Genomic DNA, 144,179 nt, shown 5'->3' with positions numbered 1-144,179 from the left:
GCCTGATATCAGAGCCTTGAAATTTGTGAATGGGGCTGGATGTGCAAGTGGCAGGAGGATCTCTAGCAGTTTTACAGTCTCACTGCTCTTGAACTAGCAGCACATAGGAAAGGAATAGGGACTTTCTAGTTAAGTCTCTGACGCTGAAATACGGACCTCTTTTTCCATTTTAATTCCTGGAACACACAGGATTTAGGCCAAATTATTCCATTGCTTTCAGTTTCAATTTATTTTATTAAAATGAACTTACTCCATGGTTTGTTAGTCTCCTTGTCAAGATTAAGCATTCTTTGATACAGCAATTGCATTTCTCCCCGCATTTACAAGATGGCCATTTGCAGCACAGCCCTGTCATGTCAGCCTAGTTCTTTAGAGCCAGAAATTCATGCATAGCACATTGCCAAATGCTAGCATCATTTCAGTGTAATTCCTGTGATCTTTTCTACTTACTATTTTGCAGAAAGGTGACAGGAGAATCTCAGTCCTCTCTCAAACACTGTTCTAGTTCATATTGCTCAGAGGAATAGCAAAACACTCAGAAAACAAATGAAATGGTTAAATATGTGTTTGTTTGTTTGTTTTCTTCCTATTTCAACATAATCATAATCTTCTCTCTTTGACTACCGTGTATGTGCTGGTTCACTAGCAGTCTATAGAGGGACTCAAGACTATGATGTGCCCAACCAAGCTGGAGACCTTTCAGATTTCCCATGGTGAGATGCAATAATGAGCAAGGACAACTGAGGACCTTCAAGACTCTCTGTACCCATTTTCATTTGTTGCCCCTGCAGCCTTAAGGTCACGCTGATCCACTCATAAAACATGCATAATCTCCCTTAGGCAATTTGTTCTGTTGAAAATAATTGAGATAAGAATTACAGGAAATTGCTAGATATTGGCAATAAAGTCATTTATTGTAATTGATTGTATAGCATGCCTTATGTTATTATAAGGCTTAATAATGAGAAGCAGATAACTAAGTCATCTCTAGCTGTGGAGAACCATGACCAATATTAACCATAAAAATAGGAGCAGCTGTAGTCATTGATGTTCTCTGATCTTCTAAATGCACATTGGAAATTGTATTAGCCAAGATAACAGAAAGGGAAATGTCTTGTTTCAGAAATAGTATGAACATAATCAGATTTGTGAAATCAAATGATCATAGTAATGTTGGGCACTGTACACTGTGAGAAAAAAAAAATGATTTTATGAATTGCAATTCACCGTTCAGTAAATGACAGAAACCACGAGGACTCTATACTTCATCGTTAGTGTGACTGGCACTCTTGACAATTCAATATAAATTCAGATTTCTCAGGTGCCATACACAGGAAACATGAAATGGGGAGAACGCTTAACAAAGTAGCTTCAGAATAGCCAGTTACATTCTTAAGTTACCTAGGAGGGAAGGACTCTATGAAAATAAATCAAATCAGTGAGAGTCTGCTGTAAGCATTCTTCTTTCTTTAATCAAGTCATTATATTCCCACACTGCTCATATTGCAATTCCTTCATGTATTGTAATTGTTCTTTTCTTAATCCTGGTGTTTCTCCCCCCCAGCAAAGAGATGAAAACAGTTTAGGTATTTTTCCTATTTGAGAAAAAAAAAAAAAAAATATATATATATATATTGATAAATGTTAAGTTGAAAAGTTACTCCTCTAAGTCAAAATACACTCCTTACAGATACTGCTGCGCTGAGTCATACTATTCAGAATTATTTGTCTATATAGACCAAGTACATATACATTATATAGGATTATTACAAATGTGTCTGAAATAATGGCTGTAAGGCATATCTAACATGCATTTCAAGGGCTGAGCTGCCCAACTGGAACATTGATTTTGCCAAACCAGTGGGCTGTAAATTCACTATCAGTTGGTGGACAACATACTCTGAGGTACAAAAGCAAACGCAAAAGGTAACCTCATTTTGCTAACATAATTTCTGTTTGGGGTGTTTGTATCTGCATTTTTGCTTCTATTACTAAACTGTAAGTGGAAATCATATTGAAGTGTTCCCTCTCTCCAAGCATCACTTAATGTTGTTTCACATCACCAGTTCTCTCACATCTTTGCATTGCTGTAATCCAGATCATTATTAATAGAAAATGCACAAAAATACACACAAAAAAAATGCACAAAAATACACAAATACTACATCAGTAATTCAGTTGTAGTAGAAGAAATCAACTAGTTCCTCCTAAAGTTACATCAGTCATAGCTATAAAAGCCTGGAAGGTTCCAAGCCTTGGGATGACCACACATCATAGCTTTTAAAGATCAGGGAGAGGACTAATATGGAAAAAAATCTCTCCTCTTTTGGAATACTCTCCTTTGAAGTAAGAAGTGATGGCCCATTGTAGGGCCAGGGTGTAGGACAAAACAGACTGTGTCTGCTCTCTGCATAATTACTTATACCAAAACAGCAACAACAAAAACATGGACACTGTCAAAACTGAGCATGCGTGGTCATCTCATATGTTAAAAATACACTGCTTAATAGTTGCCTTTTTTTTTTTTTTTAAAGGTGTTGATGTAGTAGCTCTTTATTTCAGCCTAATTCCATCAAATACAGTTCTGTAGTTCATTTCTTTTTAAACAAATCCTTTCCCTTTTAATAAAACAATGCAGTAGTGTTCATACCATTGAACATTATGTCTTCTTTTCCCAGGGAATCTGTTAATTTATAAGCCATGGTTTGGATTCTCAGATGCTTGAAAGATTAACAAGAAAAAAAAAACAAAAAACAAAAAACAAAACAAAAAAAAACCAGTAAAACAACTATACTCTGTATATTATTTATAACCATGTTAAAATAATTGGCATATTAGAACATTTCAATTAGTATGGAGGTCTAGATGGCAATCTGTATCAGGCTGTTACGAATACTCTAAAAGAACTTTAAAATCTAAAGATGTTAAAAAGGTATTTTGTGCCATTTAAAGGTAGTAAATCTATCAACTATAACCTTGGTATTATTCAGTCAGGCTCCCTCCAAGCTGGGTGAGGTGAGTAGAAATATCAATCAGATTCTGGAGTTTGACCCAAGAATTGTATTGTTTATCTTCATGGCACAGGGAATAAAAATAAATAAAGGAAAAAAAAAAAAAGGAATTTTTTTGTGGGGCTGACTGCTCCAGTTAAAGTATTTAGCAAAGAACTTTTTGAGGAAGGTGAAAGCTGAAATCTAATTTAATATATTTTATATTCCCACAACACACTTAGCAAGTTTTCTCAATTCAGTAACATTTCCTACTGAAGGATTTAAGATAATTAATCCAGGGATTTGTATTTCTGTCTAGCTAAATATTTTTAGCTACTTCTTACAAAGTAACTTTTACTTATGTGTTCAAAACATACTCCCTTTGAAAAATGGTCTTTTTCAAGATAATCTACTACTTGAGAGACTCTTAACACCCTCTGTGTGCTGATGTTTCACTTGGCAAGCTTCCAAAGCAGCTTATAAATTACATATTCTTCAACAAGCTGATTTATATCAAATAACAGCTGATGTGTAAACAAAAGAGAAGAGAGAGTCTAACAGAAGCAATGTGATAACATGGTAGAAACTGGAAGGTTCCAAAACTGAAAACACTTTGGTAAATGCCACTGCACCTCAGAGGGCATTCTGGTAAACAAATGAGGAGTTCTTCTCTTTAACATTTATGCATTGAAATACAGTTTCACTATTTTTCCCCCAGTCAGCTTTCATGTAATAGTTGAAGTGTTGCATAGCTCATCACTCCAGTACGTATCAATGATGGAGTTCACATAGTGCAAAGCACCACTGGGAAATTAACTTTCATCTTCACATGGGATTTGCAGCACACTCCACATCAACATCAGAGCAGTCCTGCAGAGGGGTGAACAAATTTTACAACCCAATGCTGTCAGGAGAAAGACGGGTCCCACTGCTTCCCCTCCAACTGGTATCCAAGGTCTGTTTGTACAAACCTATCTATTACTCATCAGACCTCCTTCCACAGGTCCCTCATGGTAAGTTAGTTCAATTCACAATCTCAGTAGAAAAAGAATCGAGCAAAAGAAGTATGTTGTTTTCTGTTGGATTTGTAAGATGCTTAGGATAGCCCAAAGGATCCCTGTCACAGCTTAAGGGAAGTCTTACGTCTTTATGAAAACATTCAGACTTGTGTACAGGGACAGCAAGGCTCCTTAGGTCAGTCTGTGAAACCTTGGTTTGGTACAAACCCTGCTAAATCCAGTGGAAGTTTACCAATGCCTTCATGCTTGCATTGTATCACGGTTTAGAGGATCATATCCACAGCACCTAACATCAATACCTAACTTAGACAACGTCCATAACACATCTTTCCAAGCTTCCATGGTCATAGTTCCCTCTACAGTCACTGAAAGTAGAGCGAAGGGCGGCATTCATGATTTTCAGCTCCTCTTTATAAGTACTTTTAGACAAAGAAGTCTCACTGTTGTGCTGGCAAATACATTTCAATATGCCAGGAAAACACTGGCCAAAAATAATGGTTTATAACTAATAAGGAAGCCAAACATTAACATAAGCATGAACAATAAAAATTCATTTTCTTTTAGTTGTAATGCAAAGTCTTCTTTTATTATGGTCTGTGAAAGTACTTTCACTTCTTAATAGTATCATAATTAGCAATACACTGCTTATTGTGCTAAGGGCACAATTCCATGAAATACCTGGTGCTGGTGGATCTGCTTTAAGAAGTTACCACTGTAATTCTGCTGCTATAAGGGCAAAGACTGAGCAGGCCTAATTGCGCTTTACCCAGGATCTGTGAAGCAATCAGCCTCTAAAGGCCAGGAGGAAAGAGAAGGTGATTGTATTCTAGAAGAGAATTTAAGACTTTATTATTATTATTATTATTAATTTATTTAATTCCATATCTCCAGAGATATTTTTTTTTTAATTTTTATTTTCTACCAATAAACAAAACAGCAGAACAGTCAATTCCAGCAGAGAAGAGCAACAACCTGACTGAGATTTTCATATCACCATGCCCCAAGTACCTTGTGAGCAATCTGTCTCTTCCCTCCTTGGGTTAACAGACTGAGTCCCAACTCTGACATTTAAGAAGCAACAGCCACATCTAGAGACAGGTTAAAATCCATCTCAGAAATTCCTCCTCCTCCCCCCCGACCCTAAAGCCAAGTTGCTTTTTGGGTCACGTAAGACTTTTGGCTCCCAAAGGCTAGGTGAGTATTATATCACTGTCCCAAGGAGGGACACAGCTGATGTCCCTCCTTGCCCTGCATCGCTGGGAGCACAGGTCACCCTTTGGGAAGCAAGATTAAAAGCCAATCAAAGGCCCTTGCTTGTATTAACCTCATCGCAAGGGAAGAGGGTGGAGGCTGTCAGCCTTAATTAATGCCTGGTTTAAAAGCACTTTGCATTCCTTGCTTGACATGTGCTTTACAAAAGCCAAGAGCTGTTGTTGTTATTAACAACTCATAGTATAAACACACTTGGCCTGATTTTCCTCCTCCTTACAATAGGCTTCACGCTTGTTTAAGTCTCAATTCTGATGGAATAAGCAGGCTTTCTGCTGTCAGGGTGAGAGGAGGCTCTGAGAGGTAATGTATGAGCACCTCAAGAAGAAAAGGCAGCAGGAATAAAAAACAGCATGGTTAAGTGCTCCATTCCTTGAAGGTTGAGCATGGAATCAAAAGCAAGCCCAATTGTATAAGCCTTACCCCGTGCATGCTTCTTAGCCTCTTAAGCAAAAAATTGTCTTGTTTGGAAAATTATTTTTTAACAAATGCTTTTTTTTTGAAAAAAAAAAAACAAACCTCTGTCAAACTGCTTATAATACAGCTAGAGCTAAAAAGACATCAAAGACATTCTGCTAAGGTGCTTTGATCTGGAGGAAAATAAAAAGCCAAATGAAACAAACAAAAAAAAAAAAAAAAAAAAAAAAAAAAAAGGAGACATGGCTCATCAACTTGGGTCCCACAATGCTTTTCCATAAAGCATTAAGATATTTGGAGAGGAAAAAAACAAACCTACCAAGTTCTAAAATCAGTCCCAGCGGTTATGGGCTTTAATGTTCTGCAAGTCACAGGAGGCTCTTTAGTTTGGCCTTGATCCTTTCAAGTAGCTGGAAATGAAAACATGGTGCAGAAGCTGTGGCTTCAATTAGACATAATATCAAAAAAAAGGTTGATAGCTCTTCCTTGCTAATGAGAGAAAAAACAAGTGCTCTGGAAGAATGCCATCCTGTCCTGCCAGCTGACGTCAATAGAGCAATCACGCACGTCTAAATATTAGGGCAACTTGCAAACATATTTTTGCACCTTTTTCATCTGCTTACTGGCTCCTTCAGAGAGATGAAGTTAATGCTGATCTCTTTTCTTAGTTCAATAAGTTTTTGATGTTTTTCCTCTCATCTTTTCAGCACAACAGAAAAATTAGTTGAGAAAGAAGAAGGTGAATTTATTCCACCCACACCCTCCCCAATTTACAGATTACACCAAGGAACCAAACCAGTTCCTTCTGAAGTCATTGTTACTTCAACTGGGAACGTTGCTCTGGTATCAGAAAATAAGTCTCTAAACTTACACTGGACAGAAAAAGATTAATTTAGGAGAGCAGGAATGTGAGGGAACTTAAATATCAGCTTCAGTCCTCATTCTGCTTAGCACGTCCTATTGCATTCACAGGCATTTAGGAGAACATAAAGGACCTGTGCCTTTACTTCTTGGTTTTCCACTTATATTAGTTTATTGTTCAAAGAGATCAAAGTCACTTTGGATTTAAAAACAAAAAGTAAATAAATAACAACAGCAAAATTAACCATAGAAGTATTCTAGTCTACACTGAATACTTTACAAACTATAAAATGGGACTTGGAAGAAGGCCAAGGATATGAACACATGATTTCATAATGATCATTATTGTAGTCCCAAGTAATCAAATCTCTTTCAGCTGAAAGATATTACCCTTCCTAGATTCAACCAGGGAGTATTAGATTCAGTTGTTTTCTTTCTACATATGCAACAAGAAGTATTGTTCTACCAGCCAGTATAAACAGGTGGGAAGAAGTAGTGTATTTGCCTGGAAGTAACTTTGCTTTAAGTTCGTGGTAATTTTAAGAAATATTAGTTGCTCTGATATACGGTTTCTATTTAAAATAGCATGTAAAATACATAGGATACAATAGTGTTTTAGAACAGCAGATCACAGCCAGCATTTCACAGCTCAATGTAGCATGAAATGCAGTTCAATATAAGGTAAGAAACTGAGCTCAGCTCTCCATCTCTAGTGGTGCCCTTACACATTGCTCAAAGATGAGATGCCCTGGGTGAGTCAGGTCTCTTTTGGAAGGCAATAGCTCCAGCACAACACAGCAGCAGGGCTTTGCTCCTTGCCTCACCAGCCACTGCTATCTTCTCTGGCAAGCAGAGAAGAAAATGGCAGTGATCAACCTGGGGACACCTCCTGTGCCTTGACAGAGTGAGCACCCTCATGATTCACCTCACTCAGCTTCATTCTGTGCTTTTCCTGTATGTTTTGGGGTACTTATATTGAATTGAGAACTGTGAGGTATTCTTCATTTTTGTGCCATTTTCCAGAGAAATATTCAGGATCCTTCACGGCTTGCTATTTTAAAGAATTTACTAGTGAGACAAAATACTGGCCCTTTCCTCAAGTAAGGTGCAAAGTGAAAAAAAGAAAAGTATATTAAGTAAATCCAACCCCTCCTCTTAGAGCATTACATATTTCAACTTCTTCAAACAATTTGTTTTCAGTCTTTAGGACCTTCCACAACAGAGTTCCTGCAAGACCTTCAGCCCATGTTGTTCCCAGAATTGCGTAGCTCTATCTGTTATAATCATAGAAACACGAGGTTGGAAAGAACCTACAAAATCATCTAGTCCAACCATCCTCCTATCACCAGTATTACCCACTAAGCTACTAAATCATATCTCATACCATTTTGTCCAGGTGCTTCTTGAACACTATGAGGGACGGTGATTCCACCACCTCCCTGGGCAGGTCGTTCCAGAGTGCCTGACCACTCTTTGATGGAAGAAGTTTTTCCTGATATCTAATCTAAATCTCCCCTGGTGCAACTTGTGGCCATTTCCTCAAGTCCTATCATTAGTTATCTGGGAGAAGAGGCTGACCTCATCATGGCCTCCCCTCAGGAAGTTGTAGAGTGCAATGAGGTCTCCCCTGAGCCTCCTCTTCTCCAGACTAAACAATCCCAGCTCCCTCAGATGCTCCTCATAAGACTTCTGCTCCTGATCCCTCACCAGTTTTGTTGACTTTCTCTGGACATGCTCCAGGGCCTCAATGTCTTTCTTGTAATGAGGGGCTCAAAACTGAACACAGTACTCAAGGTGCAGCCTCACCAAAGCTGCTTACAGAGGGATTATCACCTCCCTGCTCTTGCTGGCTACATTATTTCTAATACAGGCCAGGATGCCGTTGGCCTTCATGGCCACCTGGGCACACTGCTGGCTCATGGTCAGCTGAGCATTGATCAACACCCCCAGGTCCCTTTCCTCTTCACACTTTTCTTCTAGCCACTCTGCCCCAAGCCTATAGCGTTGCATGAGGTTATTGTGCAGGACCTGTCAATTGGCCTTGTTAAAGCTCATCCCATTTGCCTCAGCCCAGCAGTCCAGCCTATCCAAATCCCTTTGAAGGGCCACCTTGCTCTCACGCAGATCAACACTACCTCCCAACTTGGTGTCATCTGCAGACTTACTGAGGGTACACTCAATCCCCTCATCCAGGTCATCAATAAAGATATTAAACAAGATAGGCCCCAGTAGCAACCCCTGGGGGACACCACTTGTAATGGGACACCAGCTGAACTTAACTCCATTAACCACAACCCGCTGGGCATGGCCCTCCAGCGATTTCTTGATTCAGAGAAAAATATATCTGTCCAGGCTATGGGCAGCCAGTTTCCCCAGGAGAATATTGCAGGAGACCATCTCAAAGACTTTGCTGAAGTCTAAGTAGACTACATCAACAGCCTTTCCCTCATCTACCAGTCTGGTCACATGGTCATAGAAGGAGATGAGGTTGGACAAGCATGACCTTCCTTTTGTGAACCCATGCTGGCTGGGCCTGATCTCCTGAATGCCATGCAAGTTCCATGTGATCTGATCCAAGATGATTTGCTTCATAACCTTCCCTGGAAGTAAGGTCAGGCTGACAGGCCTCTACTTCCCCACATCCTCCTTACGGCCCTTCTTCAAGCTGGGCTTTTGCCTTTCTAACTTCCACTGTGCATATCTGAGCAACTTCCTTGTAGTTGCCCCAAGTAGCCTGTCCCTTCTTCCAGCAGACGTAGACTCTCTTTTTCTCTCAGAGTCTCAACAAAAGTTCCCGGTTCATCCATGCCAGTCTTCTTCCCCTCTGGCACTCCTTACGGGACTCAGGAACAGGCTGCTCCTGTGCCTATAAGGTTTTCATCTTGAGGAGCATCCAAACTTCATGGACCCCTTTGTCCTTCAGGAGTGACTCCCAAGGGACTCCTGCAATAAGTGGCCTGAATAGGTCAAAGACTGCCCTCCGGAAGCTCAGGACAGCAGTTTCACTAGTTACCCTTCTGGCATCACCAAGGACAGAAAATTCTACCACTTCATGGTCACTCTGCCCAAGACAGCAACTTTCACTTCTACCAACCAGTCCTCTGTTAGTGAAGAGCAGGTTTAGCGAGGCACCTCCTTGGTAGGTTCTTGAACCAGCTGTGTCAGGAAGCTATCTTCCACATGCTCTAGAAACCTCCTGGACTGCTTCCTCTGCGCAGTATTATACTTCCAGCATATATCAGGGAAGTTGAAGTCTCCCATGAGAATAAGTGCTAGCGATTGTGCAACTTTTGTGGGCTGCTCACAGAATGCCTCATCCATCTATTCATCCTGATTAGGTGGTCTGTAATAGACCCCCACCAAAATGTCACCCCTACAGGCCTTCCCCTGATCCTTATCCATAGACACTCAACTGTATCATTCCCAACTGCAAGCTCTTCAACGTCAAAAAGCTCTTTAATACCAACCCTGTCAGAGTTTAAGAAGTGTTTGTACTGTGCTCTTAGTTATATCGTCTGAATTTTAGGGTGGACCTGTGTGGAGTCAGGAGTTGGACTCAATGATCCTTGTGGGTCCCTTCCAACTGGGGATATCCTATATAAAGAGCCACACCACCACCCTTCCTTCTTTGTCTATCCCTTCCGAAGAGCTTGTAGCCATCCATCACAGTACTCCAGTTGTGGGAGTGATCCCACCACATTTCAGTTATAGCAACTAGGTCGTAGTTAGCCTGTCACGCAATCACTTCCAGCTCCTCCTGTTTGCTGCCCATGCTGCGCACATTGGTGTAGGTGCACTTCAGATGAGGCATCTGCCTCACTGCCACCTTCAGCACTGCTTTCCTGGGCACTTCTCTGGCGAGCCATTTTATCCCCTTCCTTGATGAGTCCTGCCAGCTCCTGCGCTAGTCCATAGCATGGACTCGGAAGGAAGGGACAGACCTCCCATGTCCCACCACAGGAGCTCCCCCAGCCACCCCAGCTGTGCTGTGGGCAGTTACAAGGTGCTGGGCACCCTCCCTGTGCCTGGCAGGCCCTGCGAGGTGCCACCACCCCAGGGCTGTTTCTGGGCAGAGGCCATGGGTGCAGCCGCCGTGGCCCTGGCACCACCTGCTCCCTGCCAGCCTCTGAGAGCCCCCGCAGCCTGGCCGCGCCACTGCCTCGGGCCTGCCCTGGCTGACTGAGGGCCCCAGGTGCCCCCGTAATGCCTGGACAGGTGCTGCGGCTGTGGCGGCTGCAAGGCGGCCAGCCTCGACTACATAACAGAAGACATCAGGGAACTTTTCCAATACCTTACTTGCAGTTAGTCATGACTTTGCAAAATCCTAATCACATAATGGATTTTGTGTCAAGAATGCAGGTTCCCTAGACCTTATTAGAGGTGTCTTTAAGAGTCATTTTTCTGCAGGTAATTAGTAGAGTCTTAACTGGACTTTGACAACTAAGATGTCTACAAATCTTTCTGTGTATAGAGAGTATAACGTAGTTCTTCCTGTTGAAGAGCTCATACATCCTTTAGACTAAGAAAGAAGTTGAGCATATTCTAGCCCTTAACAGCTACTTCATGGGCTATTCCCACAAAGCAGTACATTTATGTACAGTTTGCAGACTACTTGAATTACCGTGACCATTATTACCATGACTATCTGACTTACGTGGATAAACAATGAAAAAATACGATGGGAAAACTGGTTCTGTAGAAAGTTTTACCTACTTCATAGCTTTTCAAGCATATTTATTCATCTTCATACCTTCCCCTGCTCCACACGATAGTGTAAGAATACCAGTGCAGACTCAGAAACACTATGTCACTGTTAAAATAACTGAAAATGATGAGTTTTCTTCCAGCTGTTGAGACTTTGACATCTCTAAAGAAAGTCTTGCATGCAGAACCCAGGCCTCTATTTTGTACCACTTAAACCACTTCAAAAATCATTGTTGCCATTTTCACCACCAAGGACATAGTTCACAGGTAACCACTATGGACTTCTAGTACTACAGACTGGCTGACTCTCTGAGCATTAGAAGCTGAAAAAAAAAAGAAAAAAAAAAAAAAGATATTTTATGGTTATGGTTCTTACGGCCATTTATTTCAGGAATCATCACTTCAGAAACATAATCATCACTTCAGAAACATTGCTTATTTTAATTAAAAGATACTCTCACTCAAATACATACCATTTCCCCCCTCATTCTTGTGCATCAAAGCATTGAAATGGCTGATAGGATATAAGGTATGTAGTCACGACAACTCTTATTCTGCTTTCTGGGAGGGACAATAGCTACACAGCGCAGGTATAATGACTACTGACAAAAAGAAATTCTTACAAAAAGAAATGGAAGCTGAATAGTAAAAAGGTTCTCTTGGGAACTGCTGTTCTCTAAGGAGGGAACATTTAATTTCAGATAGAACAACTGGAGCAACTTCAGTTCTTCAGATAAAACAACTACCTCCCAAAATTAGAAGAACAAAATACACAACCCACCTCCCGCTCTGCCCCAGAAAATGATGTCAGGAGAAAAATATAAATACTAAACTTAAAAGTAACACCTGATTTTGATATTTATTTATTTATTTTTGTCTAAGAAAATTGAAGCATATATTCTTTTGTACATAATTATATATGCTTGTATGTATTCTTGAACAGCAATAACTGCAATTAAGTTGGACATTTTAAAAAATGCCTAAAAACTTCAAACTTGCCTGTTTGAACTCTGCCTGTGGAGAGAAACAGAAGTTTATTTACAAGGCTTTTGAATACATAGTGTTACTTTTCTGATTGCAAATGGTAAATATTGGCTAATCTCTATATGATGTTATATGTTTACACATAACATTATCTACTTAAAGGTTTTGTGTACTTTTTCCTTGTTGCTATATGTTTTGAAATAAATATAGCTAATCACCTAAAGAATTTTTATTGATCTCCACCAGAAATCCATCTCGCTGTTTTTGGGTTCTCTATGACAAAATGCTACCACCCCAAAATTATGAAGTGAGGCCAGCATACACAAAAGTGTGCTCCACTTCACCACCACCCAGTGTTGCTTGAATGTGCAGAGAAAAGTTGGTGCATAACAGCCAAGTGATATATACAAAAGAAGTGAATGGCCTCCATCATGAATACAACTGTAGTTACTGTTCATTAATAATAGGGAGATTAAAAAACAAACAAACAAACAAACAAACAAAACGGAGAATTGCACTTTCATAGCTAGTATGGTAGTATGGTACAAAAAGCTGGCTCAGAATGCCTTTGATTAAGTCTGAGCTTAATTATTGAAGAATAAGGCAATATAAGATGGGAGAAGGATGACGTGCTCAGACCTGAAGCATTATTTATACTTTTCATACCTAAACAACTCATTAGATGTTTAGTTTTTCATGTCACATTAATTAGCAGAAGTTATAGTTGACTCTGCAAAAGGCTCAACTAGCTAGGCTTACTGGTTTGCAAATGAGTTGTCAGCAGCTAAGTTAGCAAATTGTGTTTTGTTTTGTTTTTTCCAATTCCACAGGGAAATAACTAACTTGATTAAACGGTCTTCACTGAAAGGATCTTAAGAAAAACTACCTTAGCAAAAAAGTGTTAGCAACAACCCATGCACCATCAACAAAAATGTTTTGATTAGGAACAGTTATGTAGGCTTTGAAAATTGTTCTGGATTTCAGAGAAAACTCTTGAGCTTGATCTGAAACAAAATTTAGTATTTGTATACTTTCAAAGTTTGGGAGAAATCAAATTTTAAGCCAGACACAGTCGGCTAGGTTAACTATTAAAATAAAATACGATCTTTTTCCTTCCTACAGTGCAACTTAAAGAATAGGAATTTTAACTGAATTAAGTGAAGGGAACTGTTCTCCTCTTGAACAAATAGTATACATCACATTTTATTTATATGTACATTACAATGCATTATATAATTAGAATATAGAATTAAATGCTATTGTGTGTATTATTTTTTGTGTGTGTTGTATTATGTAGAGATTTTTCTTTTACAGTGCAAGATATTATTACAACATAGAAGGGTTTATCTAAAGTTTATGGCCAAATCAATTTGATGGGTAGTTCAAAACAAGTCTTTCCTCTCTGGCATTTAGAAAAGTAAAAGGTTTTTTTTTTTTTTTTTAGGTTTATATGATTGTAGCTAAGCAAGATGAACCTGAACTGATATAATAAGCACAGGTTCAATAATCAGCAGCTTAATTTTCCCCCCAAGAGTCTTTCAGACTCTTCTCTCAAGAGGAACATAAGACTTATTTTTTTATTCCTTACTCCAAAATACACAACAAAGCCTCTAGCATTTAACTTTTTAGTAGGACATCCATTTACGATTGTTAATGGGGCTTAATTTCCTGTTCAATAAGCCTTGATTCTATTTTGTTAAACTGCTGGAAAACTGTTTCTATCTCTAGATATATACTTGGCAGGAAAGCCCCGTATTAGAGCACAAATCCATTGACGAGCACAGCACACAAATGAACATACACAGTGTATTGCTACCACAAGCTCACTCTGCATTTACAGTGGAGTTGCAGAGGTCTTTAGGGAAATCCATGCAACATCAGTTGATCTACATTACTTCTAGATTCTGAAACATGAAATCTGAAAAAGATTTCAGAGTAAGATGAGCAGGATGTTTGATTCTATGTATCTGCTTTCTAATGTTATATTACAAACTAATCTTGAACAGTGAGATCTGGAATATAATTTCCAAGACACAATTTACACTACATAAGCTTTCAGAAATTAGCAGCTAAAAGCTCACTCGCTTAAAGTGGCTTAAAACCTTGATCTAGGCTCCATAGCACTGATTTAAATGGTTTTGATCATCTACCACTCTGAAAATGACCACAGTGATTTGAATTCTCTGCAAGGTGAATCAGATATTTCCTTAGTTTAAATCAAATAAAGGATACATTTCAACCAAATCAGGTATCTCTAGGTACACTGCTAGAGCTCAAAGTAATTTTAACAAAAAAGTGCCAGTTATTCTACTTACTACTTCTGAAAGCCAACAGAAAAAAAAAAAATAAAAAAAATCATTCTTGTCAAGTTGCTGGTGCCCATTCAAGAATTAGTTGTACAGTAATTAAATTTTAACTTCAAAGCTTGAGGAAAAACCCTGAATAGCCTTGTAGAGTCCAGTTCTTAAGATTACCAACTATAAATATAAAAATCAAAACCGGAAGTTAAATTGTACTGCTTGTCCTTGCAGCTAAATTAAAAGCAGAATCAGACACTGAATTACTAAATCCAATGACATCAACACAGTTACAGTTCCTGAGCTTAGTCAGAAGTGATCATCAGCAAGCAGCAAATTAATACCCATCTTAGGAGAAAGTGCAATATGTATTCCAAACTTTTTTAATTGGTGAGGAAACTAACTCAAAACAACAAAACAAACAAACAAACAAACAAACAGTCATGAAAACTCTTGTAACCTTACTGAAGGAGCATATGTGTTCTGGGTTTTATCCTTTATTAAAACAGACATGATCCAGAGAAAAATAAATATTCTCAGCTGAACTTCCAACTTATTGGTTCAAAGGATACTATCCTGACATTAATCATTGAAATATAAAAGCAAAAGGAGTCAACAACAGAAAAAAAATAAATAAATATTGTCACTTTAGCACAATTCTCAGCTAAGACAAGTTTGTTTGGCTGAGACCAAACTATAAAAAGATCCCCCCTTTTGCAACACAAGACTAGTGCTGATACATCAGAGATTTGTCACTACTGCAAAGGTGCATTTACTCCTGTAAAATTGACTGCAACGGTGCCAGTTTAAAGAAAGAAGAAAGGATCATCAGAAACTGATCATAAAAAAAAAAAAACAAACCAAAAAATCACTAGTTTTTTAGCTTGAAAACAGAATTTGTTTTCCACTGTAGGATATTTATATTGTTTCATATAAACCCAGGTTTTGCAAAGAGGGGTGATTTTAAGTACACTCAACTAGTAGTACATCTAGAAGCACTGGAAACAGGATGCTGCCATTACCAAACATCCAGGCTAACTTCCAAATCAGACAGATAGCTATACATTTACACCATCATCCACCATTGGTGTGAGATGAAGATTCAGAAAACAAAAAGCAAAACTGGTTTGAACAACATTTGTAGTTTTGGTACCCTGATAGAAGAGAGGTGAAGAACCTCATTTTATCCAGACTGCAAGGCTTTCCATGCTTTCTTATTTCTCAGAAAATAAACAAGAACAAATAAATCAATGTCTGATGTCCTCAAAACTATTGCATTCTAAGACTTTCCCTTATAGACCTTATTTTAAAAATGAATGAATGAATAAATAAATAAAAAGGACAAGCAAGGCTTTAATAAAAACAGCACAACAGTTGAACTTCCATTCTAATCAGCATGCTGTATCTCAGGATGCTTGCACTATTTCTTGAAGATGGCTTTAAGGAAACTAAGAAACATCATAGGGTTTATCTGGTCTCTTCAATCACTTGGTTTGGACATCATCTAAAACATTCTAGCTGTGACTAGGCAATAAAGCTATAATTAAAATCTGGGAGCCAATTGACTTCAGCAGACTAAGATTTTGCCCCTTAAAAGTGACAAAGTGACCTATACATTTTCACATCATTCAGGAACAGCAGACTCAAGATTAGGTGAAAAAAAAGAAGTGACCTTAGTTCACATTACATTTTATCTAATCTCTAGCAGTAAAATGAAATGACCAGATACTTCTCCAGTCACCATGCTGTTCCACTGTTCACATCCTATTTCAGTTTGAGGAAAGTGGATGAATAAAGGAATGATTCACATACAAATCCCATATCTGGGTGGATTGGCCTTCCTGGAGCACAAAGGGCTTTCCTCTTTTCTAAAGAGCCTCCTTCTGGTACTGGTTAACCTAATGGTAACTCCAGGTGAAGGTATACATTTCTCAAAGGCATTGCCAAAACCCTGATATAAAGCTCACAGAAGTCAAAGGTGTCTGGCAACTAATGACATTCAATCCACACAACCCATAATGGGCTTTATCAGCACTTTTAAATACCAGGAAATGCAGCATGTAACTGATCTCACGTTTAATTCCTAGTGACTTGCCTGCCTAAGCTAATAAGAACCAAAATTGGAAACCAGACTTAGAGCACCAGAAGAGCAGAAAGCTGAATAGGTTTGCAGATTTTATTGTTACTTGTAGTGAGTGTAACAGGACAATTATTCTATAGTTTAAAAGAAAAACTAAATTTGGATGAAATTCTGACAAGCTTTAGATTATACAGATGAATTATAATTTGGTTATAATTTAGAAAGTGAACAGATCAAAGAGGATGTTATTCACTAGAAATTTCAATAATTTTATTTTCACTGATGGTAGAAATGAAACTATATAAAACTACATTTCTGAAGACTGGCTATTTGCTGAAATGTTGAAATGTGTTGCTAATGGTTCCTTCAAATCCTGGTCTGTTATCGCATTGTTGCATTTTTCTTATTATACTACAATTACCCTCTCTCAGTGGTTCGGTTACATTAATTTCTAGCCAACATTAGTATTTGTCAACAGCAAATACACTTAAAACTGTTGTAGTTCCTTTCAGAGCTGTACTGTTATTGAGGCCATATTGCCCATTATGCTGGTGTTGTTTCCTCTTTTTGTCCTTTCCTCTTGACAAAATAATATATCTTAATGTCCTAACACTCTTCAGAGCTGTCCTGGACATTGGTTTATTTTTAATCCGTTAAGATCAATCTCAAAAATAATCAAAAGTCAACAGAACAGAGAATTGGTGTTTCAAAGGTAAAATCTTAGCAACATTCTCTACCCACTCCCCTTTCATTCTTCATTAATAGCAAGATTACGACTGGAAATAAACAATGCAAATATACTGTTATACATTTATCCACTGTAATACTTCCATCTTTTAGTGCACTAACACTACCTATTGCTTGGAATCACTAAGAAAGCCATCATCTCATCCTTTTATCTATGAAGCACTACAACTGGTTTGTCTTTGTTTTCAGCTTTCAAGCCCAGGTGCAGAAGCAGGTGCTCCCACAATTCTCATAAAGTTAATCACTACCAAGAGAAGCAGATTATTAGATAGAAGCTCAAAATTGCTGACTTGAAAATTCAGGTTTTGTTGTTTAACCTGCTCTGTTTCTGGATTTGCAAATAAGGGTATTCAAGTATCAGGCATGAATTAAATTCATGGCACTCCACAACTAATCTCTATATAACTAAATAGTCTAATAGTCTAATAGACAACTTCAGTTGTCTGCAGAGCTTTGACTTTGTTCTCCAGAGAGACAACTTTCATTTACCAGACACTTACACAGCTTTATTTCCATGGCTTCAAAACCTTTATGAGACTTTACAGAGTCCCAGTCATGCTATCATCTCACCAACTAGTTGCCTTCATTGACGTACTTGCTGTGTTTTCCAGAATTAGGCACTGATGAATAGAAGCTTAATGTCAGAGGGTGTATTCTCCCATCAATTTGCAACAGAAAACAATGCCTGACTTCATAGTGACAGAAATCCTGTAGCAGCTTTTAACTTCCTGTTTTTGAGATTGTCAGACCACCTTCTAAATTTTCACAGAAGGTGCTCTAAATTATTTTTTCAGTCCTTGTCCCAGTCAATTTCCTGCTAAAGTAGCATTGCATGAAGCAAATATTTCAAAGAAGTGATGCTCTATCACCTGAGGTATTTCAGACCAATGAACACTTCCTAGGACTCAGTGGGGACACTGCAGCCTTGATTCAAGTAAATATCAACAAGTTGAATCTAAGAAACTTTTAAATTATTGCTTAGTTGCTGGAAATGTCCAATTTGTCTTGCGTAGACTAGATAGCTTGTTAGCCACATAGGAACAATACTGTAACAAAACTCAGCACAGGATTTCAGAAATAGGGAAGATGCTCTTTATTTACCATCTCTCTAAGTAGATTTTGGTCACTTACACTCTGTCGTAGATTTCATTCACTCTCTCTCCCAGACACATATTCCCACAAACACTAAGACATGCTTGACCAAGCAGTCCGACCAGGATCACTTGCATGTGACAGAGAATCAGGGACATCAGCTTTTATCACTTCTCTTGACTGGTGACAACTTACTCTTGGACAGATATTTTATGCCTCTAAGAGTCAATAAAATGAGATAAAACAAAGAGGGAAGGAATGTGTATTTATACTGAGCACAAAGAGGAAGACATTGCATCTGGCAGATGCACAATTTTTAGGTTTTATTTTTAATAAAGCAAAACACACAAACAGAAAGAAGAATAAAACTGGGAATGATTACGTATTTTTAGGTATCACTCTTCAAGCTGCATCAGTACAGATGAATCTATCTTTATGGATCAAAGACAAAATAGAATAGAAAAGGCCAAAAAGAAGGGAAACTTGAAGGAAAGTTAGCTTGCATGTGACCTTTCTTCTTTCTGTACTAAAATGTGGGCTTGCTTGACTGCTCTTCTGAAAGACAGAAGCAAGTTGCACACTGATAATTGTTTTGTGCTCTCAGTTATGTTTGGAAAAAAAAACAAACAAACAAACAAAAAAAAAACATACTGAATAAATAGCCTTCAGCAATAAACTTGACAAAGCATTTTTCTAGTAAACTGTCAACATAGCAAATGTGAAGCAGTGAAACAGGCAACTCATCTGATTTTGCACAGCTAATTTTCTTTCCTTTTATGCATTTGATTCACGTGCTACTGCTCCTTGATTTCTTTCTCTGCAGTATGGTGGCCACTGAACTCATCATCTTGCTTACAAAACGACAGTGGGATATTTTTTACAGTTCTCCAGGAATACTACAGTTGTAGGAATCATACTGACAAATCCCCATGTAGCCCATTCACCTAGGAGGCCTTATCAGCACCTGATAACACCTCCACCACCACAGCTGCCAGGGGCGGAGGTTGATGAAGCCACAGCCACGTCCTGCTGCAGATCACAAAACCTCTTCAACCAGAAGGTTGGCCAAATCATTTTGGTCTGGCTACTTCAGAGAAACCTCTTTCTCTCCTACCTTGTTTTCACAGCGGCTCTAAAACTTATCAAAAAGGGAAAAACCAAAAGACTCAGGTGGGGCCCAGGCCCAATGATGTCCTTTGCTCCCCTCAGCCACCAGGGTCCTTTCCTGAGAAGTTCAACAGTGAGGTCCCAGGTTTCTGGAGTTGGGCTATGTTTTGGAAGCAGCCTGACTCAGACTAGTACCCAGAGACCTCTCCCAGGCTGGAAGTCCACTGAGCTGGCTGCTATTATCCATCCCCAAAACAGATTGTCTGCCCATCACCTTGCATTATGTGGGTCAGCAAAAGGGCTCAGCTTTGTAGGACTAACCAGCATCTGAGCTACTGAGCTTTCATCTCCTTGCCTCCACGATGTGCTGCACACCAGTACAGTTTCAAACAGGAGGAGTAAAAATCCTATTTTGACAGCCTGACCTGTTGCCCCATAGTTCAGCTGCTCTTCAGGGACATGTGAACTTATCCCCTCCAGCAAAGGAAGTTCAATTTCCCAGAGAGCTGCTGGGTAAGAGCTATTGTATAAAAAGAGCTGGTACCAGAATCTGCTTCACCTTCTCTGACTACACATCAAATGGTCCTGCTAAGTGCTTTGGGAAGAACAAAACAAAACAAAACTGTGGTAACATTAGCTCAAGGACTGGGAAGAAGCACATCTCAGCATCCTCAGATAGATCTTTATAACACTTGCATTTATTTCCAAAATTTCCCTTTTTTAACTGCATCTAGACAGGAAGATTCAACATGGAGATGAAGGAAACTGCAGCTTGTAGGTTAGCAAATCCTGTTGCTTTCTATCAGATGGCAGAAGAGAGCTCAGCTCCCCTGCTATGGCCCCGGCATCGTTAGCAGAGTCACATACAGCCCTGCAAATTTTGGGGAGGCTGAGGTGACGATCGTCTGCTGATCTGAGAAACTTGCTGTGTTGCTTCAGGGCCTCAATCACATGCACAGGGTTCGGTGTCTCTATATGGGGACAAAATTATGGGAAATAAGTTCTGTGTTGACTATTTTTAGGTACATAAATTCTTTATTGGACCTAAATTTCTGAGCTATACCAAATGAAGGCATCAATTATTAAGAATCACCTCAGAAATTAGTCTTTCATGTTAGCTGAAAAGCTCAGTATTCACTCATTTGATCAGAAATCTCTGCCTGTTCTCGTTCTCTGCCATTTCATATATTTTCATGTCAAGCTTGGTATTTTAAACTTGAGGTCTTATGAATTAGAAAGAAACTTCTGTAATATAATAAAGCTGAGGGCTAAAAGTTATATAAATGCATGCTAATTTTGTTCTACAGCAAACGAATAGTGGCAGTAAGTAGGATTATTTAAACAAAGAAAGAATTCAGCTGCACAGAGGTCACTCAAAAATGGGGCAAGGCAAAATGGATCAATCCCTCCCCATGATATACCAAGCTCGTCTCTTGTGCTCACATAATCTCCACATGATTCACAAACCAAAATGTATCTATATTGTGCCCTTTCCTCAGCAGATCTTATATGTATGAAGATTGCCTTAAAAAACATTCTTTCGGTACATTTTTTTTCCATTTAGAAAAGTGCTACCATGGCCTGTGACCATTGTTCTGTGGCTTGAAGCTTGTGACAAGATCTTCAGGCCACCTGACATCACGGGAGGCAGAAGGTGAAGCTGTTTCCCCTTTTATTAACTTCTTTTTCATAGCTCAATTTATTAAAAAACAAAACAAAACATACAGTTGTACCTTCATCTGCCAGCCTATCTGTACTCCTTCAGTTGGGATAAGACAAGACTGACAAAGATGGGACAGGTACTCTTGGTGGAAATGTAGCTTCAGAAGGTTTGGCTGCTCTGCAAAATAGGGAATGTCAGTTTTCCCCATTACAATTTGAAGGAAATGCCTTCTGTGTCACATTAAAAAAGGTGGGTCCTTCTTCTGGTGTGTTAGAATAGCAACACATTTCGTATAGCCAGGGCTCCATTTCCATTTTACATTAGCTCTGGTGTACTTAATTCCTTTGCCAATGTTAGTTACTGCTGAGTGTGTAGGTTCTGCCAGTAAACATGCAGTCAATGTGAGTGACTTGATTTTGTAGCCTCAAGTGCTAAGATGAATGAACATTTGGGCATATTGGCAATATCATTACAGTTAATTGCATTTTTAATAAGCCCCCCCTCACTGCAAAAAAAATCGTGCCTTTGTGAATAGAGAACTGAGACTTCTGGTTGATTTAAAGCAAGCCCTCTCCTGCGATGTCCTGGTCTCCCACTTTTTTCTAAAGATAGTATTACCCTGGGGGTTGTAGGAGCCTAAGCAGTGGTAATAGTTATATATGAGGTTAAACAGGACAAGCAAATGAGAAGCTACAAGAAAACTTTGTGTGTGTTGCTTCTATTCAGGAGCTAGACTGAAGTATAATTTCAAGAAGGGGATTTAAAAAATGTTTGAACAGGCACTTAAACAACACACTGCATCTAAAGCTTAGAAACATAGGGAGGCACACAGCACTGAAATTATCTCCACACATCGTATTTGTTTTCTTGCCCAATCCTTCAGCTCTTTTGGATAGAACTATCCTCTTTTGCCATACTTTGGGAGGGGACTGGGGGACAGTTAGTCAAAGAGGTACAGAGGTGAGACTGTGGCCTGATACCCTGCACAGATGGAAGGACATCCCTTTAAAAGCCTTCTTATGGGAAACAGGCTTATTTACATTTCCTCCAGTGACAGTTTGTTTGATGAAAAAAAAAAAAAAAAAGACTCTGCCTCCTGGGCTTCTGAGTCTTGGTAACAATGCTCAAAATAAAGCTTTCCTTTTATACTTTCTCTTGTATCTTTTCCCATTTCATGTACCTGCCCCTGTATTCAGATTTCTCAGGAACAGAACCTCTGAAGCATGTCTAGAATCTGGTTACCTCATTTATCAAAGTGGCTCCATATCCAGTGTTTTGCTGAAATTTGGCAGCATAGCTCTTAGTCAATTAATAATTCCTGTCATCTGGCGTGAAAGGGAATAAGGAGATAACCATTGTTACAGCTTGCAATGTAGGTCTAAAGTCTATTCTTCTTTATAGTCTCTCCAAGAGTCTGTACTCTAAGGGCTGCCTATTTTTAGTAAATTGTGACATTTAATGAGCACTGCTTTATAGCTTAGCACTATGAAGTTTTGGTAATCCAGCAGCTCTTTTCTGGGGAGAAGGCCAGACCCCAAGTGCTGGTTCTTATTTTACATGCTTGTCATTACAGTGACTTGACAGATGTTTAAAGTGCTCTCAAATTAACATGACAAACAAAATTAACATATTATCTGTGGTTTCTGTACTTATCACTACAGCGATCCTATTTATTCATTACATAGCCACAAATCATTCCCACTAATACGCATTGGTTGAGAATTAAAGTATTATCCTAATCCACAAATACACAGTAATTTTTAATATCGTAATTAAAAAAGATTTACTTCTCTGAATCATGAGGGGAAGCAAGTGCTATGAACGTGGCACTAATGGCAGCAGCAAAGAGAAAACAAAAGACAATGCAGAAAGCTTTCTGTGTAAGGTGTTCCACACACTTTCTTTTATTTTCAAAGACACATCCCAATACAGTGTTAACTATACTAAAGTGTTTCTTATTACTGCTCTCTGAATCAGCCATGAACTGAAATAGAGCAAATAAACCTAATAATTCACAGACCCCTCTTTAACTGCTGTACAACACAACAAATATTAAAATAATAATAATAATAGTAAAACAAAAAAATAAAAATAAATGAAGTGAGGGGGAGAGAGAAATGAGAGCATCACAGCTGTGGAACGTTGCCAGAAAAGAACGAGGAAGAAGGAATTCTTCCAAATTGTTGAAGTGATTCTGTGGCTAATGATTTTTCAGGCTAATGGTTTTTAGTTCTGCCTTTTCACATCATCTGTAAGATGATGGAAGGATAGAAAGTCAGATGGAAAGGGCAGAGAATCTTGATTTGTAATGCTCTGGATCTGCTTTAAGGATCACTCACTTCAAATATAGCTCAGATACAGAGCACAGACAGAGCACAGACTGATCATCAGAAGCTCCTGAAATAATTACTATCCTGAGAATTGTCCCTGCTACTTTGAACTCATTTTTGGTTATTTCTCTCAGAGAGGCTCGCAAACACTTTCAACCCAAGCTATATATTTGCAGTGATTATATATTTCAATTATCAAACTACTTCTCCTGCACAGCTCCCTAATAGCACAAGTGGATTATAAACTCTGGAAAACATGGTGTAATCCCTGCAGCTGCCCCCAGATCCTTTCAGGCCAGTTTTCTGTAACTTCAAAGTACTTTTAGCTGCAGAGTTACCATACTGGCAGGCAGACAAAGTGAAAAGCTGGAATAGACGGCAAAACAGCTTTATTTTGGCTGCATGCAATCCCAACCACTGCCTGAAGCGCTGCAGGAAAAGGCAACCCATGGAGCTGCACATGATCATATTGTCCTCTTCATACACCACGCAATGCCACAAGATCTGGAGCAACATATTTTTTCAATATTTCTTGTGTATTAAAGAAGAAAAAAAAAAAAAAAAAAAAAAGAACAAACAAAACAAACAAACAAAAAACAAGTGCTTAGTACAACTTTACAGTTCCTTATATGTTTCTTACATAAATAAACCTTTCCACTTGCATTGATATTGTGTTATTCCTTTCTAATAGGATCAGAAATGTGCAAACAAGAGTCACACAGTACATTAATTTGTTTCAATGAGTTATGTTTATTATGCAAGGTGTAACTAGAAAATGTAAAAATGCATGAAGCAACTATAGTCTACAGACAAATGAAAACAAAATTAAAAGAAAGAATGAAAGGAAAGTACCCTGACATATCTTTGTATCTACATGTAGTTATGCATTTCTACATTCATTTTTTCAGTACAGAGTAACTGGGTTTGGATTTGTAATGAAAAAGAAGAAAGCTTTATGGTATGCTCTGTAGTTACAGGCCCTACATATTCTACATTGTAATCCTTTACTCTTTGTGGTAGGCTCTGTTAGACAACAGCAAGTATGGAAAAACATCATTGAGGTTAGCAGAGTATAAACTGATGTGTGAATGCAGGAATGTAATCTCTCTATGTTGTCAATAAAAACTCATTTCAGGCCTAACTAAACTTTGCTTCTGAGATCACCAAGCAGCAGTGAGAGTTTAGAGGAATTTTTTCTTTATTAGTTTCTAAAGAACTGTTTTCTGATATTTTCAGCCTACACAAGTAGAAAATACATACAACTTCTATTGCTAATTTTGCACTAAACTGTTGCACGTTAAGACAGGCCAAGCTCACAAGCAGCATACAGCTGCAGTGATAAAACAAAACTGCAGCTTCTGTTCTGGTCTTGACAGAGCAGATGGGAGTCTGATTTTTTCAAAATACTATCTGTACACAAAACTCTGTTCAAAGGGCTTTATATTGAAAAGGTAAAATTTCTCTTATTACTCTACCTGTACAGTATGACTAAGAGAAGAAGTTTGTCCCCTTTCAAGCTACCCGGTCTTTGCTAGTTAGCTGGCACCCAGAAGGGTGTAATACATTCATAGCCAGTGCACATTCAGAGCTTGCAAAAGTGTTGCAGAAGAGCAAGAGTAAGCTGATATAATGCAGACTGCACTCTGCCTCTCTTCTGACAGTCTCTAAGGACACTGGGAAATGAAAAGGTCTTTGTGCTTGTACCACCTCCACTTTATAAAGTGCACAATAGTACATGACATATTACTCCCACTTCAACTTTTCGTGGTGGAGCCTAATTTTTAATCCTCCTTTCACTACAAACCACTGAGGTATTCTCTATTAAAAAAAAGCATTCAGACTTTATGGCTCTTCATTCTGCAGTCCAGAAGGGCCTAGACTGTGACTCTTAGGCTAATATCCTGGCCAGCTGTACAATACAATGCCTTTGCAGTTGTAAAATTTCCTCTCTCCTGCTACAGAGCAGGCACAGGTGACATAAAGTATTCTAAATACTCTATACATTAGGCAGAAGGATATGCCATGCCATATGGCCATGCTAAAGTAGAACTTTCCTTGATCATGATTTCTGTCAGATCTAGTGGGCTTCAATCAGGAATTGTCCACTGCAGTGATGCACTCTGCTTCATGTGAACACATACATCCCATATTTGTCCCTTTCAAAGTATTACATTCCAGTAATACTCCTGCTGGATTTGGTACCCATCTATCAGCTCATTTATTATGGTAGGAAATAAAAAGAAACTTTGAACAAAATCAATTTCTTGGGGGGAGGAAACAACACAAAACAAACAAAAATCTTCAGGAATGACATCACACTACTTTAGTATGCATGAATACTGAATACAATACTTCTTTCCTAGATAAAATGCAAAATCCATATAAAATGAGAGCAAATTTGTGACTAGTATAAAAGGCAGATCCAACAGGATTCTCTCATGTTCCCATGAGAAAATTATTAACAAATAGATTCATATTTCTAGTCATCCAGCAAAGTTAGTCTCTATCTCCCTGGAGCTAAAGTAGACTAAATTATACTTAATGTGAAAGATGCTTTCCCCAGAAAAACTTCTCAGTCCTCACAGTTTTATTTGAAGAATCAAATTAATAATAAAAGAAAAAAAAATTAAGAACTATCATTAAACTGCTATTGAAGAAGTCATTTCAGGATGCAGCTTATCTTCTGAAGTATATTATTATTTATTACTTATGACAAATAGTACATAGGCATATCACGTACCTTCCTCTGGAGGATGAAAATCTGACTGTATATTCTTGGGTATTAGCTAGAATTAATAACAGGGGTTAATAAAGTAAATCCTTCTCAAGGAGTTTCTCAGTGAGGGTATTCGTAAACATTCTTGAGGTAATCACAGGAAAAAAAAAAAAAAAAAAAAGTATATGCAGTGTTCAATGAATCCTAACAATAATTAGCAACAGTGGAGACAGAACACAAACTATTATCCCAAACTCAGTCATAAAGAAATCTAATACTGGTAGCCTAGTCATACTGTATTATTTACAAACCAGAGATTAGTTGTTTTCTCTGTAATTATCTGTCTATATCAGCTAGACCATAAAAACAGCTGAACATTCAGAAACAATTAGAACAGGAAAAAAAAAAAAAAAAAAAAAAAAAAAAAAGGATTATTTATTATATCATAAATGTAGAGTGCTAAAATTAATGAAAATATGTGATGTCTATTGTTTTTCTAAGATACTGATATTAAATTGAGCTACATTGTCAAAACTCTAATTTAACATGAAACAATATTGAATTTACCAAAGTGGATTTTTTAGTCATCTTAAGATTATACAACGTTGATGCACATTGAAAGCACAGGTACATGGGTCCAGAATAAAAAGCTGTATAAGCTAATATATTAGCTGTTTATATAAGGAAAAAAATGATGTTCTGCAATAACTGAAGTACCTGTTCATAAACTTATTCAACGTAATCCTCTGAAAGTTTGTGAATGCATAATTATCAATGGCTTAGAATTGAAGTGTTCCAAGTTTTTAAAGTGCAATAAACTTGTTATAACTGATTCTTACACAGGCTCCTTACAATTGTAACAATTTGGCAAAGTACAGAATGCTCGTTCAAATTAAGAGGTGACATTTTTGTTATCTATGAGTAGCCCAACAGCTTTTTATTTCTCATAACAGTAAATCAGCATCTTCTCTTTTTTTCCCAAATGGAACATAGCGTTCACAGGAAGGTTGTGCTTTTTTTTTTTTTTTTTTTTTTTTTTTAAGTCTGCAGGGCAGCACAAACCAAAAATCTTACATGCATTTCTATGACAAAATAATTAACTTAACTTTGACAAATTCATGTAAAATGTATACTTTTTTTAAATATATAAAAATCTTTCCTTTCAAACAACACTGCAAGGTAGGAAATAAAAGGTAATTACCCCATAACTGTATGACAGTAATTTATTAGAAATATTACTGCTGTATTTCGACATTATATGTAGTTTCCCTGACAGGAAAATTTCCTTCACAGGAAATAAAATTATATACATATGTAGACTTGTCATGAGCATGTAGGGTTGAGTAAGTAGAGCAGCTTTCTATTTCTTCTTCTACTGGACATGTTGTATTCCTGTTTAGAGATCAGTGGTGTAGAAATGATGCTGGAAGAGCAAGAACTCAAAACAAACACACAAGCCAGATTTTCTCCCATCTGCCATCCTGGTCTCACAGTTTGTTTAGTGACCTAAGGAAGGTCCATTCCAGTTCAAGCCTGGTCCCTTTGGAGGTTTAGCACTTCTGTGGGTTCCTATGTTACTCCCCAGCTTTCCTCCTATTGCGTCAAAAAATAATTCAGGAAGGAGTGAAGAGAGAAAGGCATGACTTCACAAGGTTCAGTGAGCTTCTGGCTTTGACCCTTTCAGGCTGTTTGCAACTCAGGGGACAAGGGTGCCTAAATATTGGAAAAGGGGGACAGCCAGCCCAGAGTTTAAAAAAAAGATGAAATGCAAAAGTAAGCTCTTCCCACGGTATTCGAGCAAGGATGGGGCATAGAACAAATTCTCTGTGACTCAGTCTCAGTCTCCTTGCCTCCTATGCAGGGCTAATGAAGAATTGAGGCTTTGACCAAAGTAGACAATTTGGATACTTTGTCCGAGGATACAAATTACAACAGAGAATTAAAAAATATGTATATTATTATGCATGGCAGAACATAGGCAACAACCACCAATACAGATTAGCTACTTCTCCAACAGATTCCAGATAATTTTTATTAATGTTTCTTCTAACATTGAGAAATAAACTATTTTGTTAAGTGGCAAATGTGCCTTTACATATAGGAATGCGCTAGAACTTATCTATCATTCAAACTATTTTTCAACATCTGTATTTATGGTATTTGCTTGGCAGTAAAAGAGAAAATAAACTTTTACCAAACTGAAATAACCATTTTCAGAAACTTGCTTAAGTAACAAGCATCCCAATAGTCTGAAAACATCACATGTGTGAGAGGAAGGAGGACAAGTCGAATTTCATGAAGTCTTAATTCCTGTTTTTGTTGCTCCACATTTGGTACGGAAAAAAGAGAGCTACACAGGATTTCCAGAGACATGAAAGGCATGGGGTTTTAATTCAAAAGTTTGCTCTTACAGGAGAAAAAAGAAAGATCTTCACATATATCATGAAATTTTGTAATTTCACTTAACCATCCTTAGCAGATCTATCACTGTACTTGGAGAGGGAGAAAAAGATTTTGGAATAAACCTAATGGCTCTAGACCTATGATGACTCTACATACTTACCCCAGCTGGACTGTTGCATCTTTTCTTCTTCAGTTATTAATCTTATGAGTTAAGGATTTTATTTGTTAATGTATTGTTCCAAACAGACAGATCTCTGATAAGGTTGGGTATTTTAGATCAAATACTGAAGTTAAAAAAAAAAAAAAAAAAAGAGAGAGAAAGAAAGAAAAAAAAAAGTCTTATAAATAACAAGGGTTCTTTTCCCAGAAATCACATGCAAGAATCAAGACAAATAAATGCTCAATGTATTTAACACATATCCATAGTATTACTAATATTGTCATAAATTCTTGAAACAATATAGTCTTTTCAGCAGGTCTTGAAATGACTGAAAGTTTCTTTAAAATTAAAGAAACCATGTAGGCACTCACTGTTATAGGTTGGTAAATTGATACAAACTAGTAAGATTGATCCAAGGACTTAAGCTTGGTTTGCATTGGAAGGGACCTTAAAGCCCATCCAGTTCTAATCCTCCCACCAATGGCAGGGACACTTTCCATTAGACCAGGTTGCCCAAAGCCCCATCCAGCCTGGCCTTGAACAGCTCCAGGGATGGGGCATCCACAGCTTTTCTGGGAAGCCTGTTCCTGTGCCTCAGCACCCTTATAAAGATATCACATCTGCTTTCAAATACGGTAAACATTGAACATTACCAGTCCCTCCAAAAGGCACTGAGATATCCCATCCAAATCAGATTGGAACAATTTAGTAAAATAACACTCTTTAGTTTTTACTTACCACCACACAGCTGCAAGTCAATGATCGTTTGGCCAAAACATAGAGAGGCCACTGTAAATCATCCACTGCCGGAATGACTATTCTGGTGCAGCAGGTTACTGCCCATAGGGCTGCTGGTTCACACACCTCTGCACAAGGCTACCACCAGCACAGCATCCCGCATCTCCATCAGTGAAAAGACAGAGATCACCAGCAGCTCCATAGCACGTGACAGAATAAACTTTATCCTCCCAAGTTTTTGAACAAAACAGAAAGAAACACAAGATTGGGTACAGCATCCAAAGAACATTATTTTTAATATCAAGAAAAAAAATATATTCCTGTGCTGGATGAGTCAAGCCTTTATTGCTAAACCAGCTTAAATTAAAGAAGGTGGCAAACTGCTATACTCTAACCAGTGAAAACACAAAATCAGTTTCACAAATGATTTCTCAGCATTCCAGTTATAGCAAGCAGGAGATTCAGAAAAACATATTTTAATTAAAAACTTTATTTTTCATTACAATTCACAGTTTATACATGGCAAGATGAACTCTTGCCATGTGGACATTCAGAACACTGTGCTGGGGAGACAAGGGTCTTTGTTATAAGAACATTGCTCTGTGCTGTTTCATGGAACTTCTTTAATTTTAAAAGCGTACTCTCTGTAAATGTTAACTGACTGATATTTACACTGAATTGACTGAATTTACATATTAACTTATATTTATTAGAAAACAAGCTAAGCATCCAAAAACATTAACATTCATATCTTGCATGTTATCTAATGGTCAGAGATGCTGTAAGATTTGCCACTTGAATCATGCCCAATCAGCAAAGCCTTGTTTTTGTGTTTTGCTTTTTTTTGATTTTTTTGTTTTAATTTTCACAGAGCCTAAATTATTCTTTAAGGCCTGTTCAATTCATTTTATGTACAGCCAGGTTACAATAGACTAACATAAGAAAAGAATGTAAAATTATCCATTCCATCCTGCATTTCTTCTGAATCTCATGTACACCTATAAGCAAAATAGAGGACGTAAAATCAAAGTTAACGTGTTTTCTTAAAACCAGTAAACAAAACCCAGAGTCTGGTTTAGATCTGCTTCTCGTCAGCCTATCCTTTCCGAACAATCACCAGTATTCAGGTTGTGCTATTTATCAGCTCTTCTTCATGCCTGCACTTATATTCAGAGCCATCTCTTTTTAAATGTACAAAGTCACAGTGATACCAGTTTCGATTGCATTCCCACGTTAGTCACAGCTCCGGCACAGGCAGCCACTGTACAGTGTGACATTCAGGAAAGCACTCCAGCAGGATTCCTGTGTAAAATATCATATGGCATCTGGTGCGACTTGACTTAAAGAGGAAGTTAAGAATCATCGTCACAGAGCGAATATCTGGCAGAAGGTTTATGCTTCTTAAAAAACACTTTTTTTTTCTGCATTGTTTTCTGAATGTGGTTATTAGAATACAGCAATTAAAAGCCTATCCTGCCTCTCCTTAAAATAGCCATATTTATTTGCTTGCCATCCACCAAATAACTTAGTGATTGATAAGCTGCAGATTTATTTATTTTTTTTTGGTACACCTGACACAGAGAAAAAACTGCTTGAAAAACACTGCTTGAAAAAAAGACCAAATAGGGTCTGCAAATTCTACAAGTCAGTGTGAACAAGTATCATCTGGACCTGAGTAAAACAAAATGCTTCTGGGGGACATGTTTGAAACTTCTAAGACTGCAGTGCCTTTAAATTTGGAGCTAAGAACATCATTTGATGATTGTTGAGTTTTGGCATTCATTCATGCTGGTTGGTATCTTCAATACAGACACCTTTAAAACACCATCATTTCAGGAAGAATGAAAGCTCAAAGAAAATACACTTCTCATAAAAAAAAAAAAAAAAAAGAAAAAAAAAAAGAAAAACACACAAACAAAAACCATACAGGAAGTGTAGAGGTTCTGGTTCTTCAAAAGATAAGGCACTGACAAAAATTTCTTAGGTAAAAGGCTGCATAAGAATTTCTTGCCATTTACAAATGTGTTGTAGTCCATATATGGTCCATTCCTAGGCTCAGTAAGGTAGACCCTGAAATTTTAAGGACTGATCCCTCAAAGCTACATTGTTACCATAAACAAGTGTGATTCATTCTTTAGGCCATATGGCACATTAGGAGAAGTGAAAAACAGTCTGGGCAGATAAAGGCAGAAGACGTTGCTTGTTCCAGCATCTTTTGATAACAGAAGTGCCATTCATCTTTGTGTCTTTGAAGAGATGTGATGGTAACTTGGGACTGTAGTTTCTGTGGAACTCATGCACACATATAAAATGCTATTAGCTTTGATCATTGACAGGGTGGAGAAAAAAAGGTATATGGCTAGTCTAAGCCAAGAGCTTCTCATGGGGTGGGATCCAAAGTCACAGCTGCTTAATATTTTCAATAACGGCTATCTCTTCTGCTGCACAGTGCGGTGTCAAACCATTCATATAAATGCTGTCCGTCTTTGTAAGAGCTGGCAAGATGTCCTTCTCACTGGTGAGATGGTTGACTGACAGGGTTCTCTTGCAAGGAGTCAGGTCTTGATTGTGGTTTACAGCAAGTTCAGCGGAGAGCTTTCTTTTGATGGAGGTAGCCCGCTGGAACTTGTCATAGATCTCCACACTGAGACGCCTTCGCGTTTCTTTGAACTCTGCAGTGACATTGGCCGTCCACTCCGCAGCATGGGCTCTGAATTCCCCTACCTGCGGCAAAAATGAGAAGAAAAAAAAAAAAAAGCATAACCTGGCTGAGCACATTAAAGACCATGTAGGCTTGAAAGCCTGGTGAGCCCAATGTGTCTCTGGGCTGGCAGAGCTGCTGCAATTGGTACAGATTTCTCATCCCACAGACTTGTTTCTTTATTGACAGCAACTAAACAAGAAAAAATGATGCACTGGGAAGAGTTAACAGCAATTCTAAAAAAAAAAAATAAATAAAAAAATATATATATATTTTCTGCTGAAGTTTGTTATTGAATTATAGGCAGCGAAGAACAACGAGATGCTCTGGAGCCCTGCCAGCTGCACAGTACCCAGCTGGTCAGGGGATGCTGAAATCCCAGCAATCCAGGCTGTGCTATGTATTGCTACCAGGGTGCAGGGTTATTTATGAGCACTTCTACTGTCTGCAGAAAGATCCCTAAGAGACTTGGCAAAGACTTTTCTAAATTTAGACAGAAAAGCTTTTATAAATGAAAGCATCAGCTGCTGGTATTCTCTTTTTTTTTTTTTGTGCTTGCTCGAACACAGTGCCAGTACAGTGACAGCTTCATGTCAGCAACATGTCTGCTTACCACCCCGACTCCTCTGAAGTGACATGCTAAAACAACTCACACACAATAGCAGTGTGGGACTCCTGGAGCTGTCACCATTTACACCCAGAGTAAATGGAGGCCGCTAGTCAGCACACGGGGCTGTGGTACAGTTACTATACAGCTGGTGGCATTTCCCCTCTCGTGCACAGATCTCCAGTCAGGTTGGTTTGGTTGCAAGGTGCTAGGTTTGCACAACCATTATCTTTTCTTGTATGTATACATTTGAGTAATCTGCTCTAGTGTGAGGTGTCCCTGCCCATGGCAGCAGGTCAGAACTGGATGGTCTTTAAGGTCCCTTCCAACCCAAACTATTCTGTGACTCTGTGCATGTACATCCCTGTCACACACTTAGCTCCTGTTCCCTCACTCTATGTATCTTTTCTATAAAGCCTGTCAATATAACAGGCACTATCATTAAAAACTACCAATTTTTCATTAAACTTTCATCAAAACTACCACTTTTTTTTACCCTTTAAGTTTCCTTTCCACCATTTCTGTGTTTCAGTAGTGGGAAAAATGCAATATCCTATAAGCCCAAACTCTGAGACTACTGCTGAGGGAGGCAGCTGCTGGCACAGACTCAGATTATCCTCATCATCCTTGGACAGATCATGAGACGGACTTGGCAGCTTACCCATATAACAGTCAGAGGTGAACTATGGCCTTGTAATTTATATGCTATTTATATTTTTGCTCTTGTATTTCAACCAAAGCACCATTACAATATCAAGTTATATAGGTAATTAAAGGAGGCACATTTTGAGGAGATTATCTTGTTATAAGGGCTAAGAAAATAGATCGTTTTTCTTTAAATCTTGTCTCTGTGGGCAGCTTATTAATTGGAAGGTATAGCATAGGGAAGATAGACTGCTGATAAATATAACTCCAAAGCAAGGCATTTTAGAAGAACTAACCCACTTAAATAAATTAGTCTAATTGGTACTGCTCAGTCCAGAATTTCAATCACTGGCAAGCAAGCTTGGACTTGGCAAGCACAGAAATCAAATAAAAATTAACAAAGAGAAATACGGGGGGTAAGCTAGCAGAGAAAAGTGGCCAAAGGCTTATTCATGCTTTAGAGTACAGTGGAAAACAGGAATATAATGAAAGTAAAAAATAATCAGCTCACTCAGGAGTGACAAGGTCTCAGGAAAACTTCCCCCCTCCAGAAACAAAACAAAAAACTCTCTTTACCCAGAGGTCATTTTATTACATTTGTCTCAGCTTCAATGAATTACACCCGTTGACTAATGTGGACCCATTATGTATATTTTGTAAAACAGGGATTATTATCTGTAATACACAGAGGATTTTCTCAGCTGAATGATTATTAGTATTTAAATTGCGCAATTAGGATCAGACACACTGCACTTCAGATCTGAAAATAATGTAATCTGTACTGCTGAAACATTTCAACTGCTACAATATTTTTATTTGTAGTAAACAAGTAATAAAAATATGATAAAAAGTATCAGTTCACACCCCAGGGCAGCTCTGTCCTGCTCCAAATCTTGTATAAAGGCAGGCTGCTCAGATTCTGGACCATGCTACTGGCCGGGGGAGCAATTAGCCAGTATATATTCTATTCTACCCAGCATATTTGTAGCTTTCACCAGTTGTGTAAGCATTCCAGTTATTTTTCTCATATACACACCTCTGCCATTTCACATAGTCACATTCAATGGATTTTATCAGATTAGTAGTTTTAAAATTGTGTCTTGGCAACCTACTGGAAGCCACAAGCATCTTGAATTGCCTCCCCCTAACCTTTTTAACCTGCCTTTTAATAGTTTTCAGTTTCTGCTTCTCTCTTGTTCTCCCAGCAAAGAAAAAACAGCTAGCCATGCTTCTGACAATAGCAAGTACATGTAACCTTTAGTACGTACTCCGAATTACCCCACCAGTCCCCCTCACCACATGTTGGTGATGGAGCTGTCTTGCACAGGCAGTGTAACTCATGCATGTTAGTTATTCTGGAGAATTTTCAAACTGTAGTTGTTAGGATATTTAATTACTAAGTTCTAATTAGATTTCTTTAGGGAAGCAAATACATGCAGCTAGATGAAAAACATCATTAGATATGCCTTTTGGAGACAGACTCATGTTCCAATTAAGGTGATATGGAACATGAACATGGTGGCCTCAATCATATCTGTCCATATACCAGAGCTATGATGCTGCTTGGCACAATTTCAACTTTATATTAAAATCATTGAAAACATTGAAAAATGTTGTGCTGTTGCTAAGCAGAATTGAAATACATTAATAGTAAGTCAGAGGTAATTGGCACAGCAGGAGAAACTAGAAGTTCAGTGCTGTGTGAACTCTGTGTACCCCAAATTATTGCTTTGCTTTTGTGTGAACTGAAATGCACTCAAAATGTTATGTTTTCAGAATAAAACTCTCAATTCCATAGCACTTACAGATTCAAGTACAAAAGGTTACAGAAAAAGAAATGTGCAGTTTTCAACCGCCAGTGAACATAAGCAACTTGCTCTCAAAATTTGATCCTCCCTTTATCCATATGGACATTTCTGTTTATGTTCAGGTTCTTTCTGTCCTTAGGGTATGACATTTCTTCATACCGCATTATAGCTCCTCTTCATCTGGGCACTGACAGCCACAAAATCTTTTATGCAAAGCGATTGAAATGCCAGTTGCCTATGCTGCTCAAAAAAATCTCTACATGCCTTCTGTAACATTTATTTACTTTTCTCAAATTCTCTTACCTCATTACAGCACACAACTTCAGATTCTGCAGTACCTGAAGGACCCTTTCCACTGGGTAGCTTTCCAGCCACTCTTCCCCCTGCAGCCTGTAATGCTGCTTGGGGTTGTTGTGTCCCAAGTACAGGACCTGGCACTTGACCTTGTTGAACCTCACACAGTTGGCCTTAGCCCATCAGTCCAGCCTGTCCAGATCCCTCTTCAGAGCCCTCCTGTCATTGAGCAGATCAACACTCATGCCTAACTTGGTGTTGTCTGCAAACTGAGGGTGCATTTGATCCCCTCATCCAGAACATTAATAAAGGTATTGAAGAGAACTGTCCCCAGTACTGAGTCCTGGGGGGACACCACTAGTGACTGGCCTCCAACCGGATTTAACTCCATTCACTGCAACTCTTTGGGCGCAGCCACCCAGTCAGCTTTTTAATTTCACAATTTTTCAACCAGTATACAGTGGAAACAGTATCTGAGCAATTTTGAAGTGTGGCTTCTCATTCCTGTTAAAGTCAGTGTAAAAAAAATAAATAAAACTATACACCAAGAATACTGTATGAACTTTCTGAATGATGAAACAGTTCCTGGACTCTGCAGATACCTTATCAACAATATTATCTAAAGATGGACATCCTGAATTTAATGGGCCTAGGAAAAAACATGGACATTAAGTAATCACTTGTTCTCCTGTTCCTGACAAAAAATATCTAAATACCAACATAAAACTGGTGCGGGTCTCTCAGTCAGTACCACGGGTGAGACCAACACCTTCCCTATTGATTTTCATTACCATGTTTTAGATTTCTTGTTTTCTAGCTGAGCTCAGATCTTGGATAGAGGCCAATCACATAATCCTGAATGTAAGCATGCCCAAGGGGATGCTACTGCTAAAAGAAAAAAATATTTGAAGGTATTGAAGAACATGAGTTGTTCTTCATTATGTTTACTCTAATTCTTTATATTTATTAGGAATTTGAGGACCTTTCTGGACATGCTCTGAACAGATAACCAAATAATTATATAAACAGAACTGCCCAATATGCAGGAAGACTGCTCATCCTATTAAGTATGGTCTGGACAGTACAAGTCATGTAGCCATAACCTTTACATATGAGTAGTCTGCACTTTGAATTAAGTCACAGCTGTGGTCAATAAAATAAAATAAAATTGAAACAAACAAGCAAACAGAGAAGGACCTCCTTAAATAGACTGAAGTGAATACACACTGTTCTGACTTTGCCTTAGTTTGCTTCTCTCTCTCAGGGTCATTCTTGAAAAATTCCAATGTTGAAGTATAACCAGTTAATCTTCTGCTGTTTACAGAAGGGGAAGATATCATTGCCTGGATAGAATTCAGAGGTATGATATGAAAGATATGCCTAGGAGGAACTATACCATTAAGTACTAAACAAAACATAGACATTACATACACTGTGCAAGAAAATGAGACTATATGTATTTCTAAATGAAGTGTGTAGTTTATTTGATATCTGTACCTTTATGTTGTTTCCTTTGGTATGCAGGGCTCATACACTTTATGATGGTCATACTGTTAGTGCAAACCAAAAAAAAAAAAAATCAATTAAAAATTACCAGGTGATATACCTCTGACTGCATTTTAGGAGGGGGAAAAAAGTGGCCTTCCTTACTGTTCTTAATGCTCTAGATGTTCCTCAGTATATGATTTCTAACATTTATCCTTAATGCATTCTCCAAAGTTTTTCATCTTTTTTCTATCTCAATGTAATTTTCTGTTACTTAAAAATAACACATCCAATTAACCTCTCCATTATATGCTACTCAGCAACAAAACTAGAAAGAGCATGTACATGTCACATTATCCCAGCAGCAGAGTAGAGTACATAACATTTTGTCTTAGCTTTCAAGAAACTCATCCAGCCTTCTCAGAAATTGTTCTCAAAAAGTCCCACTTAAAAAAAATGAAATTAAAAAAAAATGTAGGTACAGAGATACTAGATGTATTTAACAATGCAGCTGCTAGATGGGCTGACTCTCTGTCGGAGGATTTGTCTGTCTTCTCACTTTCCTGCAGGCCTAAGGAAGCATAGGCCACTTCTTTCTGCCCAAAATTTATGTTCATCATTGCAGAATAGGGAAAGATATGTTTCACAGACATTTTGATTGATCACCATTCTTTTCCTGTATATCAAGAATTTATAGTCAAAGTAAATAAATTCACATTCACAGTATATGGTGTTTAGCATTTTCTAATTATAGCATTATTAGAGAATATGCTAATTCCATTGGGCTATAATCGGTGAATAGGTAGAGAAGACTCTTGTTTACTTGTCTTTAACACAAGAGAGAGGAAAGACCACAGGCACTAACAAGATACCTATGCCAAGCTTTCCCAGGAGTTTAATCACTGTCTTCCATTCCTTTGTTCTTCCCAGACCTCAGCTCTATAGCAAAGAACTCTTATACAAGTTTTTAAGCCACCGAACTTAAATTTCAAGTTGAACAGTACAAATCAAGCAGTAGTTTTCTCTTTTGGATCCCCTGACAGGTATCCCTTTTTTTAAAGCCAAATATCAGAGGGGAAAGGTTCTGTTTTATGAAGTTGCATCTTCTGGACTAACATTTAAATTATATAGTGATATTTTTGTAGACATGGTGGTCAGAAGTGTTTTGGGAACAATTCTCTCCCACTGGTAACTGGATTATTCAATCCTTTAATAAATAATGTTTGTGAGTTCATTCCAGTGAGCAATGACTGTTTGGTTTCACCCACATAACTTCCATGAGAACATCTGATACCTTGGATAAAATAAACCACACTACCCAATGGGAATGCAGAGAGCCTGCAAATTTTGATTATTGTTGTGGAGACACATCTATGGTGGCAGCTGTGTGAGTATATTTTGTGGAGATATGACAGATGGCAGATACAGAAGTGTCCCTTTTGATCTCTCATGGTCTGATTCAACTAAATAGAAACAGGTAGCTTACAAATTTATTTTTTTTAATCACAAACAGAGCCAAATACAACAGTCACCACATTTTTGCTTTGGTTTACCTCTTTTTTTTCCTCCTCCAGAAATATAAACAAACCATATTAGGTACCTGATACTGCCTATCAGACACCTCTTTACATAGAGCTACATGTTTATATTCTATTACTGCACACAAGCTATTGGTCTGGTTAGCTCCATCCATAGTGTTCCACTTTGCTAATGAACTTTCAGGCATAACAAAAAAGAGATGATTATATTTTCCTATCAAAATCAGTCATTCTATTCAGCTGTTTTTATCTACCTCAGAGAGCATCCAACCCCTCTCAACATGGTAGGTGTGAATTACACTCACAAGAATCACAAGAAGTAATCACAAGGAAGTTTAAGTTTACATGAAGCTCTATCAGCTGACCCTAATGTAATTCAGAAGGCCAATATGTAGTCTATTCTCTATAGCCCATGACTTTGCTGCAGCCAGAAATAGCAAACATTTTGAGAATTATACTAGAAGCATAACAAAATCCAAGCCACAAGCAGTTGAAAGGCTCTCTCAAATTTCTCCCACAGGATAAAAGATAACTTTCATAATTTCATTGAACTTTTTTTTTTCTCCTTATAAAGATATGCTGAAGAGAACATAAAAACAAAAGACCTAATTTTGACTTGGTACTAAATAAAGACTGGCTACTGTATTTACATGGTCAAGTCCCACCAAAAATTGCTTAATCCTTAAATTTCCAGTATCGATATCTGGAGTAATATTTCTGTGAAATATTAAAGCTGCACTAAAGTTGTTCCACCTGAGTATTTCAACTGTGTTTACCCCTTGTAACAAAAAGTATTCCATAGTGTCTTCAGTCCTTTTTATCCATTATTGAAAAACATAATTTCCTCATTATCAACATGGCTTCTTGAAGATGCAAGGTTATTCTGCTGAACTGGCTTTGTCCGAGGACTCTTCCATAAGAGTTTCCCACAAGAAAGTTATCAAATGCATACACACTCATTATTGCTAACATGTTCTAGTGTCTTGTCTTAATAATATCCAAGCTCTGAGATTACAAACATTATAAATAAATAATAATAATAAAGTCTTCAATAATGTTAATGATGAGGATTATGGTTGAAGACATTCAAGACTAAATATCACTCTGTCAATACAGTTAAGTCACAGGTACATTTGTCTCAATGGCTTAAAGGATCAATTACATCTTGTCTCCAAAAAATAAAATAAAATTAAGATTTGCTAATGTAAATGGTGATAACCTACATTCAGTGAGTCTTCGTGTATAAATAACTCTGAGAAATGCCATTGCTATAACAGAACTCTTTAATCAATTTCTATCTTGCTATGAAGTGTAAGTAATTTGCTCCAGTTTTATTTTTGCAAATTCAATAGCCCTCAGTGCCCACCTTCCCTTGCCAGGCACTGTGCCCAAGTTGCTAACAAAGGTGTATTTGGGTAGCACTTCTCTTGTAATCAACACCACACCAACATCACTTAGGGACCTGGTACTTACTATAACAACATAGGCATTTCTAAAGAGCTTTAGTATCCTCTGCTAAGAGGTAGGATATAAATATAAGCCACACAATATGATAACAACATAGGTGTTACCTTTGTGTGTGCAGTGAATTTGAGACTAAATTAAGCAGGCATCATGTGTCTGATGTACACAAAGCTATGAAGAAAGACATCTCAAGAAATAAAGTGTCAAAACCAATCAGCAGATAGTTTCTCTCAGACTAACAGAATAACGTATCCTTTCAAATTTCTTATTGTACAGAGTACAGTGGTGTACTTGTAAAAGAGTGATCAACACAGAAACTCAGTACCAGACTGTTGCAAGGGCAGGACCTAGAAAACAACTGGGTAGCTTATACTCGTGATCTTTTAGAATTAGATCAAATTTCAGATCAAATTTCATTCAAAATCAGGTCAGCCATTTCTTCCTTTTTCTTACATTAATACCACTCTATGTCTTTAAGACTGAGAAAAATTATGGAGGGATGTAGTCCCATCTTTTTATTTATTTTTTTCTGTCCTATTGCTATTCAAGTTTGACTGGAGGCCTAGAGCTGCATTTATTACACAAATATTTTATGACCTAATACTTCATGTTCTTCCCCATCTGACACAAATTATTAGAAACAATAATTTTTTTCTATGTTGCAATTCTTTCTCAGATACACATTTCCGCACATTTTGGATGGACTGGGAGAAGAACTTAAAAGTTAGGCAGACTTCTCTTCAGGCAGCTCTTTATTTTTTTTGCCATTTTTTGTAGAGCTCTGCATTCTTCCTGACTCTTAGGCCACAGAGCTAGGGACTGTTTTCTGGCAATATTCCTTTTTGTAACATCTGCAGTAGTAACACCATTTTCCTACAGAAATTCAACAATCCCCTGCTGGCACATCCTAGAATTGTGTCACCCCCATTAACCACTCATGTAAAAGGACTTCATCTGCAATTGCTTTTGCGCTATGACTGCCTCCTACAAATATTTCTCTGATTCAGCACTTGCTAGGAACATGCTCGCACCAAGTTCTTCTACCCAACTCCTTGAACTTATGAATAGACAATCGTTAGCATTACTGAAATGTATTCTGTTTTGTTTGTAAGAAAAGGAAAAGCCCTGAGTTGTTTTCCTTAAGGCAACTTGCTTAAGGCAACATGCAAGGGATCAGCAATGTGTTCATATCTTTGTAAAAAGCCTCTAATCACCAGGCTGAAGAGTTATTCTGATCGGTTTCATTTCTAACTCAATGGATGTTGTCTCATAAAATAGCAAGTGCCAAATTAAGAGCTCATTGTTAGCCTCCTTCCTCCTCAGTCACATACCCTCACGGAGCAGGTTTTGAGGCCTGTTTGCCTGCTAAGCTGATTGAATTCACTGAAGTCTTGCAAAACTTATGTCCCTTTTCTAGCAAGCTGAGTCCACTCATTTTACAATTAAATAAGCACCAGATATATTATTAAGTCAGAAGTGTAACATACTACAGAGAACTGGGAAGAAGGCCAGGGGAAGGACAGAGGATAAAGGAGGGAGAAAGGAAGGCCAGTGTTTTCAGCATGGATGAGCAACAAATTTGGCTCAGCTGTTTTGTCAAGTCAGACATGACTAATTTTAATTCCTTTAAAAAATAAAAATAATAAAACAAGACAGAGATACCGTACCATTTCCATGCATAATGCCTACATCCAGGAAATACAAGAGATTCACCTTCTCTTTAAGTTTGGGCCCCCTATGCTGTATGAACGCATTTAGCCTTAAGCTATAGTAAAATGAAAAGACAACAAATATTACAGAGAGTGCAATAATTTCCATGGCATCATCATGACAAGCCTAATTCTGTTTTGACAGACATGAGTGACAGATCTGCCACTGGTGCCAAGGATTAAACAGAATGATGATTCAGATGAATCAAATTGTTTATAAATACCAAAGATAACAGTTACCTTTTGAATTTTCACAAGAAATGAATGTGCTATTTCTCATGAAGTTTTAGATTTGGTCATTAAAGCTGGATCCATGTCATTGAATTCAAAGGAACGACACCCAGAATGAAAAATCACTTGTCCAAACTGAGCTGATATCTAACACACGTCATTCATGTGGGCTCTTGATATATGCCAAAGAGAACAGGCTCTTTGAGGATATAATTCATCACCTTAAGGTAGATACCTTAAAAAATTTGAACAGATCATACTAGAAACAGTTATTTCCTTCCAGTGACTATAAAGACAATGTAGATGACTAGTTCAGATGTTAAAATCTACAGTGGAGGTTAATCACATCTTCACTGACTTAAATGGAGTCTAGAGCTTGAATGGACTAGAGCTTAACAAACGCCAACAAACAACTTGAGGCCAAGGGATGCAAGCACTTAATCTTATAAATGGGAGTTTGAAAATTATAGCCTAAATAACTAAGATTCTTGATTGGGCAGGCATCTTTGCAGGAAACACTGACATTCAGAAGCTGCTGCATACTGAGGTAAAAGAAAAATATGACAAGGAAAAAAAAATCCTGCTGAAATTTTACCTTTCAAAGCGACTAAAATCAGAAGACTATGTAAGTGCTCTGAGTAATCAGAGTACAGAGAATAATGAATAGGGGGGAGTTTCAGGCAAGCTAGTACTCTGAAGCTGAACTTCAGAGACAGATCGCCTACTTAAGATTTTAACACACAGCATGTTCCAATGACTTTCTGACACTTCATCTATCTTACTGTATGAACTGCTTCCAGCAGCAGATCTATCCTTCTAAAACTCCCACTTCTGCCTCTACTTGTCTTTCACTTCCCTCCCCATCTGAGGCATTCAAAACTCTCAAGAATATTTCAGGAGACAAAGGCCACCTGAGTAACTGAAAGACATTCTGGCTATCTGCATTTTAATATCAAAATACAGCATTATTGTGGATCAATGAATATCTGACCAGATTATTTTTTATTTTATTTTTTATCTTAACTCCACTTTGCATATGAGAAACTCTTCTGGTGGTATCATGAAAAAATATATATTTTTTTTATTTGTTGAATATAATGCATTATTACCACAAATCCTCATATAAACTGCTTTTAAGAACAATAAAATGGCATTAGTAAAGAGAAAAATGTGAACAGGAAATTAGATGATAATCATAATCAACAATTTCTTGGAACATGGAGGTTTCCTTACATAATATGTACTCCAAGTAAACAATAACATTTTTTGTTTTGCTGGGGTGGAGGGTGGTCATATTTTGGGATCCCAGGAGTTGGACTCAGTGATCCTTGTGATATATCCTACAGATTTTATCATAGCCTCTGTCTCTTAGTAGATTTCAGTATATAGCATGGCTTCCAATGTTAAAGGCTGTTTCTGGGAATAATGAGCTATTCCCCCCAAAAACTGACAAAATGTTTCCTTAAAAAACAGTAAAAAAAAAAAAAGAAAAAGTCATGTTTATGACTAGGATTTTCCATTGCACTTATTTCTATTATCTGAACTACAGATAGATTCTTCTGTTATAATCTGCATCCACAGAAGCTGGAACAGACCATCATAAATTTAAGCTTAACTGAAAAAACAGATAATTCAAGAAATTCAGAGTGTCCTCTGGCTTCTGCTGGCAAAGAAGAGATTTAATGACTACATTTCCACTGAACTGTCTCAACTTTTTCACTCGAATTTTCCTGGACAGATAGCAAAGATGAGCTGAGAACAGCAGTTTTAAAGTCATAAAACGTTACTTGTAAAGTGAATACTTGTACAATGCTTCTGTTCAATCAAACAGTTCATCTCACAGCAAAATACACTGTATTTGAACACAAATTTCTTCTTACAAAATTAGGATAGAATCCAGAAATATTTCATTTTTCCTAACTAGCACACAAATAGTACTGTGCCATGATTCTGTTTTCTCAAATTGTTCCCACATTTCTGACACTGTAGTAGTTACTGCTAGAACATTTTTTGTTATGCATTTTTTCAGACATGCTTAAGCAATGGGTTAAAAAGTGGGGGAATATTTCTGAACAACAGGGATATGATTAATTGAACAAATGGTACGAATTATGTTATGTCTGTCTTTAATCTAACCTAAAACACATGAGACACTTGTATACAGCAAAATCCTTAATACCCGCATCAGCCAAGAGAATTTGGATATATCTGAAGAATGATGTTTTCCTTTTTGTAGACAAAATGAATATGCTTGTTTAGGCTACAAAGGTGAGAAAGAATGGAAAGAGGAAAGAGGAGATACATTCCTGGTGCCTGAGGAAAGAAACTCTGGCATAGCGCTGTGCTGTATAACCTGGGAAATTTTGAGTTTTGCTTCATATAACTAGGAATATACTTAATATGTTAGAAATCTATGACTGTTCAATTCATGTTTCTTAGCCTATACTGAAATGTCTCCAGTATAAGAAAAAAGACAAAATTCAAACATTCTTAATACATTATCATTATAATAACATGGATAATGAGACATTCTAAACAAGATTAAACCCTCAGTGCTATGTACAATTATACAGTCAAGATAGCATCTTATCCAGAGATCTTACTGCCTAATAGAAGAGTATGAGAAAAGTAAGATTAAAGACCAGATTTGTTTCAGGAAGTAGCATGAAGAACTAGCTTGTGTCACTAGTGCATGAGGAAGTGCTGCAAAGTGAAGCCTGAACAAGGTATTTTTGCATAGCCCCAAGTCATAGTGCCCTAGTCATAATCACAGAATTGAAGGGGTTGGAAGGGACCTCAAAAGATCATCAGGTCCAACCCCCCCCCCCCCCCCCCCCCCCCCCCCCGCCAAAGCAGGTTGCTGCCCAGGTAGGGGTCCAGATGGGCCTTAAATATCTCCAGAGAAGGAGACTCCACAACCTCCCTGGGCAGCATATTCAAGTGCTCCATCACCCTCACCGTGAAGAAGTTCTTTCGCATGTTGGTGTGGAACCTTCCTATACACTATCTTGTGACCATTACTCCTTGCCCCGTCCCTGCAAACCACTGAAAAGATGTTGGCCAAATCCCTGTCTCCCACACCTCAGGTATTTATACATATTGATGAGATCCACTCTCAGTCTTCTTTTCTCCAGGCTGAACAGACCCAGGTCTCTCAGCCTTTCCTCATCAGGAAGATGCTCCAGGCCCCGTATCATCTTTTTGGCCCTCCTCTGGACTCTTTCCAGGAGATTCCTGTCTCCCTTTTTGTACTGGGGAGCCCAGAACTAATACCACTCTTGAAACTAAATGCAGTTTAGGAAATAACCCAAGTTGTGAACAGTTAGACAATAGGGAAACACCACATGTACTTGTCCAACTCTTACTTTTCTCAGTGCAGACTAAGTAATGGGCTAGATGGAATTAATTCTTAAATTCAAAATAATACACAAAAACAATACAGGTTAATGCCATTTGAAGTGATCTGCTGGTTTCCCTGCAGACAGTGGAGATAATGCAGGTTGACTGATAAAGATGCCCTCAGTGCTCTTCCAGAACACAAGATAGTGATCCTGTGAAGTGTTGAATCTGGAAATGAGAACACTTGTGCAATACATCCCACTCCATATTTGTGAAGGACACTAGAACAGCTAGTTGTGTAAACCAAACTATAAATGTAATTTAAGATTTGCAGAGCAGAGGCAAAAGATGAGTTTTCATACTTTAAATAAATTTGATCAAATAAATATTGTCCTTTGCTTTGGAGCTACATTCTCTCATTAGTTAGCTCCTGATTCTTTTATTGTGATAAGCGTTTATGAAATTCTTAGCAAAAATTTCCTTAGAACAGGCCTGCCACAATGCTGTCACTAGCTGTAAGAGCTCTAAGCATAGCAAGAGCAATGCAAAAAAGCTACAGATCTCAAAATGGACTTAGCAATCCTGCCCAAGTGCCCATCTCATACCCTCCTGCCTGCTCTTACTATCACCGCTGCCCTTTGGTCAGGAAGAGGCAGGGACCCTGAATGATCCAAGGAGCCTGTAATGAGTGAAGATGTAAGGGTGTAAGTTACCCTTTATAGTAAGGACTTTGGGAACTCAAGCAATGTCAAGATTACATTTACATCAAGATTACATCTAGATATTGATGCCATGCCCTACAGCTACAGAGACAATTTAAAGAAATATAAGTAGCAGGCCATTGCACAGTAACCATTCATTTCACCAAAAAAGATTTTTTCTATTTAAATAACACAAATGAACTGACACGTGCAGAGGAACTGAAGTTAAATTAGAGGGAAATAATATGTTGCTTAAAACAAAATTAATATATTTCTGAAACTTCTAGTGAAACTTGAACTGTGTTAATTGTCACCAAACAAAGTTTTATTTATCCTCTAACATTTTTAGAAGCCAGAATATTTTAAGTGACAGAAGTAAATTTTGTCACTTAAAAGTAAAAAAAAAGATTCACAGTAAAATATTGTATCATTATTGAAATAATACACGTTTACAACGCACCTGACTACTAATAGCTATGCATGCTGCTGAAGATAATTATATTAAAATACATCCAAGAATATTTAAATAATTCATTTCAATACCTTAAATAATAGGAAACATTCTCTTAGTGTAAAATGATGAAAGGTTTCTTGAATATAACTATTCAGTGTTGTGTTTTTTCATATCTGCATTCCATACAGAAACAACGAAAGCAGAATGATTTTTTTTGCCTCAAAAATCACCGACTCTATTCTACCTTCTAGAATAATTCTTTCAGATAAATCTTCCTCTAACTCAGTCATAATTGTGTAAACACCACTCAACAATATTTTACTTAAATTTATATGCAGCCACATAAAATTCACTATACATTGGACTAGACTGCTACAACAATTCCATTTGAGCTGCAGCATATATTTAATATACAGACAGCTTTGTCCCATTCCCTAAGAATAAAAGGGGTTGTAAGTTCACCTGATTTCTAATCAAAGTTTTTAAAAAACAGTATTTCTTCTCCTTTCAAAATGTTCTTACCTCTTCCTTTGTCTTTTTTGATATGACTCTTAGCCAGTCTCCGATCATGCTGAGGACAGCTGCAAAGTAAGCAAGCCCAACAAGGATCCAGAACCACACCACTGGCTTATAAAAATCTAGGTACTCAATATCTGATCCCCCTGAAAAACAATGAAGTTAAGAATAAAGCACACTTAATTGTTATAGGTGCAAAACTATTTTAAAATTAATTCTTTTTCTAAAAATAAAAAATAAAAAGAGAGATCAGCAGTAGTATGCGAATGTACACAATAGTTCCTAATCTTTCACAATATTTAAAATGAACACTGACAAACTGATTCAGCTTTTGAGATACCATCACTTAAGGTGGAGGATGCTTAAGGTCATTGAGGACAGCTTGAATGAAAGGATTTCCCACCTGCTGCAAATAGACATGCAGTACAAAATTAAGCTTTGTTCTGGAGTATGTTCTTATGCTGAGAAATCTGGCTTTGCAAAGACTTAGAAGCACATCTCAATTACATGAATCCTTTAACCCTAGTAGAGAAGAATAATATCTGCATTACCAAATGTCCCTGTTGGGCACTCAAACATTGCCATCTCCTTTTTACTGAAGAGGAAACCAGGCTACAGGGACTTGAGTGAGCTGATCATACTCAAAAAAAAAAAAAAAAAAAGTAAGAGGATAAAATATCTGGCAGCTGGAGGCAACTTTTTTTTTTTTTTTTTTTTGAATCCCGCTGCCATAAGAACCAGACACTTTCTTCTTTCCAAGTGTTGAAGTAAAAAAGGATAAATTTCAGAGACGTCTGTAATGGAACTTTTAGGTCCAATACAACTATAAAGAACAGATGCTTTATTCTACCCTCCACTCTCCCCCAAAATAAAAATAAAAAAATAAAATGAAGTTATGTTTATCCAGAGTTCTCAGACAACACAAAGTAACTCACATTTCACATATTGCAGTACAATAACACAAGTTTTAAACTTGCAGATCAGCTATACTATGACAAATAAAATACTCTTCATCTGAGTTGCTGAAAACAGAAATTTGCATGTCTGCTTACTGAAACGGCCAAAAGAAAATGCTCTTTACACCCCTTCATGAAGAGCAGTGTTCTTCCTAGCTCTTGTTATCTAATCACCACACAGATTACATGCAAACAAAGAATTTTACTGACGAGTATCTTAGTGTGGGATTCCTCATAGATGGAAATTTTTTCTCATGTCAATAAACCCTTTCATAAATAAAATTTGTTGAGCTGTAGTGGTTTATTCAACTGCCTAAGAGATGAAATCCATACTGCAAAAATGAATACTTCTACACTTGTACAGTCACAAATACAGTACAAGACAGGGCTTTATCAGAATGGAACAGAAGACAGCCATTCACTCAAAAGGCTGAGTTTGTCACACCCCAAGATAAGCAAAATATCAGAGAAATAAATATGTTAACATCCACCTTGCGTCAATGCAGTAAAACAGGATTTACAGATGACTTGTCCTGCTGTCATTCAAAAAAGTTGTTGATTACCACCGTGTCTTAGCTCTATCAGGAGTAAGCATTGAACCACACTCCTTGGTTCACATTCTTCGTATGTTCATACAATGCACAAAGACATACAATGTAAGGTATCCACTCGCCAGATTTCTAATTTCCAGGGTGTGAAGTTTGTAAGTGGGAACTGGAACCCAAATATATCCGTCTGCAGGCAGCACTTCCTTCATCATGTATATGTAGTTTGTTTACAGCAAGGTTAATTACCAGATCAGGTCTTCAATTAAGAGTTTTCTCTGCTGTCTGACCAGGAGATGGCTCCATCTAGCCATGCCCAAAGGAGTTCAGCTTTCCCAAAGTTTGCAAGGGACCCTCTAGAAAGGTTAGACAGCTGAAGTCTTCATCAGCTCTTGAATCTATGAATTTCAGGGACTCCTGGTGAGGTCTCAATTTAATGGAAGACCAGGGAGAAAGATATACCTAAGGATATTCATCCTGAAATAAGTATTGTCTTCTGTAACTATTGGAGGAATTCAGCAGAAATGTTCAAGTGTCATAGAGTAACACAATATCATAGGTAGGAAAACAAAATCAAAATCAACTGTACTGAGTTCAAAGTAAATGAAATTCATTAACTACTGAATTGCAATATACAGAAATGTGTACAAATATATTTGTGTATGTATATGTACACGTAAATATATTTGTACTGAAGTGTGAGATAATTAGTCTAATGAATTTACCAGTAACACTGTAAAAAGCATATCAACATGATAGATTTGCATGAATTTTTCATAGCACCACTTTTAGTAATGCTATCATCTGTCTTTTGCAAAGCAGATTTTACATAACGCCTTAGGAAGCAAAATGCTGAGAAGCAAGTTGAATTTCAATGTTTGGCAAAACTTGTTTTGTGGGCCAGGGGACAAAACTTTTGTCTGACTTTGTTTGGACTTTACCAGAAATAGTTTTAAACAAACAAAAGATATATATCTACCTTCCCAGAGATTTGGTCAACTGGTGTGCACCAGCTCTAACTAGAATTTTCACTGCCTTTATCTTTACAAAGAGCAGCCTCAGTTTATTGCTGAGATGTTTTGTGGTACAGATTTGATTCCAAACTCCCTAGAAATCAACAAAAAATCAAAGAGCTTTCTCGTTTATCTTCATCACAGATTTATCTTTCATCACAGATTGCTGCTACCACCATTCTTACATCTGCCAAACAACTTTTAAATGATTTAGGATTTTTCATGGAAGACAGATTTTTTTTTTTTTATGGCCCAAGCACCTTTCCTTTCTGAGGTAAGAAGTTCTATGTTTTAGTGAAGGATGGCATTCAAGAAGATTTCAGACATACATGTACATTAGGACAGATTCTGTTTATAGGGTACATGATTGGGCTTAAATTTATGCATATGTATATATATATATTTACATAAAACAATTACATAATTTAAGTAAAAAGTATTCTCTATCTATCATTGCCACTCTTTTCTCTATCCTTTCATAGCTGACACAAACACAGAATTCTAGATTTAGAGACTTTAGAATAATTATCTCTAAAGTATCTTTTTGTTCACATTTTTGCTTCAAAACTATAAGAATATAAAGAATGAAAAAAACTGATGTTGAGTATCTTAATTCCATGTTAGCATAAACTTCTGTGTTATTCCAAAACTAGCCCTTCAGACCAGGAATGGACTTTATTATTTTTTTAACAGTACACATTCTGAGCATAAAAAAAGTGATTAAATTTAAGCACAACTTAAATCAAAGTTTGACAAGTAGCCATCCCTCAATCAGTAGCTTGTCCATCAGTCATGACAAACCTGGCACCATGGGCAACTGGCATAATCCAGAAACTTCATTTGTCCCATTCCAAAGAAACATGGAGGTTTGGCCCTGTACCTTGAAAGGAATTACCTCGAAGAACTGCAAAAAGGGACAGAGTAAGGCTAGCTTATGCAGAGACCTGAAGAAGCGGCATGCTGGGGACAAGACAACATTTGCACCATCTGCAAGAAAGAATATAACGTTGGCTATACAAGTTACTTGATACCACTCAGTGGAAAATGGAGAGCTACTTCAGAATACAGGGCACAGCTATAAAACACCCTTTCCACACTGTCCTGTACAGAAATTGAGTGAAACACTGCACGTTGACTTAAGCTTAAAACAGCCTACATGGTTCACACTATATAGCCCTTATAGCAGATGTGAACTCCTGAGGTGACAAAGAGCACTTCTGAATGCCAAAAAAGACAATGCCAGCAGGAAAGAGCACAGATCAATAGGACTGCTATGACCGGAAGGTAAGGTGTTTCAGTTCAGTGACGTTAAATGAGACTAAAATTCTGAAAGTGTTCTACAAATTAGTTCTCCCTCCAAGTAATTCAGAGCAGACCCATATATATATATATATTAAAATGGCAATAAACCTAATTCAATTACAGCCCAAAACAGTAAAGAAGCGATAAGCTAAAATCACAGATCAACAAAAAAAATAAAAAGAATGCCTTAGAAAACATTTTAAAATTGAAGACTCACAAAACTCTGTGATTATTTAAATTGGACTGATTGCAGCATAACCTTATTCATTATGCTAGTGAAACAGACTACTGATGTGCTATTAATATTTCTGACCCTCACATAATTCTGTCAAGTTTGGGCATCTGATCTGCTTTATATTTGATAGCTGCTAGACTATCTCCTCCAGAAATATTTAAGGATTTATCTGCACATATGACCAATGCATTGTCATGTTACATATATTTTGACCTCATTGCTAACATTGGTAGACAACATTATCTTTCATTATACTAAAAAATGACATGAGAAGTCCTCTTACTTTCCTCTTTTTGAATATTTATAATAATAGCTTGATTGTTTTTTTTCCTGTAGTATTATTCATTGTCTCCCCTGAAAACAAGATAAGCTATGTTTGAATCAGTTTGGCATGATTTTCAAGAGACAGTTTCTTACTTGCTTTGTGTGTATTTGCATGTGTGAAAAGCTACAATGGTAGACTTTCTTCAGTTATTAAAAAAAAAAAAAAAAAAAAAAAAAAAAAACTCTTAAAGAAAGAATAAAAATACATTAAAAATTCAATCTCCCCATCAAAAAAAAAAAAAAATCAACCCCACCTCCCACCCCCACTTAAAAAGAAAAAAAATCTTTTTTTGTTGTTTTTTTTTTTTTTTTTTTTTGGAATACTATCCATGTATTTTCTTGAACATGCAGTACAAAAACTGTTCACCTTTTATCTCCTTGCACACACCCTTAATGATCAGCCTTTTACATCTACCTTAGGACTTCTCTTGCTAGTTGAAACTGAAGCTAAAATTTCCATAGGGTCCAAATGGCAACTTAGATTCTCAGTACAAAAGAGGATGTTTTGGCCTTGTGGCTCCTGGGAACTGAATGCTTGTTCTCCAGTAAAAATGAGAAGACACTTGTAGAAAGAATCTGGAGAACTGTACAAGAATTTATATTGTAAGAGCCAGCCCTACAACCTTTAATACCATTACAATCCATAATCCCATGTTCTCCTGTTGGTTCCCTTCTGGTACAGCTATTTGGAAACACTCTCCTTTACTTCTTAAAAAGTTCTCCAAGGCTTCTCTCTGGCTTTCAAATCCAGTGGTGCCAGGCAGCAGCCAATTCCATGTTAGTGAAAAGAGAAATACTGTGAGAAATATTTCTCTTAACCCATTATCACAGCCATGACATTACTATCCAGGACTTTCAGACTTGTTTTTTCCTCTGGGATGACAGTTCCCAGAAAGATAAGATAATTACCAGAATATTTGGAAATTCTCAAATAGGAATTTTGTTTTGTTTGAGGGGACTTTATGAAACAAAAAATATAATAATACATAATTATCATACATAATTATGAAATATCCCATGGAGCTCCTATCTGCTACAAGAATTGCCTTTGTTGTTGTTGTTCTAGAAGTACACTCCATTATAATTGCAAACTGAAATGACACTCTGCTTTAGTTTTGACTATTCTTCTGAGTGGTAGAAGGCAATTTACACTCCAAATATTATTTAAGGAACATGCCTTCCCAGACAAAAAAAAATCAAAAAAAAAAGGACTAAGTTAATGTCAATGTTTTTTTTTTTTTTTTTTTTTTTTTTTTTTTTTCCCTCTTCAAGTGGCTGCTCACCTAAGCACTTATAAGTGGACTGCAGTAGCTTTCTGCCTGATGCACGACTCACTGTGACAAACCAAAACCAAGAAATGTCATGCTCTAGATCCACAACGATGTCAGATGCTTCTGCCAGATGAAATACTTGTGTTCCATCATGACAACCTCACCTACAGCCATTTACACTAACACATGCCTTATCCCTACTTGCTTCATCTTATTTTCTGGCACTCAGCTTTTCTAAACTTTTGTGTTAGAGTGTTCTAGTTAAGGTCTACAACAAAACACCAATGGTATTTAATGCCTACAAGGTGGTTATGGCTTACCTAAAAACAAACAAACAAACAAACAAACAAACAAAACACCACAATGAAACAAAGAAATCATAAAGACAGCTTACTAATTTGGTAGCTTGCAAAATATTCTGCACGTTTTCTCAAAATTAATAAGAAAACATTTGTCTTAAGGGCTAGGTTATCAGCTTGATTTAAAACTTGCAGTGTGAATTTTCCTTTTAAAATAGTTTAGTATGATGGAATTTATTCCTTATATCTAATCTAAATCTACCCTCTTTTACGTTAAAAGTATTAGCCTTTGTCCTATCACTACATATTCCCTCATAAAGAGGCTCCCTATCTTTTCCACAGACCCCCTTTAGGTACTGGAAGACCACCGTAAGGTTTCTATGGAGCCTATTCTTCTGTAGACTATCAAAACCAACTATCTCAGCCTGTCATAGGAGAGGTGCTCCAGCCCTCTGATCTTCCTCATGACCCTTCTCTGGACTCACTCCAGCAGGCCCCTATCCTTCTTATGCTGGGGGCCCCAGAGCTGAATGCTCTACTCCAGGTGAGGAGTAGAGGGGGAGAATCACTTCCCCTGGCCTGCTGGCCATGCTTCTTTTGATGCACCCCAAGATATGGCTGGCTTTCTGCAAGTGCACATTGCCAGCTCATGTTGAGTTTTTCATCCACCACCACCTCCTTGCGTTTGCTCTCAACCCACTCATCTCCCAGCCTGTATTCATGCTTGGGGTCACCCTGATCCATGTGCAGGACCTTGTACTCAGCCTTGTTGAACTTCATGAGGTTTGCACAGGCTCATCTCTCAAGCCTGTCAAGGTACTTCTGGATGGCATCCCTTCTCTCCTGCATGTCAACTGCAGGAGTCAGTCATCTAGTCATCTGCTGTCAACTGAGTATGTTAGTCCACACAAAGATGATAACAATGAAGCTTATTGTTTTTTTTGTCAGAGATGAAGTTGACAATCTAGTGGCCACATTAACCTCACGGTGATGATGGAGATGGTCTAAACCTCTTTGCTTAAGCCTTCACTTCAAGTATGAGTCCAATTCCTACACACTGAAACTCTAAGGCAATAACATATTACAGAATGAATGAGTGTCTTGCATATTGCTCTAAAAGTAAATAGAAAATATTCACAGCATTTCAATATCACCATTAAAGCAGAACTTAAAAATATGCAAAAAGACCATAAAAGGCCACAAGGTATAGATCAACATAATTCAAGAACATTCTGTAGAAAGGGAACGTGTTTCCTGGTAAAATTAAAACCCAGACATCATGTAGGAACAAATTACAATATCAAGTGGTCTACAAATAGAAAATCTGCAGAAATTTTATAATGAGAGTAATGATGAATGTACTCGGTGTTCCAGTTAGAGTAAAGTGGGCCATTTCACATGGTTTCTTACAGTAAATATAACCAGGCATTTATACATTATTATTTTTATTCCCTGCCACACACGTACACCAAAGGAAAGAAAGTCTAAAGCACCCGTACTCTTAGCTTTGAAATAGCATAAATTTTTGATTTGGTGCTAGTCAGAATCTGTTCAGAACCACAAATTCTTGAAGACAAAATCAAAATAAGAACAATCTGGCTGAGGAAAGCAAGTCTCGGACTCATAGCATGAAGCTGAATTTGTAATCCTAACCACACCAGCTCACTGGCTCAACACACCTTCTCAATACAGACAGCACATACTTTGTCCTACTCTGAGATCTTACACCTTTTCAAGAAATAAAAAATGGTGTAGATAATAAAAAAGCTTATTTTTGTTTCTCAAATTGAACTTGTCTAATTTATTTTTAACTAATCCAGTCTAGATTAATAGAACCAGGTGTTGGTCATGTCATCTATACGCTGTGCTACAACTTCTTATACTGTAAAACACACATGGGCAAATGCATACAGAGCAAACAAAGTAGAGAAAGATAAAACAGAAACATAATTTCAACAGCAGAAGAATAAATCTGGAACAACACTTTGAAAGCAAAATGTGCACACAAAAACTAAGTTTCATATATAACTGAGCAAAATGAGACGCTAAAGGACTCCTGCTAAAGTAAAAATACTTAGCAGACTGAAATACTGTAATTATTCTGGTACTTCTCTCAATCTGTAAAGCCAAAACATATCTAAAATCAGGTAAAACATCTTTTTAACAGTACAACAGAGAAAAAAAGGAGTATATGTAGTCAGAGGGAGACTGTTTCATCATCCCACCTCCTGTAGTCAGTGTAGTGGCTGTAGTCAGCCACATGATCCAAGGTGGCAGTCTCTCAGGGCTTGACACAAGAACGATGAAGGATAAAACTGGGAGAGAATGGTAAAACCACCCCTGCCATCATTGTGTCAGTGTTCCCCTGCTCCCCCCAAAAGACATAAAAATGCAAAACATACATCGCTGTGCAAAATTTCATGAGATAAAGAGCAATGAGAAAAATCTTACCTGCAACATAGTCACCAAATCCAATGGTAGTTAAAGTGATAACCACAAAGTAAATTGCATCTAGCGTGCTCCAGCCTTCTATATGCTTGAATATAACTGCAGGAAGAGCAACAAACAGCACGCAGCCAAACAGTATGAATATTATTGTTGAAATTATGCGAATCTTTGTCTGACTCACATTCCATTTCTATGGAAGAAAGGGAAGGGGAAAGAGAGGAAACCCATTGTTAATAAAACTGTGCCGCTATATATAAGCACCTATCACCTACAATAAGCACCTCATTGCTCAAGAGGACATTCTAGTTCTCAAACAGAAAAATCAAAGCATTGTTTTATTGTGAAAGTGTTTTCAAAGCAAATATGACTATCCTAGGAAACATTTGGTGGCAGGAAATGCAAAGTAGTGCTGGACTCTTCTTTGTGGTCAGATGGGTGGATGGCTTGTGCAACGTTCATTAATATTAACAGCTGATCATGATACAGTTTGAGTGAGGACAAAATTTGAGTAAGCTTCAAGCAGTGCTCGCACCTGGTATCTCTCTGCTTTTTTTGCATCCACGAATAACTAAATAAAAATGGTGTATTTTTATCATATATCTCTCTCTTTAATGAAAGAGATAACTAAGCAAAACCATAGAAAACAGAGTTGAAATAGAAATAGACATGAAGAGATCTTCTCTTCCAAACCTTACTCAAAACTAAAAATGACCACACCTAAGCCACGGCATACAAGACATGTGAGGCAATGCAATCAAGGTTAGCTTATTTTCAGTAGAAAGTTTTCCCAATGCTTACCCTGCATCTCACTTGCTTCTGTTTAAGTCTACTACTTATGGTCTCATCCAGGGCAGACCAACTGCTACTTCACTCTTTCCAGCAAGCTTTTACAGTGTCTTCTGTCATATATTCTTTAGTCCAAAAAAATGCACTTATTCAAGTCTAATCTCACCCACTCAACTCTCGTTGCTATCGCTCACCTCCATCCAGCCAATACACACATTTCTTTAGATGTGGTTCTCAAAACTGGACAAAAAGTGAGACATACTACAGCAAAACAGAACATAAGAAAGGATCCTTTCATCCAATCTATTTATACTCCTATTTAAGCCTTTAACTGTGACCTACACTTTCTCACAACAGTACAACACTCTCCAGTACTAGCTGAAGAGCCCCTAGAGGCCTCAGAACATCACTACAAAACTGCACCCAGACAACTGTTTATTGACATGTAATTGAATATTTCATTATTCTTTCATGTCTTTTGAATTTGTCATTTTTGAACTGAATCTTATATATTCATGCTGCCTTTCAAAATCTTCAAGATCACTTTGAATTCTAATTCTGTCCTCCAACTTTTAGCTCTCCGCAGCCTGAGATCATCTCTAGATTTAATGAGAAAAGTGTTTTGTCTGTTGTGTAAACTATTAATGATTTATTATTTTTTTCTAATCGTACCAAATCTAAAACAGACCATTGCAAAGTCATGTTTGACATGCCCTACCAATTTGACAATTTTCCTCTCAGTACAGTTTTCCACAGTTTTCCATGCATCCAGGGCATATTGCTTTAAATTAAGGGAAACTAGGGGCTGCATAAAACTGTAACCTTTAAAAAAAGCAGACCAAAAAGAGACCAGATTATTCACGATGCATGGTTTCTTGTATTCATGGTTTCTTTTATTTATGTTAAGTGCCAATGGAAAATATGTTTTCAGTCAGCAGGACCAAAGTCTAGCTTTTGTAACCCAAATCCCAGTAGCTGGTCAGGTTATGGCAACAGTAAATGCCCTGTTCTGACCCATCAGTGTCTCCTTGTTCTTCTTTTAAAGAATGAATGAAGGAGTGTTCCAGACTGCAACATAAAGATCAGTGTTTTAATTCAGAGATTGCCAAAAGGAGGCAAGTTGCTTCTTTTTGTGTTAGGGCATCTTTGTTGTGTATATACACTACTAAACAAAGGAAAGGGGAAAAAAGGGGGAAACCCATTATCCCTCTAAGTGATAGCCTAAGAGACACAAACAAATTGGTCTCATATTTTGTACCTTTATGCAAAAGCTAAAATTCAGTTACAGCAGAAAAACAGAAAGGATAAAAATGTGTTCTCATGGAATGTTCATGCCCTTTCTAGCCAAGTCTCAGTGGAAATTAAATGTTATTTATCAGTAACTAATTAGGATTGGAACTGATATCTGGAACTGAAAAAAAAAAAAAAAGGAAAGAAAGGGAAAACAACACACACATATAAAAACAGCTATGCTTTTTCCTAACATTGGCTTTCAAGGTTGTGTTTACATATTGCATATGTAAACATATACATGTATATCAGCATATGTCTGTATGATATATTTATGTACGTATGATATATATGTAAACTAATATATCAGCACAGCCAGTTTGCCTTTCATTAAAAAAAAATCAGTCCTTTTAACACTTGTTGGTTTGATGCAAACAGCTACGAAGTTATGGTACTTACTACATGTTCACCATATATGATACATTCTACACATCAAATGACATAGTATTTCATCAATGTTTTGAACATAGTATAGTAATAGCTACACCTATAGCATTTCATTAAAGTTTAATAAAATACTTAACTCATTTTCTTATATTTCATTGTGTCATTTATTCTAGGCATCAAAAATATCAGTAAAAATATTTTTAATTACTGTAATAAGAAAGTATGATATTGCTAAAATTTTCTGATTCTGAACTCAAAGTATCATGTGTAAAGCAGACTTTAAGATAAGCAATGAAGTTCCTCTGCTATAATTTAAGGCATTTGGTTGTTAAGGACTGGCTATGTCTTAACTTTATAAATATCTGCACAAGCTTATGTAGTGTCTTGTTGGGTCCCTTCCTCTACTTAAGCTGTGCCATGCTGTGTGGACTAATTAAAGATCCGTGGATCAAACAAAATGAAGGACATGAATCTCAACAGGCTGTGCTACATGGTTCAGCAGAAGCTGAAAATACCTTAAAACTGTAGAACACCCTGCAGCTCAGTGAGGGGACCAAAGCCTCCTCAAACAGGAGTCCAGTGTTGGGAAGGAGGTTCTGTATCATTTTGTCTTTCCTGCTCCCTTGAATGCCCAAAGCATTAGTCACCTATAGCCCCATAAATCTGGAAACATAGGTGTCTGCAGGCTGTTGACGCTTCCTCAAGTTTGCTGATGTCTGTGTACAGATGTTTAAGGACTGTGATTTTAGACTGACACCAAAGATCTTCTGTGAATCAACCCAGAGCAGCAATAACTTCCATGTATTACCCCTACAGTTCCACTCCTCCATCTCAACATGCCAGTGATTTCCTATCACAGTCTATATTATAGTCTTTAAAGGTAAACACCACAGTAAGCTTAAGAGTACTTTAAGGGCAAAACAAAAAAAAGTTTTGGATCTTGCTCTTTGCAGTCATCATTATTGTAGAAAATGTTGGACTGCATCCGATTCTCAATTAATGTTCAACATGTACAGACTCTACAGCGTTCTCTGTACCTTTTGCTAGACATTTGGTTACAAGGATGAGCTATACCCTGTGTGTTACACTTGTTGAATTTAGAACAGCAAGCAGCCGTCATACTCACAATGAAGGTATCTTCTACTTTGGCAATTCCTTTTCCAAAGATTGTCCCTAGTTGATCTCCAACACCAGCCAAGAGAAAACCAAAGAGAGGAATTCCCAGTAAGGCATAGATGATACAGAATATCTTTCCACCTTGTGTGCGTGGGGAGATGTTTCCAAAGCCTAAATTACAAACAACTTGAGATGCTTAAAAAGAAATTACATATATTACACTTAACATTTTAAAAGGACTGTAGGAACAGAACAGTTGCAAACACGTCCTAGGTTAACCATATGATACAGTAAACACCGTGAAAAATCAAATAAAAATGTGTTGTATAATCCTCTTTGAACTAAATTAAAGTGTTGTGCTTTTTTTAAAAAATATTGTGTACATAATATGGAGAAAAAAAATCATTAGAGAAATAAATCTTATATTTTTATATATACACATATACACTAATAAATTATAACTTTCCACATTTAATACATGTAGTTAACACAAATTGGTTAAGTTATATTTTAGCCTCTGTTTTCTGGAAACATCTATTATTGGACTTTAATTTGCAGGCTGCATTACTCTAAAACAAGATACAATTTTTGGGTGCACTGTGCTTCAAAGCAAAGCAGCCTGAAAGAAACCATTTGGGTGATCAAAATATGATTCTCTAAATTAAATGGAATTGCTTACACTCATTAAAGGCTCAGGTTCTTTCACTGTTGCAAACAGAGCTTTGAGAGACAGTTTACAGCTCAGGACTCTTCTCCATTTGAAAAGTGAAATAATTTTCACCAACCTGTGAAAAAACACACCCTTGATATGCCCATGATACCTCCATTGCTGCTGTTCTACTTTAAATAGAAATCCCAAAATATGAAGACCTTAGACACCACTGTCTTTGAAATGCCCTCAAATATATCATTTAAACATCAGTCCTGGAGATATGTCCAAGGTCGCACTGTTTCATGAACATCAGTCCTCATTTTAATTCTTTTTTTTTTCTCTGAAGTCTTGGGGGAGTAGCAGGGCAGTAGTAATAACACATCAGTATTTTTGAAATTATTTCACTTTTCAGCACAACAATGTGCAGTCTGAAGGAGGCCAGAGGGAGAACTTTGCAGAAAAAAAAAGGGATTATTTTCCATGGAGAAATTAAGCAAAAGCTTTTAAAAGAAATTACCATTTTTGTAGAAAAGATATCTTGTGAATAAAAAGCAAAATATTTTAGCAAGTAATTGAGACATTTGTTTATCTTTAATATTAAAATTGCGCGTAAAAGATACTTTTCATATAAACATATAAAACTCAATGAAGATCCCATTTTCCTTTGAAAAAGCTGACAAATTTTATCAGCTCTATTGAGAAAATGCTCTTTTTTTTTTTTTTTTTTTTTTTTAAATAGCTTAGTATTCATGCACACCAACCACCAGCTTCTACAAAGCAAAGCACTTTTAATGAATATCTCACCTATAAGTGTTGTGTTTTCTTTTTTAAAAACTATTTTGAGCATATTGGTTTAATATGTATTTTCTTCATGAAACCTATTTATATTACCTTAATTTTTTGTTCTGCTGTTATGTAGGTAAGCTAAACCAAAACTTTTTTCTTTCAGTACACAGGAGACCTACCCCTCAGTTAACCTAACTAAAAAAAAAAAAAAAAAAAAAAAAAAACACCGTATTTGGAATATATTTTACTCTTAGATATTTTGCTGTAATATCTGTTTAGAAATAGTAATCATGAGAAAAACAAATGCAACGTCACAATAGAGTTTAGTTACATTACAAATTAAAAAAAGTGAGGAAAATTATGTTGATATTAAAGTTTTCCCAAAATGTTAACTAATACAGTCTCTTAAATAGAGTCAGTTAAATATAAGGGACAAAATTACAGGAAACATCATCAATTGCAAGTCGTGGAGTCTTCCACCTTTGTAAATCTTCCCTGCAGTAATATAATGCACAAAAAATGCCTGACTCAGTCAAGTGGAATAAAGTCAGAGCGCCTTTAGTCTAACCTAGCGTTCCTCCCTAACCTGGAGCCAGAGGTAAAATTACTGATTATTATAATTCAGGAAATTTCAGCTCCACTGAGTTCACTCTGTGCATTCATACACCAAGCAGGAAAGACTCTTGAGTTTTAAAATAAAATTAGCTCATCACCAACCAAAAAGAGACAAACAGATCCAAGCTACTCTGTTTTCATAAATATCTCTGTTTATGCAGCAACAGGAGCTTGAATAGCTGCCAGGGTGTAATTCCTGCAGAGTCTTAATGCAATTCAGAACCTGAGTCTGGATACACCAGATTTATAAAATTCATATTGGGGGATTTGGAAATAGCTCTCCCTTTTCTTGGTTTAAGAACTGTATTCACTAGCTCCACAAAAATGATAGCATAATAGTGACAAAATACCAGCCCAGTGAAGCACAAGCCAAGGAGGCAATTTTACTTACTTTACTTCATAAAGCAAACTGGCAGTTTCCTTGCATCCCACAGCTATTACAGAGATGATTGCTGCTGTGGCATATTTCTCATCTGCTGCTAATCGGTACGAGAACAAGAAGTTCACATTCAGCTCTATGCATTCTTGCTCTAAATCACAGGCATATTTTGCTTCAGAAAAGGATGGGGACTTTTTTTTTCTACCCTGAAACTGTTGCTTTTCATCAAAAAGCAAATTGTTGCAAGGATTTGATTTTTGATGAAAATGGCAAATGCTTTTCTTCCATAAATGACATAAAGAAGGTCTAGTGTTATTAGTTATACTTAAAAAAAAAAAAAACTCACAAACACTGCTGGAAAAAAATAACACTCCAGCAGGCAGTACAGTTTATCTCCGGCCAGATGCTCACTGCACACAGTACAAGCCATGGCACTATCACGACAGGACATGTGCTTCAGTGAACTGATCCGCCAAGGGGTTTCCATCACACATTAATCATATTTCCTGGAGTGTCATGTTTCATAACAGTCTGCTGCCACACACCACAGCCTACTTCACGAGTTACACAAATTGTCCTTACATCCTACTCTCTTGGTTTCTTCAGCAAAAAGCTAATCCATCATTTATGTAATGGGAGAGGAAACATTTATATTTCATATGGTTGTTGTAATTCCTGAGGGCTTTGTCTCAGAAAAAAAGTTTTAAAAGTATTATTAATTTCTTAGGAAAATCAGCAGAATGCTGTTGTTGAGTAAAACCAAAGGAAATCTTCACTTCAGGCACTGGGCCACAGGACTGCCACTGTGTACCTTGCACCTCCCCTCCCCACACAGGGCAGGAGCAGCACAGAACAAAGTTTCACCCAAGGTAATGTCAGTACCATTTACAAGCGGCCCTTCCTAATGCCCCCCCCCCTCACTTCCCTTCCATAACCAGGAGCACAATTTGCCTCCTAGTTTCACCAAATCCCTTTCATGTCTTGCTAAATACCTAACATGCCTTTAACACCCAAGGGATTTTGTGCATTTAGAATATGCTGTCTCTGACAAGCAGCTGTGGACAAGAAATGCATTTTAAAAAGAGCTTGCCGAATGCTTACGTGAATAAAGAATATAAGTCCATTGTAAATACTTTGCAACTAATTGCTCCATTCGCCAAAATAACATATTCTATGGTTTCAGCTCTACAACTCTTACAGCCCCCAAGATTCAAATGGCAAATTGCTTTTGGGAACCTCAGGAGAGACTTGATGGGAAATATGTATTTTTTTTCCCCCCTCATATCCTCTCTTTTTTAATACACTTCTTCAAGAATGAAGATGTCTAACTTTTCTATCTGGTATAGATGGACTATTGAGTAGAAATTAGTAACTTTGTGCTAACTTCAAGGGCATTATTGGTTTTGAGCAAAACAGAAAGTGTTTGAAGATTTTTTCCTGTGAGAGACAATAGTTTATATTTCATACAATTGACAAGAGGCACTTTTGTTCAGGTTTAGAAATCAGACTGTCTTTGCATTCTAGCCTTCATAAAAAGTTAGACTGGCAATTGGTTTAAAAAAAAATCTAAGTTCCTTTTCAAAAAGAGAAAAGATCCTTTTGCTTTGTGGTTCACTGGGATCTCACTCTTTCAGAAAGCTCTTTTAGATACCCATTTTCAAAGCAGAGATAGAAGAATAGAGACTCCAAATTAATATATTTTAATGGAGAATTCCTGGGCAAAGAAGGGTATCTACTGGAAGTAGTTAGCTACAATTAAGCATTTCTTATGTGAGCGATTACAGGTGCTTTGGGGAGTTCTAGGACTACATTTCACTTGCAAAATTGACTGGAAAAATGTCACCACTTATGTTTCATTAGTATCAAATAGCTCAAGTGGGATTGAAAGGTCTGGGGAAGGTTTTAAACATTTTCTTTCTTAACAAGAAAATGTATATTCAAAAGCAAGTAAATGTTTTCCCATTGTTTTTGACATATCTGAGATTACACAAGACATTGTTCACCAGGTAGCGAACAGTGAGAATGATACAGAAATAATGTCACATATTTTGAGATATGAGAAACTGCTCTCAGCTGTAAGCTCAGCTATGTGGGCAATTCATCCAACAGGTTAATATTGAAAGATAAACTCCATGGTGAACATGCACATCCTTAATTACATGAATACAGATTACAGAAACCTGGTACTGCAAAGACTGCACAGACTGAGAAGATGCTGAACTCCTTGCTGCTGAACCATGAGGTCAGATCCAGACAACCTGGCTGCCATGCCCTCAGCTCAAGCTGCCTGGTGGCTGTGCCTGGCACTCATGCAACAGGCAGTGATATTGCCATAGGTTTGCATCCAGCTGGACTACGCAGCTTGATTACAGTGATTACCCTTTTCAAAGGGTGAATGTGTGTTTTGATACTGAATGTCATATTGATTTTAAGAGATCAAAAGACGCTTTTTCCAGGCCCTAAGGAGCTATCTGATAAAATCTTTATGAAAGGTACCTCACTGAATTTCTAGTAGCTAAGACATGTTTATTTATTTTCCCCCATTTGGAGTGCCATTCAGGCTCCAGAGATTAGCATCTAAACATATGCCAGAGTGTCGGTGCCAAGACAAAGATATGCACTTATTCATAGATAGGTATCTCTTTTAGTAGAAATAATGGTCATATGTGAGTATAATCAAACAAGAAGGTATTGTGTGTACCCACACTGTCTCTGTGGAAATCTCTGCATATACTGTAGAAAATTCAAAACTGCACCTTCTTGTTCACTGCATGGTAAGTACTGTATTTTTACACCAATCCTCTTTCCTTTCTTCTTTCTAACTCTGCCCTGCTCTCCAAAATATGATACACTGGTGTATGTCCATGTCATACACGTGTATAATTAAAGATATATGTCACATTTTTTATGACTTCGGTAAGTATAGTGCAAGAGAATTTTCAGTCTCCCATATATATATCCTCATAACATCTTTAGGTAGCTAGAGAACCGATATTCCCCTTTTTCATAAATAGGTAACTGAAGCACAAAGTCCAAAATCCTCCGTAGCATTTAGGTCCCTAATTCACACTGAATCTGTGGATGAGGACAATGCAATGACTCTACAATGACACCAAACTAAGGAAAGTTTAACTTCTAAAATCTGAGAACCTTCACTGAACTTGTTCAAGGCTGACCAGATATCTGTGTGTGACTATGTGCATCTACGGCCTCTCCTTTTTGCTGGGCACAGGCACACATGCATGCACATGTTCATGAGCACAGTGCAAAGTAATCTGAAGGCTGAATAAAGACAAAGACTACTTGTAAGTATGAACACTTGATTGAATGAGATATTAATACACTTGAATAAAAGCATGATGTTTTTATGTTACACACATACATAAATTCCAACAAATGCATGCAGAAGTTACTGTGTCTTAGAGCCACTGCCCACAAGCTGTTGCCTGTGGATCCTTGTTAGGATCATACAGCTAGCTCTCCTCCAAGTTAATTTTCCACACTGAAAATGAAAATACTTTTCTATGCACCTAGTTATTGAAGTCACAGCCTGAATCCCACTGAAGGAAGCACCCAGTGCAATAACAAAGAGATGCAGGTACTTCTGTTTTAAACTGTGGCCTGTTATAAAACCTCAAATCCATCTTACACGAGTTCAGCATAATTTCTTTACTGGTCACTATAGCTCCTAGAAGCCAGTTCTTCAAATAGCTCTAGCCAGTGATTTGGGAAGGATGTTGTCACACAGTACTGTTATTTCCTTAATATCAGCGTTCAGCACAGCACTTCTTGTGGTATTATTGGATTCCAACCTACAAATTCTGACTTTTAGCACTAGTCCATAATTCTGTGTCACAACAATATCAATCTATCATTTTGAAGGTTCTAATGTTCTGTCTCAAGCCTGGAAAAAAAAAAAATGGAAAAAATCTCCGTTACCTTTTCAACTATGAAAAATAACAGGAAAACCTAAACTGACATTAATAAAATGTGTAATATTCAAGAATTGACAAAACAGAAGCTAATCTCCTTTCAGTGGTTTCTTTTCATCTGCTTTCTCAGGGAACGGTAATCAAATCAATAAAACTTTTTCAAATAACAGGCTATATATATATTCAAGGGAAGCAAGTTTCCTTCGAGTCAAAGTGCTATGTTTGGGAGCTGAAGGAGCATTGTAAACAAAGTCTCAGTGTTATGAATGCAGAAGCTGCTGCCACATTCAGTAATGCACATACAGTTGCTAAGGCAATTTCTGAAGGAACTGGGTAATAATTGTTAAAAGCCTTTTAAAAACTTAAACATCAGATGCTCTGCCCCCTGGTACAGGTTCCTTATTCATTTAGCTGTCACTTTGCCCAGCAAAGACTTCTGTCCCTTTTCCATTTTTTTTTTTTTTTTTTTTTGTAGTCTGTGTGTTATAACTTGGACCCTTTTTTACCTCTAATTCTTATTTGAGTAAGACTGAATCAGCTTCAAAAGCCCAAAACTCCCACTTATTGTGATTTTTTGTTGCTGTTTTGTCTCTTTTTTCCTTTAGGTGAGATTGCTCCATGGGAATAATGTGTTTGACTAACACAACTGGCAACATAATAATAACATACTTTAAAGAAAAAGTTAATGGCTCACAATGTCATGGAAGTTTTACTACCCACATTTTCTTACCAAGTGTAAACACACAGCAAATGTGATAAAAATAACACTCATTCTGCACTAAAGTCATCAGAAATATCAATGTATTGATAAAATACATTGACACGTGATCCAAAGAAAAACAAAAACTGTGGATTTTTAGATGCACTAACAAAATAATTATAAATAGATAAGTAAGTTTCTGACACTAACTTTAGTGGAAGTCTGAAATACCTTTTTTTTTCCTAGAGCTTAGAGCTTTCTTTAATGCCTTTCCTTTTTGTTTCCTACAAGTAGTATGGCAAAAACACATGCAAGTTAAGGACAACAGCAAACATACAGCACTAAATTAAGAGCTAAAATATATAAAGTCTCTACCACTTGCCCTGCCTCTCCAGGAGCACTGCTGTTCCTCATGGTGAGAGTATCCAGTTTCTCTGGTGGAACTGGCTCTGCACCACCAGTTCTCAGCACAGATTCTGCAATCCCACACTGATTTCAGTGAAATCACATATTCAAGACATCTCAAAACAAATTGTTTTGTAGCTTTAAACTGTTCTTCACACAACCTTTTTCATCTTCACAAAGGCTTCATGAGTTCAGTGTTCAAAAACACAAATGTTTTACAATTTTAATTCTGACAGAAAAGATGGGGCATATCTCCTATGTTTATTCTTGCTTATAAACTACAATTACACAGCCCATATATCCAGATCCTTTGCCCTGAGTCACAGAGAGGCAGAGAAATTCTGGGGAAGGGCAAGCAGGCTGGAGGAGACAGAACTGACTCTGATAGTAAGGGGAAAAACCTCTGTTGCACATTATCTAACTACCTCATTGCTTAATCTTAGTAAGGCAGGCAGAAAGAAGGGCTTTTCAAGGTTAAAAAAGGTTAAAATATGTACATACATACATGTAAAGCATACCTATATTGATAGATAAATGTTGTTTTGTTAAGCATCAAATAGTTAGTAATACAAATGCCTTGACACAGATAGCTGTAACATATACCAGTGTAGTAAGAAGAAAAATTCCTCAAATAGCTAAGGTTAAAAAAAGAACATTATCAAATTTCTAAAACAAAAGACTAAATATCTCAATTCATAGATTTACTTTCTTTAAAAAGAAAGAAGTTTTTGTCACTGTGGCTCACCATTTTGAAAATGGTTTGAAAGTGTGAGGTCATTTGTCCTTTGGTTTTCCATTCCCTCAAGTAATCTTTATAATCAGTACTAATATTCAAACGTTAAAGAAAATAACATAAAGAAGGATCCACCATGCATAAGTAACTTCTACTGACTTCACATTTCAGCTTCTAGCTACTTATAGGCTATATTCCTGATTCAGCAAAGTAAGCATGTGCTAAACTTTAAGAATACCTTTAAATTTATCTCTATTCAGCAAGCATTTAAATATTCACACTGTCAGCATATACACCTGCAAAGTTGGACAAATATATATATTTTGTCAAATGAAACGCTTAACAGATTTTTAATTGATTTTCAACAGTGTCGTGATGTGGCAGAAATCAGTTCTGGAAATCATGCTGTCACGAGTTCTCTAATTTCCCAGAATTTCACACTGCATATCAAAAAACTCTTTTGTTATAATGTCATTATCCTAGCAATTGAAGAAAGTGCAATTACAAGACTGCAAAAATATTTAAAATCCTTCAAAGGAGCAAAGACTAATTTTCTTCTTCCATAGCTTGCAATTTTTAGAGACCTTAAGCTATGCAGGTGTGGGTTTTTTCTTCTGCAGTGGGTGTCAGAGCAGAAGGCAGAGGAACCTGGGAATTCTGTGGCTCACCAGCATCATACCAACCCCCAGCTTAATTTCATGTCTTCACCCAAGCCACTCAGTAAGCTAGCACAGTGGAGAGTCTCATGCAATTCTTTGGAAAAGAGAAGTCCAAAGGTGGAGAAATGTTGAAAATAATAAAGAAATTTATCACAAAAGTTTGCACTTCTAACCAAAAATTCCAAACAGAACAATAATTTCAACCACATGTAAAAAACATTTCTCAGACATTATTTCATTTTTTCTCCTACCACCCAAAACCCTAGGCTAGAATAAAAACAGCTACCGTACAATGAACTGACTCCATAAACAAAGTTCTTTGAGTCCTGCTTGGTCTATGGGATCTGTATTAGTTCCTGAAATCAGGTGTGATCAGGTGTAATACAATCTCAGTTAAACCAAACACACCAGCTAAACCTCTCCAGAAATTGAAGGGGGTGAAAATTTGTTTAAAAAGTGAGAGGAGTTATTTATAACTTATTTTCTTGAGTAAACAGTCCCCATATATTAGGGGTGAAAAACTCTAAGCTATTTATTAAATAAAAAGAAAATCAAAAGGAAAATAACTGGAGAACTTAGCTAAAAGAAATCATCTCAAATGTATAGTGCTCCTCTCCCTCACAACTGCAAGGCATAAGGCACAACCTCCTTCTTCCACAGCCTTCCCAAAATGCCTCCAGGTATTCTCTGACCTTGGTCTCCACAAGTGAGAAGGAGCTAAAAGCCTTATGTCTTATTTAAATCCCAACTACATGTGGGCATTTCACACCCTGCAGGGTGAAGCCCTTTGGTGTCCACCAAGCCATATGAAAGTACAAGATGACTCAGGAAAGATACAGAGAAAAATGAAGTCTTGGAGTGCATCACTGCTGCCAAACAAAGTGGAACTGGAAAAGGAAAGAGACATCACTTTGGGGGAGCACATATTACTGTCATTCAATATAAATAAAAGTTTCAGACTTAATGGATTCAGGTTTGATCTAGTTCCTACTTTGGGCAAGCCTCTTCACCCATATGTCAGTTTTAAAACACAAAAGCATCAATTTACTTTTTTTGCTGTCTCCTCTTAAGTGTCAGTACATCTTGTAAAAACAACATCTTCCTTTTCATCAAAGGCACGATACATCTTTGAACTGAACGACAAGAAAAACCATTTCCTGAATAAAATAATACTGTGTTTCTCCCTATAAAACATTAAAGCCTATAGAGATATGAACAGCACAGCAGCTATGCAATCTAAGAACAGTAAATCCTAATGACTTTTAATAGCACTACTCCTGGTATGAGAAAAAGTTACTTTCATTACAGTATATCCTATGACCTTATTAAACCTTAAAAATCAAAGAAGTAAGGTGGAGGTAGAGGAGTAATATTTTTAACAGTATTTCTGCAGATAACATGGATTGATTTTTTTCCTCTATTTTTATTATAGCACTCAAATGCATTGCAAAAGAGAACATAACTCTTAGCCTCACTAAAGGTCCACACTACTCCATTACTACCAGCTCGGACTCATCCTTAATTGTAGGAAAAGTTTCATTAATGTTTTAGTTGCTGTGAATTCCATTATTAGTCACTCCAGTTTGAAACAGTAAATATGCATGTAATCTAAAATTCCTTCTGCTACGTTTAAGGAAAAATCCTGTACATAAAAATAAGTCTACATTAATTATCCTTAAATTTATTTTCTAATATAATATTAGTCAGAAAATTTTTAGACTTTTACTATTTTGCATCAGTGTTCATGATCAGTCTTTGGATATCTGAATCAGTGTCTTTTAGAACACTTAAATCATTTACATATATAGCTTTTGTTCACACTATTATTTAGAAAATTACTGTTGTTTGCAAGCATTTCCATCCCGAATAAGTATTTGTGATTATTCCACATATTATCCTGATGGGATAATGTGAAAACCCAGATATAAGATATCTAGGTTAATACTCTTGTATTACTCATCACACTTTTGTCTGTTCCTTCCAAAGGTTTCAGTATTTATTTAGGAATATATCACCCTGAAGAATCACACCAACATAACCAAAACTATTGATGCTGAATAGTTTATAACAAGAGAAATGCTGCATAATGGTTTCTTCTTTTTTTTTTTTTTTTTTTTTTTTTTTGATAAATAAACAGTAGCAGCTAATAAGCATGTTTGCAGAAACCTGCAGAACCACACAAACTTGGAAACAAAGCATAGAATAAATGCACTTTTCCCTTAACCATATTACTTACTTTTCACTTATTCTGAATAAGGAAACTAAAGTAGTTTGTGTCCAAATATGTTAGCAAAATAAATTGCCTCCTTTTTAATTTAATATAGAAGTATCATTGCAAAGGTTAGTACCCATAAAATATGTCATGTTCCAGCTGCCTCTGCTAGCTAGATCTCATTTGCTAAAGCAACCAGAGTGAAACCTAACTTGGAAATCAAGGAAAGTTTATAAGTCTATCTAAAGAGCTTAAATTCATTTGTTTCCACTACAATTAGCTGATTCCACTACACACTATTCATTCAAAAGAGCACCATAATCCTCCAAATTTAACAAGCTAATTACTTGTTACAAAGTTAATTATTATTAACTGAAGTCTAAAGATTGTCTTGCTTTAACCAGGACCTCTTTCCCAGGACTAGAAATGCTTGTGAGAGCAATCTGTGTCTGTTTGCTGTGTCACAGCTTCATCTGTAGGCACAAAAACGGAAAACAAATTGCTAGTTGCTATTCTGTTTTTCCAGCATAGTTTTGTGACTTGAGAGAAAAAACTATCACATGAATTCTTTGTTTACACATACCATGAATAGATGAAAGTTATCATATGTCTATCCACATCACCAAGACTCACAAGACTTTGAGTCTTTAAGTGATCATGTACAAATGTGATTTTTTTTTTTAATCACCCAGCATACTAAAACAAATCTTTAGAACTCTTAACCTGCCAGTAATGAAATCCCCACTGCACCCCAGGTGTTAAAGCTGCAGTCAAAGGACTTATACACCAGCCATTTTTTCCACACAAAAAAAAAAAAGACTAAAAGATTAGCTGCCTGTGTTTCTGTGATCCAATAAACATCAGCTCCAACAAGAAGGATGAAACTCTAGGACCTAGGGATTTTCCGTACTATAGTTCCTGAAATCAGTATAAAGTATTTTAGCATTCTAAGCATAACAGAAAATGCATTTCCGCCACTCAGACAGCAAGAATTATAAATCAATGAATGACACTCACTGTTCTTCCAGATGGAACCGTTGGCAATTTAGATTATTTAGTATCTAAATACTACAGCACTACATACATTAAAATGTATTAAAATGATAAATAGACTAGAAATGTTTTTAAAACAGTTCTATGCAATTTGAGTGTCCTCTTAGTTCTACAGTTTAGAATGGTGAAGCCAGATGAAAGGTTGCAACAGAAATAACTTCTTAATGAAATGCCTACAGGTGAAACTCATTCTCAAAAGAAATACCATTCCCAATTGCATTTTCCTAGTAGAATAAAGTGTTTATGCATGCCTCCCAAAGTCACAGAAGCAGAGTTGAGTGGGACAATGCTCTCTCTAATTGGAATAACCATTATGAACATATGTAGGGTTGGGGCTGTCATGCAGGCAGGCTCACAAAACACAGAATGCACAAATATTCTTCATAACTGTAACCTATTCTTTCCATGCCACCTATTACACTCATGTAATGTCATAACAAAATTAAGTGCAACAGATGTGTCTTCACTTCAAAAAAATTACTTCAGACAATGGTACTAAATCAAACTGCTCCAGTAATGCAATAACTGATACTTTTATGAATTCATATTAGTGTGTTTATTTAGTTAAAGAAACACCATTCCAAAAAGATATTAAGACTAAGCTTTAACACTTCTGCCTTTATGATCCACATATATTGTGCAAAAATACACACAAAAAGAATAACAAACAGACAAAATCATGACTCTGCCCACCAAGAGACAGTCTCATACTTGTGGAATTGAAAAAAGTGAATTGTAATCAGATTTTAAAAGCAGGATCCTCAACATGGGTAGATAATAGTGCATGAATATCATACAATGTTGTTCATGAAATATATGAATCACCTTCCTTATCTTGAGAAGAGTTTCCCACGTAAAAAGCATCAATTCTGAGAATAACCATAAGTACAATACTATCACAACTTTGTACAGATAATCTCAAGGGTAAATTATTTTCCTTGTGATAAGCATATTTTCAGATAGTTATATGAACAATAAAAAAGGGGGGGGGGGGGGGGGGAAGGACCATTTTAACTACATATTTTGCAGGTTATATTGATCCATAAAATTACAAAATCTGTAATGCCAATCCAATTTTCCTCCTAGCATAGAGCACACTGTGAACTGGAAATAGCTGTGTTCAATATTATAGAGAGAATAATTGGCTCTACATACCACAATTCTTTCCCTGCACATCTTTTAAAAAAATCTACTGCATATGACTAAGCCACTTGATGCTACTTCTTCCATCCTGAACAATAGCCTCCAGATGCTCATTTTCATCTATCAGAAGAACTGCAAAAAAAGAATTGTAAATCTAATGTCTGCAGTGGAGAAATCCAATCTGTCCTTAACAGATGCTGGCATGGAGTTTTTCAGTGAAACCTCTTTTCAGCTGAAAACCACATTGGTGCCTCAGCTGTGTCATACAGCCCTGTGCTCATAAACTGCTGGTAAACACTACAGAGCTCTAATGAACATGTAGTGCATGACCAGCCTTTTCTACAGCATTATTGTTATAATTTCAACAAACTGATAATCTAGAAACTTGAACACTCAAATGACCACTCAGTTGAACAATTTAGCCTTGGAAATACACATAGCTGATGCTACACAAATGTTGATGTTACACATACAAATATCCTCAGAAGAAGAAGTTTTCTCTAATCATATCTTCTTTGCATACTACAACGTTTAGTCAGCAACAAGAACAAAAAAGAGAAATGTGTTTTCTTATTAGGCACTGGTGTTTTAGGGTGAAGTGTACCGTTACCCCCTGTAACAGGGGTGAAAAATATGGGAAACCTGTGCAAGTGAGAAAGGAATGAAAAATGTCCAAATCAAATGTTTAGGATTGGACAAAAAAGTTGCACACTCCTCAAAGTGGCTAATGCTTCTCTTTTATTGTCTCCCTCCTTTTAACCCCTACCAGTCTCAAGCTGATTTACAAATAAAAATCTCCTTGCAAAAATATTGTCATACGTTTGTTTAGCTTAACATATGAAAAATTCAGTAGAGCTCCAAACTGTCCAAACTCTGGCCTTTGGACAGTACTGTAATAAAATTAAGAATGTTAAGTAATAACGCTTCTTCCCCTAAGCATGTTGATGAACAGAGTCAGCTACTTTAGATTACTCCATGTTTTTCATGCTCAGGAAAGAAAATTGGACACTCTGCTAACTTCACTTCTCTTCCTCAGGGAGGCCACACCAAATGCATTTTTTTTTCCCCACTGTTATTCTAAAAAGGCACAAAGGACAGTCCTGGGCCACTCACCCTCCTGTGATTTTACCATCAACATTTCTGTTTCTGGCTTCAGTTACCACCACCCTTGTGCCACATGGTACTAGCTAACATGGAAGAGGAAACAACATCATTTAGACAAGTCTCGGGGAAGCCCTGGCTGAGGAGGCTTGAAAGAAGGGAGAATGCAAAGGGCAGAAAGAATAGAGGCAGAAGTTTTTCATCCAAGGTTAATAAGTAAACTTTCTTTCATGTGCCCCCACTTCACCTTTACATCATCATGTTCATGCAGAGAAGCTTCTGCATGAACAAAAAGTTGTTAACATGCGCTTATCAGCGGATACGGACAGTAGGTCCCCAGGTAAAGCCACATAATGCTTGTTGAGATGCCAATGCATATATGTATTTAAAAGACCATGATGCAAATACATGTGTAAACATACATTCATACCTTAAAAAATTTTGTATTATTTGTGCAGTAAGAAAATTTTAAAAAGCTTACTGCATACAGGTTTTGTTATACAGTTCTTCTTATCAAATGGCTGAGCCCTGGTATTGTAGCCAAATACCAGGAAATCTTCATATTCTTACATAGAAAACACATCCTTGTGGAGGTCTTTTGCTGTTCCAGTGAAGTTATTTTAATTCCCAATAGCTCTGAGCAAGCTGGGATAAATTATGGGAACACCTGTTCCCATACACTGCCCTACAACATAAAAACTGCCATACAACATAACATCTCGCTCACTCTTAAAGCAAGTGATGGAAAATCCCTGAAACCTGCCAATGCAAAAGTACCTTCAAAGGTTGGGCTAGAAGCCTACCTGTGTTGTTAGCTAGGGCAGCATATGCAGCACTCAAAGCACCACAAAGGTCTCAACTCAGCATCTCTGCTCTACACCAAGTCATTGGCTTTAGTGGGTGACGTCTAAAATACAACAAACATGGGTAGCAACTGCACCATAAGTGAAGTATATGATAGCTGATCATTGAATTCACATGCTTTGTGGAGACTGAAAGCCTCTAACTCAATAGAAATATACAATTTCTATGAAAAATAGAATTCTGACATGTAAATGAAAGGATAAAGAGGGGCAGTGAGCATTGAGGCAGTATTAAGGTATACTCATCTAATACCTAAAAGAAAAATAGAATGGCACTGATTTGAAGAAACATTTAAGACTAACTTTGTTAGTTACTAAGAGTAACTTAGAGATAGTTTCAGTAAAACCACTTTTATATTGGATCCTGGAAGTATTCACCAGATTGAAGGATTTTGTTTAATACTATTTTTTCTAATGTATTTATATTGATTTGTATTAATATTAAAGGCTGACTCACAGGAAACACAAAATGACATGAGTACAGAATGCATACACCACTAACAAGGGAAAAAAAGATTTTCCACAAGAGTGGAAAAATCTGGGACTTGACATCACTGAACTAGCAAATACCAAATCCACTGGAAACACCAAGCACAACTTGTCTTCTCCTGCCCTCAACATCATCACTCCTCCATGAGAGCTCACCACACAAAAGTTCCTCACAGTCTTGAAGTCAGGCATATGCAGAAGTGTTTGTAGACTTAGGACCTAGTATTTTAACACATTTCATACTTCTTTTTTTTTAATGTTCATGGTTGGATATGATTCCATCTGATTACTACTGATTTACTAACTGTATGTGTCAATATGGTCAAGTCTCCTTTTCTGCCTGGAATCTTGTGATTTTAAGTTCCCCTATAAGTTTGTGGCTTAGTGTTTAGCCATAATGCTAGTGATAGCTCCATATGCAATATATTATACATGACAAATTTATTACTAGTAGCTGACAACTAGAACAGATCAAAAACTAAGTGCTTTAAAAATGTTTCATGATAAAAAGAAGCATCTCCAAATGGTGCCAACAACCATCTCAAAGCCCCATTCAGATGCTGGTCACAGTCCTTCATTTCGAGGTGTTCTGTTAGTTCTGTGGTTACTTTTCCAGGTGAGGTCAGGCAAAGGGTGGATGGGAAAGAGGCCAAGAAAAGCAGGTGGTGATGAACACGAGATGAAAAGATTGCAAGAAAAAGAGAGAAGGGGGGAATGTTGGAAAAAACACTGAATACAGGATGAAGAGCACCTGCCTGAGCTTCCAGACAACTTAGAGGGAACATCCCAGTTTTGATGCTCGTGGTAGGTGTCTCTCCTTCACAATTTCTCCAAAGGCCACGTGGCAGGGAGAGGCATAGCACATCCTCAGAGCTGGAACATGCTTTGCACTATTCTGCATCCAGTGGTCCTTCATCAATAAAGTATTCTCTATCCCAGCTGCTTTTCCAGCTTCCCCTGCTATGGTTATTTTGGTGCCTGTTAATGAGCAGATCTCTGTTGGAGCATTTCCATGGAGGTCTGCAAAGATGCCATCCTGTCTCTGCGTGACTACTTAGTGACATGCTGTTCTAACAAGCATCTGGTCTTCCAAGAGCTTTCATGTCTTCCAGGAGCTTTCAATACCTCATTCTTCTATCCCAGCATTATAGAGATGTGCTCTAAGTAGAACACAAAAATTTATCTTCTGAAAACCCCTGAACTTTATGGATGTATATGAGAATGAGAATATAGTACTAACCTTACAGCCAGCACATGAACCATCTTAAAATTGCAGGAGTGGTTGGCCAGCCAGTGATGAGCCATTTATTGCTCTTCTGAAACTCATCACAGCTTCTGTCCTCAGAAAAGACATTCTGCTCACTGCTGGCAGGGTGCTTGCATGGACAATGTTAGACACAGACATATATGCACACACAGGAGTCAAAAAGCACCACAGTGTAAAGCTATCAGTTCAAAAAGTGTGAGCTCATTCATCTCAAATTCTAATATAGAACTTCTTAATGATAACAAGACCTGAATATGGGTCTCATCATTTTGATGATGTGTTTTGTTGCTAGTTCTAGGGGAAAGCTGTCCTGGTTCTTTCTCTGCTTCCCACCTTTATTGCCCTTTCATGGCTGCAGAGCACATGACAGGGCTTGCTCAGCCAGCCAGAGTCTGAAGAAGGGATGTTTCTGCTGTGGAAACTGATGCAATACAAATAGATTTGATTGACAAATAATTTTGACTGCTTCATTACATTTTATGAATCATCTCTCAACTTACTTTTTCTAAACCTGTTCTCTTGATTTCAAGATTTCATGAAAATGATTGTTTCAAATTCATCCCTGTAAATTACCACTCACAGAAAAATATTGGATAGCCACTAAGGTTGAGATGCCGTAAACATTAAACTTGGTTAAAAAAAAAAAGTTGAGTGGCACAGATGCGAGTCTGTCTGCACTTACACTGCCAGCGTTATACTTGACCATCATTTGTATGATGATTCAGCAGCATACCATTCCAGAAATCTCATTTTTAAAATTAAGAAAGAATAATGAACTTTTAAATGTTTTACTATGAGAGTGTGGACATGAGTCTCTGAACATCTGCAACATGGTTCAAACATTTCCTAGAAGGGCATAATAATAGTACTTATATAGTCAATGATACAAGAACATAGTGGGATAAGGTGATAGGAAAAGGTAATGATCGTTAGTAGAGTACCTGATAGAATTAGAAAAACAACAGTATTCAGGGTAAATGAAACATTCCCCTGCTATGCTTCAAAAGCTTATCTGTACTTCCAGTTATTTTGAGTGGCTCTAGTAAGATACTCCCTTTCCCTACGAATCCTACTTCTTTTTACAGAAGAGTAATCACATTACTGAATTCTACTAAATTTCATGAAACAAAAAGTTGAATTTAAGATTGTAAATTATCATTTCTATTATAAGCTCAAATACTCAGTCTTGGAGTACGATATATCTGCCAACTGCGGTTCCTGCAATTTTGCTCTTCAAGTGGAACATGGTCCTCGGTCTCTGCAACATACTCATGTTCTTTCATACCAAAGAAATGTACTGCACAAAGTTCCAGACAAATTTATACTGTACCCTTGGACACAAGGTTCAGTTTTGCTTGCTCAGTAATAAATCTGTCCATGTAAACATCTGTTGCTCCTGCAAATATGGCAACAAAAATAAATATTTAAATATTTTGACCCATATACTAACCCTAAATGAATTGTTTTAGTAGAAGTATACAGATTTTTTTCCCCTTTTTTTATGCCAGACCTACCAAAACCACTCCATTGGTAATATGACAGCTTCAGAAATTCATGTATTTCACATGACATCTTTAATCTTTGCATTTCAGCATCTTCATTCTCATCCAACTCTATTAATACTAATATTCCTCTAGTAATAATTGCTCAATTAATGTGTGGATTTTTGACAACACCGATTAATATCTTCTTCAGTTACTGTTGCAGAACCACACTGGCTACTGCTCCTTTCATCCAATCATGAGAAAAACATAGCTTGAAGATTGTGGGAATAAAAACACAGAATAAAGAGTACAGAATAATGACTGCTCCAAATCTTCACTGACTTATAGTAGACAAAGGGGACTACCAGTTTAGCTGAATATCAAATCTATGTTTCATATTTGCACACATGAAAATTCTGAAGAATTTAACAGCAATTACTAATTAGCAGTCAAAAGTTCAGAGAAGAAAAGGGTGATTATTTTGCATGTGATGCTTGCAAGTGCAGACTTAAAAGCTATTTACCAGGATGAACAATATATTAATCTGTCATAAGTCATTACAAATTTATAGATCTCTCTTCACACAGATAATCTACAAATCACCTTACAGCAAAATACAGTATTTCAGACAAATGCAAAACTAAATTACTTTTTTATGTAGCCTAAGAAAATACCACTTCAGGGCTCAGTTGAAGCTCAGTAAATCCCATAATGAGACACCAAAAAATTAAAATTTCTCAGTCTTGACAGTGTATAATGGAGCAGTGAATTGGATAATGGACTCTTATTCTGGTAAGCACATTTTCTCTGGCCAGAGCTTAACCAGACAGTAGACAGACATGTGGCCAGAGAGGTTCTCTGTTCTCAAGCTGTTGAATTACACTTTCCAATTACACAGTCCAGTGTGTGGAGCAAAGTTTACACCCCCTAACATATCTCCTCTCACATTCACCATCCTTTTTTATATCAGGGAAAGAACAGAGCAAGCCATAGAGCAGAAGTTTCTTTGCCCCCACCAGGAGCACTGCCACAGGTCTGGTGTCCTAGCACTAACTGAGTTCTAGCAAATATATTTCCCTGAAGCCATTTCTCCAAGCAGCTCTCAAAGCTGTCCACCAAGAGCCAAAATGCTGGGTTTTGCAAATCTTTTTTTTTCTGATCAGAGTGAAGCTTATCAATCTGTGGTATAATAAAAGCACAAATTGCTATCTTCAGATCAGTTTCAAGAAGAGAAAAGGTTTAACCAAATAATGACACTGGTGGATTTGAAACAGCATTTGGTGACACCAGATGTGTTTCAGCAAATTTATGTCAAAATCTAAAATTAGACTCAGACTGCCAAACTGCTATGGTCAAACTGCTATGATGTTAGAGTGTGTGCCAACAATATGTTATCAAAGAACTTTCTAAGCTAACAAAATTATGGATGTTATTTCCTATGGGGAATAGCTCAAAGGCCATGGAAATATCACCTACTTAAAAAGCAAAGTTAGAGGCTCTAATGGCCTCTACCTTCGCTTTCCCTTATTTAAGTAAAAGATTATCAAGATTAAAAGATTCACTACTACATTGAAAAAATAGGTTTCAGTCTTCTTAAATTAGTCTGCTTCTTGAAACATTGTTCAACTACCACATAAAATTAGATAAAGAATCTGTACTTCTAACTTACACAATCTCAGGGATCTTTGATATACGAATTTTTCTTGATTCCAGAACTAAATTTAGCAATTTTAGCTGTATATTGTAAAACATGTCCTTAATGTGTCATCAATTAAACTGAGCAATACAGCTACTTGGGATACTCCATCGTGTTGTTACTACTGCTTCAAAGAGCTTGTGATCCAAATAAGCAAGACAGACATATGAGCAGAGCAGCAAAGGGATCCAAACAACTGATGGCAAGCACCATGCTGTTTTCTCAATCATTTGTTTTCTGTGATGGATCACACAGCAAAAATAGTCAAAGGCCTGCAAACAAAGGTCATCCAACCATGTTTCCCCTGAAAACTGTTTTGTGCCGTATTAACCAAAGAATGCTAGTAAACCGAGCAGGTCATGACTAACATATGACCCAATGATATAAATGATGGAAGCATGCAAAAATTACAGGTCAACAAATAAATCTCACTATGCCTAATTCTGGGAGTTGAGGAGGAGAAAAAAAATATATTCTGACTTTGGACAAAAAGCAGCAGCAACTGTAGATGAGCAAAAAGTTTCCTTCCAATGCAGTCTTTTCAGATGGTAAACTTTTATATGGGTCAACAAATTACTAAGATTTAATAGAAACCATCTTTTTTGTTGTTTCAATTTTTTAAAAGAAAGCTCTCATGAACTAAAATAAGTTGTACAACTAATCCCAATGATAGAAAAGAGTTTGTCAGCCTGACAAGTAGCAAGTGGCACCAGGCTATTCCTGAGAAGTATTTAATTCAGATTACATGCCTGGAGAAAGGAAGAGAGATGAAAAAATTTATATAGCAACAGGTGATGACAGCAAGTAAATAATTATTCAGGAGTTGGAGTCTGGCCATCAGAGAGGAGAGAAAACCCAAGTGACATGCCTAACTCTAGTTACAGTTTCAGGCATCTTCATGGCATGCTGGGAGATAAGAAAAGCAGTGTTTTCAAATAACGTTGTCCTTAACCAGATCTAGTCTTAATACTTGATACCTAAACATGTTTTATAGAAAAGAATAGCAAATTCTGTGGGGAAAAAAAAAAAAGTAGTTATACTCAAAGCTTAAGAAAAACAGTTTTGATGGATTTTGTAAAGTATTTTAATTCTTGAGATTTGAGCTATTTTTCCTATTCAGATTGCTTGTTAATTTCTATTTATCTAAATATGAAATTAATATGCCCATACCCACAGTATCTGAGCATAGTGAATTACTGATTACAGATGGACAACTGGTTTTGAGTAAAGATCACTGTAGGTGAGAGAGGCCTCACTGTGACTGATTACCACCAAATTCCTGTTTGCCAAGTAAGACTTGAATTTACACAGTTTGTGCGGTTGCTATGAAACGTTCACAGTAAAGATGTCTATATGAAGTAATCTCTTCTCTTTAATTATTCTTGTCATTTTCCAGCCCGTGGGTAACAGTCCAGCAAAATACATCAGAATCCCACACAAGTGGGAGAAAAGCAAGAAAAGCACATCTTTAGTGAAACCACAATGGTGAAACTGTCTGTAGATTTGTCCCCACAAAACCAAAATGCAAAAGGTACACTTATTAATATCAAAGAATACCGCTGGCTGCTTCTTTTCAAAAAAAAAATAAAAAAAAAAAAGCTAAAAATAAAAATAAAAACCACCAATCAGACTGCCTTAGCTAGAACTAAACAGGTAGGTTAACCAGAAGGAGATTATGATATTCATCATCCTCATATGTAAGCCCAGACTAAAATTTTAATCACCAGTACTTACACATGAATGTCTCAAGAAAAAAAAAAAAAAATCATACATATATATCATATGTTTTACAGGCTAACAGTTCTACTACCCCACATATTTATTTATTATTAGCTACTATGTAGAAGACAGCTGTCTTTCCTTTAGCCTACATCACCCCTTTTCTCACACCTGGAAAAGCATTGAAGCATTCATTGGTCAAACTCAGCATGACCAGGACTTTTCTGTGTTGTCACCTAAACCCTACATTCCATGAGTCCTTTTTATCACCCGCTTTACTACCAAATATCTGTTCCTCCCAAATGAAAAGAATGAAGTCTTCAGAAAATAACTTTGGTACTCAATTATACTTTCATTAGCTGTTTAAATCAGTTTTCAACACATTTTATCCTCTTTATCTGAAAGATTGCACATGCAGATTATATTCATATTAATGTAGAAATAAAACTGTACTGCTGAAAAATATGGATTTTAAACCCACACTGAGACGTGAGCAAATCAAGCCTGCAGCACCCTGGAACTTCACTTGTAGTCACACCAACTGATGGAGATCAGTAGATGAGATTTTCCAAAGTGCCATAGGATTCAATACTGCAAAATACTTATTGGGAAAAAAAAAAAGAAAAAAGAAAAAAGTATTTTTTTTTAATTTCTTCTTTGCCTACATTTACAACTAGCTTTCCTCCTTTTTTTTCCAGTTGTGGGTCAGATTTTTTTTTTTGTTGCTTTTGACTTTTTTTTTTTTTTTAATGGAACCAAGCTAGTAATAATGAGAAATCTATAAAATGCAGAGAGTTCTCAATGTATAAAAAAAGAAATGCTATTATAAAATGCTAATGGATATTCTCACACACTGTAGTGATACTTTAATGCTATTTTACACCCTAATGCCAGGGGCACAACACATCAGATTTTATACTACCCATATCTCACTTCAAGATACCCCTAAGTCATTCTAGACTGTCAGTACAACTTTTTTTTTTCCTCCAAAGAATGTGAAAAGAAAGATATCTCAAATATCATTAAAACAGAACCCATGAGTTTAAGACGTACTTTCTCATATCAGGTTATATAGACTGAATGTCTTAGATACTGTATGCAGCTTTTAAAAAACAGGAACTGAAAGACATTTTTTAATTTCACAGAACCAAATTCTATGTCCTGTGCTTCTACAGTTAGAGCTAAAACAAAAAGTAGCCACAAAAAAAAAAAAAAAAAAAAAAAAAAAAAAAAAAAGCCAAACAAACAAACAAAAAAAAAAACATAGGTGATCTTTATACTGTTTTACACAGGGAAGAATGCAATGAAACTTAACTTACATTTTAACGTAGCACTGAAATTAAAAAAAAAAAAGCAGTCTCAAATCCAACATAAACCTCACTTCCAGACAAACAAGCAATTGATAAAATACATATTAATGTTAGACTCTTACTTGTTTGCCAGCTCTTCGAACATAGTTTTAGATGTTTCTGCAGCATAGCTACCTTCCTGACCTAGACACAGCCTGAGAATTTACCTCCTAGAGGTAAATGCATTTGGCAAGCACACTGGTGAAAAGCTGGCTCAGGACGTGGGTAATAGTGATTGGAATGATACAGCCTGGATCACATTCACACATTTGAGTTAAGTGGTAGCCAAGAGTCTATCCTAACCAATTGAGTCTATTGTTTGGTGGATGCTGGTTCTCCAGTTCAGTGCAACACCGAATACCCAGGCACAGCTATTCCCTGGCCACTTGCCACTCCCCTGCACCAACCAGCCAGGGCACCAAGAGGTGCTCCTGGGGCTTGGGAGAAGATGACCAAGTAAACCTCCATGCAATGTAAGCAATCTTTTTCAGAGTTTAGTTTACAGGAATAAAAATTGCCATCACATACCATGGCCACCATATCAACGTAATTTAAAGTAAACAAACTGAACAGAGGGAGACTTACAGTGGGCAGGTTCTCACCTGGTATAAAACCTACAACCATCTACAAGAAGGGCCGGAGGACTGACCCAGGAAACTACAGGCCTGTCAGTTTGACCTCAGTGCCAGGGAAACTCATGGAGCAGATCCTCCTGAGAGTCATCATGCAGCACTTGCAGGGCAAGCAGGCGATCAGGCCCAGTCAGCATGGCTTTATGAAAGGCAGGTCCTGCTTGACAAACCTGATCTCCTTCTATGACAAAGTGACGCGCTGGGTGGATGAGGGAAAGGCTGTGGATGTGGTCTACCTTGACTTCAGCAAGGCTTTTGACACCATTTCCCACAGCATTCTCCTCAAGAAACTGGCTGCTCTTGGCTTGGACTGGCGCACACTTCGTTGGGTTAGAAACTGGCTGGATAGCCGGGCCCAAAGAGTCGTGGTGAATGGAGCCAAGTCCAGTTGGAGGCCAGTCACTAGTGGCGTCCCCCAGGGCTCAGTGCTGGGGCCGGTCCTCTTTAATATCTTCATCGATGATCTGGACGAGGGCATTGAGTGCACCCTCAGTAAGTTCGCAGATGACACCAAGTTAGGTGCGTGCGTCGATCTGCTTGAGGGTAGGAAAGCTCTGCAGGAGGATCTGGATAGGCTGCACCGATGGGCTGAGGTCAACTGCATGAAGTTCAACAAGGCCAAGTGCCGGGTCCTGCACCTGGGGCGCAATAACCCCAAGCAGAGCTACAGAATGGGAGAGGAATGGTTGGAGAGCTGCCAGGCAGAGAAGGACCTGGGAGTGATGGTGGATAGTCGGCTGAATATGAGCCAGCAGTGTGCTCAGGTGGCCAAGAAGGCCAACGGCATCCTGGCTTGTATCAGGAACAGTGTGACCAGCAGGGTTAGGGAGGTGATCGTCCCCCTGTACTCAGCTCTGGTGAGGCCGCACCTCGAGCACTGTGTTCAGTTTTGGGCCCCTCGCTACAAGAAGGACATCGAGGTGCTTGAGCGGGTGCAGAGAAGGGCAACGAAGCTGGTGAGGGGCCTGGAGAACAAGTCCTACGAGGAGCGGCTGAGGGAGCTGGGCTTGTTCAGCCTGGAGAAGAGGAGGCTCAGGGGCGACCTTATCGCTCTCTATGGGTACCTCAAGGGAGGCTGTAGCGAGGTGGGGGTTGGTCTGTTCTCCCACGTGCCTGGTGACAGGACGAGGGGGAATGGGCTTAAGTTGAGCCAGGGGAGTTTTAGGTTAGATGTTAGGAAGAACTTCTTTACCGAAAGGGTTGTGAGGCATTGGAACAGGCTGCCCAGGGAAGTGGTGGAGTCACCATCCCTGGAAGTCTTCAAAAGACGTTTAGATGTAGAGCTTAGGGATATGATTTAGTGGGGACTGCTAGATTTAGGTCAGAGGTTGGACTCAATGATCTTGAGGTCTCTTCCAACCTAGAAATTCTGTGATTCTGATTCTGTGAAAACAATATGCCTTACAGTGGGCAGGTTCTCACCTGATATAAAACAATATGCCTTTTGCACAGATTCACAAAACCACTTAACAACAGATATTCTAGCTTCCAGAACCCAGAACTTTTCTGCTAAAAGGCAGCTAGGTAAGTGCCTTGCTTTTTAAAGCAATCAGCATGTAGGAACCCCAGCTGAGATGATCAGCTTCACTTTCAAAGCAGGTTGCTGCCCAACATGCTAATCTTAGATTGTTAGAGAGTAGTAATAATTAAAAAAAATCTGGTATTGATTATGGCTGCCATCCCCTTTTTAAAAGCTGGTCCTGATTAGCTCAACTAAATAGTAAGTGCAAACTGCTTTGAACAAAGCAGTGTATCATGGTAAAGAGATTAACGTAGTCAAAGCAGAGTTTACTAGCAGATCATCCTGGTGGGATATACAAATACAAGTGCTTTTATTTTGATCTCTAAACACTGTGCACTCAGTGGCTCCAATTTTGTTACTTCATGGCTAGTAGAAACAAAGCACAAAACGTTTACTTTTTTTTTTCTTTCTGAATTTTCCCAAATCCTGTGCTTCTTGTTTGCTTTCAGGATTTGAGGTTCTCGTGGTTAGTTGCACCGCTACTGATGTAATTATGAAAATAAACAAAAAGGGAAGCAGGAAATAATTTCACTTATCCTAGTGTTCTGCAAACAGTGTAACTGTATTCAGCACCTCTTCCTGGCAGCCCTTCCTTTATTGATAACAACAAGCTTTCAGAACTTGGAAATTAAAATGGATGCAATTGGTAGGCTCAGAAACCCTGCACTGATCAGTTGATGATGAGAAATCTAAATAAAGAAAATAAAATCCTGTTCCATTAGCACACGAGCATTAAGAGAGTAAGCTGTGAAAATTTCAGTGCTCATTTGCAGCGTAAATTGGGGACTGTGCCACAACTGACAAATTGACATTTTCACTCCACAGCAGGACTAGAGCAGAACCATGTAGTCTGGTTTTTAGGAAATTACAGAAGATGCAGAAGAAGCATGGAAAGTTGCGTGCCTGGCAATTTGTTTTAACACAACTGTTTGCTGTTTCTTAGGAAAAGGAAAATTAAAAGGTTAGAATGTGCATGCACATCAAACTGTAGAAATCTTACATCTCCATCCTTTGCAAGGTCCAACAAGAAACAGACACCAAACCAAAATAAAATCACCAGTGCTGCCTAGGAGGATGTTTCTCAGTGAAAATAAAAAGGCTACTTGGACAAAAACAGTTTTTAATGAATTCATGTCAATGCTGAAAAGATTCCAGTGGCTGCAAAAAAATATTTCAGAGTACAAATATATTTGGAAATTCAGTTTTACAAGGCAAGTAAATAGTTGGTAGTCCTCTAAATCAATATTAAAAGACCAAAAATTTGTAAAAAAATCAGTGAAAAAAAAAAAAAAAGATATGAAAGGTGATACAAAATGTCATTGATATTACTGCTTTTTCTCAAGAGACAGCATTCCTTTATACCAACCATTGTAAAGTTTCTCTCCAGAATCTTGTCATGTCAACAGAAATTCCCTTGTACATTCACACTACTAAGAGGCTATACTGGCCTGAGCTTTTCTGATATAGTTAATAATTTGAAGTAACAATATCACAAGAAATATCATATGCTTTCTGTTTTGAATATGGCCCACAGAACATGCAAGTGCCTCCAGTTTATCAGATACCTGTATGTCAAACATTGGTGTACCAAAAAGGAGATAATAGAAAAAATAGCAAGTATCTGTGCAATTAAAACTGTGTACCATGCCATAAACTTACATTTCTTAGCTTTTAGAGCCAAATTTAGCATTGTGAGGTATTCTGGCATGCACAAGGAAAACTTGGTCCTCGCCTTCTCTTAGTCTCAGTCTTTGTGGTCAGTGAGGCTCACCTTTTCTCTCATTCTACTCACACCTTTTCTGATACACAATCCTTCAATGTCTCTGACTGAGCTCTTCATCTAATATTATTTCCTTTCAGCTATTCACCATAGTGTTTCCAGCACCATTGTTCCAGGTCCCCTAACTCCCAGCAGTGTTATTCTAATTTATTACTTCTGAACCTCGTATGGTCCAAGTGTTATTTCCTCACCATTGGAGTCAGATAAGCTCTCTTTCATACTGCCTGAACAAATGCAGGAGAAAATTGAGGGCACGGTAGTAATACGCTCTCTACTCACTGTTCCTTGGAGAAATAATTACAGAGGAAATCTTGCTTAGTTGGTACTGTTCTGGAATGAAGTATGCTCAGTAAGGATGAAATATCTGGAGAATTTTGTTGTCAAATCCTCAGAGCACAAGTGAGCCACTATTTGTCAACTGCCAATAAGTGGGTCAAATTCTTTACAGGAGCAATAAAAGAATTGAAGGAGAAAAAATAAAATGGAAAAAAAAAAAAAAAAAAAAAAGGAGAGAAAAAAGCAGTTTTAGCTCCACCATCTTCTCTCTGGAACCACAGTGAGGGGGCACAGCACAAACCGAGACAAAGGACTGAATTCTGAAGAGATCTTGGGGGATTTTTTTAAACAAATTTGTTCTTTCCATTAATATTTGGTCAAATGAGATATACATATTTAACACACTTTGCAAGCAGATATGAAATTACTGTTACTTTCTACAGACTCCTCCATAGAGTAAGAGACAGAAGGATCATTTCCACCTCATTTCCCAGCAATCTCTCACTACTGCATCTTCATCTTCTAACTCCTAACCACTGTTTTTCTGCATTGCTCTACAGCTGGTCTAACCAACTGGTTATACTCAGCTTTCCCCCTGGTACACCTACACTGGGAGCTATATGAAACCTGGACATGCATCCAAGCTAAGATCCATAAGATCCATGGCCCTACTTTACTGAAACCTAAATTGTTGCATTTGAAAGGAAGCCAAAGAAGATGATATTGAGTTGAGGAACCTTCAGAGAAACAGATCCTCAAAAGGCATGTGCTTCAGTGTCCGCCATGAAGCCAAGCTCACGTAAGTCATTGTCCCAAATGCAGATCTGATGGGGAAAATCATGTAGCAGAATAATTTTCAGGCAAATATATTTTATGTTATGTACTTTTAGGAGGTTTTCATGACTCCCTTCCTCAATCACCTCTGCCTTTGCACTTCATTCTCTTTTGTTTGTTTCACCACTTTTCCCTTTCAAACACACAAGGCACAGAAACCCCAACATTTATATTCTGATATCCAGCAAACTGGAGTAATCTTTTGAAATAATTTTTTTTAAGCTCATCCTCAATAGCATCTACTTTTGGAAATAACCAAGGTGTACTGCCTTCCCAGCCTAGTTCTGCTCCAGTTCTCAACATGTGGTCTGTGCTGTATGGTAGATGTGGGTCTCTTATGCAGGAATCACAGAAGAAGATTAAAAAGAAAGTCTGAAGGAGTCCATAACTCCACTCAAAAGTCTGAGGGGTAGCTAACTGAAAAATATGAAAAAATCGACATTTAAGATAATCTGAACACTTTATTTTGTTTAGGAGATATTGGAGGGAAAGTTTTTTAGGAAAAAAAAAAAAAAGTGGACACTTAAAGGTCTTTTTATTGTTGTTGTTTTTAAAGATGGTTGTTACTATTTCTGTTTTAGTGAAATTACACACCACAAGAAAAGCTGAGAAAAACTCAGTCTCTTCTTTGGTGACAAAAGCAGATACAAAAACAAAAACAAAGACAGCAAAAAACATTCTAAGATACATTTGTGATACTTGCTACTTTTCTGAACTAAGGGAACAATTTTTTCAGCATCACTTGCAGTTTTTATCTTTATTATCTAGCATAACAGGTAACGCATTTAGATTACCAACAGTATTTATCCTTCAAAAACATCAAACATATTTTGTGTATTTCAGTTATCAACACATTATTCTTTTACTTTGTATTTCAAAAAGGCAGTGAAATTGTGCCAGAAGGGTCAGATTTATCAGCAGAATTTCATTATTTTTTCAACTTAATAGGCAATGTAATAAGACCTTTTAAAATAGCCTGACTTCACAGGAGAAGCTTGTGTCCAGGCAGTTGGAAAATGGCAGAAAAAGTATTCCTTACAGTGAAATTGCTTTTGAACCTACATAACTAATTGCAAATCAAGTGACAAATTGAGTTCAGATTTCTAGTTAAAAATATTAAACATATTTCATAGTTTTACCTGTTTGCTATTCAAAATTGTTCCCTAAAATATTTAGAAATATTTAGAAATAATTGTATTGTTGTTATTATTATCATCATCATTATTGTTTTGGTTTTGTTATTTAAGATTCATATTCCTTTGCACTCTGCAATGATCGTTGCTAGGCTTTGGACCCAAAGAACATAGCAGTACTACAGTAGGTAGCTACATGAAGCTAACTTAAAGCTCAGTCAGAACTGAACTTCTCTAGAGGTTCAATTTCAAGTGCCTATGAGAAGCCTGGGTTCAAAAATCAAGGGCTAGTAAAAAAATAAATAAATAAATTGAAAGTGGGAAAGGACAAAAAAGAAATTATGTATTCTTCCTTTTTGATTTGTTGAGAAAGTTATTAAGAACTCTGGGATTTGGACATCAATAGAGCTGCCAAGTATCATCTAGTGCTCGGGTACTCAGGAGCTCCAAGAACTCATCCTTGCATAGACGCAGCTCTGTTTGGAAAGACATGCTCCTGAAAACTACAACTGTTGAGGAGGTTGCTGGGATTCCTGACACACTCACAACTGCTATTCAAGATACTCCATCTTCCAGGACTCCAAAGAAGTGCCATCTCTACTATATATCTGCTTGTGGTGCTTGAAAATGTCATTACAGACCAACTGGAATAACAGCAGAAATAGTACGGCTATTTGATCTGTAGGAGTCTACTAGAAGTTTTCATTATATGGTTTCTGACATTGTTTATGTGCTGAGACAGCAGTCACTTATGAGAAAGGCCACTAAACTAAATATCTTGGCATGTCTACTTTGTTTTTTGATTTTTCTAGATAAAGGTCTCAAGCTTGCAGCAAGAAAGGTCTCCTTCCCTACCCTGTTGCCCATAAGAAACTTTCTCAGGACCTAAGATATAAATTGCTGGGGAGGCTGACTGTGCATTTCTGAGTTAAGCAACCTATTGAAGGAAACAATCTAGAGAATAAAAATGCACATCGAAGGACAATTATGAGCCCTCAGAAAAAAAAAAAAAAAAAAGTGACAGAAAGATTATTTACCATCCTTCCTCAGCACCGGCTTCAGCTGGTTTTTGAATAAAACCAATCACAAAACTAGGCGAGAATTTCTTTAGATTTTAACTAAGAATGCAATACTATTTCCAGCCAGTTTCCCATCTCGATAGTCACGTAACAAACCAAGGCAATGACGGTCTTTAGTTGACTGATTTGATTGATTGAGTTACCATTTTTTATGCTTTTCCCCTCAATCTTGTTTTTTGTTTGTTTGTTTCTTTCTTTCTTTCTTTTCTATAGACATGTGGTCTTAGAACAGAACTGAGTGAATAATGGCATTTTCAGGTAGAAAAAAAAGAGTGTCTTCTGTGCTTCGCAGCACATTGTATCCCAGGGAACAATGCAACAATATATTTCACAAACAACCTCTGCATTCCCATATCCCTCTGTTACCATTTTCCCTCTTAGGGATTACCTGAAAGTGTTCCATACACACAGAGTAATCACATAGTTCCATATTTCTTTGTCGAGATGAGCCATATTTATCCTAGAAACACATCCACAAGTAAGAAAACCTAACTAAGCAAACTAAGCCTATAACCCACAAGGTAGCTTCTTGATGCTGTTGCACAGTAATAAATGCAAAGCCAAAATCAGTCCACTCAAATATGGCAAAAAGGCTAAAAAGGATCTTTTCTATTAAATAGAGTCTTGTGAAATTGTTTGACACTGGCCTCTGTATTAAATCCACTTCCTAGGGAAGATCTAGCAATAAATGGCAAATAATATTCTAGTAAAACTGAGTTTAAAATTTTATTATACATACAGTAACATTTACTAGATAATATGAAGGATTAAAACAGAATTTTAAAAATAGTTAAAAAATGCCACACCATGCTTTCTCTAGTATTACCTCTGCTTTTTTTAGCTGGCTTTGACCCTCGGTAAATACACGTCACCATCAGAAAGCCTTTCAGCAGCCTACAGGAAATTCAGAGCAGTAAGAAAGGACACATGGTTCTGCCAACAGCCACTGAAATACAGTGTCATGATTTTTCACTTACATGCTTGCCATTGGTATAATACAATAATAACAGTAACTGTAAGACAATACTTGTTGCTTAGGTAAGTGCTAAAGTCTTTATTTATGATCTCCTCTCCCCAGGAACCAAATATTTGGTGGATACAAATGGTACTGTCATTGAGGAAAGGTTTGGAAAAAAAAACTATCCATAAATAAACTATTGGTTTCACTAAAATTTCTTGGATTCCAAGATATCAGCAGGAGGTGTGTGGGCTAATGATAAGGTAAAATTATAGTAATAAGAGGTTTGGGAAACTAGAGAATCTGCTGCAACACTGGAAAGCTATCATTTTCTGTAGGTGGTAGTAATTTTTTTTTTCCTTCTATTCAAGTACTTCTTTGAGGCATTCAGTCTGAAGGACATAATATTTATAATTTTATTCATACTTATAAATATTGCTCATAAATTATTTCTGCAAAGCTGTTTTCCGAATTTATAAGGTCATGTCTTGGTCCACAGAGAGTATCTATCCATAGTGTTTGGATGAAACTTACAGCAGCTCTCTGGAGATGCTCATAAACTGCATTTTTAGACTCTTGAGAATTTCAAATATCAAATTCTATGATAACCATATGCCCCCAAGTTGGAAGGAATGCCTTCACTTTCAAAAGGTTACTCATATATGAAAAGCTCACGTTGTGAACACAAATGCAGCTGATGGCCTGTCATAATATAAAGAATAGTGAAAATACAGCCAACCATCATGCTCATCAACATTTTTCTGGGAGAGCCACAATTCCAAAGGCTTTTCATGACACCTCCTTTTTGTGTCACATTGCAAGCCCTTTGAACCATCAGGAAGATGGTTCACAGCAACAAGACAGTAACAAATATGCAACAGTATTAATGTACACATACAATTCAGAGATCCTAAGAAACAAACCCAAAAACTGTAACTGATTGCGAGCTTTCATCAGAAGGCTTTCTGATGAAAAGCACGGTTGGTCCAAAGCCAAGATATTTCTCAGAATACTTTTTCTTAGACTTTTTCCTTACGTTTTCTATCACAAAACCTGAAATAAAGATTTAGAGTTGTCTAGTTTGACCTTCTGACTACTCTGGTTTGCAGAAATGACCTGAAATACTAATTTTCAAATGTATTTCCTATTGGGTTATCTTGCCTCCTGGGGACAGCAGACCAGAGGACTGGATCCGTTTGCAGATGCCCCTCTCTCCTCTAAGCAGGACACATGTTTTGGTGGTATCAGGTCAATAAATTAAATCAGGAAACATTTTGATTCTGAAGGACCTTAAAGTTTTATTTAGAAATGAAATAGTGAAACAAAATGTTCCACTGCTTTCAGACAGTTTTTTGAATCATTTAATTCCCTGGACATTTTTCCTACTTTTTTATTCCTATTTGCAACTGAAACAAATGCTAAGCACTTTCTACAGGACCATGGATACATACTTGCAATGATATACGTTCATTAAAATATCCTAAAGAGTAAGGGGTAAGTAATTTAGAAGCAAAACATAGTGAACTGCAAAAGACATTGGCCAGTATTAATAAATATGCAGTTTAAAATAGAGGCTAAAATTACAACATCAAGCTTCATGCTGTCAGAAGAAGATAACATAAGATTGATTGTATAGCTATCCTTCCACAGCTTTTGCTTGTCTTGGTTATAATCTGATAAAATTTCATTTTTCAGTTCTTAAAATTAGTGAGTTTGTTTCTAACCTTAGTAAAGTCAGAATTTGACCCTTTGCTTTCACTAAATCTGTGTTGTAGTTTCACTGGATGTGAAAAAATATTCTACCTAGACACAATATTTATATGTATGCATAGGCATGTACACACACAAACACACAAAACTATGTTTGCACTTGTACACAAAGAAAAAACAAAGGTATGTGAAAAGAACACCCCTTCCTTCACAATGTGCATATAAGTATTACACAGAGATAATAAGTGCAACAGTGAAACAGTTGTTTATACATTATTCTAACAATGTAGGTCTTATTTTGTTTTTATCTGATTTCTTCAAATTTATATACCCCTCTGTGGATGCCCCTCCTGTGACCTGGGAGCTATGCTACATCTTTGAACTGTCTACCGTGTGCACTATATTCTAGTCAAGGGGAAGAAACTGAAAGGTCAAACACTGCTCCTGCTCACACCTGCCCAGAGGGACAGTGGCTCTTGCATGCAGAAAGGATGCAGAAAGCTCACTGAACTTGTGTCTATGGACAAATCACCGTACAGCTTTGGTCCTTCCTGAATGCAACAGAAGCCTCAAAGTAAGCCCCTGACTGTCAGTCCGTCCATCAATACAGTGCTCATAACTGAGTACACTGAACTGAATCTTTACCATGTTGTCATCTTAATCAAAACAGAGAAAACATAGAGTGGGATTATACAGACCTGAAACTCCATACATCTCCATCAAGGTTTAATGCACATGTGCTTTAAATCATGCCCTATTTAACACTTACAATTACACAGTTGACCAAATTCCCCCTAGAAAATGTTTCCACAGCCTCTTCTAGTCACCTCACAGAAACCTACAGCAACATTTTTTCTTCTGTTGCAGTCATTTACTCAGCTACCTTAAAGAGAGCTCTCACATATGCCCCTGCAGCTAAAAAGTAACTCTTTGCTTAAAAAAAAAAAAAAAAAAAAAAAAAAAAAAAAAAAAAAGATTTGGAAGATATACCATTGACAAATATATGCACACATTTGAAATCAAAAGAGTTTCTTTAGTTACTATGAAAAGATAATAAGCTGTGTCCTACCTATGGTGGTAATAACAGTGCCAGCAAAGAAGAAGGAACTTCCCAAGTCCCAGTGACTGATCTGAGTAGATGTGTTTCCTAAAGGTATGATTCCTGCATTTATTGCTGCCACTACTTGCTGCAAGTTTAAAAAGATTTTTGTCAATATTCATGAAACAAGGATATTAATACACATTACACAGTATTTTGATAAGTCACTTACTTAACCAAAGCAATAAACCAGCAAAGAATGGGTGTTGGGCTGTTTGAGTTTTATCACTCAGTCAGGATAGGAATTAAACTTCAGAGCACACCTGAGCATGTCAGCGGGCTGCAGAGCTGTGAGCTCTAGACCCCTAACACAAAATGAATACAAAATCCACAAAGTCCATAAAAGTCACCTTAACTAGATGACAAACACAATTATTTTAAGTGTTGTAACTATTTGGTGAATAAAATGATGCATTAGACAAAGGATTGCAAGTAAAGCTTCCCCAAATATTCCTCTATTGAGTTAGGTAAGCAGATGTATTTGTTAAAACACAGTCATTTTAAAAGAAAAATTTCCATACATTATTTCGGATCAAATTAACTCCAATTAATTGAAACACTTCTGTAGAACATATGATTCAGTAATTAAAGATTTATAATTACACTTATGATTATAAAACTTCCACTATATTAATAACAAATCCAGAGTCAAGTACTAAACACGTATCTCCAAGTTTATACAACTATATACTTCATAAATGTCGTCCTTGAAAAATTCAGTTCCAGCAGCTGAAATGAACAAGCATGACATTTGTGACATTTTCAGAGTCTTGAGAAATACAAAACATTTCTTATTTTGGCAATGTCACCTACTGTAAATTATTATCATGAAAGAGGATTCCTGTGCAGTTTTATCTCCATTGGAGGTATATACCAGCAGCATTTCAGTTAAACACTACATGTCAAGAAAAAGTATTTTTAAACTCACAATAAATATTTTAAGAAACGCAAGCTATAATTTCATTCTGAAACTTTAAAACAGGATTTATTTCATAATCATGATCATAGTAATAATAATTAGTGCTTAACAAAAGAACAACAGAGGAAGCAATCCTGCATAGCTAAAACGAACATTTTCTTTCTGCTTGGTGAGTTGTCCAAAAATTACTTTGCAGATAAAGACAGGGTAGACCAGAATGTTTTCTGTGTGGGCAGAAAACCCACTGTTTTGGTTTCTGAAACTGTTCTGAAACTGAAACCCTTTGAAACTGTTCCACTGTTTCAGAGGAAGATTGTTTTGCAGAATTATTATTATTTTGAATCATAAAATACATCAATAATTTGCTAATGAAACCATTTTTGTTTCTAAACAATGCCCGTGGAAGTTGTTGTGGACAGACACGACAAAATATCAGTGCTGGGATCACCAGGCTATCAATTTGTAGTGGTTCGATCTCAACCAAAATCCCCCGCTTCCAGTTTGCCATTGTCAAAGCTCAGATGCACAAAGCAGCCATTTCCAAATTCACAGCTGCATCTCTACAGCCATGGGGATCTTGCTGCCATTTTCAGCACCCGGGGTTGTCAACAGAAAGCAAGCTGGGGTACTTTTACATGGACTTTACACACTCTATCTTCTATACCTTCAACTGTTTTCATTTTAAAATGCTTTAAAATACCAGAAAAGCAGACATCAAAGATGTGGATTTTTCAGTCCTACTGAGGAAGGAGAAAAGGATGGGGAGAGGGAGAGGAAGAGAGTTTAATTCTCCTTTGGGTTTGCAGAATAATGCTGCTTCTACATTTGTACATTACCTACAACTTGGCAACAATAAGTACTGACAAGTGTCTACATTCCTGTAGGAAGGGACACAACAGACTAAGCCCCATGTGGAAACCAGACATTGTACTGATTTCAGAATTTACACATCACAGATATTCCTTTGACTTACAAACCCTAGTGCATTATGAAGCCTACTGAATACATTTTGAGTTTTGTTTTGTTTTTTTTTTTTTTCATTTTACTGAACCAAGAATTTTCACCGTATGTCCTTGTACCTGCAAATGAGAATGAGTTCTCCACTGAGGACATCATATGGTAAAGCACTGGATCAATATAATTTTATGGGACCATTCACATTTTATTGCAGTCTAGTGTACTGCATGAATGCCCTATACAGAACAATGCACCTGTTTAGGCAGTCTAACAAGACCAATTTTTATGCAGATCCAGATGTAAAATGTTTTCAGAACTTTGTATCACCACCACAAAGTTTTGAAGCCAGACTGCATCAGTGTCTTTTCTGTGAAAGATATGCTCATTGGAATTGCTCAAAGATCCATGGCATCCATGCATTTCCTAACTGCAATATACTACAATTCCAGGAAAAAAAAAAAAAAAAAAAAAGCAACTTAACCCAAAACTGTTCTGTTGGGTCAGTGGGTCAGACCGGACAAAACACAACATATGGCTACAAAAGACAATTAGTCATTCTGATGTCTGGTTTTAACCAACAGCTAATTTGGAAAGGATGTAGAATTAGGGCAAGTAGGAAAGTGGCTTTTTCTTCACACAGCTTCAGACCAGAAGTTTTATGGACTTTGAATGGAAGGCTGCATCTGCATCATGGTGTTAAGATTGCATTGGGTGGATCATTTTACCAAGAATTTGACTACTTTTGGAGACCTGTGGCAATCTGGGAACCAAGAAATACTGTGGCAGTGAGTTCTGCAATTTATCTGTGGATTGTTTAAAAAAGCACTTCCCTTTTGAGATTAGTATGTGCTTCCTCATAATAAAGTTCTTATATTATGAGAAACATTTCAACAGAAATTTCTTATTTGTCTACTCCAATACATTCATGATCTTGTAGACCCATCAGCTGCCTCTTTTCCAAGTTAAAGGCTCTTTCTTATTAAGTAATGTATTTACCTATTTAAATAAACCTGTTAAATATTGTACATCAGTATTTCTTTATTGCCAGTATTCTCATTGACCTTCTTTGTACCTTTACTGATTTACCTTAAGCATTATTTTAAATACAATTTTAGTCAGAAAGGGCCAGATGATGCTTTCTTTATCATCTGGTTATTAAGTTTCCAAATACACACTATAATGCTTTCTTCTCTGTGGTTGCCATGTTTGGGAGAAGCTAGTCTTAAATATTACATTACATTCCTTCAGAGCTGTCCGTAAGTCTTCCTTACTAACAAGGAAGGATGACAGGCCTAAAAGCAGCAAAGTCGCAGGTTTACTGTGATCAATAACAACATCTCATAAAGTCTTTGAATGTTGCCTCTGGATTTCACTGGGAGGGTAAATTCATCTTAAATTCTTTGGATCAGCAGTTATCTTTCCTCCTTAGTTTGGTCAGTGCCGGTTAACAGGTCCTCATCTAAGACTATTCCTAACCAAAATACTAAGAGAAAATAATATATATGACAATTCCTAACATACATGCATTTCAGGGCAATATCTGCAAAGCAGATATTTCTTTTTGATCATCTCCACTATACAAAGGTACAAATGTAGCACAGAATAAAAACTCAGCCTTGTGCCAGTGTTTTCTGCCAACTTCATCAAGAGCCGGGATCTCACCCTCTATGATTAAAAAGCATGTTGTTATTCATTGTTAGTGCTCTTAGGTCCACTTTTCTCTGTCACTTTATTCTTGATCTTCAGCCTTATTTATTGACTGATGCTTTACTACAAGAGCAAACACAACCATTTCATTTGTCACAAGTTTGGCATGACTTTCCTTCTTTTTATAACCTTTTTTTTCTGTCTTCTGAGCCCTTTGGAATATCCTAAATTATAAAATATCATTATTAACTCTGTGCATTTTCAATCCTAAAAGAGTCAAAATCATGAAAACTCTGTATAATCTTCACATTTATTGTAGGTTGTAGCTGATAAAGGCTTTGTGCTATCTTAACATTGGAATTTCTTGGCTTCTAAAAAAAGTACAACAATACAGTTAATTGACAGCCTTAGAGGGAATTTTTCTAGTTTTTCTTATTAGTATTCCATGTACAAACTAAATTCCGGCTTAAACCTCAGTTCCACTTCAATACTACAGAACCACTCACCACTAGAATAGGAATGTGGATTGTTTCCATTCTTAAACCATGTAGATTATTTCACTTGTCTTGCCTTCTTTGAGTGTATTTGTTTATCTCTTTTGTATGAGATCACTGAGGACTGTGCAGAGGAGGGATCACCCTGCAGACAGCATCCAATCATGGTCTGTCTCTATGTGAAATAGTTTTAATAATATTATTACGTCTGTTCAGTAAAAATACTAGGTTTTTGACTACTTGCTTTTTACTTGTCTTTATAATGGTGAAATTTGGGGCTCTTTTGAAAGAAATAACATTTTCAAATATCTAAAAACTTTAGGAACTTAATTCTCTCTCTCTCTCTCTCTCTCTTTTTTTTTTTTTTTTTTTTTTTTTAAGTCACTAGGACCCTTAGGCTAGCTCTGTGATGTATTTTAGGCATAGGCATAAGCTTTGTTCAGGTCCTAAGTTGAACTACAGCCAGACTACCTGGTTTTGCACCTCTAACCAGGAATAAGCCTCAGTAGAGCATCAGTGAAAAGAGGCAGAGATGTTTGAGCACAGAATGGGTGGGCCAGGCATTACTTGTGTTACTTTTAAAAACAGGACCTGAGTTCCAAAAACATAAACACTGCATTCACCCTGTTTCCAAGAACACGGGGAAAACAGGAGTGACAACATAAAATCTCATTTTAATTCAATGTCAGTTATTCATTTCCTATATAATTTAGAAACAGTTTCCGGTAAATATATTGTGCAGTTTTGGTTTATCACATCTCTGTGTTCACGCAGATAGCTGTCTGAAGATGCCATGCTGAGCTACCCTTGCAGTTTATCACACAAAACAGCCTTTGAAAAAGCAGTTTTTTGTGTGTGTTTTTTTTTCTTTTTTTTTTTTTTTTTGATTTGGGTTTTGGTTTTGGTTTTGTTTTTTTTTGGGGGGGAGGAGGAAGAAGAAAAAAAAATGATAATTCCAATTCTCCTAGGTCAGGGATTTCAACCTTTGTTCCTCTGACCCTGCAAGGAGTCAACAGAGATGAAAGACAAAAGCAAGCCTGTTGATGACAGAGCTGCATCCACTACTCTGGGGTCCACATTGCCACAGGACAAATACAAAGAGGTTTATAAACTGATGAGAATAGCCTCTGGTAGTCATCCACTTTCTAATCTACAGAAGAGGCAGAAATGAGCATATGTCAAACCAGCCGCCCCTTCTCATCTTCTTCTCCACCAGGCTCTGAATGCATGCTTTTGTACCATACTGCAGTCACTTCACTTTTCTGAAATGATGTAACACAACATTTCATTACTCTCAGCTTTTCTATCCAAAGATTAAAATAGATTCACCTTAAATTATGCTGCTGATAAAAAAAATGCAGCGTGTTCTGTTACCCACCTTGTCAGGAGTTAGCTTGTGCTTCCTGGCAATCAATTAACAAGTGATGTCAAAAAGTCAGAGATGCCTCAAAGTTTTTGGAAACTTTGTTCTCCACCTTTGTTGTCCTGCTGCAATTTTGACAAGAGCTCTCCTTCTCTATTCAGTGTAGCTGCATACCGCATGCTGCCCAGCTACTGCATGGGTCCTACCTTCGTACTTTGGTTTACAGAGAATGGAAATCCCAGTTCTGTGTTCAGAGGCACACTAGGATGATTTTAACACTTATCAAATGACTCCCTGGACTCCCAAAGCACATGCTTTAGAGCTTTACTGTTGAAAGAGACTGCAATGATGTTTGCATTGTATTTCTGTGACTGCATGTACTTCTTTTTCATTTGTATAACTTATGATTGTAATCTATACTACCAGCTAATACCCAGCATGCCATAGAACACTTCTCATTCAATGTTCACAATCTACTTGAACTAAAAATATATAGAAACGTATTGAAAAACATGTATATTTCTAACTATATATTAAAAACTGTGTGTATATAAATTTTGTGTGTGCTTACATGCATATATATACATATGTATAGACACACATCTAGGTAAGAGGGCTTTTCTTTGCTTCTTGAGCTTCTTGAGACGGGAAGAATTATTCAGACAGCTGCTCAGGAAAATTGACTTACCAATGAGTCATAGCTGCCACCCTTCTAAGACAAAAGCTGTCATTCAGATGCACTCAAGCTAGCTAGGTTCTTGGTCCTGTAAAACTGTTCATCTGAAGTAAATATATCATGTAAGAGCCAAAACGCCAGCAGCAAGGAAAAAAAAAAAAAAAAAAAAAGTTAGAACCCCCTCTCCTTGAACAGAGAAATGAAAAGGATAGTTAGAATTTATTTATTATTCTCCCAAAAGTCTGTATTGATTTTATGCGCATGAAGGGTAAAGAGCATGTGCATAAAAAAAATCACTTTTGGTTTAACCACCATGAAGAAAATAACTACAGAAGAGGGACTTGTACTGACAGTGTGCTATGATGGGAATGGTCCCAGGCAACAGAAAGTTTGGCAAAAAATCCCTCTCTCCCTGTGCTGAGACAGAAGAGGGGACTTCTGAGAGGGGAGGGTAAAGAGCCAGGACTACCTCTATACTTCAAAATAAGAATACACAAGCTCACCTGCTTTGATGGGCAGACTCCTTACTAAGGACAGACACTTGCACAGGGTAACAACACAGCCTACAGTTCCTGCACTTCATGTTTTCACTGCTTTAAATGTCATGCATTGCATGTTGCTTCACAAACAGCATTAACAGGCAGCTCTGTGACTGGTGTTTGCAATTTGTTGTAAGCTTCAAGTCTGAAATGTAGCAGCACGACTTTGTACATTAAAAAAAATGATGCAACAGTATTTTGGATCCCCAGATAAATAAATCAAATACACTGCAGCATCAATTTCTTTTATGCTGGTCTGTCAGTCTTTTCAAGGATCTAAGGTTTATGAAGTACAAACACCTGTTGCTTGCAGACTAGGATCTAGACCAAGACGGGATAGTTCATGTTCCTTTTGGGGGAAGCTGGAAGGAATTGCAAAAGGGAGAATCTAAGCTGGTCTCAGCTGGGAAGGGCCTGAGTTGGTACATGGCAAACTGCCTCAAAAAGTTCCAAAAAGTTCCTCAGAAAGATCACAGGAATGAGAATGTCTATCAACATTGCAATTCGAAGAATGGATAAAATTTCATTCAAGTTGAATAGGCTTAGCCAATACATTTTAAATTTATATTAAATAAAATAAAATAAATAAAATATATTAGATAAATAAATTTATATTTAAATGTCAGATTTGCCTGAAAACAAAATCTTTACATATCTGTGACTTTTTGCCTGAAAACAAAATCTTTACATAACTGTGACTTGTTATTTCCAAAAATGAGAGAGCAAGCTCAAAAAGCTTCTAATCTCTGGGAGAGAAAGAAGGGCTTGCACTTCTTTATTTTAACTCTGAGAGGCTGTGGTTCAAGGAGCTTATCTGGCTGAAATAAAACAACTTCCTTCTGAGGATGCAGCAAAATTAGTTTCTTAGGGCTAAGATGCAAGTTGTAAAAAACCCTATGAAAAAAAAATATAATTTCAGCTAATGGTGGAGGTTAACAATAATGAAAAATACATCCAAACTACTTCAATCTACTGAAACAAAGTCATAGAAAATACATATTTTGAAGTAAAACATTTTTAACAAGTAATTACGTCAGAAGACATGATGACATTCTGGTGATACAAGTTTGGTGAAAGAATTGCAGGAATGTAGGTCCCATGACATTCATAACTGTATCAGGCTTTCCTCAAGAGAGATAAAGAGAAAAAAAAAATAAAAAATCTTTCCTCCAGAGAGATAAATAGAAAACACATTTTAGTCTTGTTCACAACCCAAAAGATGAGTGCAAAGTAATGGGAGAATTTAGCCCTTGCAAACACAGAACTCAAAGAGGCAAGGCACATGACTGTGGACCCTGAGAGCTTTCTTCTCATGTTAACCACAAAGCCATGCAGAACCCAAGGAGATCAACTGGTGTGATCAAGATCAATTCAGCTAATCTTGACGGTTCATTAATTCTTTTTTTCTTTTAAATATAAGTGCATTTTTGTACGCATTCAGTTTCCAGAGGAAGCCACATACTCTAAAAGGGGCTGGATAAAATCTCTATAAAGTCCTTTACTGCAGGGACAGCTTGGTGCAGCACCATGAAAACTTGCTCAGATTTTGAATCAAGGTTTATAAAACAAGAGTTACCACAAACAGCACTTGGAACACATTAAAAGATTGTGTTGTTTATTCTGATATTAATTTTTCCACTTGTTGGGGTCTTCAGAATGAACATATTTGAAGGAATTTTCTGCTAAAAGAACCAAAAATTAGATATGTTCTGTTAGTTAGTTTCAGTTTTTACTTTAACAATCTTTATTAAGTTTCATAAGTAAGTTACTAAGATAACTAAAATAATTCACACCAGTTTGCTAGGACACTTCAGATATTTAAAATAATTTAACTGAGATTTCTTTTATTTCCAATTTTTGTACAATAATACACTAAACATCTTGATGCTTGGGGAGTAAAAGGACTTTCTTTTCATTTTGGTTTATAAAGGCCAACCCTAAAACAGATAACTGCTGAGTAATACATAATTAGGTGTTATTTATATAAAAAGCTCTTCTCTCTCCCTCTCCCTCTTTTTTTTAATCAGCTTTCTCTTTGGCAGGAGGACAAATACTCGTCTCTCATTGCCAAGACAGCCCACAATACACAATGCTGGTCACATCCTAACATGATGTGCATGTATACAGCATGAATACAGCAGGAGATCTTTCTGGGTACCTGACAATACTTTGTGCATCTGAGCTTGGAAACTGCCTCCGACATTTTCAAAACTTTTCTGGCAAGTTTAGCGGAGGGAATAGTCGACACACTAAAGGAGAAATGAAGCTGGAATAAAATAATTAGATATTCAAGTGCTCTAATTAGAGATTATTTTTTTTCATTCTCTAATTCTTATTGTTCCTTGGATTACTCCCAGGTTTCTATCAGCTTCTGTCAACAAAAAACTCACTAGTGGAGAAAAAAAAAAGTTCCAATGGAGATGTAAAAAATCCCTACCATGAGGAAAGATCGGGTTTTTTGTTTGTTTGTTTGTTTTGTTTCTGTAGTTGTTGCTTTGTTTTTTGTTTGTTTGTTTTCCTTTCTCATATACATGAAATCCAGACAGCCTGACTACCTCTGCTCTTTTATTTTGTCATCTGCATGGCATGTCAGGGTCAAGCTGAGCACAGGCATGGACAGAGAAAACAAAAAAACAAACAAACAAACAAACAAAATCCATGAAAATTGACAAGAGTTCTTCTTCTTATAGCAGAAATAGTAGCAAAGTCTCTGGCCACACCCCCTTCCACAGCTTTATAATGTGTGAGATATTATACACAACTTTCACCAAACACTTCCTCATCTGTTAAAAACCAAGACCCTTTCAAGACCTTCCAGCCGAAACTTTAGTAACACAAGTTTGACATGAGACCACACACAGTTAGCTGGGCTGTTGCATCCTCATCAGACTCACCCAGACAGCATTTGTATGTTCACAAGTTTCCATGATGGGGGATTTCTTTAGCTGTAGATCATGGGTACACCAGCACTTAACGCTGTGCACTGCCAAGCTCAGCATTGGTGTGTAGAGCACACAGTGATCCACTTAATATTGTTGTTAATACTTGCTTCAGGCTACAGAAAAGAGAGTTGAAGTTGCCTGAAAAAAATGGGCTCTTGGGTGCAAAGAAACCCTCTGCATGACTTGCACACATATGAAGGTTGGTGCTAAATAGCAGTGCTTGTGGAATATCAAAAAAATGGTTTCTGGAATCAGGCCTCAAGGTCATGCATTGCTGTTGTTCACTTCAGGTGTATTTTATTGAGGTGAGGCAACAAGGAACTGAAGTAGTGAGCACTGAAAGAGATTTGCAGCACCAGAGCATGGAGGTCAGCAATGGAGAAGGTCATGAAGACCACCTCTTCGTCAGCACACACACAATGCTGCAGGACTAGGCTGACCTCCCAGAAGTTACGAAGAAAACACAGGTCATTTTTCTGAGGCAGATGAGGTTGCTTGGCTGTCATCAGCAGGGCACTCTATTTCATTCACTTTACATGATCTCTGCACTGCATAGCAACTCTCCATCACCCCTGGCTTCACATGTATATCAGATATATAAAGTATATAAAAATATAATTCCCACTGAGCACACCTAGAGGATCCACACAATCAATGTGAAAATGTTTAGTTTCAGGAATTCAGAACCTGAGAAATAAAGCTCTGTGTGTTGAAAACTTATCAGTAGCATATACAGTTTTGCCAGGAAGGCTTTTTGTGACTAGTGAGAGAAAACAAGACTGAAAGACAGCAAAAATTCCCTGACCTGTGTACATTGCTAGAAGCTAACAACTTTGTGTGTTGTAGTCAGCTCTTGGGCAAATCAAGATTTTATCAATAGACGATGGAACTAGCACCTGTGTGCTAGTGAATTGGACTTTTCCACTTGCACAAATGAATTTGGTTAAATTTGTGTTCTCAGGCTAGTCTTTCCAACTTGCTCACCTGACTGAACCACCACACAATGTACTGTCAGTTAGGAGTCAATGGGATGGTCAAGACTGCTTGAGAGTAAGGGTTAAATGGCAGACCCAAAACTGTAAATATTGAAAATGCCTTGCATGATAAGCACCTTGAGCAAAGACTAGAACAAACAAGAGCCAAACCAGTTTCTGAATTCCCAGAACATTAAGTTCAAAAGGAAAATTTTATAATGAATTTCATTATAGTTTGACTCAATGTAAACACTTGATTAAAGAAGACATTATAGTCTGTAAGCTCTGTAATTTTCTTCACACACACTAAGCATTCCAGCTTCCTACTGCGCTAGAACGTATTAATTTTCAGTTTGGTATCTTTCAGTGAATTCTTAAATATCATTTACTTTTTCCTTACACGCACTATTTAGTTTTATTCATACAGACATCCAATGGAAACTGAAGAAACACTGCATTATATTGTACTAACAGTCAGACATAAGCCCAGAGAGACAAAACACTTTCCAATAATTTAGCTTCTGTGACAAAGTGGGAAGAAATTTGACCCCATGGTTAGGGTAGCTGGAGAAAAATTTATTTGAGATGCTGCTTTTCCACAGATTTCCTATTTAGTTTGGGCAAGCCACTTAATTCCAGATCCTTAAACAACTTGATGTAATCCTTTATCACTTATTCCGCAGAAAGAAAGGCAGTTACATGTACTTGTACGACTTGGCCTTGGCTCACTTTTGCCTCTGTCCTCCTCCTATAAGGGGGGAACCACAGCACCTTCCTACCTCCATGCCCTGGTCTTCACAGTGCTGAGAAGGGGTCTGATCAGCAGAAAGGAACAAGGAGGAATTAAGTTTCTACATTTAGCCAGCCAACAAGCACAGCAAATTCTCCCCACAAGCACCACCTCGTATTCACGTGCTGTGGGTGGCTGCATCACCTGCCATGCTCCAAAAGCCTTTGTTTTTTCTGGTCACGCCAAGATTGATAGCTAGAAGGGAACTAATTCTGATATGGGTATCTGTGCACTGATAGCTGTGCTGAAGCTGTCATTTATTTTACACAGCACATCAAATGGGCTTTGAATGCTGATTAAGTGATTTTCTACTACCAGTCTGTGCTTCTGGGTAGGGAATCATAAATGCTTAAATATCTAAATACTCCAGTGCAAATTTCAACTTTTTTTTTTTTTGCCTTCAGGACCATCTCGTAGATGATGTAAGATAATATTGCTTCCATATTTCTATTTTTATCTTCAAAAGTACAGGATCTGACCTAAAAAATTTATATGGGATATTTATACTAGCTACAAGAGATTATTTTTAATCAGAATGTGTGTGTATCTCTTTGAAAGATTAGCTCACATTCTGCTGGTAAAAACACTGACACATATTTATTACATAGCATCAAAATTGTACAGATTGACAGCACCTCCTCAGGCATGCCTAGTTGGGATGAATGGAGATAGGAATTGCTGAATAGTCATTTTAAAGGGTTCCACTTTTGGAATAATTCTGAGGGAAAAGGAAAAGGGGGGGGGGGGCAGAAATCACAAACTGCAAGGCATTTTCCTAGTTTGCCTTCAAAATTTAGAAGTGGTGTGTCATAAAAATAACTCAGTAAACCAGAGCTTTGTATTTGAAGCTGCAAAAAAACAGGTGTCTGTGTCAATGCCATGCTCAAGGCAGGTTGGTCTAGGTAGCTAAAATAAAATTCTAAGCTCTCGGCCAGATCTGCTGTTAAAATCCACCTCCAGAAGGCCCTGCTGCCCATGCCACGGGCCAGCTCTGGAGCCTGCTCTACCCATGGCACACGGATGCCCCCCACCCTCTTCTGCTCGTCCCCTTCCCACCCCCAGCCCCACAGCCCCAGATGGCCCCGCGGTTTCTGTGAATGAAAAGATCAATCCCTGCCAGCTCTTGGCTGTTCACCCCAGCCTCCCACTCCCAGAAGTGACATTTTTGGCAGCCCCTTGCTGTTCCCCGCAGTGCTGCTGGATAGCCATAAGAATACAGGCACATGGGATTTGACTTGGAAAGGGCCTCACGAGGCTCTGAATCTGTTTCTGTGCTACTGCAAATAAGTATTTCCTATGGTTCTAAGCCAGGTGACCTGCAAGGGTAAAGTCATGTTATTAGGAACACACTGATTTACATCAGCTGGGGATGCACCTTTAAGAAGCACAGAAAATTGAGATTTAAGATCAAAATAGCAAGTGCATGGTGCTTTCCTGTACTTAAAACAAAATCAATAAAAAGAAGCATACAGCTGGAAGGAAAGCTAGCTTGATACAATCACGGTAAATTAGAACTCCTTTAAGGCAATGGATGGTGTATTTTCTTCTTCAGAATTGGGCTTCTCAGATATTGACAGACCTAGTAAGGCACAAATCAATATATCAACTCCTTTGTGAACTATTAATTATATATATTGCTGATGAATAATCATTTAATTACCATAATGGGTGGCTTCAATGAAAAGGCTGTCTACTGAGTGCACTGGACCTAAAAATAGCAGTAGATTTTCCACCACGAGGCTTTGCGTGGAAATGCTATTGCTCAACTTCTGGCCTCACCACTTGTTACATTGCATGGCCAATACGGAGCTCGGCTAAGACAGCTCTCCCCCTGTATGCCAGCAGTGCTGCCATACATTATTTGTCCCTCTAAGGCAGGGCGACAAAGGTGTCGTATGGATTACCTGAATCAGTTCATCAAGCTCTGTTGCATTCACACAGGAATGCTGAGACACAAACGTCTGCTTCTGAATCACAATGGTGGTTTTCTGGGAGGTTTCATGAGGTTGCTCCAGGGCTTTAAACACTGTCGCTCCAATTATTAAATACACGACCACCACCAGAAAAATTGTTGAGACTGTCTTCCATTTCATAACATTAATAGCTGAATCGCTTTCCTCCCGTGAAGTGAGCACGGTAGGCTTGGTAGAAAATGATAATCTTGGTTTGGAGTTCTGAGTGGCCGATTTGGGATCCAGCAAGTCAGGTGCCGCCACTAACAAAACAGAAAAAGAAAGTTAATTTTTACAGGGCTGGTCAACGTGTGTTAACAGAGCTTCCTTCTTGCCAAGAGATTACAGAAATTCTACTGCTTCCAAGTGGAATTCTTACATAGTGGAATCTTTCCCTTAAATCCCATGCCGCCTTACAACAAAACTGCTGCTCGGGGAAGTGTTATCTGTTTACACTCACACCCACATTTGCAACATTTTCTCTGTGTGTGTCCCTTTACGATACATGATCACTTCCAAAAGGCAGGATTCCCCCTATTTGCGTATTTGTGTAAGGTGGCATTTTGCTGCAGAGATTCTTTATGTCCACCACTGCCTTAAGCACTGCTAAGCAGCTTTCCAGCTGTATTTCCTTGGCATTACAGAAGTAGCAGAAAAATGCAAAGCCGTCTTTCTCTTACCTATTCTACCCTGTGCTCCGACAAACGCTCTCTTACAACAGTTGCACGATCACTTTGCAACTCCCCAGACGCAGCCATAAAAACAATGCGCTCTTCATCATACCGCTCCTAAAGCGTTAATTGCGTATCGATCAAACCCTTCGGAAAATACCAGTCAAACACGTGCACTTACTGGAAAAGTCACCCATTTGTTAAAGCGGGTATTTTTATTTACAGCTACGAAAACCCACAGGGTTAGGAAACGAGCAGCTGAGCGCGTTATCAAGTGTCTCCATAACTCATGTGACTGCCAGCAACTACGCGGGCAATGGAAAAAAAAAAAAATCCACCACATCAAGTGCAGGTAAAGGTCTCCTGCGGGATGATGGCCGCAGCAGTTGACTGCAGAAGCTATATTTAATTTGTCTTGAATTACAAGTACACGCTGAATGGCCGCAGCACAGCTCCCAGCTGCCGGGGGGGTGGAAGCCCAGCTGTGGAGGCAGAGCGGAGCCCCCCCGGTTGGCAGAGCCGGGACCCGATGGCCCCGCAGGGGCACCCCGGGCACCTGCTGTGGCGGGGGGCAGAGGATGGGGCGGGGGGGGAGCATCTATCCCCGACCCCCGGCCAAAGTGGGGGGTCCTGGGCACCCCCGCATCCCTCTCACCCCCTTCGGGGCCGGCTCAACACGACCCCCCTCCCAGCCGGGGGCCGGGCGCGGCGCCCCCCTTGCACACACCTGTCCGCACCGCGCTGCGCACCCCCGGCCTCACCCCCCCGCACCCCTCACCGTGCCCGGGGGCGACCCTCCGAGCCCCCCGCGGATGGGGGCTGCGGTGGGGAAGAAGGGGGGGTCCGGGGCTGCCCCCTCCCCTCCCGGCCGGCCCCACCGAGCCGCGGCGGCGAACAAAGGAGCGGGCACCGGGCACCGCCGCCCCCTCCCCGCGGCCGGTGCAATGCGCCGGGGGACCCCCGCCGGGATGCTCCGGAGACGGGAAGGGGATGGAAGGGAAGGGAAAAAGGAAAGGAAGAAGGGCAGGGCAGGCGGCCAGGCAAGGTGGAGAGGGGCGCGGGGAGGCAGGGGCGCACGCAGCATCCGCAGGGCTGGCAGCGGGGAGGGAGGCACGCCATTGTGCTCCTACTCACTTCTTATTTACCGACCCGCTGCCCTCTCCTCGCTCCACGGGCGGGCATCTTCTCGGGGCTCGGGCGGGTGCAGTCGGAGCCGGTTAAAGAGGCAGGAGAAGAAGCAGGAGAAGAAGGCAGAGAGGAGGAGGAGGAGGCTGGCGGGTGGGTCCGGAGCGCAGGGAGCGGCAGGGGCGGGCGGGCTGGCGGCGCGGATCCCGCGGGCTCCCCCCGGCCCCGGGGCGGGCGAGGTGCCTCGGGGCGCGCATCGCGCTCCGCCGCCTCCGCGCGTGCCCGCCTGCGCGCGTGCCCGCGGCTCCGGACGGGCACCGGGGGCATGCGGAGCAGCCCCGGCCCTTTTGGGGGGCGGCCGCCCCCGAAAACCCCCCGCCCCTGCTCCCACTCCCCGCTCCGCGCCCGCCTCCGCGCCCGTCGCCAAGCGCCCACCCGAGGGACCGAGGGCGACCTGGCTCCCAGCCCCGGCCACCTGGCTCCCAGCCCCGAGCCGGTCACCCCAGCCCGAGGGAGACGCCAGAAGCGCTGCCCGAACTGTGGCTGCTGCCCCCCAGAAGCCTGAACTGGTCCCCGTGATTTTGGCCTCGGGCTAAACCCAGTGTCAGCCACGCATGATGTGAGCCACGGGTCCGTTGTTCATGGCCAGGTGATGAAGGTCTGCGCTCATCTAAAAGGCAGAAGAACATTTGCCAGGAACAACCCAAAACTGCTTCCACCACTGTGTAAAGTCTCCGCAAACGTGTTTGGAATTTACTCACCATACCAACTGGGTGTAGGTCGCAAGAATTTCACACCAGAGTCTGTCTCTGTACAACGGCCAAAGGCAGTCATACCTCGGGTGCTTGATGGGCTTTAATCCTGCTCAGATCAGCAGCACCATCAGCAAACGCTTTAGAAGCCACTTATTTTAGCACGTCGTCATATCAATGTGACATAATACAAATGAGTGTAATACCGAGTTCCTTAGGACTCCCATTTCTGCAGCATCAATCACACCGCTCCTCCCTGGCGTGCTCGCGTCTCTGCGATTTCTCCTCAAATCCTTTCCTACCACTCCTCATCCCACCAGCCGATGGAGCAGCTGTTGAGTGACAAGAGATGCTGGGCCCAACACAGCAAGTAGCTCCTCCATCACATGCAGGACTTTGTTCACATAATCCAAATCCTCGAAGAATCAAATCCTCAAATGGTGGCAGGAGTCAGCCCTGTGACTCTTGAAGATAGAGGATTTTCAAGCCTGGAACTCTTTTTATACTAAAAAATATCATAGCCTTTCACCCTTCTCCCCAAAAGACGTCTCAGCCACAAGCGTATGTAAACACTGCCTGGTCCTAGCTCATGGAAAAGAATCACTTCATAGGATTTCTTCCAGCATCCTATGGGAAATCAGGCATGAGCATTTTCCTGCACACTGAGTCTGTGTAAAATATTGTGGAAAATACTACTACATGCCTTTCTTTAGCAATCTAAATATTTGGAATCCAATTTTGTTTTTGCAAATGGAGGAATTATTATTAAATGTTTAAAAAGGGTCAGACTTATTGAGTACAATTTGAAAGCAATGGGAAGCTTCCAGATAGCTTCAGCAGCATTTGGATCAGGCCTTTCATTTAGGCATTCAACCAAACGGGCAGGAACCATTTTGGGTAGCAGGAGAGGTCCTCTCCAGAAATGACTGCAATGGTGCCCTACCTCTGACAGCTGAAAAGCTGTCCCTGGGAACGTAATTATTTCAAGTAATTATCTAGTGAACATCTTAAATATCTCCTTTGAACTGCCTGGTATTTTCCACCTACAGTGATCACAGCCACAGTACCCAGCTGGAGATCACTGCTTACTTAGACTGGACTTCAGCTCTGCAATCGCATTTCCACCAGGGATGTAAACATTCCACATATGGTACCTTTAACAACAAGCACCATCCAACAAAAATGTACAACAAAAATGTACAACAAAAGCTATTGTGTGTAACAACTCCCATGTTCTTGAGGCCTTCTACAGCACCAACATTTATTTTGTGTAGTTGTGCCCGCCGATATTTTTATTGTAACATGCACCACACAGTTTGAATATTGTGTGTGACCATTTCACCCTCAAATTTGGAACTGGCATTTGAATGGTTTAAAGTTCAGGCCTGTAGCAGTCCTGAACTTTTCTAAACAAACACACTCAAATGCAGCGTGTCACTGGCAGTGTGTCACTGACAAAACACACCACCAACCAATGTGGATGAGATTAAGTAATAAAAGGGGTTATAGCACAGAGCTCCAGCCTTGAAAGCAAATGGGCTCGCTGCTGTGCCAAGAGATTTATCTGAACAAACTAAAGAAAATCCTCAAATGCTTACAAGTCAAAGTATCTACAGGTTTGTGTATTTCACGCTAACACGAGAAAGGCTGGCAAAATACGGGACTGACAAAAGCTGTCTTAAAATGTGGCGGCATGAGCTTGGGATGGCCACAGTGCTCACAAAGAGCGGCTGCAGGAAGCTGCTCGACCCTTTGAAACGCTGAAAGTAGGCTTGTCCGAGAGAGGCAGGCATGCAGCAGGCAGAGGAAGTGCCTGTGACATGATAAACATAGCAATCACATATTCATACAAATAACAGCTGTACATGACCTAAGCATAGATCTGATAGGGCAAAAGCGCACTTGTAAGGAAATAGTTATTCCAGAAGAATAGAAAGACTAATTTAAAAAGCCTACATAAAAAAATACCCTTATCTGCTGCTGCTTTCTGTTCTTATTTTCAGTCACAGGAGCCATCCCCTCCCTGCAAGACCAGGAGAAGCATTTTGGGCCCAGAGCAAGGGGTTCCTCTGCAGCCCCACTGCTGGGTGACACAAATTCTGTTCTCCTCTATCCAGCTGCACAATAGGAGGCATCCCAACTTCCAGCCTTCTTTATTCATGTTTAATTGCCAAGGATTTGTGCATCCCCAAGGGGCTGTTATGGCACAGCATCCCATGAGGGCATTTCCCTCCCTGCTTACTCCCAACACAAGAGCATCTCTGGGTTTCCGCACAGAAACACAGCTTCCCATAGCTGCTGTACCCTGAAGAAGGAGAAGACTCAGACAAGGGTCAGGCACATTTGGGCCCATGGGTGGTAATTTAGGCTCTCTTCCTCCCGGAGATGCTTCAGGGATGTGGCCCTCCAGTGCTTCTCACCAATCGTGAAAAGATTGGTGCTGCTCAGTTTTATTACAACAGAGCCCAGAAGAAATACTGCTGCACTTATTTTGTAGGTTAATTTTTAGGCAATTTTTATGTATTCAGCAGAACCTAAAAATGACTTGTCTCTTGACTTTGTCAGAGACATTGAAAGATCTCTGTCAGTTCTTTATGGATAATTATGACATTAGGGCCATGCTATGTCAGTGTGTTCTGCCACTAAACTGTTAGTCATATCCTTCCAAGGGAATTTACACAAAACAAGAAACTAAAGGCATGCAGCCCGTTTCTCCTTCCAGTGGATGAGGAGACAGATGGGGGGGTCTGGGTGCCACGCTCCCTTCCCACCACCAGCAGTGAAGGCCATGGAGAAGGTGCTGGGCTGGAGGCGCTTACAGTAAATCCCTACTCAGCCTTTGCTCACCTCTCGAAATCCATACAGCAGTTAGTGGCATGGACAACATCAAACTCCCTACTTAATCCTATCCACACTATCTGAGTCTTTTAATGCCTCCTTCCCACTCCTTGCTCGAACATACGTGCATAGACAAGAACGAACCTTCAGCACGACTCCTGCAAACCTGACTGAAGACTTCTTACGCTATTACTGCACCTATCAGTTGGCAATATTTAAAAATGCATGAACACTTTTAATTCACATTTTTAAATGAGTTAAACATTACGTGGTGCAACTGGTATATGTATTAATGAGTTCTACCTACCCTGAGCGTCTGTTTTAGTGTGATGAATTATTTGTTCAGCAGAAAAGCCATTGTTCCGCACCTCATCAATTCATAGAAAAAATGTTTACATGTGCCTATCTATTTTCATACAGCTCAGTTGTCAGTTTTAATTACACTCTAATTCTTTCCATCACAAGTAATTCTTATCTATTAATCCACGTGTGGCAAGTGGGAAGTTGTTTTAGGATCCACAAAGTACTTGCTATAGTAATTAATATTGTGAATGTGTATTTTTCTTTACTGGCTTGCAAATCTCCCAGTGGGTTTCCTCCCTGCCTGTGTCGTGTTACCAGATCTAATGGGATTTATTTGTCACATGTTCTGCCACTGTTTTTTCATATTTGCTTTCACAAATCTGTTATGCTTGGGCAGCTTCCGAAGCAACAATTATAACTAACTTTTCAATGTCATTCTCATCAATGATAAATGTGAATTGCCATATGTCACCTTTATTATGGTTTATTTATGCACAGGAAAAATTTACTAGTACTTTGAATTAGTAATCTCCTTGAGGGAAATCTAGTGTTGCTTTGAGTTGATCACAATTTTTTGTTGTTGTTTGTTTTGGTTTTGTTATTTGTTGTTGTTGTTATTCATCCAAATGTTCTACAAAATTGCTGTTTGTAATTTATTTTTAATTTTTGCTAGTTGTGGTCTCTTTAAAATAGGAGACTGACAATGGTAATATTTAGATTTTATATTTGGCTGTCCACACCCATTAGTACAAATCATGCAACTGTCCTCATAGATTTTCATGGCACAGCTGGATGACTTACGACATGGAAACTTAGTCTCTGTACTGTCTCTGCAGAATGGAAAAAAAAGGCATGGAATATTTTTAAACAAAAAGAACATGCATGTAAGACCACAAACATGAAGATTTGACCAAAAGAATGGCTAAGGTTCATACTAAAGCAGGTTTTCTTAAGTAAGCAGGTGCTCATTTTTAAACTATGTCTTGAGAATCTGGTTTTATATTTGCAAAATAGCACATGCACATTTTAGGGCATTCTGCAAATAATTACGCATACCTTTGGTGCAACAATCTGTAAATAAAATAAAATACAGACAGACACTGCAAATCACCTAAAATAGTATTAGTGGTTTTCTTGTATAGTAATCCACAAATAACATTTAGAAGAAACAAAACAAAGGAAGAGAGGAAGAGAGAAGAAAAGGGGGAGGAGAGGAGAGGAGAGGAGAGGAGAGGAGAGGAGAGGAGAGGAGAGGAGAGGAGAGGAGAGGAGAGGAGAGCAGAGCAGAGCAGAGCAGAGCAGAGCAGAGCAGAGCAGGCCTGGGCATTACTAAATACCATGCAGGGATAATGAAAGAACTTGTTAGTAGAAATAAAGAATACAAATGAGTAAATGAAAAAGAAGAACATTAAGTATCATCTACGTTTTAAAAAGCATCGAACTTATTCTACTTGGCAGTAGCCATAAGAAAAGTTGCAATGTAATATATTAATTATTTTCAAATGTGCACAAAAGACACAGTTTTCTGGCAGTCTCTCAGCTCTTAGCTGCATGGAGATGCATCTGGAAAAGATGCTATAGATTTTTTATAGAAAGACAGGCATTTGCTAGTCTTTTTTTTTTTTTTTAATCTGATCACTTGTTCTAAGGATAGACCTCTTATTTTATCTCTTCTCAATTATTTTGTCATTTTCTCCTCCCCTCATGCCAGGCACAGAGCTCACAAATCACACTGGGAAACTAAGCTCTGCACTAATGCTAATGTCAAAATATGGCAGTTGCAAGTAATGGTTATTTAATTTAAAGAAGCACAGAGTTCCAGCTTTAAAAACTAGGAAAAAAAAAAAAAAAAAAAAAAAACTCCTAGATTCGCTTTTAAGCACCTAAACAAGGCTGAAAAAATAATTTCTTATCACATGAAGACTCTGACTTTAAGAATCAGGGTATCATATTTGCCCTAAGAACTTAGCTTTATCTCCAAATGATCACCTGCCCCAGCCAGTGACCGAATCTTTCTGCTTTGGTAAAAATGCCACCAGCACGATGCAGGCAGAAGTCTGGATCAACAGAACCCAGTTTTCATAACATGCTTGGACAGCAAGAAGTATGAACTGCTGCTATTCTGACACATACCTCAGTACACTGGGATTGTTTGGTACGTCTATCCTTGAACACACTTCCCTACTTTTTCTTCAAGTGTAGACCTTGATAGCTGGGGTTTGGTGGTTGAATCCTGAGCTGGAAGCTATGGTCAGTGCCAGCAAGAGAACAAGCTACAGGTTCATACTCAGCCTTTCAGTTTTAGAGAGTTTTCAAATATCTCTTGACATTTTTTTTTTTTTTGCTAGAAATAAGGATTTCAATTGTGTCTTGCCACTGATGTCAAACAGGCAAAGAAACTGATTTGTTGCTTTGTACAGTTTCATCTTTTATTTTCATTTGTTAGAGAGAATATCACAAGCTGGTCTCTAGCACTAAGGAAAGTAGAGGTACTATTGGGGGAAGATTGGCCCACATTTTCCACTTTGAATAGCAAATACAAATATAGCCCAGATGTAAATACCCCAGGCATCAAATGGAACCAGACACACTTCAGACTGGTACTGGTGAGAAAGTTACTTTACATGACCCCTTCACATAAAACACCTAATATTAATATTATAAAATCTCTGTGATATGTCAGCAGCCTGGACTTAAAGGACACTCTATTTCTAGAATCCTCAACATTTTAATATTTTCATAATCACTTGCCCAAAAAGATCATTTGCCCTGTTGCATAAGTGGTCAAAGTGAGATTTTACAAAATACTTTATGACAGAGTAAATGGCATTTCTTCATAAAATCTATTTTCTTTTAAATTATTTATATTGGCAACAGATAGAACATAAATAACTTACTGTAAAAAAAAAAAAAAAAAAGTAAATTTTCTGTAATGCGTTTTTGTTAAAAAATGGAAAAATACAAATTTAAGAATCACAATTGCCAAGAGAAGTTAGTAGGAAAAAAAAATAAAAAATAAAAACATAAAGAAATCAATTCCTGAAATTATTGCTTTCCTGGCTTTTCATGTTCTCTCTCATAACAACTTCAGATATTAAGGAGATTATTACTCGGAAAATTTACTTAAGGCTTTATCCACTAAGAATATCTCAATAGAAGAAATACAACAAAAGCAGAGAGTGAGGAAGCCTCAGGCTGAACATTTGCACTATATTCTTGGGGACTCATTGGCAATTTCCTTCTTCGTTTTAGAGGAAAGATGCGATGATTTTTCTTACTCATAAAAAATTGCCTATAAGATTTTGGTAAGTCAACTGTGATTGCAATACTATGACTAGTAAAGTAGACTTGAGGAGAAAATATCCCTTATTTCTACCTTACAGGATCACAGGGAGTAGGTCCCACATCCTGCTAGCAAATCTGCTGCCCAAGGTGTAATCCAGATGATGGATATGGGTATACCTGCACATCACAAGTGCCCCCACAAGGTGCTGTGTGGGTATTCTGAGGAAGCTGCTACATGCGTCAGCTTGTGTGGCACCACAACACAAAAATAGGCAGCTCCTGAAGGTAGGACAGGTATGGTCTTCACAGCAACACAAACTGGTAGCTCTCAGCATGGCAAGCTAGCTCAAATACAGTGCTTCCATGGCATTTCTGTGCTGCCTCAAGTTCTGGAGTTGCTTCTATGCCAGCTACTTTCCTTTCTCCTAAGTCATTGTGCAGAATACAGACATCACAGACATAACATCTGACTTGGATAGAGGTGCCCATCTGCAGAGCTGTGACCTTCAGGAACCCTATTTCTTTTAACTTCCGCGTTTTCACTGGTGATGTTCTTTAGCAAGCTTTCTGCTTCTGGACACAAACACTTCCCACCATGCTGCTCAACACTAATGTCTTTCTTACGCCCAATTGATCCAGAAAATAAGCCTTCCTTACTTATCTCCTCAGGGGAGTTTATTTGGAAGGCTTTTCTGGAAGGCTAGCAGAACAAACTTTATGTAAAATGTAGGGACGGTTGCCACTTTCTTTTAAAACAGAAATAAAATAAACGCCTCTACCAGTTTTTATGCAACAGTGCAATGACTAGAGAACTCTTTCAGGATATAGGAGAAAAGGACTCCAATAATTTCTTCTGTGTACAGGAATTTAAATCTACATCTGTTGCCTTCCTGGAGAGAGCCTGTCATTGGGACTTACCCTGTTCCGTCAAGCCACACTTAGAGATCATCAATTCCTGACACATTACTGGACCCACGCATGCTGTCCTGTGATTGCATCTAGTCACTAAGAGATATTACTGAGCTGTTTATTGTTCTTACCTATGTACTGGTGCAAAATTAGTTTTACACTCGAGTGTTATAAATTGTAATATACTTACACGGGTGCTTAGAAAGTTTACCCTCCTTTGCCTTCAGCAGGAAGAATTTTACTGAAAACAGGTAAATGACTTGTTTACCCTCAGGCCAAGCACTGAGCTTGTCATTATGTCTTGCCTTCATACTATGGTTTCTTCAGAACCAGGTACCTGCTGACTTCTGCCTGAGCCTGTGCTGCCACAGAAGGGCACTCCAAAGGCATCTCTACAGAACAAAGACTAACGCATGGCAGGCAGGATGTGAGAGGACCGGATTCCAGTGGCTATGAGCTCTGGGAATTATTTTGGAAAGTATTTTGGCTCAAGTGCCTACCAGCTACATGGGAAAGAGAAATCACCTTTAAGCCTAACTAGAATGAGATTTAGCTACAGCATGTTTTATAGTTTCATTTCTCATTCCTTTCTGCAGATATAGTCACTGATTTTATATTATTTTAACATTTTAGTATTATAAATTAATTTCATTTTTTTAACTGAAAGCTAATTAGAACTAAGACAGATTTCAGGACGCCTAGCAGACCTTAACCACCTCAGTACGTGGCAAATGCTTAACCACGCCTCAGTACGTGGCAAATGCTTCAGTGTGTTTCATCTTGTTCTTACTGTCCCAAACACCCCAAGTTTATCCTCTAGCTTGTAAGACTGAGGTTCATTACTGGAAAAATCAGACAACAGGTAGAAAATTAGCTTCCACTATTAGTATTAATCAGAACCTATTCAACAAACATCAGAATAATAAGTAGATGGCATGAAATTCAAGCCACCTCCTTAGATATACAATAATGCCGTAATCCAGCGGGCATTAAACAGATCTCATGAGATCCCAATTCTTCCTGTAGAATTCAGGATTTGTGAGGTGGGTAAAGGACACAAAGAGTTATAGAGAAAACCCTCCTGGCTTAGTGATTCTGTATTCACTTGGCAGAGGAAGACATGAGTTCCTGCTCCAAGGACTGCTTATGCATTTTAACCAGCGACAGTTTCAGTGAAAAATCCAAGCACAGAAACAAACTACATCTGATCACTTCGACGCGTATTTATCACTGATAGTCATCATCAGTCTTAGTCAGCAAACACCACACTGACACTGCCTCCCTTTGAATTCTTTAACAAGTTTGCTTGTTTGGCATGCCAGCAGACAAACCATCAAGGATGTTGCAACACGCAGAAAACTTCTGCTAACTCAGTTCAAGCAGAGTAATTAACAGAACTAATCAATTTCAAATGAATGAGATCAAAGAAATCTCCCATCACATGACTGTTTAGAATAACTCAAGGAAGATTAATTTATATCCCAGTGTTCTCTTGATCCCAATAGGTTGCTCATGACAGAAGAGTAAAAAGAAATCTTATTCTCATCAATCACTTTCATTATTACTCAAATGCTTACTGTGTACAAGGGTCCACACATTCCTCTGGTTTTAGACAAGAAAGCAACCTGTCAATAACTGCTGAGCTATCAGTCACTCAGAATGACTGCTTAGGGAAGAACATACACATATTCTCTGTAGAATATTTAACAGAAACTTTTATACGGAAAAACACAACTTGTATTTTGAAGAGTCACACCCAACCATGTTTCTCTTAAAGTAAATGACATTAAAGCCATATACAACAATTACTGATGAACTAACAGCAACATATCCTTCAGTATATTACTTGCACGTTATAGATAGGTATACTTCTGTATTATCTATACGTACTTCCTTTATCTAGCAGCTATAGTCTGTAATTATTATTATATTATAATATTAGTACATCATAATCAGTTTATAATAATGACATAAATACAGGAAGCTTGATAAAACACTCCTTATATACTCCTAATGACCTTGCTTATACACTACTATAACGCAACAAAGATCATAGCTATCATTCAGATGTAGTAGAAGTAAAATCATTAACTTTATGTTCCTTAGCCTCATATTCATTTAATGCTACAGAATTTATAATGCCAAGCTGGATTCTTGGAGGCTAACCTGTATGTGAAAGGCATTGCATGGTCCAGTAGCCTGCAATAATGGAAGACGAGGGGCGGTGACCCAGTATTTCTCCCAGTCCAGATCCATGTCTCCGTGTCTCTTTACTGCATATCCGTGTGATCCCACTGACTTAGACTACACCAGTACAAATAAAGTCATCCAAGGTTTGGTCACTACCTCTTGTACTTCAGTGCTTATGGGCTGTGGGCTTAGGCAACACAATGATTTAAATCACCAGCCTCTGTGTTGACATGTCTAATGTTATTCACCTTTCAAACATGCCATATGCAGCTCAAGTTCCCTGTTTAACAAAAGAAGAAAGCCAGTCACCCTACAAAGGAACTCTCAGCTTCCAGGAACCGCTATGAACTAGCCACTGGGCAATAAAGCAGGAACAGAGGTGGACTAAACCCTGTCAAACTCCAGGATTTAAACCTCTCAAGGGAGGATCTGTTTGCACATTGGATTCCAGATGTCAATTTGGTGTTTTATTTTGAAAGACAGGGCAGAGTTAAAAAGTGGGAAGGTAGGCAGAAAGAGAACAAAGAGCTAGAAGGCATTGCTCAGTGCAACTCAGTAGCTGAAGCACTCACCCAGGAGACAGGAGAGGAGATGTGGGCCCACAACTTCTACCTCCCTTTGAGTGCTTTAACCAGCAAGGCATTGGGTGGGGTATTCTTAATCCCCACATTTTTAGCTGCTTATGATTTTGGCAATAAAGCATTTACTACTGGCACCCATGTCCTAACAGGCCACAACTGAACTCTTTTATACCGTTTTTACACATAACTTATTCCGGCAAATTCCCATAAACTTCAAAGGAAGCCTAAAAACTTACAGGCATTCAGTTCTCACATTATCTATGGCTGTGGCTATATTTATGTTCCCATGCAAGCCTTGGCACGCCCCAGGGTCCTGCTCCACAGATCATTCAGACCAATGCCTGGTGGCAACATGCCATGGCTCATGCTCAGGCTCTGGGCTTGAGTTTTCCTTGGCATGGGAATTGGGCAGAGAGGCGCGGAGATGAGGGGCTTGGCACATGCCTGGGTCTTGCCCCGGTACAGAGCTGGCACTCAGCCAGCATCTGATTCTGAGCTCAGGAAAATGGGAAGGTCTCCCATATACCATGACACAGAAGTAGCCTACCTACTTAAGAAGTTTTCATGGGTGTTCAACAGGGCACAGCTCTCAGAAAATGCTATCTGCATGAAAACTCAAAAGGCAAACACTAAAAATGCATGCCTGAAAAGTGTAAACAGCTTGGTTTTGGATAAACTGGAACTATGATAGAAGCCCACTTATATGTAATATTAAAAATAGGTGTACAGACCAAGCCAAACCAGTCACCCATTAATTCACAATGGACAGAATGGCAATTATTCCAAGTGGCTTATTCCTCTAGTCCTTACCAAGAATCTTCTCATAAGTAGAGACTGCCAAGTCTAGCTAGAGATATGTGTTGGCCTTATTACCATATCATATGCAAGTAAAACTTCATGAATTTATTTTTATTTAATTAATTCTTAGAGGTAGAAAAGTGCTTCATTTTCATCAAAGGGACACAGAAAATCTTGACTTAAAAACATTACATATGGAGTTTCCTATGGAAAAAAAAAAAATATCAGGTTGTGGCTCAGCTCTCTGCATACTCAGTTGTCAATGTGCACTGAAAGAACTGGGTCATTTTTCTCCTTTGTCATGGACATTTTCTTCTAAAATCTCCAAATCATATAATGGATATAATAGAATGTTTCCTTATTACACGCATGTTTAACAATTTCTGATCTTTGTTCTACATTTTCCTTAGCATTCTCTTATGACAGTAATGACTGTTTTCATCTTCTTGTTTCTTTGTGAAATTTGCTTCTTTATAATTTTTTGCTTTGCTGGCTATACCTTCATTTAGTTGTCTTCTTTTAATCTATGTTTTTCTTTCTGCCTGTAAGTGTTTTTGGCTTTCTAGCTTCTATATTCTCCCTGTGAGATGAAACACTGCCTCTGTCTCCTTCAATAAAAAGTAAAATTCTATGCAATTACATTTAGTTTGTATACTGCTATTATGAAATAGTTTGTCACTGCACAATCTGGGCTTTTTTGTTCGTATTCAGATTGACTTAAAATTTTGTATTGACTGGTGTATCAATATCCAGTTCATAAGCAACAACAATTCCATTCTTGTTCAAGAGGGCATTCCACTCATCTGAAATAGGTCTCTATCTGAGCAATTTCCACAGAACAATCTTCTACACTGTGCAAAGTACTTATACTTAATTTCCTTTTAGGTATGGCTTCCCACAGCTAGTTTAGTTTCTTTCCAGAATAGTAGCTCTGTCAAAGGCCAGACATTGTTCTGTTCCCCATTTTTTTCCTTCAAGTGTAAACTTTCACACTACTTCTTGCAAATTCACTCCCCATGATAATTGATCTGTTGAAGATTTTCTTCACTTTGTCAATCTTCTTTTTAATATTATTATTATTTATTTAATAAGACTTGTTTGTTCATCCAATCTACTCTGCTGTCACCTCTTTTCATTCTAAAAATGCAATCCCATCTAAGCTTGTTCCGCAACCTGACAAAGTAATACTGCTTCTTCTAAAGGTAAGTCAGACTCATACAATGTTTTTTGCTCAGTTCTGCTCTCCAAAGTCCACCGCAGCCTGATCTCAAAATAAGATTCCCATAAACACTGAAAAAAGCATGAGTTTTTTACAAATATTAAATAAATTTCTCTTTAGGTATTTCATAGGTAATTAATGCCTCTCTGAATTTCATTCTTTCTAAGAGCGTGACTCTCCTGAATTTTTTAGCACAAAATGGTAATTAAACTTCTATAATTGTAGGCTATTAAACTGTATCCAATGCCTCTGGCCCAAAATTACTGGGAAAAAAAATAAAATAGCTAGCTTTGCCCACCTTTCTTCTTAGAAACCTTTCCTTTTGAAGAGACAAAATCCTCCTTCAGTCCCTCTGCCTGATGCATTTCTAGAGGATTCCAGCAGCTGTAGTCCTGAGCTGCTCTTCCAGGCTCTTCACCTCTCACATTCTTTTTTCTACTTTTCTAACATTGGATGCATGTTTCTTTTTCAACGTCTTCTTCGTGTATCAGAGAGTGTTTTTGGGAAGTAATTACTGAAAATGCTCAGGTTGAATCCTGTAATTCTTATGAGTCTTTCCAACTAACAAATGCAAACTAACATAGAAAACGGGTATATGTAACACTGGAGCTTGTGAGGGAGGGAAACTGACCCTTGTCTTCCTCTTGCTCTTGAGCTGTTCTGATTCAAGGCAATGCATTACAGAGAATGCTACACTTCTGCCTAAGACTATTCAAGGTCCAATTACCCTTAACTCCTCACTTCAGCCTGAGTCTAAAGTAAGTTTTGTGGCCACAAGATGGAGATTCTTATCAGCACTAGATCACCTATAAGTGAAAGGGGACAGTTAGCTCTTCCTGCAATGAATCCAAAGTTGCTGGTCCTCAAGCAGGAAGCCATCAAACCTATAATAAGCCAGACCTTCCTAGTCTGTTTTAACCAAATTTATTAGAAGTCTTGTTAAATCATCTTTGTATTGATTATTTTTGCTAACATCACCAATATATATGTGGGAGGGTTTGGCCAGCAAATGCTATCAGAGTGCTGCATGCTAACCCACAGGAGCTGGTGAAGCAGGAAAAGTGCACTTAGCTCTAGTCATTGGTGCTCCACAAAAATTAACCCAATGTGGAGCAGAAAATATTTTTAGATGGATTGTGTCAGAAGAAACTGGAAGAGCTCATCTACCTTATTCTGGCAAAATGAAAGCTGAGAAAATATCTGATTGCTGTGTGTGGATACATCAAAATGACTTTTTTGAGCTAATGGACCATGCTGGCACAAAAACAAAACCATTCTGTGAATAAATTTAGGCTGGAAATCAGAAAAAGCATGAGAAGTGCTAGCTTCTGGAACAATCTCTCAACAGGGAGGCTGAGAACAAAAAACCCACATTGTAAAATAGAGCCTGATCAGCGTAGATGCTTATATAGAGGTCTATCTGACATAAAGTCTTTAAAAAAAAAAAAAAAAAAAAAAAAAAACAGAGATTGGTCTCATAGGGTCAAGAGAGTTGGTGAACCCTCCTGACTCCATAAGCCACATTCTCCAATTTTCACAGAGCCACATAGACCAGACACTTCAGAGAGCTGTGGGGAGAGTGGATAGCTCAGCAAGTCCCAGATCATTTACTGTTCCCTTGTGGATTTGGGCTGGATGGCCTTTGCATCCCAGAAGAAGTCATGCCCATTGGCTCATGTCCCCCAGCAGCCTCCAAACCACTGCCACATGAGTGCTGTAACCCCAGAATTGGAGCCAATTTGGCATACAGATCAAATAATAATAATAATAATAATAATCCCAAGCCCTCTCTGTCACACTGAGATGTAATGACCTTGCAATCCACAGCTTTCAAATACCAGTGTGCCCCTTTTCCAGCCTAAGGAGAATAAAAATCTTCTGAAATAAGAAAGTGTTCTAGAACAAGATTTTTTAAAGAACTTTTTTCTCTAATTTCCTGTATTTTTTAGCAACAGTAACACTAAGAACCACAGTGAAAACTGAATATCTTTATACTAAGTTATCATCATCAGGGTGAAACACTGTACTGATAACTTGAGAAGATTTGTGATTTAAGAGGCAATAACAGTGTCCAGGACTGCATGTTCCACCAAAGCCATAACACTGACAGCAAGTAAGTGTCAAAGCTGAAGATATGTGCCATTTATTAATAGAAGATGGAGTTATTGCTGAGTTAAGAAGTAGCCTGGAGTTACTAGTATAATTAAAAATTGTGATTAAATATTAAGATGATTGAAAAAATTTAAATTGTGAGCTGTCAAAGTGCCAAGTAAAAATTTTAAAGACAAATTTAAAAAGCAGTGGGAACAATCTTTTCCTACATTTTCCATTTTTTTTTTTGTTACCAACCCTTTTTCACCTTTTCTAACATAATCCCCACACTCTTTTCTATGATTTTTGCAAAGGTTAGCAAGGTTACCTATGTCTACAACATACTTTTGTTGATAATATGTGTTTGGAAATTGCTGAAGAGACTGTGCTTGTTCCCATGTGAAACAGAGAAAATATCATAGTGAAAAGGAGGACAACCCCTTCTGGGATGGAACTGCAGTCAGAGAGAACAAAATAAGTGCTTTTGGATACAGTTAGGAAAATGAATCAGAAGACTGAGAATAGGTTGATTGTGGGTTATTTGGTTGTCTAAATGCTGGTTGTTTTTTTCAGGATTTTCCATCCCAATTTTCTCTGCTGTTCCGAAATATTCTTCTTAATTTGGGTAAATAAAGTCCTTTTTTTTCTGTGTGTCATCTAAGGGAAGTCAGAGCTTGATATGACTTCTTAGTTGCTGAGAAGGACCTAAGGAGCCAGGCAATTGCTGAAGCTAGACTATGAAGGCAGCATGTACACTGGCACCACAGCTGGCCAGGAGCTAGATGTTTCCATATATGCAAATGTCCTCTTCTTTGTACTGTAAGAATGACAACTTGTTAAAACAAGTTTTGTGTGTTTTTTTTTCTGTGAAGAGCTAGGTGAAAGACCCACACACATGCCACAGAAGAAAGCAGACGGTAGGTCAAGGAGCCTCTCTGGGAACACTGGAGACTCAAGAGCCAGCATAAATCTGCTTGATCCAGTGCCTGGGCCAGCCCAGCACCAGCAAGTAAGGTAGGTGTGCTACTGTGGCCATGGTGGAGCTGAAATGCAGGTTCCCATGAGAAGTTTCAGTTAGACCAGTGCTTTCCTGTGTTGTTTTTTCTTGAAAAAAAATTGTTTCTGTCTTCAAAGACATTCTGTTACACCTCAAAAAAAAAAAAAAAATTTACCAGTTCCGATTTATGGCAGCAAATAACAGCAATACAGCCTTGTCCCTGCTATGCCGGATCTGCATTCCTCCTGTCTAGTTCTGTCTGCCACCAACCTGGATGAAGGCATTCGTCTTCCACAAGTGGCCTACATCCTATTACTGTATGCTAACTCTGCAGCGATGCAAATAAGACACTCATAGCTAGAGTACAGCGTATAATTACATCCTTACACAAAAGCCATGCATGGGTAAGGCAATATACAATGCTGAATAAACTCAGCAAAAGTAAACTGTATGCATGAGTTCCTTTCCCATCAATTTTCCCAGAGATTATGGGAAATAGAGCTCTGATGCACACCTTCACGCTGTTTTAAAATAACAAATGCACAGTGCCCAATGGATCAGTGAATACTCTGGGGAGAAACCAAAGCTTTTGTTCCCAGACAAACCCCCACCCAGTCAGCAAATTTCAAAAGGATGGCTGGGAATTCAGTAGAGAAGACAACAGACTTCTCTTCATTCTTACCTCTGAAGGCTGCCAGTCTGTGCTGAGACAGACACTCTGCTTAAGAGCTGGTGATTTTCTGCCTAGATCATACAGGCTGCGTCATAGCACAACCTCAAATCATGCAGCTGGAAGCATTCATAGTTCTGCCATCACTGTCATGTTACAGTCCTGCCTCCCCACAGCTTTCCACATACCTGAGCTTTTGCAAAGAAGATATTCTGCACCCACATCATAAAACAGGATTTCTGTAGTGGGAAAGCAGTGTCTGTTAAGGTTTACTGGAAATCCCAAACACTTCTACAAACACTGATGAGAAATGTATTTCCAGAGTATAAGCACGTTTTTCTTTCCTGTCATTATATCTCTGTTGAGATATGTTTCATACTTTTTTTCCACAAGTTTTCAATTTGACCATTTAATCCACCCTACTCCATGGCTTTGCACTTGTGTTCTGGATGCTTCATTCTCTTCCTTGCACCAGTGCTTAGTTCCCTATGGAAGCAACAGCACCCATAACTCATCTTACAGAAAACTTGTATACTGAATTTCATTCATATGTGCCTTCTTTTTACCACCCAGTAGCACTCGAGATGAGATCTTCATGGTGGTGTACTCCTGTGCAGGATATTTATCTCAGTTGAACAGAAGCACATATGCAAACCTGAAGTAAATTATTGAATATGGGGACCCAAACCTCCTTACACTCTGTATGACAGGATTAATGGAAAGTATGCTTATTTTCCAAGGCCAGTAACATATGGATTCTTCTCTCCAATGATTTTACTTATGCTAGAACAGTTTTTTCTTCTTATATTCATAAAGGACAGATTTTTCTGATGCAATTTTTGTATATATATTTTTTAAGAATATCAGCAGTATATCATTCCTAACAATTCCTTGTTTTGTGGTTTTCATGAAATTAATCTTTTCCTACCCTTGGTAAAAAGGTACAGGTTATATATCAGCTTCTTTGGGATTTTTTAATATCAGCTCACATTTATGCAGAGAGTGAAGCAAGACTCTCATGGCAACACTAGGCAGCTAAAGAAAGGGCTCCCAGAACACTTGTTATACAGGAGAACAGCACCACAGCCCAAGTGCAGTGCCCAGGCAATGATGAAGAAAATCTGTCTAGTTAAGCATCTGCAGAGAAACATTGCTTTTACTGACTTTTTATATTGCTTGCAATGGAGTTTGACATTTAATTTTACTTTTGTCATATACACCAAGGTAAGAGTTCTGTCCCACGTTAAAGAGAACAGGAACTGTTAATTTCTACTGTCATTCAGTGGCCTTTATTGCTGAAGCCGAGAGCTGGCCATCTCTCAGTAAGTCACAGGACCAGCACAATGCCTTTAGAGTCACATTAGGTGGCAACTGCCAGGCTCATAAAGGACTTGACCCCAAGTAGCACATACAAAGAACAAGAGAAGCTGTGGAGTGCAGCAACCTCCAAGTGTCTTGCCTCTGTGTGTTTGCTGACAGTATGAGGGGAGATGATCATGGCTTGGAAGACAGGTGGTAAAGCATAGTTCATATTCCAAAATACTGACTACAACAGGGTTGAGCTACTTCAGCAGAGCTCTTCAGTGAGTCTCTTCTCTGCCATTTTCTTGTGACTGTTCCATTCACAGGAAATTGCATTCCAGAAGCCATCAAATCCAAGCAACAGTGACTCATATATTAATAGGATTTTACTTTCAGTCTCCTACAGTTTGTTTTTTAACGTGTTTTCCAAAATAAAGCAAAAATCTCATGATACCTATCAATTTTCATAGTGTTATTTTTGCATATACATCAGCAAGAAGGTTGTACATCTTTCCACACTTCAATCCCAGGCCAGGTTATTTCTACAACTGTGTTTTTCCTATTCTTCTTGATTAATGTTTTTCCAAATTCCTTAAAGTAACCATGACAACATTTGAAAGTAGTCAGTGTCTCATCCAAAGCATTCTAAAATGACTTCAAGAAAAGAAACTTTAGAAATCTTTTCCTTTATGAATTTGTAGTGGCTGTAGTTGCAGTATTTGATCTGGTTCTTTCCAAGTAATAGCAAGGTTGTATTGGAAGTCGCACGCCTTCAAAATAAGAATATAATACAAGTTCACTGTGCTTTTCAAAATGTTGCACTCCACTCCTCTATCTACCTGGACTTCTTTGGGAGTAAACATTTATTTGTATGAGAGATCAGGCTACATACACCAGGCTCAGCCAGCAAGATGTGCACACTGCAGACCTACCCTGCTGATCTGCCTCCTTTTCAACAGGAGAGTTGGAGAGCAGCAGGCTGGGCACCCCTGGTCCCATAATAGTCTGTATCATCTTCCAGTGTGTAATCAGGTGTTCAGGGCTCTGCTTTCTTCATGAAACAGTAATAGTGGAGCTGAAGACAGATCTCTTCTGGCATATGTGTGGTTCAGCACATACAGCCAACAGTTGTCATGGCCTCCTTGACTTATACCATGAATGGACTCCAAAATGGGCCTGAAGATTCAGCTTTCAGAACTACTGAGGCTGCACAACCTCATGTGCTCATAGGTAGGGTTGTGATCTGAGCTCCTGGTTTCTATGTTCTTGGGTACATTCTCTGCAGCCCTCCCACCACTTCAGGTATGGCTGTAACATCTCAGAAGCTATCCTCCTCAACCAAGGAATGGGGGCAGAACAAGGCTTTGAAAGCATCCTGGAGCAGCCTCTTAAGAGTCCTTTGGAGGTAAAGTTACAAATCTGAGAAAATAGAGTGTGGTGTCAGAATTTCTGTAGGCATTTGACTAGTTTTTCTGTGTGTACACAAGTGCACACAATACACTATTTTTTTTCTGTAAGCAAATACAAAATAAGTGGTAGGTAGGAAATTTGAAATAGCTATTTGAGGAAATAATGGCAACACTAGCAAGATAAAATCATTGTATATGCATGTCTGCCACTGAGGAGTTTTTATTTCCTACACATATTTTTGCAAACTGTGGGGAAAAAATAGAAGGGATATTCGATGCAACAGAGAAAATAAAAATAAATACCTTTACCTTGGCCAAACGAGAACCCAACACACATCTAAAGGCAAATCGATGGGAATTTTGCCTTATTTGACACTGCTACAGTCCCAGGCACCCTTAATGATAATGTTCTTTATTTTATAAATAATATAACAACCCATAAGTTGTACATATCCGATCATATACTGTGGTTTCTATTTAAATTTAAGTTATGTGGTTTTACTACTTTGCAAGAGATTTGACCTTTCACTTGCCTTTCTTTATTACCTACCACCACATTTTTAGGCAATGATACACTGCTGGTTTGGAACAAAATGAAAATAAAGACAGAACAAAATAGCAGGCATTTCTCAATGGCATAAAGGATAACAAAACTGGATATTCTGTGATTACTATGTAACTTGATGAGCTTTCAAATAAACAGTTCAGCAACCACCATTCCATCACTCAAGTGACTGTAGGTTAAAAAGATATATATATAAAAGGTATATTTTGTATTAACAGACTCTCAGACTATAGTATTATACAGACTATGTTAATTCAATTGTTTGAGGAAGAGGAGTCAGAATTACTTGTCCCCTAATTGATATCTCCACAACATTTCCAGTATGAACATAGAATCATAGAATCACACAATGGTTTGGGTTGGAAGAGACCTTAAAGATCATCTAAGTTCCACCTCCCCCTGCCATGGGCAAGGACACCTCCCACGAGACCAGGTTGCTAAAAGCCTCATCCAACCTGGCCTTGAACACTTCCAGGAAGCAGATATCCACAGCTTCTCCAGGCAACCTGTTCTGGTGTCTCACCACCCAAAAGAGTTATTGAGAGTAAAGAGTTTATTTCTTATATCTAAAAACCTACCCATTTTTAGTTTAATACTCTTACTGCTTGTCCTATCACTACAGTCCCTGATAAACAGTCTTTCCCCATCTTTCTTATAGGCCCCCTTTAAGTACTGGAAGGAATATATGAAATTAAAACTCTTTTCTTTTTTCTTTTTTTTTAATTTTACATGAGGTTTGGTCCATTTTAAATACAGAAATAAGCAACATATTTGGCTTAGAACGTCAGGTTAACATGGTTTCTTCTATTTGTCAATCAATCCTAAATGGATTGCCATGCCTGTATGGAATCCCACTGATTTTATATATGGAGACTCATATACATATCAGATAGCAGGAAAAACTGAGGTTATAAATTCCTTTAAACTGCTTTCTAGCTGTTCTATCTCTGTCCAATACATTGTTCCAGTACAACAACTTCTAAAACTACTAATTAGTTTTTGTGGAAAAAAAAATGTTATTCTCTGGGCTTCTTTTCCCACCTCACATCGTCAGTAAAAAGCATTTATATTGTAATATTAATCGTGAACCTAAAGTAAATAAAAGTTTCCTAGTTACATCACTTGATTTCACCACCAAGCTTTTAAAGAAGTGACTACTCTAACTTGTCAAGAGACCAAGAGACTAGGATAAAAATAATAATAATAATAATTCAGATCAAAATTAAAAATATTAGAATATATTTTGCATATTTTGGGGGGGGAGGGTAAATAGTTTTACTAAAAAGTATTTGTTGTTACATGTAACCAGGAACAGACATTCTTCATTTAACATGGCAAATAAATAAACTAATATGGGATATATTGGTCTGCCTGATAATCCTCTGAAGACACTCCATGTGATGTTAGTAGCCTTTAAATCAGCCCAAAAGTTAAGCTTGGACCACCAATTGACTGCCATACATTTAACTTGCATTAATCACAATTCTTTTGGCTATTACTCCCAAAAGCAAATATCCTGAAGTAATGAAAACTACCTATCATGATTCATGATAGTTACATTTTAACACATATGTGTTTTATTCAGAGAAAAAGTGATAGTTGTGGTAGCAAATGATAAAAATGATAAAAAGTGATAGCAAATGTTGTTTTTCTCTGAAGAAAAAGGGGAGAAATAGGAGAGAGAGAGAGAGAAAGAGACAGAGAGAGAAAGAGAGAAAGAGAGAAACAACTAGGTTTTTGTCTTTTTTGTTTGTTTGTAAATCCATTTCATAAGCCAGAATCAAAGATGTGGCTCCAAGATTAAGTCTAGAAATCTGCTTCCAAGTGCCACTTTGTGGGTGCTGGCCACATGCATAGTTATCTGCTACAAGAGGACTATTCATCCAGGAAAAGAACAAAACTGCAGTTTTAGCTTCAGTTTAAGAAAAAAGCACTCCATCCAGCTCAATATTTAATTTGCAACCCAGAGTAGAGGACAAAATGCCTTTATTTTAACCTAGGCATTAGTTAAAACATTTTAGATATCATGGATCAAAGAAATCAAGTTCATTCTTTAAAATAACAACCTATTTCTCATTCTACTTATTTTTAACTGGAACCTTGCAAAATTTGATGCTTCAAACTCAGCTGGCATTTTAATATTTTTTGTTGTCTCACGTGGTTTCATTCATTCTGAGCTTTGTTTTTACTTTCACATTTTTCTAAAATAAATGTAGTAGTTAAGATAGGTTTCTGCGTAAAACATTGTGGACTGGCAAAGGAGCATCATTTTTATGCCTAAGAACAGCATGTTTTTTTATAGATCGAAGAGTGCAGACTCGCAGAATGTGTAAGACATATTTTAAGAGAGTGTTTTTTTTTGTCTTTCTAATTGTTTCAAAATATAGAACACATGAGAGTTTTTTAAAAATTAAAATTAAAAATGTTGATTACTTAGTTATATGTCCTTGCAATGCAGTGGATTTATTTCAAGAATTAAAGACAGTCTTCCTTTTAGAGGGCTGATTCTACTAAAGTTTCAGAAAGAAATAAAAGACAAAGACTATTAATGCTGCTATGGAAATTCTCTGCGTTTCAGCTAAAGGATTAAAGTACCAATCCAGAACTCAAGCTGTCACAATTGTCTCTGTTTTATTTTACTAAAGTGCTGTTGCTTTAGTCTATGCAGAGAAAGGACTTCAGTTCTTTGAAGCACAGAGAGATGGAAAGCTCAGAGCTGTGCTGAAGTCAGCTTGACCTAGTTTGACAGAGACAAGCTGAAAGCTCGCTGCAGAAACCTCTATCACCAGCTACCCTCTGCCTCACATGGGGGTCTCCCTTGCCTGGATGAGTACTTGGTTCCTGCTGCTCCTTCCCTGGGCTGTACAGGCAGAGCACGGCAGGTCGCTGCCAGCTCACCTCCCACGCTGCTCCCACCGCTACAAGCCCTTGCAGCACACTGTACCTCTGCACAGCTGCAGGGCAGCACTTATCTATCACACTTGCAGCAATTTGCAGAGAACATACCATCTACCTGATCCATTACATGCTCCTTCGTGGAATAGTGACCAAGAAAGCTGGTCTCCATCTCCTTGCAAAGCACAAGGAACAGATGCAGAACACTGATGACAGGCTGATGTTCTGAAACTTTTGCCATTGATTTTGCTTTTGAAGACAGCAATTGCAACAATGCTTCAGGAGGCAAAAACTCAAAGTTATAGCTCTTTTCACTTAGTGCTTATTCACAAAAATCACACTGGTTTGTTCTGTCCAAATATTTTGGATTTCTTATCTTGACAGGATGTAAAACCTGCCCAAAGTGTATGGAAGTTGTTTGGGAGAAGAAAGTCCCCAAACAACTGCACCCCTAGATTATTCCAATATCAGGAAAGCTGAAAACAAATCCACCTCTGGCCTCCTGAGGTGTGACTGCTGTGTTGTCTCTCTTAAAGCCTCAGCACAGAGCTTGGTTGGCTAAATTTCCTGACCCTACAAACCACCCACCAAATTTTTCATGAGACTGAGAAGGCACTGATCATGGCTGTTTGAGATCAAGCAGGAGGAGGAGCTCTGGGAAGAAGGCACAGTTGGGAATGGACAGTGTTCTTCCAGGGCCTCCCCTACACACACATCCTTTTATTTTATATACTGAAGTACACATCAAGAAACAATTCCTTCTGTGGGAACTTTGCAGTCCAGCTAGATAAAGGAGACAAAAAGCAAGAGCAAGGGGGTATTGTCATCATGATCTCATTTTATACATAGAGTGTGGGGCAACAGAAATTAAATGTACTGCACAGCTGGAGAGCAGCGCCCACCTGCAAAGCTGCATTTCTAGCTACTTTATCCATCATTGCAGTGTAAAAGGATTTATTTTATTTAAACAGGCAGAACTGTTAGGAAAGAAATTTTTAGACCCTAGCCTAAACTCCTGGGGATATGAAGGAAGATGTAGAAAAAAAATATAATCAAACTTCTGCTAGACTGCTGTAGAATCCTTGAAAACAGTCTATTACATCTCACTATTATCCTGCATTTCATCGTTATTGGAAAAGGCACAACTAAAAACATCCCTCTCCCAGCCCACTCTGACCTCCCTTTAGAACACGGTGCTCTCTTTAAGTCAAAAATCATGCATGGACATCTGTATGTATTAAGTACAGTGTTTCATGTAGTATATATTGTGTCAAAACACAAAATTGATGGAAAAAAATGATGAAAAAGTAGCCTTGACTGCTTTAAATCACTTTTTTTTTTTTTCCTCTCCACTAGTCAAAAATAAAGACTGATGTAATAAATAAAGCAGTGGAAGGATGCCAAAAAGGTAGTTGTCTTCATGTTACTTTGTGGCTTACTGAAGATCTTAGCATTAGAACATGTTGAATGTTGTAAGAATGTGCCTGCAAGCATTGAGCAGTTCCCTTCTCTTCCAGAAGTGGATGCGTGAAGTAAATCTTCTCTTTTCATTGCATATTAATAGAGATAGGAAGTGGTTATACATATGAAGAGATTAAGCTATTATGTATTTTATCTGTGGTAATCAATCATTAAAATACAAGAAGAGCATGAAGAACCTATTTCATCTCAATATGATGCCTCTCTACTTCTCAAACATGCTTTGCCAGTACTGTCTATAAGTCTTTTAGACTTAATACTTTACAGTTATTAGGAAATGATATCCATCTATTTTTTCCTCAAAATTCTTCAAAACCTGTTTCATTATCTTGTCCCAGACAATTTTCAGATTTCACCTGCCCTGCACTTGGTATACATGTACTTCCAAATTTAAAATCTTGACTACAGTACATTTCTCAGCAGTGGCCAGCAGAAATACAAAACATACATGTTAAACATAAATAAATTAAAATAGTCTCTACAAACTAAGTCCTCACAGCTGTGGTTGTCTGAAACATGGCTGGATAATGTTCACTGATGTGGCTCCTTAGCTAATCTAGGAAACTAGAAAGTTTGAAGACCAATGGAATAATGGAACAGAGGCCACAAGAACAAAACATCATCCATTTGGCAGTAGCATCATTTGGTTAGAGAAAAAATATTTGCAAGGTGAACAGTTCGTCATATAACTGCTGCCAGTTCTGGGACAGCCTCCTACTTATTTTCTTTCACTTTCAAACATAATAGCTAGTGTTAATGCATTTAAAAATACAAGAAATACTTTCTCTTTCCTACTCTCTTAACAGACTGTCATCTCAGTGTCTCCTCAGAAAAAGAAGTTGAGGTATTGTGATATTAGGCAGTTTATGATTCTTCCTTATTTCTGCTCTTATCCTCACCTTTCTCCTTTTCTTGCAGGAGCTTTTCTTGCAGCTCCTGCCCTGAAAATATTGAAACAGCATCAATAACCCTAAAGACGTGGGATCATAAACACTGTTTTATTTTTCATATGGAAAGGCTTTTGTGTCCATGGCTAATATTCACCTCCACCTTCCTTTTAAATCTGGTGCACCAACTCTCTTCTGAGATGTACTCTAATGTACCCCTCAGATTTAATGCCACCAATACTGAAAAAGACTGTGTCCTACTCCAAGTCCATATGTCAATTCCATTTTAGAGCAGAGAGAGTAGTTACTTCCTTCACTTTTCTTTTGAAAAGTACTTTTTGTTTTTAAATATAAATTTGGTGCAATTTTACCCAATAGACAGCAAATATCTGCGCTGAAGTTATATTCACACATTCTATAAAATGCAGATTGTATAATATAGCATGATGGCTTTGTTCCATTATGCTTCATTACTAGGTTGAAAATTACTGACACTGTACATTTTTTCTCTTTAGTGTTCTATCATTTTAAATTATGACTGCACTGTAGGTTACTCAGTGTAGTAAATAATCTAACATTTTCTGCCTGGCACCCTACTAACTGCAACAACACCTCCCTTCCCAGGTGGTCCTGAGGCCTTTCTCAAATTCTCGTTAGGTAATTACATTCTGCCTGCCTGAGGTCTCCTCCTGACTCTGCAAATGCATTCTTCATTTGTCATGGACAGTTTGTAGTGGTGCTGCAGGCTATGGAACAACTGCACTTGGGTGCAACAGCAGCTTTGGTCCCTCAGTACAACTTACCTCAGTTGTTTTCCATTCTCTTTAGGATCATGGGATAAAACTTGACAGAAAATAACTTGGGGGGTGGGAGGAGTTGTTTTCAGAAATTAAAATTTAATGCTTGAGTTAATTAGCTTCCTAAAGATTCAAAACTACTTATTCTTCAGATGTAGAGCTAATGGTTAACATGTTATCTAAAGCCTCTGACATTGCTTCAGAAAACAAAGTTAAAATAATACTAGAGAAAATAACATGATCACTGATACTCTGAGAGAGCAGAGAATGAAGGAATGTCAAACAAGGAGAAATCACCATAGGCTGGGCTTTTTAATCAGTAATTCCAACCTCAGCATTTATATGTGTAGTACACACCTTAGAGTAGTAGAAGAATACGTAATAAAGCATTTAATTAATTCAAGGAAAGTGGTCCTTAAAAAAAAAAAAAAAAAAAAGCACGTATTTTGGGAGATATCATTTCAGCATAATTAAGCATTCCAAATAAATACAAATTCTTGTTCACTTTCATAAATGTATACAGTGATCCAAATCAGACTCATAACTGTGTCAACAACTGAACTGCATTAAAGAATCAAGTTCCATTATGTGGTATTAAAGGTTCCTTTTTGAAGATAATAAGTAGTTTATCAGAAATCCAAAAAAATTACTCAAGATTATGTTTAGCCTTATGCTCATTGACGACTACAGACAACCAAGCAGAAGCAGAATATTTCTTACTCATGAACAAAGCACATCACACTGGAGGGAAATAGACATTTTCTGAAGTTTTGGAAGAAAAAAAAAAAAGACAAAAACTTGAACACTAAATACACAAAAGCAAAAAGAAATGTTCTGAACCCAGAACAGCTCCTTTTGTGGTGGCTCAAAGACTTATCACTAATTCAGAAATCTATGGTACAAGTCTGAATCAAGCAGAATAGAGATCTGCAAACAGATTTTCCTGTTTCATGCAGTCTAAACACTAGAGCATTAATTTCTTTCTCTCTCAGATTTTTGATAGGATTTTCCTTCAGGGCTTAAGAAAACTTTCCAGTCAAAACCTACATACCTGCTGATAATTCCCGAGGAAAAACAGAAAGACCTCCAATATGTGACTGCGGTAGGACTACTTACACTAATGCGTTGAAGTGAAAGCACGTTTTAAGTGGTTTTCTGGATAAATACCAGTCTACTCAACATTTTTCTAATCCGAGATCCAAATTAATCGTCATATTGTTATAATGAAATAAATATGCACCATATTATAGTGGAATTTTGATCATATTAAAGTTACATTAAAGATATCTCCAACTACCCAAATAAGCCTTCTCAGTAATGACATATTGGAAAACTGATGCAATTTTCCTAAATCATGCCATTCAAACCTTAACTCATACACAACTTTGTGTCTAATCAGACCTTAATAGACAATCAGTATTTCAAAAGGAAGAAAATTAACTAAAATAAGATGCTTTTATTTATAAATGAAACATATGTCACTGAGGCATTTTCTCCAATGTAATTATTAATCAGTTAATCTAACTCTTCACTCTAGTCCACCATCTCAAGCAAGGAAAGCTGATTACAATTTGCAAAGTTCAATTAAATTAAATATTTGTCTGTAGTAATGTACTTACAGTAGAAATTATGTCTTGCTTGTAGGTTCCTCATTTGGTGATGTAATATTCAGAAGTCACCATGCTTTTGGTCTTAGATAAAGCATTTCCTTCATGGCTCTCTTTAAGTAGTCTTCTGAACAAGTCATTGCATCATAATATACTCTCTTCTCACATACATGTATGTTCTCTTTCTGTATTTTCTGTCCAAAATACTCAATAGACACATAAAAGTAAACCAGTGAGTTACTAATTATGATACATGGCATTTATAGCATGTTTTACATCTTCAAAGTATTTTACAAATAACAGCTGATTGAACAGGTTAGGAAACAGAAACCTGAATGAAAATTACCCAGAGTCCCTTAAAAGATTGAATAATTGTATCTCAAATGTTCCAGAAGGCTTTAAAAGGCCACAGCTTCTTTGCTATAAATGAATAGATCAAAATCAGTGTTCCCATTAATTCTTCCTTTCTTAAGCATCATTCACATGAAACATGCATATGCAGCATGTAGTCTAATTGCTGCTGAAAGAGCCCCAGTGTATTTTAAGAGTCAGGTGTGCCTCAAAGTATATAATTTGATCCATTCTTTAAAGAAGGAAGACTTACATTGCTACATCTGTGATTCTGTGATTTCTTTTTTAATTCATGAGTTTCCTAAGTAGCAGTCACAAACCTGGTTCAAGTATCTTTTCTCAACTGTATCAATAGTTTTTTATTAGGACAAAGGAGAAGGGAATAACATACTCTTCACAAGGTTTGATTTTTTTTTCTGTACCCTCCTTTTTTTTTTTTCCAGTTTTGTATCTATTTTATCTATCCATTTTTCCTTCCCATGTGGTGCAATATTATGATTATCTCCATTATGAATTTTGAAAAAGGACCCTGAGTTATTTAGTTCCCTAACTTCAGTTGCACTTGGACTTACCAAGTTCAGATGTCGGTGTTTTGAGGCATACTGCTTATTTTTTCTTTAACTCCTTCAAAATATATAGGTAGCATAATTATTTCATATTCTAGAAAATAGGAATAGTTGTGATAATGGCCACTGAACAAAACAGACAAGCAATGCTATTTTAAGTAATGTGGTGATACATCAGTCTTATCCTTAACCTTATCCTGAAATTTCTGATCTATCATCTTAAATATTTGAATAAATGGAGACGTGTTAAGAGAATTAATGTAATTATAGCACTTGAACATTGTGGAATCCACTTGTAAATATAGACATCCAGCTACAAACAAAATAATATTATTCTCAGTAAAAGAAAATCTGACTTGACCTTTGGGACTTGTAGCCGAATATTTGTGCACACTTCATTTCTGATCCACTACTTATAATTCTTCTTTTATGGTCAACAGATAAGCTCCTCCAGACAAAAAAAATAACCATATTAGGAAAAGAAAAAAAAAGCTTCGGAAGACTGTGTTACAAAGACCTCAATCCCTCACATTTAATTAAACACAAAAATTTTTGATGAATTTCACAGGTTGGTAATCTGGCCCAGACTTTGGAAACTGACCCATATGTGACAGCACTAAAGCAATTACAGCACTCATGGCCAGTCATATGATGTAATTTCTTAAAATTTTCATAGAAATTCTTAATATGGGGATCTGCCATATCTGAGTTCCTATGACAGATACCTCAATAGTTTCACATACCCAACTTTCACAACTTTCTACCAGAAGCTCTAAAATATTTAATATTTTGCTTAAAGCCCTGATGTCAGCCAAATATATTAGAACACCTTTTTTATTTTTAATTTGATTTCTTGGTCCTTTGTTTGCAGTGAAGAGCAGGAAATGTGAATCACAGTTGACAAGGACCAAATAAAGCAAGACCATAATAGTCTTTTTGATTAACTTTAAAACTTTATACTTACCAGGAGCCTGATAGCTAAGCTTTTGAACAACTATGATGAAGACATAGATACATATTGTAGGAAAATCTGCCTTGCAGCAGACTTTGCTATGCATTATTTGATAATAAGTCACTAGTGTAAGGAGCTCTTTAGAGAACTTTTTCTATGTTGTACATTTGAAGTACAGGATGCCAGCTTCTCTGCAATCAACTGCTTACAGCAACCATTTTGATAGACAATGCTCCTCTGCTCCTGTTTCATTTAAAATGATACAGGTCTTTTAATGCAGATGTGTGTCTCTCTGTGAAAAGCAAACATTTAAATCTTGCCACCTACCTACCAATGACAGTATATCCCACAGAAAACCAAGGCTCGGGAATTTTAGGTCAAAAATAAGTTATTGGAACTATAAGAAGTATCAAAGATGGTCAAAGCAAGCCTGACACTGCGATATGAAGGCATACATTATCAAGAGAGATTTTTGTCATAGGATAAGTTTCTGCTCTAAATCTGCTTTGATTGCTTAGCTTTAATCTTTTTTTCTTTTTCTTCTCTCTCTTTTTTTTTTTCCCCCCATAGGCAAAATCGTGTTCCTGACGTGTACATCTACAAAAATGCTTTCAGATGATCAATTCTCTTCATTTAGGCCATTTTTGATCATTTGGTTATTACACAAACAAACAAATTGCTTGTTCTCATTTCTGTAAGTTGTGTTACTCATTTCTGTGAGCAATTGCCACAACTCTCTGTATAAATTTTGTGTGCCTGCACTTGGTACTAACAATAATTAGGGGTGTATTAAACAAATTCACTTAATCTGAATCTGCTGCAGTTAATGAAGATTTTACAGTGTAAATTCATGATGGGGGAGATTCAGGCTCTATACATCAGAGACTAATTAACAGGTTTTCTTGAAATTCCTGAAGGAATGGGAACTATGCTGGGTTATCCCCTGAGAATTGGGGTACATTAAATTCTCTTTACTTTCATAAAATAATGGAAATATCACTATATTTGCATCACATATATATATATATATATATTATATATTAAGCCTATACAGCCATAACTCTGACTTCATGTATCTCAGTCTGCAACATGTAGTCATCTGAATTTTCGAGACTGGAAAAGTACTATGGCTAGTAGATCTTACATCAACATCCATTTTGCCCTCAATGTTTATTTCGTTCCTTTCTGTTCACTACCTCTTCCCTCTTCTCTCCAAACCTGTTACCAAAAAACTTTTTCAGGGTCTTTTTAGTCTCTTCTATAGAATACATTTATACCAGAAGACAATGTCAGATAGGGCAATTCAAAATGAAAAGCAAGCAAACAAACAAAAACAACAGTAATAATTAGTCCCATAAGTTTATCTGGTTTATGAAATTGCTTGGGTATTTTTTATTTTTATTATTTTGTTTTTTCATGTTTCAACCTTTTATCTGTGTTGTTTTTATTCCTGTGTTGATCACAATTTGCAGTTATGAATGTATTCCCCAAAAGCCTGAATTATTCATTTCAAGACAATTCAAAAATACTCAAACCTTCAAAATAATTCTACCTTTTTCGTCTTTTCCATCAAAAACTCCATCAGACAATTCCAGGTTTCTCTTTCTGATTGAATTTTAGAACAAAAACTACAGCTAATTTTGTATGGTTTACCACGAACAGAACATCTCTCCTTTGCATACAGTGCATATGCATAGTAATTTATACATTTGAGCACAGTAGCAATATATGTCTAGATCCAGAAGCATTTTCTCGAACGTATTAAAGAAGGTTTATGTTGTGCTATATGAGCTGAGAGAAGACAATGCAAGAATATATTCAAAGTTTCAAGTGTCTTTTTGGTCTTGTACCATCACACATAAATCTGTTGACATTTTATTACAAATAAATTACTCAAATCACTCTTCTCTGAAGAAGGTAATAAAAGCCTTTCCTGTTTACAAAATTCAAGAAAGTTCAGATGTTTTTCTCACACCTAATGCATGGAAAGCTACCAAAAAAGAAGAGCAGGAAACACTTGTTTGTCCCTTGTCACATCACAAGACAATTAACACGGGGCCAGTTACCATAAATGTTAGGCTAAAGACATCCCCTAACTTTCATATCAGGTGTAGCTGGCCTCAGTTCCCTGTATCTGAGAAAATGGGCTAAGTCCAAAGGTCGCCAAGGTTCAAACCCATTGCACAGCGACACACACAGCTGCCCCAGGGGCAGGGCTTGCCTGGCAAAGCTGCTCTCTCATAGTTTCATCCCTTAATTTGTTTCAGAAGAAATAAAATAATAATCAGTCCTCGGCAGCTTCCAAAAGCATCTCATGCTTTCTGCTTCACCACCAAGTCAAACAGATGAGTTTCAGACATTGCTGGAGTTGACTTCAACTAAGCAGTCTTTGTCCTGAAACAGCTGCGGAGTGCTCACACACTGTTTTACAGTGAGTCTGTGCTCAGTAAGCTGTTTTTGTCTGCCTCTTGTAGTTCTCAGGCCTCACGTCAGACACAACATCTGAAAACAGTCCTATAGGTAGGCTGTAAACACACTAGTCCATGAACTGGAGAGGCAAACTCAGCTTCTGAGCAAACAAGCCCTAAATAAGCTCAGATAAATCACAAAGTCATGGAATCATTAAGGCTGGAAAAAAACCTCCAAGATGATCTGGCCCAACCATCACCCTATTACCAATGTCACCCACTAAACCACGTCCCTAAGTGCCACGTCCAACCTTTCCTTTAACATCCTCAGGGATGGTGACTCCACCACCTCTCTGGGCAACCCATTGATAGCAAAATGCCTGACAAGTTTATCTGAGAAGAAATATGTCAGCAAATGTCTGACTGCTCTTTCTGAGAAGAAATACGTCTCCTCATTTCTAACCTAAACCTCCCCTGGCGCAACTTGAGGCCTTTCCCTCTAGGCCTAGTCACCTGTGAGAAGATCCAACCCCAAGCTCCCCACAGCTTCCTTTTAGCTAGTTGTAGAGAGCAGTAAGGTCTCCCCTGAGCCTCCTCTTCTCCAGTCTAAACAACTCCAGCTTCCTCAGCCGCTCCTCACAGGACTTGTGATCCAGGCCCCTCACCACCTTCGTAGCCCTTCTCTAGACACACTTCACGGCCTCGATGTCCTTCTTATAGTGAGGGGCCCAAAGCTGAACACAGCACTCAAGGTGCGGCCTCACCAGAGCAGAGTACAGGGGGCCGATCACCTCCCTGCTCCCGCTGGCTGCACCATTCCTGACACAAGCCAGGATGTTGTTGACCTTCTTGGCCACCTGGGCACACTGCCAGCTCATGTTCAGGTGAGCATCAATCAGCACCCCCAGATCCTTTTCCTCTGCACAGCTTTCCAGCCACTCTGCCCCAAGCCTGTAGCGCTGCATGGGGTTGTTGTGACCAAAGTGCTGACTGAACCTGAAGGTATCTTTATTTAAATACTGCATGTTTTCCTGATTTAGATAAAGATACCAACTCTCTTTCCCTGTGAAGATGTAAATTTCCTAAAAATGTCACATTTTATATATTCATAGCAGCTATGGCATTTATACGGATAAAGAAAAAATGCACAGCTGACAGAACGGCATCATTATCTCATTAGAAAAATATTCAAAGTAAGGTTTTTCTTTAAAAAAGCCTTATCAGGGTAATACTGTTTCTTCTGAAATCATTGGCAAAACAGCAGTTTGGAAAATTCTCTCTTACAACACTTAAGAGATAGAAATATAAACATTTGTCTAAATAAACATTTGTCTACTTTCAAAGACATGAATTCTACCTAACCAACACTCTGAATTCTTCACAATGCCTCTCTCTTCAGTCTCACATCATTTGACTATGGTAGAACTGATCCTAGTCCATTCTGCAGACACAAGTAAGGTGCGTTAGCTGTGCCAGAACTGCAAGAAGTAGGAATCAAATTGTTCGGGCTCCTAACTTCAGTCCCTATATTACACATCTCCCTCTTACTGTGGTACTGTTGGAAGGTAAGATCATAGAATCATAGAATTACAGAATAGTTTGTGTTGGAAGAGACCTTAAAGACCATCCAGTTCCAACCCCACTTCCATGGGCAGGGATGCCTCCCACTAGACCAGGTTGCCCAAAGCCCCATCCAACCTGGTCTTGAAGACCTCCAGGGATGGGGCATCCACAGCTTCTCTGGGCAACCTTTGCCAGTGCCTCACCACCCTCTAAGTAAAGAATTTCCTCCTTACTATGAGGGTGGTGAAAAGTTTGTATATATTTTTCTTTCTTTTTTTTTTTTTTTTTTTTAATATATATTTCCCCCTGTACTCGGCTCTGGTGAGGCCGCACCTCGAATACTGTGTTCAGTTTTGGGCCCCTCGCTACAAGAAGGACATCGAGGTACTTGAGCGAGTCCAGAGAAGGGTGACGAAGCTGGTGAGGGGTCTGGAGAACAAGTCCTACGAGGAGCAGCTGAGGAAGCTGGGCTTGTTCAGCCTGGAGAAAAGGAGGCTCAGGGGCGACCTTATCGCTCTCTATAGGTACCTCAAGGGAGACTGTAGCGAGGTGGGGGTTGGTCTGTTCTCCCATGTGCCTGGTGACAGGACGAGGGGGAATTGGCTAAAGTTGCGCCAGCGGAGTTTTAGGTTAGATGTTAGGAAGAACTTCTTTACTGAGAGGGTTGTTAGGCATTGGAATGGGCTGCCCAGGGAAGTGGTGGAGTCACCATCCCCGGAAGTCTTTAAAAGACGTTTAGATGTAGAGCTTAGGGATATGGTTTAGTGGAAGACTGTTAGTGTTAGGTCAGAGGTTGGACTCGATGATCTTGAGGTCTCTTCCAACCTAGAAATTCTGTGTGATTCTGTGATTCTGTGATATATGTACCTTCATTCAACAGCAGCAGCACAGGCATAACCATACAAGTAGCAACACTGACTCCAGTTGCAATGAAACTATTTGCTAATGATTGTTTTCTCCTAAGAAATTAGAATAAAATAGAGACATAGGAATTGAATTGTAGATTTTAGATGTAAAATTATATTTGTAAAGGACAGATATCCACACATATATGTTAACATGGAAAGTATTGCTTCACAATAGGATCATACTACACTGGCACACAACCATAGCTGCAGTGAAAGTAAACAGTGATGAACTCAAAATGAAAGAGAAAATCGTTTACATTGTGACAAGACTGTACTAGATCCACAATTAATTTAGGCATTTATATGACTTTTTTTTATGTGTAAGAATAATCAGAATTATGAACTTGCTATAAAAGTATAAAAGTTGAAAAGAAATTAAGTAATTTGTATCAATTCAAACAAATTTCCCTTTGTTAGCATTTAAGGTAAGGAATCATATAAAAGGACAAAGTGTGAATATAAAGAAATGGTATGGGAATACAGTAACAGCATCAGAAAGGCTAAGAGGCAAAATGAGTTTTAAAATCAACAATCTCAAAAGGAAAAAAAAAAAAAGGCTCTATTAATACTTCAGAATTGAGTGGAAAACAAAGAGAAGCACAGATTCATTACTTCACAAGGGAAGAAACGAACAACAGATGACTCAGAGCAGGTTGAAGCATAAGGCAATAAGGTAGACTATGCAATTAACAGAGTTGCAGACTTACCCACCTTGATAAATTGGAGTTTCCCCCACAGACAAGACACCCCATGTCTCCATAGAAAATCTGCATAACTGTGAGGTAGCTACATTGACGGTCACAAAGTTGGTGTTAAAATAAAATCTTTGCTGTGGCCATAAAGAAGTCTGGGAAGGAAAAACGAACCATTCTATCCATTTTATAGTGTGGTATACAGGTGTTTTGTGTTTTAGGGGAATGGTTAGGAATATGACAACAACCTGTGTTTCTATGAAAAGCACTCTCATCTTGAAAGATATCGCATCAGTCTCAAAAATGGCCTCTTATCCAGCAGCTAGGGGAAGGAATGAGTATTCATGAAAATGGCTGCTAATCCAGAAGAAAGAATAAAGCATTAGAAGGGAGAAACTTGGGACACCAACAATTCAATTTTGTCCTGTTTCAGTCACGCACAGCAGCTTTCAGCTATTTACTGCATTTGCTCTTTCTTATAAGATCATCCTATTCGAAAGTACACAGAAACAGCTTTTCCTAAAGCAGCTGATCTCCTCATACAGGCTTGTAAACTGCCAACTTCAGTTCAGCCAAGGAAGGATTTTAAGAGCTGGGTTCTGTTCCCCGTGGATCAACAGAATGGGATGGATGCTGCCCACAGCTAGATCGGCAGTAACTCACTGTGCTCAACAGGTCTGTATAGACAAGATTAATCTGAACACTGTGAGACTGTATCACAGGAAAGAGACAGCATAACTCAATAGCCCTAGCATAAAGATGGAATTATTTACTGTCACTTTTCAGAAAGCAACTAGAACTTTTTTTCAATTACA

General features: G+C 38.0%; 1 protein-coding gene across 2 annotated transcripts; it reads right to left on the bottom strand.

Moving 5' to 3' along the window:
• Window positions 1–31,492: 31,492 nt before the first annotated feature.
• Window positions 31,493–136,185, bottom strand: KCNK2 (potassium two pore domain channel subfamily K member 2). Of its 2 annotated transcripts, none has more exons than XM_032185648.1 (7): window positions 135,937–136,185; window positions 106,507–106,817; window positions 93,272–93,389; window positions 59,052–59,212; window positions 55,466–55,652; window positions 47,076–47,215; window positions 31,493–32,301 (listed from the first exon to the last, which is right to left on the bottom strand). In XM_032185648.1, exons 1-7 carry the CDS (start codon window positions 135,968–135,970, stop codon window positions 31,978–31,980), a joined length of 1,275 nt encoding a protein of 424 aa, XP_032041539.1. In that variant the 5' UTR covers window positions 135,971–136,185; the 3' UTR covers window positions 31,493–31,977. The 2 variants fall into 2 exon arrangements, with proteins under 2 accessions (XP_032041539.1, XP_032041540.1); XM_032185649.1 differs by lacking the exon at window positions 135,937–136,185 and adding an exon at window positions 108,360–108,461.
• Between the last annotated feature and the right edge of the window lie 7,994 nt (window positions 136,186–144,179).

Source organism: Aythya fuligula, chromosome 3 (assembly GCF_009819795.1).
Source record: "Aythya fuligula isolate bAytFul2 chromosome 3, bAytFul2.pri, whole genome shotgun sequence".
Lineage (NCBI taxonomy): Eukaryota > Metazoa > Chordata > Aves > Anseriformes > Anatidae > Aythya > Aythya fuligula.
Note: the sequence above shows the minus strand (reverse complement) of the source record. Positions and strands in the feature narration are given on the sequence as shown.

Bases quoted from the DNA above. Each gene is read 5' to 3' on its own strand.
- KCNK2 (XM_032185648.1), bottom strand. From the start codon at position 135,970: ATGAGGAACCTACAAGCAAGACATAATTTCTACT. The intron at 55,653-59,051 runs GTGAGTATGACG...TTTCTTCCATAG, and splicing joins AAGTAGAAGATACCTTCATT to AAATGGAATGTGAGTCAGAC. The intron at 32,302-47,075 runs GTAAGAACATTT...TTTTTGCCGCAG, and splicing joins CAAAAAAGACAAAGGAAGAG to GTAGGGGAATTCAGAGCCCA.